At 48.7% G+C, this 143,175-nt stretch overlaps 1 protein-coding gene and 2 long non-coding RNA genes across 3 annotated transcripts; 2 read left to right on the top strand and 1 right to left on the bottom strand.

Moving 5' to 3' along the window:
• Nucleotides 1-40,875: 40,875 nt before the first annotated feature.
• On the top strand, nucleotides 40,876-45,072 carry LOC116147239 (uncharacterized). The gene is made up of 3 exons (XR_010377624.1): nucleotides 40,876-42,401; nucleotides 42,715-42,906; nucleotides 44,722-45,072. It is a non-coding gene; the product is annotated as an uncharacterized LOC116147239 (long non-coding RNA).
• Nucleotides 45,073-47,898: 2,826 nt separating this feature from the next.
• On the bottom strand, nucleotides 47,899-103,779 carry LOC135319174 (uncharacterized). The gene is made up of 3 exons (XR_010377625.1): nucleotides 103,574-103,779; nucleotides 84,335-84,454; nucleotides 47,899-47,957 (listed from the first exon to the last, which is right to left on the bottom strand). It is a non-coding gene; the product is annotated as an uncharacterized LOC135319174 (long non-coding RNA).
• Nucleotides 103,780-105,083: 1,304 nt separating this feature from the next.
• NPTX2 (neuronal pentraxin 2) lies at nucleotides 105,084-116,677 on the top strand. Its single transcript, XM_010992231.3, has 5 exons — nucleotides 105,084-105,680; nucleotides 107,264-107,480; nucleotides 112,152-112,396; nucleotides 114,124-114,303; nucleotides 115,256-116,677. The coding sequence occupies exons 1-5, from the start codon at nucleotides 105,255-105,257 to the stop codon at nucleotides 115,481-115,483; spliced, it is 1,296 nt and encodes a 431-aa protein (XP_010990533.2). The 5' UTR covers nucleotides 105,084-105,254; the 3' UTR covers nucleotides 115,484-116,677.
• Nucleotides 116,678-143,175: the final 26,498 nt, after the last annotated feature.

Raw genomic sequence — 143,175 nt, 5'->3', positions numbered from 1 at the left:
GCTCCCTCTGCCACCACAGAGAGGAGGGGACAGGAGTAGAGGTTATCTCTGCTGCCTTGGCCTGAGCGGGGACAGGAGTGACGGCCACCGACAACCTGGCGGGGCAGGTGCTGGCTCAGCAGAGGGTGGGGCTCACTCCACTGGGACCCGGGGCTTGTAGGGCTGACGTTCTGGGAGGGGTGGAATCTGCCTCGAGGGAGACTTCTTGAAAAAAAAGCAAGAAGTGGGAAGGCGCTCAGAGGTTCCCACAGCAGCCTATGTGGTCCCTGGCAAGGGAGTCTCTCCTGCTCCCAATTTGTAGGCAGAGAAACAGCTCAGCAAGGCCACTGACGAGTTCTGGAGATTGGATTTGAACTTGGCATCCTTCCTCCACACCATGGCTTCCCAGACTGGAGCTGTGCTGACCCTCCTCAAGGCAAGACAATGCTGCAAAAACTGTACTGGGGCATCTGTGAGGAGGACCCTGGGCGGGAGAGGGCGCCCGCCACTGCACCTGTCCTCAGGTGAGGCCTGTTGCCATGATCTGGCAATGTCTAGAAGCATCAACTCCCGACTGAAGACTGGTTCCTGATCAAGCCAGGCAGACAGCCTCTCCCCTTCACTCCAAGCAGTGGGTGCCAGAATTGCTTAGGAATTCAGGAGACAGAGTTGGCTAGTCACAGGAATTCAAATGAATTGCTCCTGGATCCAGAGGAACCAAGTGCTCAACAGCCTTTTGGTTCAAACTTTCAAATTTACATTGAAAAAATTCTCTAGAATGTCCATATGGGTAAATGGAATAGAAGAGAGACGGTTGTACCTTTGTTTGAGTAACTGAGGATCCCACAGTGGTCCTGGCTCAGAATGAAGTCTCAGCGTGGTGTTCTGGAAATGCCCCGGGTTATCAGCGTTAGAAGACGTGGGCTCTGTCACGTCCCGGCTGTGTGACTCAGGCCGGTCACAGCTGTGATGAGCTACAGTTCTTTCCTCTGTAATGATGGAAGAGAGCAGAGTTTACTTCATGGACCGTCCGAGGGTGTTGTCAAGCTCACGAGATGCGAGACGCTCAGGTCACCGTGCAAACACAGATTGTCGTCTTCAACCGGGGGTAGGATGTTGGGGAAAGGGGACCAAATGTCTTTTTCAACCCAAGTTAGGCTTGTCTATTAGTCAGGGTTCTCCAGAGAATCAGAACCAATAGGAAATTTAAAAACCTATAAAGATTTATTATGAGGAATTGGCTCACGTGGTACAGAAGCCCTCGGCACGCTGGAGGCCCAGAAAAGCTGGTGATGTCGAAGAAGGTGATATGAGATGAGATATTCCAGCACAACAGTGAGGCAGGAGAAAAGGGGGAACCCCTCCTTCCTCAGCCTTCTGCTCTACTCAGGCCTCAGTGGATTGGATGAGCCCCTCCCACCACCACTCTGGGGAGGACGGTCTTCTCTCCTGAGTCCACTGATTCACATGCTCATCTCCTCCAGAGACACCCAGAGATCATGTGTAACTTGGGCCCCCCAGAGCCAGTCAGGTCGACACACTACATTAACCCTCACAGCTTGGGAAGTGTTTTCTTTTCATTCATGAAATTGGAGGCCTGGGGGAGGGGAGGAAACACTGAGCGCGACTGGGGCCCAGGTTAGGGCCAAATTCTTGGCGGAATAGAGAGTAAGGAGCGTGGGGAGGAGTCTGTGCAGCCCAGGGAGATGAGGGATTCAAATGCCCAAGACTGGAAAAGGTATATTAAGAAGCATCCATATGTAATATTCTTTGAGAGTCATAAGCATAGATCAGAATACCTTCTGATAGTTTTTGTCTAATGGCTATGCTTCTTGGAATGCGCTGCCCCGTGGGGCCGTGGGGTTCATTCAGATCCATGTAGAGGGAATGACCATCAGAATTTGAGACCTCAGGTGCTGGGTTCAGCTGCACCTCCTGTGAAAATAATCACTCAAGATCTGCGCTCTTGTGTAATCAAGAATTTGTCTGGTCCCTGGGAGGGAGCTTCTAAATCTTCAGAATTTCCTGAGCGACAGGAGTCTCTGTTATTTACGGTGGACTCCTGGGACCACACCTAAGGTTCTGTTAATGAGATGAGTCAGGATCGGGGTGGCCATGCTACAAAGACCAACCATGGGACTAGCAGGCTGGGGCCTTGAGCCAGGTGATACCAGCTTGCTATGACCTGAATGCTTGTGTCTGCCCCAAAAACATGTGTTGAAATTCTAACCCCTAATCTGATGGTACTTGGAGGTGGGGCCTCTGGGAGGTGATTAGGTCACGAGGGTGGAACCCACATGAATGGGATTATGCCCTCATTGAAGAGACCCCAGGGAGCCTCCTGGCCCGTTTGGCCACGTGAGGACATAGTGAAAAGGTGGCCACACATAAACCAGGAAGCGGGCTCTCACCAGACACCGAATCTGCTGCTGACACGATCCCACACTTTCCAGCCTCCAGAACAATGAGAAATAAATGTTTGCTGTTTATAAGCCACCCTGTTTATAATATTTTGTTGTAGTAGCTTGAATGAATTAACATCCAGCCCAACCTTGGTGCTGAGGGGAGAGGAGGGTTGGAGATTGAGTTCAATCACGTGGCCAGTAATTCAACTAGTCACACCTACAATGAAACCCCAGTAAAAACTCAGGACCCCGAGTCTTGGTGGAGCTTCCCGATTGTGAGACACACAGGTGTGCCGGATGGTGACACACTCAGATTCCACGGGGAGAGGGCACAGATGCTCACCGTGCCCTGGGGCCTCGTCATTTGGCTGGTCCAGGTGTGAATCCTTAATTATAAAACTAACCGACGGACAGCACTAACCTGAGCCCAGGGAGTCATTCCAGCAAACTGCCGAACCTGATAGGGGTTGTGACAACGCCCCCAGATTCGCGGCCAGTTGGTCAGAATTGTGGGTGGCCTGGGGATAAAGCGTGGCTGGTATCGGAAGTGGGAGCAGCCTTGCTTGGGACCGTGTCCTCGAACCTGTGAAGCCTGTGCCAACTCCCGGTGGCTGGTGTCAGCATTGCCCTGCACTAACTGCAGTCAAGAGAATGAACCGCATACCTTATTTCACTTCTTTCAACCAAGAAATACCCTTTGAGAGCTGATCCTGTGTCAGGCATGGTGGTGGGTGCCACACGTCCCACCTAACTGCTGAAAGTCATGTCATAAAGGAATTCACGAAGCTCAGAATACCGCTCGTGTCAAAGGGGCGACACTGTGAAAAACACACTGAGATCGGAAGTACTATTTTTAGGAGGATGCACAGATTTGGAGGACCAGATTTTCACATAAATTCATTAAACCAAGGAAGTTGAAAAGCTTCATGAAGTTAAGGGCTGCAAAGGAATTTTCAGCCTTGCCTTTAGAGGTATTATGTTTGCAAAGAACTTGGAGTCATCTCCGCCTGGAGAAGGGATGCTAATGGCAGACAGCCTTGCTCTGTCCCTGTGTCTCCTGGGATGTGCCAGTTGCTGTGATTTTGCTGACTATAAGCACAGGGTAAACTGTCGGCAGGAACTTGGGGAGTGTAAGGGGCAAGGTCTACCAAGAGCAAGAGGAAGGGCTTGGAGACGTCCTGGTCCTCACAGGGATGGGTGGGCCCATGCAGAGAAGAACTTGTAGGTGAGGGTCGGCAGCATCCCACATCGAGGTGTTCCCAGACTGGAAGCCAGGGCCTCTGTTTCTAAGGTGTACAGTCTTTCTTGTAAGATTAGGACCCACCATGATTCAGTATGAACTCAACTCTAACCTTAATACTTACATCTGCAAAGACCTGTTTCCAAATAATGTCACCTTCTGAGGTTCTGGGTGGACCTGAATTTGGAGGGGACACAATTTGACCCACTGCACCTTCTAAATGTCAGTCAATTGGTAGACAGACCAAGAGGACCAGAGGAAGCCTGCCATTGTCAGAGTTATCATAGGAGAGCTGGAGTGGGAGCGAGATTGTCTCGATGGAAATACTTATATAGAATAAATATATATTTATAGAATATTTATGAACTCCAGACACTGCCCCTAAGCACAGGAGGCCCAAAGCCTCTTCCTCCTTTACTGTGAAGAATCTTTGTACTTCTGCACATCTACCTTCCCTGTCATTCTCAGCTCTTTGGGAAGAAGCTTAATTCTTTATTTAAGGTCAAAAGAGACTGTCTGAGCCAGGACTAATGGGTTAAGCCCAGGGACAAGGTGACAAATTGTTCTTTTCTGCCCTCTCTGCCCTGAGGAAGGTGCTAAGAAGAGACCAGGAAGCTCGGGCTGGAGCAGAGGGCTGGATGTGGCCCATCTGATGCTCATCCCTTTGTCCATCCCACCCTAACACCAAATGGGGGGCATGGGACTGGCACCATCACTGTCGCCCCAAGCAGAGAACAATGCTGCTGCTGCAAAGCAAGGTTAGGGCATTGCATTTCAAAGGGCGGATGGTTTTTGTCTCCAAGCAACTTGTAACTCTTTTGTTCAAAGAATAAAAGCACAGTTGGAGACCAGAGAGGGAAATTAGGCCCCTAAGAGTTCAGCAGTCAGAAGGGGGTTCCCTAGCCTCCACCTTACTTTCTCCACTTACCCCTGCCGGCTGGACTCCAGCTGGGCCTTGCGGGGAGCCTGGTCTGCACCACTACACGTGCTGGGCTCGGGCAGAAGGCCAGTCCTCCTGCCCAAGTCCACGGGCTGGCAGAGGAAGGAGGGTGCCTCCCCAAGTGACAGTCAGGAAGGACTGTCCCTTCTTCCCCATCCCCCAGGGTCCTGCCCAGGGGAGCAGGCAGAGGTGGTTTCTGATTCATGGTGGCACCAGCCCAGCCCTTGACAACTGATTACAGTGGTCACTTCCCCACCATAAACAGCGATGGAGGAGGGAGACCCAGGGGGACACTCCTCCTGCAGTGTCTTCCTGGGAGGAGGAAGTGGAAGCAGTTTCTATTTATGGGCCAAGGAGGGAGCAAGGAACAAAGCTCCGCCTCCTCCCCAGGGGTGGCCAGGGGTGGGCTTCTCTCGGAGACCAGCGAGGTTCGGACACCTGCCAAGTTTGGGTCCATCAATTCCAGACGAGCCCTGTGGTCTTTGGTGCCCAGAGGACTTGGCCCCACCAGGAGGTGGTGCTTGGGATGGCTGTGTCCTGGGTGTGCCCCTGCAAAACACTGCAGGGTCAAGGACCTGGGGGCCAAGGACCACCCCGTGCGGAGCTGCAGGATGGCTGACGGACAGGGCGGCGCTGTGATGCTGGGGCCATGGTGCCGGGCTGGGGAGGAGACACTGAGGATGGCCAGCCTCTTCCTGGGAAGCCCTGGTGCAGAGCGCCAGTGGTCATCTTCCCGGATTTCTGAGTCGCAAGTGGCAGGGGTGCAGAACGAATGGGGAGTGGGACTGGGTGCAGGGGGGTGGTGGAATCCCAGGTTGGGAGGACACCGGCCCTTGGCTTTTGCAGCTCAGCCTCTGAAGCCCCGCCCTGTTCATTCCTAAAGCCCTGCCTATGTATCCTGGTGGGAGGTGGGGCCCGCTCCCACGTTGGGAACCGGACTCCAGACCCTCCCTTTCCCAGCAGGCCTTGCAGCCCAAGCACGTGACTCAAAGCTCAGCCAATCAGAGACGTCTGCTCTGACCTAGAGAGGCGGGAAGCTGGGGAGCTCCTTCTGGTGGGGGGTGGGTGGTTGCGGGGCTGCAGCTTAGTGGGGCAGGTAGGGGGGCAGAGGGAAGCTGGGGATGGTGGAGGGTGATGGGTGGAGGGGCTGTGGGATGTATTAAGGGACAGAGGGCACTGGCCACATCCCACCCGCCCATGGTCGTAGCTGCTGCCCCAGTTGTCCTGTTTCTGCCTGTTCTGGGAGTCTGGTACTCCAGACTGCCTGCTAGTCTGTGAGCTTCCCGGTACCCATTCCATACATTTCCTTTTCTGATCAAATTCACTAAAGAAGTCCATTTCTGTTGCGTGCAACTCAGAAGCTGCCTGACAGAAGAGGGGATGGGGTATGGCCTGAGTCAGACTGGCTAGGATGTGGAAAGGGGACTGATGACCCAGGAGAGGGTAGCCAGGGTTGGGGTGAGGCCTACATGGTGGGTGCCCCAGGCGAGGGGAGACCCTGTTGGACTGGCTACACTGGGATGGCTGCTCTCCCTGGGTCTACCAGACAGGGCCCAGTGAAAGCAAACCTGACATCAGCCCCACCTCCTCATCCCCCGGGGGGCCGGGGGCTCCTGGCCCACCTGGCCTTGACCTTGGATATCACCTTCCCTCTTTGTGCTCCTTTCTCTCGTACACAGAGGGCTTGGTGTTGGGGTTCTTACCTTGGCTCTCTGCCTCTCCAAGTTGGTCTAGCACGCAGGTGACTGCTCTAGGCGGTCTGCCTGTGTCCGGGAGGGAGGCTGGCAGCTGTCAATAGGGAGCATCCGGACTCAGCCAGGCCTCGGCCCAGCGGGGACATGGAGCAGCTTTTTCCTCTCTCTCTGGGCTTTGCAAAAAGGCTGTTCCCTGGGGGACAGTTTGGGTGGCCCTGGAGACAGGAGGGAGGGAGATGAGCTCAGGACTGCAGATCTTGAACCAGGGGCCAATCTGAGAAGTAGGAGGATTTGAGGGGTCATGGGACAACTTCTCAGGGAGTCCCCAAGGCCAGCCCAGGGCACAACAGAGCCAGGCAGGGGCCCAGCCCAGGCTTGAGGAATGTTTGCTGCAAGCAGGTGTAAATAATGAAACACTGCGGCTCCTTCCAGAACCACCATCCGGATGGTGCTTGTGGATTCTCTTTGATTTCTCCTTTGCACCCGTGGAGTGTCTGCCTCGTGTGTTCCCACCTGCTGGGGAAGCTAGGACTCCAGGCTGGGTGTTTGGGGTTTGGTTCGTGGCTGAGCAGAGTGCCCCAGAGGCAGCAAACATCCAGACTCCTTGGGCCCCCAGTGGACCCCAGCCAGTCAGGTTACTGGGGTGCTGCTGGGGAGCCCCCACGCCATGCTGGCCACAGGAGAGCTGTTCATCAGGGTGTGTAACAAACAATCCCGTTAGGAAAGGAGAAGCCACCTGGGTATTTACAAAAATGGACAGTGAATTCAATGGTTACTCGGGTAATTAGAGAGTGGAGAAGCCAAAGAGTAAAATGAGGCAACTCAGAGAGGTTAGTACCTCGGGAAGCTGCAGCCTCCCCTGGGATTGGCAAGGTCACAAGAGGAAGTGATTTTACTGGAGTCTGGAATCCGGAGCCATTTGATGGAAGATAGAGTCGTGGCAAGGGCCATGGACCCTCAGGAGCTGGGACTGTGGTTGGAGTGGGTGCCAGAGCCATGGAGAAGCAGCCGTGCAGGGGACTCCACTCAGAGAGAGGTGGGGGGACAGACCTTGATGTCTTTCATCTTTCATCCTACCTTCCAGTTTTGAAAAATTTGATAAAATATACATCACATAAAATATGCCATCTTAACCATTTTTTTTAATGCAGGTGCTAGGAATTCAACCCAGAACCTCATACATGCTAAGCATGCGCTCTACCACTGAGCTATACCCTCCCCCTGCTTTTTTTTCAACAGTAGCCATCCTTGTAGGTGTGAGGTGTATCTCGCTGTGATTTTGCTAATGATTAGTGACTTTGAGTATCTTTTCATGTGCCACCCTCCTATCTTGCACGAGTGCCTCCCATTATCCAGATCTACCCAGAAGCCTGAAGGCAAGTGAGCCTGGGAAATGCAGTCTTCTGCATAAAGAGGGGAGCAGGGAAGGCATGGACTGGGTGGTGGGTGTGGTGGTGTCGGGGGTGGGTGGGTAGAGTGGGTGGCACTGAAAAGCTAGCAAATATCCCAGGTATTGGAAGCTTACAGGGAACATTAGTGACATAAGGGACTTCAGAGTCTCCAGTGCACCTCAGGGTCCTGAGGAGGAAACTAAAGCCCAGAGAGGCCAAGGGACCTGCCAGGATCTCACAGAGGGGGGGCGGCAGAGCCGGGGTTTGGACCTGAGTTGGCCTGACTCCCAAACCAGTGCTCTTCCTACTCTGTGACTCCCGCCTTCCTCAGGAGGATAAGGTGCCCTGGCTAGGAATGTGCATTTTCACAGCTCAGTGGCCTTGCTGTTCTTGCCGCTTGGAATGCCTTTCCCTCCTCGCCAACTTGGCCACCCCCTCTAACCTGACCTCTGGGAGAACAAACCCGAAACCAGGAACCACTGGCTCAATCTGTCTAAACAGCATGGAACAGTGACGGGGTCCCTGTCTTCACTCCGTGTTGGATGCCTGGTGATTTTCCCTTCCAACCATGCTGTCCCCAGACTTCTGATGACTTCGAGTTCCCTCCAGGGGCCTCTGCCCCCCGCCATGTCTTTGGGTTGGGCAGTGCTGACATCCCTCGTCTCCAAGCTCATTAAGCAGTCCACCTTCCTGGTCCCAGTAACTGGCCCTGAGACTTCAGCTGAGCCCTTGGACAAGAGGGACCATCTTCCACTGGCTGGCAAAGCCTTGAGGGAACCACATCCATGAGGCCTGCCTGAGACAAAGCCAACAGAGGGGAAAGCAAAGCCATGGGCCACAGCAGAGAATCTTGACAACTTTGCCTCTATGCCTGGGTACAGCTATGCCTGGGTACAGCTATGCCTGAAGCCACCTTTCACCTGTCGGGGCTAGTAAGTTCCCACTTTTTGCAAGACCAAGTGGTGTTGGGATTTCAGTCACTTACCACTGAAAGCAGTGATTAATGCCTATGCCTTGGGCCTGAGTCCTGACCTCACAAGCCTTCTTGATTCAAAGTTCCTTGGCTGGTAGTTCCGGTCCTCAGGACAAGCCTTTGAATATCCTGTAGTACGTGATTTGCACAGAGAAAAGCAGATCAGAAATCTGTGGTATTTTTCTTTCTCTTTCTGGCTTACTTCATTGTAAACTGACTATACTTCAATTTAAAAAAATATATATATATATAAAGAAATTGGTAGGATACCACCTGGGGGATTTCGAGTCAGGAGGGCACACTTTTCCTGATTCCAGGCGTAGTGATTGCCCAAGGCCTGTGGTGGTGGCTGGTGGAGCTGGCACTAGCCAGGTTGTCGGGCCCCTTGGTTGCCTTGCCCGAATCTGGGTCTCCGGTGAAGGCTGTGGCTGGTGGGGGAGGGGGTGGGGTGCCCGCCTTGTTAGGCCAGAATGACAGGTCCGTTCCTGTTTCTGAAACAGCCATGGGGCCCAAAGAGCATTGCTTGGTGAGAGAGTGGCGCGCTGAGCCTCAGGTGGCCCTGCCCTTGTGGACTCAGGCCTGTTTCCTCCCCAGGCGCCCAGGAGGGTCACTACAGGGCACGCGGCGCTCTGTGCTTCAAGCGCAGAGCCAGAAAGGAGCCCCAGCAGCCCCGCGCCTCGTCAGCTCTGCGCCACTCCCCGCCCTCCTGGGGCCCTTCACACATTCAGAACCTATTTTAGAAGTAGCAGCTCGTCTGATTCTCTTTAATGCACTTCCAGGCAGCACAGATGTGGATCAGGGAAAGAATGTTCCCTGAACCAAAGTGCTTCCGTGGGCCTCAGGATTCTCCCTCGGCGCCCACTCCCAGGCCAAGAGCCTCCTACGAATCATGCATTAGTTCTTGTGATCGCCGCGCACGCGGAGGGGAAGATCTTGCATGGCACCCTGTGGGAGGCAAAGGGCCGGGGATTCCAGCTGCGGGGAGGAGCAGACCCTGAGAGGGAGGAAGGATGTTGGCTGGCGGAGGTGAAGCTTGCTGTGTCCAGAGCCTTGCCACCAGGTCACGTGGGGGGATGGGGCCCTGGCTACTGCCCCTCCTGCGCTGCCGTCAGTATGTGACAGACTTTATCCTGAACGGAGGATTTGGCACCTGAACAGTCCCATATGGCCTGGTTTGCAGGGAGGTGGGGTGGGGAGGGAACCCACAGATAGAAAACAAAGCGCAGGGTGGGGGAAAGGACGAACCACCAGACTAATGAGAGCTGCAGGACCACGCGGCAACTCCCAGATCAAAAACCATCGCACCGAGCTCGTTAAACCCACAAAGCCATAAATTGAGCACTGCCATTGTCTGTCCCAAAAAACATGTCAGTCAGACAGACAGACGAGGGAGGGAAGACGTCTGATATTTCTGTCGTTCACAAAAATACATGTTTTTGATTTGGTGGGGGAGGCACCCAAAAAATCTGTGATTTAACTTTGAAAGCAATTTTCAAAGGTTTTTTTTTTTCCTCCAAAGCTGAAAAATGTCCCTGGAAAGGAGCACGAAGATGCATGTTATTGAGAGATGTCAGTTTCTCCCTTCAATGAAGTGAAGGAAGCAGGTGGCTACACCAGCCAAGTGGGTATTCCGGACCGAGGTGGTCTCCTGGGGGAGGGCCAAGGGCACCTGGTGTTCTTCACCGTGGGGCAGAGCTCAGATCCAATGGCCATTACACACTGAAGGCTCCTATGCTGAAACACCCAGGTTCTTTCTCTGCCTCTGCATGTCAACCTGCTTTCTGGGCAGTGTCCCCACAAGTCTGGAAGGTATGAAGCTGCCTGTCTCAGGGGGGTGCCCCCCACCCCTGCACCCTGTGGATGAGGACTCAAGAAACCAGCAGGAGTGAACCCAGGGTTTGTGAGGCCTGGAGCTCAGACCGTTTGAGGGATTCTCTTTGAGAAAAAGAACACATGAATACAATACATGCTTAGGTATGAAAGCAAAGGCTTATTTAGAATGAGAAAGGCAATCATCACAAAAGTACCAGAGCCCTGGGGACCCAGGTCTCTTTCTTCTGCGATATCTTTAGACAATTCACTACAAGCTTGCCAATTCTGTGCTGGCCTCTCTCCCCACCTAGAACACTCTATGCCTCCCAGCATTCTCCAGCTGTCACAGGGGCTCAAGCAAACGAGGGGTCCTGACGTGGAGGCTTCATTAGCTTACCTGAAAATCTGTCCCTGGAAACTAGGCTGCCTCGAAAAGTCACGTCTCTGCCCTGGCTGGGATTTGCCTGTCATGGGATCCAAGGTCTGTGAGGTAAACGAGAGGCGAGAGGATTTGGAAAGGCCCAGAACTCCTGAGCTCTGGGATTTGGGGGCAGTTGCCCAGGGGTGGCAATTTCAGTGGATGGAAATCTGGCTAATTGAGTCACACCCTGTTCAGAGAAAGATCATGTAGTGAGAAGGGGCTGGCGAGCCGGGGCCTGGAGACGGGGGTGGGCAGAGCCGTCCAGCTGGGGCCAGGCAGGAGGCATCTTGGCTCGCGCATCTGGGTTTCTTGCCAAGGCCGAGCCTCTCACCTTGGCTGAGAGGGCACCTCAGGCTGCTTGGGCCCAGAGCCTCCACGCGTTTGCCTCTTTCTCCTTGTTCTGATTCCGGGCTAACTGGGTGAATTTGTGGGCATCACGGTCACTGTCTTGGAGGCCTGCCTGACAGACAAGAGAGTGCAGACAGTGTGGAGGAAGGTCTGTCCAATGAAATAATGCCATTTGCAGCAACATGGATGGACCTAGAGATGATCATACCAAGTGAAGTAGGTCAGACAGAAAGACAAATACCATATGATATCTCTTATACGCGGGATCTAAACATGATACAAAGGAACTTATTTACAGAACAGAAACAGACCCACAGACATCGAAAACAGACTCAATGGTTACCAAAGGGGAAAGGTAGGGTCGGTTTAATTAGGAGTTTGGGATTAGCAGATACAAACTGCTATCTACAGAATAGATAAACAACAAGATCCTGCTGTACAGCACAGGGAACTACATTCAATATCTTGTAATAAATTATAATGAAAAAGAATATAGATATGTTATATATAACTGAATCACTATGCTCTACACCAGAAACTGGCACAACATTGTGAATCAATATACTTCAATTAAAAAAAAAAAAAGGTCTGTCTACCCAAAGTGTCTGGCCAGTGGTCGTCTGGCTCTCCTTGGAGCCTGCCTGAGGGAGAGAGGGGACTGGCCTGCTCACCTGCAATCCGATAGCTGTGCTTCTCAGAGCAAATCACAAGAGTGGCATTGTGGTTTTTATTCATCACCCTCTTTGAACTTGGTTCATGCCAGTTCCGCCCAAGAGAGAGGGAGGGAGCCACTTCCCTGTGCCCTCAGAACCACGTCTGGTGCGGAGCCAGCTCCATAAATATCACTCCAATGGATGGAAAGTAGATTTCAAGCCTGCTTAGAAGGCCAAACTCAGGCAGTAATGAATTCCCAAGGAAAATTGTCACCTTGTGAGGGTAGGCTGGGCGAGCAGCTGGCCTGGCTTGGATTCTCTCTGGTGCGCCACCGTGAGCCGTGGGTTTGGAGAGAAACCTGTAAAGGGGACAGGGTGTCCCTTTGTTACGGGCTGAACTGTGTGCCCCCACCCCCATGCATATATTGGCGTCCTAGCCCCCAGCACCTCAGAACGTAACTGTGTTGGAGAGAGCGTCTTTAAAGAGGTGATCACTTTAAAATGAGGCTGACAGCCAGCGGGGAATGCTGCCGTCAGGGGTCAGGGTCATGGAGCTGAGGGTTCTGTAAAAGGCCAGCGGAAGACTCGTCCAGCACGCTCAACCACCCTCCCCGTCTGCCTTCCAGAACCGTGTGCGCTTTCTGCTGGCACCACGCTCGCTCGGGAAGGCCCTGGTCTTCTCTGCCCTGTTGGTCCTGGCTGTGACCTTCCTCACACCACCCTTGGAGGTGGCCACTGAGGCGTGTTTGGGGAACACAGACAGGCTCTCAAATCCTCTCCCATGTGAAGTCCGCCACCCCAGCTTGGTGGAAGAAGCCACCAGGGCCACAGCTGATTACAATTCCATTTACACCTTGCGAGCTGAGATCATGCAGATGTCAGTGCTATTTATTCCAAAGAGCCCATGACGGGAGCGCCAGCCCAGCGGCGGCCCACCCCGACCCCAGGAGGCCGCGAGCCCATCTCGGGGCAGGCCTCCCAGGAAGCCCATTCTCCCTGGCTGTGACTTTTCACTCTGCCACGCACCACTTCTGAGAAGACACTGAGCTCCTACCCAGAAGGCTGCATGTCTGTGGAAAACTAGTGGGACAGGACGCCTGCAGGGAGGAGAAAGAGCAGGGAGTTGTTCACCGATGAGGAGACGGCCATTTCTTAACCATGTCCCATTTACTGTGGGCTCAACAAATGTGCACTTGGAATTGAAAAAAAAAAAATTAAGATGAGGTCATGTGGGTGGGTCCTAATCCAGCAGGACTGGTGTTCTTCTTAGGTGAGGAGACTAGGACCCAGACAGAGAGGGGTGGCCGTGTGAAGGCACAGGGAGAAGACGATTGTCTACAAGCCAAGGAGGGAGGCCTCAGAAGAAACCGACCCTGCCGGCACCTTGACCTCAGACTGCCAGCCCCAGGACTGGGAGAAAAGAATGCCTATTATTCAAGCTGCCCTGTCTGTGGGCTTTGCCGCATTGGCTTGAGCAAAGGGCTCCATCCCTGGACCCCGCTGCGGGCCCCTGACGTCCTGCAGAAGAGACCACCCAAGTTCTCCTGGAGCGGCTGTCTCCTGTTCGCCCCCTGCCCTTGAACTCCCTCTCTTGTCTGCTTGGCCATGGTGGCCTCCTCCACTCTGCAATCAGGATGGGTTTTCTAAAGCCCAAACCAGCCTCCTTCCCGCCCAGCTAGAAGGCCTCCATGCCTCCCCACTGACTACAGATAAACGCCAAACTCCTGAACTGGTTCCCTGAGCCCCACTCCTCCCGAGCTTTATCTGCCCCCATTCCTGCTTCCTGCTTTGCTACAGATTGTCTGCAGTCCCTCCACCCAGGCACTTTCAAGCCTCTGTGATAGCGTGTGTGCTCATTTGCTTGAGCTGCTGTAACAAAATACCACAGGTGGGGCGGCTTAGATGTCATACATTCATTGTCTCGCGATTCTGGAGGCCAGAAGTCCAAGATCAAGGTGTTGGGGGAGGGTGATAGCCCAGTGGGAGAGTGCATGCTTAGCAGGCACAAGGTCCTGGGTCCAATCTTCAGTACCTCCATTAAAATAATAATAATAATAATAATAATAATAATAATAATAATAATAATAATAATAATAATAATAATAATAATATCTGTTAAGAAAGAAAAGATGAGGGTGTGGGCAGGGTTGGTTCCTCCTGAGGGCTGTGAGAGCTGTTCTAGGCCTCTCTCCTTAGCTTGTAGATGGCCTTCTTCTCCCTGAGTCCCTTCACGTGGCATCTCCTGGTGTGACGAACCCCCAGTCCACATTTTCCCCATACGAGGACACAGGTCATACTGGATTAGGGCCCACACTAATGACCTCATCTTAAAGAGTTACATCTGCAAGGACTCGATTTCCACTTACAGTCACATACTGAGGTGCTGGCGGTTATGAAATTTGGGGGGACACAGTTCAACCCACAACCCTTGGAGGAATGTGCTGTTCCCTCCACCTGGCATGTTCTTCCCCTTGTTTCTTCTTCTGGACAACGCAGTGATCCCGGAAGTTGCAGTCACAGCTGGACCCTTCCAAGCCGGGGTGCCACCCCATCCTCCCCTTGCTCCTGACCTGTGTACACAGGCCCCGCCTTAACCACGCGCCCAGCCGCCCCTTTGGCACTCTCCTCCTGACCGTCCCAGGCTGCGCTGGAGTGTGGGGTCGCTGTGCCTCATTCCCACACCCTCAACTCTCCCCACCCCCAAGTACCTGGGGTCCCCCTCTGCCTTGTCCCTTCATTCCAGTGGTCATCTTTTTTCTCCCTCTGCCCTTGTTTGTTTCTACAATTAATGAGACTGACAGTACTTTTCAGAACTTTCGGGGGATTCCACGCATCCCTTCAGGAAGCAGGAGATGCCTGGGGGAGCCTGGCGTTCCCTGAGTTGGTAAACAATTTCCTCAGCCTTCTGGGGCTGAGCCGGTTCCTTGGAAGAGCGCTTCTGCGGGATACAGTCAGCAAACACGATGTGATGTGCACACCAGGCCTGGGGCGCGAGGGGAGAGCAGGGGGCTACCGCGAAGGGGGACTGCTAATGACAGCGGCGGCTCACCCCTGGGTAATTTACACACCATGTTCACGCCATGGTCTGATTTGATCCTTATTAAAAATTGAAAGGCAAAAAATTCACGCTGGCATTGTTTCTACCCCCATTTTAAAGACAGAGAAACTGAAGGCTGCCTCTTTGGAATAAGGAAAGCGGGGAGGCCACTTTGAGCTTGGACAGGGGGTTGGGGTCCTGGACTGAAGCCACAGGAAGTAGGGGACACAGGGGAACCCATGCTTAGCATCTAGCCTGGGCTCAGCAGCTTGGCTGAGGAACAGCTGGCGGCCTGCGTGGGGCCCACCAGACCCCCACGTGGTGCCAGGAGCTTCCTTCCACTCCAGACCCTGGGCTGAACTGACTGAAAAAGGGCCTTCCACATTCTCCATGTTTCCTTGATTTGAAAAGCCGTGTTCAATAACCCCATCAAAGCTGCCCGCTGACCAGCCCCAGAGAGCGGCCGTCTCAAGGAAACAATAAACCAGATGAAAGATGACTTCCTCATATTTGGTTGACATGCTTTATGGGTGATAACTCTTATGACAACAGAAGGTAGATAAAACGGCTCAGTTACTGTTTCTTGGAAATAATAAAATAACGTGGAGGGACTGGGTGCCAAGGAGCCTACAGATGAATGTCTGGCTATAAAAGAGGACTTACCTCATATTTCATCAAGTTGCAGCTCAGCTGCCTGGCAGGTAGGGAACGAAAAGTGGGATTATTTTTAGACCGTTTTATGATGCATCCGGAAGTGTCCAGTTCATTGTCTGAACAACATTCAGACTTGAATGAAAGGAGCAAGCGTTACAGTTTTCTCTCATTAAATATCCTTTAGGGAGATGGCAGTTTTAGGACTGAGTATAAAATCTAATAATTACCAGCTACACCTGCATAGGGAGGAAATCCATGTTCAGACTGCAGCATGTGGTGCCACCTGGAAGTGAGGGATCATTATCTTCGTGTTTCACACGGGGAAACTGAGGCTCCGACAGGCCCAGAATGAACAAGAAACAGAACTGGGAATCAGCCTAAGAATTGGCTAAATTCCAAGCCTGTGCCTTGTGGTAATGTTATAATATAATTGTTTAAAACTGCCTTTTTTTTTTTTTTTTGTACTTTAAAAATATGTAATAGGAAGGCTCCTTTAAGAAGACCTGGAAATGAAAGCTTCTGTTACAAAAATAAAATCAATTTTTTTAAAAAGCCACTCATTAGAACATGATGGGATATAGCAAAAATAAGCAAATGGGACCTAATTAAACTTATAAGCTTTTGCACAGCAAAGGAAACCTAAGCAAAATAAAACAACAGCCTACAGAATGGGAAAAAATATTTGCAAATGATGCGACTGACAAAGGTTTAATTTCCAGAATGTACAAACAGCTCATGCAACTTACTGACAAAAAAACCAAACCACCCAATCCAAAAATGGGCAGAAAACCTGAACAAATAATTCTCCAGTGAAGACATACAAATGGCCAATAGGCACATGAAAAAATGCTCAGTATCGCTAATTATCAGAGAAATGCAAATCAAAACTACAATGAGGTATCACCTAACACCAGTCAGAATGGCCATCATTCAAAAGTCCACAAACGATCAATGCTAGAGAGGGTGTGGAGAAAAGGGAACCCTTCTACACTGCAGGTGGGAATGTAGTTTGGTGCAGCCACTGTGGAAAACAGTATGGAGATACCTCAAAAAACTAAGAACAAATTTATCATATGATACTACAATCCAGCTCCTGGGCATATATCTGGAGGGACCTCTAATTCTAAAAGATACATGCACCCCAACGTTCATAGCAGCACTATTTACAATAGCCAAGACGTGGAAGCAACCTAAATGTCCATTGACAGATGACTGGATAAAGAAGTTATGATATATTTATACAACAGAATACTACTCAGCGATAAAAAAGAAAAACATAATACCATTTGCAGCAACATGGATGGACCTGGAGCTCATCATTCTAAGTGAAGTAAGCCAGAGAGAGAGAGAAAGATACCATATGATATCACTCATATGTGGAATCTAAATAAAAAGAAAAAAGAGGACGCTAATGAACTCATCTACAACACAGAAACAGACTCGCAGACATAGTAAACAATCTTATGGTTACCGTGGGAAGGGGGATGGGAAGGGATAAATTTGGGAGTTTGAGATTTGCAAATGTTAACCACTATAGATAACAATGGATAAAAACCAAATTTCTTCTGTGTAGCACAGGGAACTATATTCAATATGTAATAGTCTTTAATGAAAAATAATATGAAAATGAATATATATGTATATATTTGCATGCCTGGGACACGATGCTGTATACCAGAAATTGACACATTGTAACTGACTGTACTTCAATAAAAAAATTTTTTTTTAAGAAGAACATAATGAGATATAGTCATTAAGATTATTGGCTCAACATTCATTTTCTCTGTACTTCATAATTTTAAATATTTTTAAATATGTGACAAGACAGATCTGAAATTAGTCATTTAATTAATTATGGTAACATCTCAGTGTTTAATGTATTTTTGACGCCTTTGTAAAACAATGTCTCACTTTGGTGTCTTTTTCTCCCCCTCCTTTTTTTTTTCTATCTAAAATTATAAGCTGGGTTAAAAGACATGGAAGTGCAGGGCCAGTGTGGAGGTGGGGCTCTCCTTCTAGGAATGTTTCATTCCAGCTCCTTGAGTTGATTTTTTTTCAACTTCCTGCAGGTATAGTTGAAGTATGGGAAACCGTACATAGTCAAAGTGTACAATTTGATCTGTTTTGATATATATATATATATATATATATATATATATATATATATATCTCCATCACTACACTGAAGATAAACATTTCTACCATGCCCCCACCCCCAAAGTTTCCTCATGCTCCTTTGTCATTCATCCTTCCCCTTCCTATCTACTTTGCATTTTTTTAGAATTTTATATAAATGAAGTCATACAGTATGAATTCTTTTTTTTTCCCCACTCAGTTTAGTGATTTGAGACTCATTCACATGGTTATGTATCAACAGTTTGTTTCTTTTTATTGCTGAGTAGTATTCTGTTGTATGGACAGACCACAATTCCTTTATCTATCCACCCATGGATGGATAATTTGACTGCTTCCAGCTTTTGGCTATTTTGAATCAAGCTGCTATGAATATGTGTTTGAGTCTTTGTGTAGACACAAGATTTCATTTCTCTTGCGTGAACATCTAAGAGTGAAAAGACTGGAGTATATGGCAGGTGTACACTTAACTTCCTAAAGAAACTGTCAGACAGTTCTCCAAGGTGGGTGTACATTGTGCATTCCTCTGGGCCATTGATCCACACTCCTGTCAACTCTGGCATTGATTTTAATGCATCATTTTGGCCTGCGCCAGGCAATAAACTGTTGGCTTGCTTAATGATGGTCTGTCTATCTGTAAGTCCCAACAATGTTCCCTTCTAAATATCCCTCCTTGCTCACTGCTACTGCCTTATCTCCTAATTGGCCTTCCCAAATTGCTTTCTCCCCTTCAACCCAGGCTCCACGTGCCAGCCAGAGGGGTCTCTTCAAGACACAGAACTGATGGTGCCTTTGCCTTGTTTAAGACTGTGTCACAGTTTCCCAGTAGTGAGAATATGTTTCTCTCAGAATACAACCATAATCCTGTGAGATCTTCCCCTGTTAGCTTCGTCCACACCCCACTTCCCAGGATCCAGTTTTCCTTCTGGTCTTTTAGTGGTTGGATTCAGACAGAAAACATGCTTTGTTTGGTTCCTACCCGATGTATCCACATGGCTTTATTATTATTATTTTTTAAATTGGAATAGTTTGTCAACATTGAAAACATAAAACCATTAGTGGGCAGACATTTCCCCTGGGACAGAAGTGAGCTAGAGCTGGCAGCTGTCCCTTTAAGACAGGGCGGTACGTGCCCACAGCTCACCATGCGCCCCGCCCCCCACCTTTCTTGCACCTGCTCCTCTCCATGCACCTTTGCTAAATTCACACTTGTCCCTTGTTCAGATTTGATCTGTAAAGGGGAAGCCTCTGACTCCCGTCCTGTCACCTCCAGCACAGGGACCCCACCCGGGCAGGGCTGTTCTCCATACCTCCATACTGTGTGCGTGCCATGGGGCCACGCCCCTCTCCTTCCTGCCCTTGACTTTGTGAAATTGGTCCGATGACTGCTCCAGACTCCTGGGATGCAAACACAAAGCCATTACAGTCTCTTGGGAGGCAGGGTAGGGGATTGAGGCAGTTACAGCAGCCCTGCAAACAGGAGGAAAGTCAATACTAGCTTTTGATGCACGAAATAGGATTTTCAAGTGTGTAGCAAGATATACATTGGGTCAAGAGAGGTAAGAATTCTGGAAATTACTTCAGCTCCCCCTTTAGTAGACCAGGAAGCAGGCTTGGTAGACTGAATCAAGGAAGTCTGGCCCTTCATGCCCGGGGGCTTGTGCAGGAAGGGGGCCCTGGGCACAGGGGAGCTGAGCTGCGTTGTACGTGCCTCTCCCTGGGCTGGAGGCGCACGTGGGTGGGCATTACATAGGAGCTTCTTCACCCAACATGAGATCCTAACAAGAGGCAGGTCTGCATGCAAATTCCAGGGGTTAAGGCCAGCTTTGTGGACATGCGGCCTGGGCAGTCCACCAGGCCTGGGCTCAGAAGGGCACATGCTTAATTTAATGCTCTGCTGTCACCGTCTTGAAATTCTTAGTAATTTTTGAACCACATTTTCCTTTGGCTCTGAGCCCTGAGAATTATGCAGCCAGTTCTCAGAAGACACCAGCCACATCCATCCAAGGATGAGATTGAGGCCAGGGCCCCCTCCCCCTGGTGCCATGAGGTCGTAAATCACCCACCATCCACATAAGCCAGACACCATCTTGAAGGGTTAGTGGGACTTCAGGGAGCCCAGGGCAGAGAAACCCTAAAGAAACTGTTTAGATCGTGAAAGGATGCTGTGTTTACCAAACTGGACAAACTTTTGTTTTCTCCTCTCCCTCTCCTTCCTCCAGCTACAAACAGGGAGGGGGCTGGGAGGAGATCAGACCACTGTACGGACAATACTTACTGAGGAACAAAAAGGCTACACTCTGCCCATCTGCACACCGTGGGAATCTGTGTGACCCTGCTACAAATGATGGCTCTCTGTTTTTCGTCTAGTTAGCAAGGTCGAGGAGAAACCGATGATAGCTTGATCCTAGAGGAGTAAAAGCAGCAGAGGTTAAACAACAGAAGGGAAAAGGAATCGAGAGGAAAAAGACAGGTGCCTCTCAACTTCTGTGCTGGCAACCTGGCAGCTCCCTGGGCCCGGGAGACAGTGAACAGAACATCTGGTTGCCTAGGGACACCTTCCACCCCCCAGTAAGCTGGAAGACAGGATGAGGTGGTGGAAATCTTATTCTGTTTGGGGGATGGAGCATCTGATCGGGAAAGGAAGCCCCACGGAACCTCCTCCGGGAAGGGGCGTCCAGGACCCAGGAACAGAGGAAGTTCCAGCCAGTGCAGGAAGGAGACACCATTAGTCCAAACAGCTCCGCTTGCTGGAAAGGCTTCTCACTGTAAGCCTCAGAGAGGCTGGGCCCAGCCCGGGGAAGACAAAGGTAGTAATGGGAGGAAAGGACAGACATTTCCTGAGAAGAGGACGGAAACCAAGGTTTAGCAAAGAAGAGATGACCCCTCGGAGAACCAGTCTCCGAGAGAAGGCTCCCTGTCAGTCCCGGATTTGTTTCTTTAATTCTTGCTAAATGTTACATTGCCTTTCCTTAAGTGATGTGCACAGTGATTTAAATGAAGGATAACAATTTTCACAGAAAGAGCTGCAGGCTCCAAGGGACCGTGGGGGGCGTCTGTCCTTGCCTCTGGACAGACCCACATCCTAACGATCCCAGACAGAAGTCTGTGCTGCTTTCAAGGTTTTTCAGAGATGGAGCTTCTGTTATCTCCCTTGGAGGTCATTCCAGGGCTCTGGAAAGTAGCCTTCATGTCTAACCTAAGTCCCTTCTGCTGTAACATATCCTCTCGTTTGAGGCTCAGAGGAGAGAGTGAAGCAGGACCTTCAGCTGAGGCTGCCCGCCCTGTCCTGGAGGGAGCGTCAGGCTTCAGTTACCCAGAGGGAGGCAGCAATGTGCCTACCCACCTGGACGTGTGGAGCGAGGGCACTGGACGGCCAGGCGCCACCTTCCTCAGCAGGCCCAGCGAGATAAGTCAGCCTGGGAGCCCATCCTCTCACACAGACCGCTGTTTGGTGGAGAAAGCCTGTCCACTTTCCCTTAGACTTTCTCCTGGACTGCCAACCTCCGAATCCCTTCTTAGCCACTTGGCTTATCATCCACAAGCTTCGGTCTTATCATCTGTACAATGGGATATGATGGTACTTACCTCACCTGGTTGTCATGACAATGAAATGAGACAATGAACAGAGCCCACCCAGCATGACGCCCAGCACGTGGCAGGAACTTGCTGAGTGTTGATATGACTGTTCTCCAGGAAGAGACGTGCTGGATGAACAGAAAAGCCCCCCTTAGACCTGCCTCTGCAACTGGTCAGCACTGGCCACGTGTGACTATTTAATGTTAGCTTAGGTGCTACCTTAAAATTAAATAGGATTAAAAATGCAGTTCTTGACTGCACGAGCCACGTGGCAAGCACTCAAGAGCCACGTGTGGCCGGTGGCTCCCATGTCGGACAGCGCAGAGAGATAGGACAGCGCTGCCTGAGATCACGGAGCAGAGGCAGGGCCCTGAGAGGAACAGAAATAGGGCAGGCATGTTTTCATGTGATGAAGGTTGCAGTCCAGAGCATGGGTCCCTCTGGGCATCCAGTTGGAGGCATCATGTGGGTGGGAGCTGGGTGTGGGAGTGATTGGAGAGGGTCTGAGAACACACAGCCTTCCCAGCCTGCCTGTGCGGGTCCCAGATGTCGGCTTCACCCTCCCACCTCCCCGGGCAGTCCACAGATGCGGCAGTGAGTGGGGTCACTTATGAGCCAGGGGACATGTTTGATGCCTTCCCCCGCCCAGGGGAGACTGCGGAGGTGGTGCCTTGAATTTCCTTGGCAGTGTAAGGAGAACAGGCAGGGACATTTAGCCCTCATTTGTCCTCCCTAAGTGCTAAGTGATCGGTGATACATTGAGGCCCTAATTGTTTCTGAAAGGCTCTTTTACGAGATCTCCAATAAAGTTCTAAAATGATCGTGCCTGTTTGAGGAAAGATAACGCCAGAGCAGGGCCAGGAGTTTGTCAGAAGAAATTCCAGCCGGGTGAGCATTTAAGGAAGGAGATGAAGTCAGCCCTGGGAGACAATGAATTAGATGGCTGGATGTGTCACTGTAATAATGCTGAATAATAAATGACCGGGAAGCTGCTGTAACTCACAGAGCAGAAGAGGAGACTAGAGAGGAAAATTTACGGCCTTGTAGTGCCGGGAGAAAGAGAACGCTCCAAACGTGTCTGGTCTTTTGAAGAGAAACCTTCTCGAAGAGATAATCCGGAAAAAAAAAAAAAAAAAGAAAGAAAGCCTCTTGTCAAAAGTGTCTGAATTTCCTGGAGACAAAGGATCTCTGGTTGTTACAGACCATCTCTCCATCCAGCTTCATCCTTCTTCGGTCCCTCTTCCTGACCCCACAAGATCCTGGCAGCCAGAATTAGGGCAGCTGTGGGGACAGGCCGCCACCCTGCCCACTTGTAAGTATCCTTCCCGTCACCCGTCTTCTCTGCAAATGGGGAGCAGGCGCCGTGACTGTCGTCAGGCCATGGCCAGGCTGAGAAGAGCCACCAGCTGGAAAAGGACATGGGAAAGGGGTTTCAGGAGCTTCTCAAGTGCAGGGAGACTGCTATTTTTATTAGGGTCCAGGGGTTGTTTTCTCAGTATCCACTCAGATCAACCACCGGAAAAGACATGAGTCAGAAATAGAATGGGCCTCAGGTCTGTGGATCAATGTTGGTCTTTAATCATTTATTCATGGTCTTCAGAGGAGCCTCAGCACAGCGTGTGTGGGAAGGCGCCGCAGAGGGCACCTGCAGCCTCGCCCCCGCCCCCAGACCCGCCCTGCCAGCCTGCAAACAAACATACTGAAGCGCCTCCCAGTTTCCATAACCCTGCATTGACCTCCCCTCTCCTCTGAGCTCAGCCCTGTTTCTGGGCTCCCGGTGAGAGCAGATTCTCAATCAGCTCCCTGAACTCGGTGAATCCAGCCCTCTCCCTGCACACTGAAATCGCTCATGACAAAGTCACCTCTGAGCGCGGGGTGTCGGATGAGTGGGCGCTCCTGGTCAACGTGCTGTGCTCCTGGCAGCGCCCAGCACGCTTGCCCATTACCTTCTCTCTGAGCAGCTTTTTCTTCTCTTTCTTGGCTTCTGTGACCTCGCCTTCCCCTGGGTCTGGGACCTGTGACTGGGTCATAAATCATAAAGGTGACTGAGTGACAACAGGGAGAGGATAATGCCATTCAAAGAAAATTCACTGTTACTCACAGTTCCCCTGGAAACAGAGACGGATCTCCTCGCAGGGCCGGGTGGAGAAGCATCAGAGTCAGAAGGCAGAAGCAGGAGGGAGGGGGAGGCATGGCTCATGTGCTTTATTGTGATCCCCGGGGGGTGGGGGCGGCAGGCCAGGGAACAGCCTAGGGCTGGCTGGTTTGAGTAATGGTGGTGGGCTCTGAGCTACAGGGTGGTCTCCTGCTGCCTGGTGATTTAGGGCAGAGGAAACACTGGCTCGATAGGTGACAGACAGAGGAGATGGTTTTGGTTATCGCCTTGGGATTGTTAGAGGGTTTGTAATATCCAAGTCCTCAATGGCCACAGTTTTGAGCAACACAGATACAGAACATTTCTGTCACCATAGGAAGTTCTCTCGGCCAGTGCCGCCCTGGTCGGCCCTGTGGGTGAGCACCTGTGGTCTCAGTGCTCATGGAATGGAAGTGTCCCCTGGATGCTTGTGAAAATTGTATCTTCCTTGAGAGAGCAGCCCCTAGCCTGACCCCGAGTGCCCGTGGCCTCCTTCTGTCCATCCTCTCCCATCTTCTGCTCTGTTCCCGGCCCAGTGGCTGGTCCTTCCTAGGCTCTCAGGGTGAGGCTGGCCCAAGGATGGATCTACCTGCCCCTCTGAACCCCTACCAGGGTGGGAGCCAGGGGGTGGAGTGGGTGGTCCATGGGGCCAGGCCCCTGCACAGCCTGCGCGGTTCTGGAAGTGCTGCTGGCCTGGGACTGTGCCGGGGCAGGGACGGCCAGGGGTCTGGGGAGATCAGTATGTCTGACCGTTATGGGCTAAATGGTGCCCCCCACTCCCAGTTCATCTACTGAAGTCCTAACCCCTAGCACCTCAGAATGTGACTATTAAGAGACAGGGTCTAAAAAAGCACACAGCTACCTGGAGCCACCCTACCCCCAGCTCCTAATTTCACAGGTCTGCAGCCGACCCAAGCATATGTATTTTTAGAAGTTCCCAATATGGTTTTTTTTTCACTTTTCATTTTGAGTTCATTTGACACTTACAGGAAAGCTGCAAAAATAGTACAGAGAGTTCCCATCTACTCCTCACCCTGGGCCCCCTCCAGTTCAATCCCAACTAACCGTCATACCGGGATGGGACTCAGGTGCTGGTGGATGGAGGCGTGATCAGGTTGATGCAGGAGAGCTGGTGCTTCAGGGGATCAGGCCTCCACGATGCGTGTGCATGCATGCGTGTGTACAGACACGTGCGTGTGTCTGCGTGCATGTACACGCGTCTGCGTGGGCCTGGGTGTGCGTGTGTGTGTGCAGGTGGGTGTCTGCATGTGTGCGTGTCTGTAGGCATCTCTGTGTTTATGCGTGTGTTTCCACGTGTCTAGACACGTGAGTGTGTGTGTGTGCATACAGTCGGGGGGTGAAAGGTAACAAGACCAGTGGCTCTTGAGGCCTGCAGGGCAGCTGCCAATGCAAGGGAAGCCCCTCGAGAAAATCCAAGTCTCTTCACTAGCAAATAAATATTTAACGCAATAACAAAAGACTAATGCTAAAGATTTTTAAAAACAAGGTGAAACTAAAATACTTTCCATCGTGAAAAGTCAGGGAGGCACATGAGGAGGTGTAAGGTGTGTTAAACATCCTACAACCTGATAATTCAGGGCAAACTTTCATGATCCTGGAGATGCTAATTAACGTCAGCTTTATGAGGTTAAGTATCCACGTTAAAATGGAAGAGCAACTGCTAAAATACTAGAAAAAGAATGTATAACTTCCAAAACAGCAGAGGGGAGAAAAGAGCATGAGGAATACTGGCTAACACTTACCGGGAGCTCGCCGTGCGCTGGCGCTGCTCTGCCGGAGTGCTCCCCACAGTCTGCGCCGGCAGGTTTATTTTTTCATGTCCGTTCCACAGACGGGAAAGCGGAGGCAGCAAGAGGTCAGGGAGCCTGCCGTGGGTCACCAGTGCCAAGAGGCAGAGCCAGGATCGGAGTCTGGGCAGTTTGGCTCAGTGATCTTGAGCTCACCATCACTCTAGGAAAGAAGAAGAAAGAAGCAAAGGACAAGTATGGAAAACAGAAGCACGTACAAGGCAGATGGTCTTCTAGACCTGATCTAAGTGTGGAAGGAAGCTGGGCTCCGAGACTGCACGGCCAAGGTCATGTCAGGGGAGAGGGTGGACAGGGTGGGGACCCAGTGTAGCCTCCCAGCCCATCACCCACGTGGCCCTTCACCCTGCATAAGCAAGTGCCCCTGACAGCAGCAAAGAAGTGAAAATACAGGACTGCTGGTGTCCTTAATAATAGAAGAGGTGGCAAAAAAAAAAAAAAAAGTGACAATGAAGATATGTATATGCATGTATAACTGAAAAATTGTGCTCTACAATGGAATTTGACACAACATTGTAAAATGACTATAACTCAATAAAAAATGTTAAAAAAAATAATAGAAGAGGTGAATCACTGTAATAAAACTGGAGACCACCCAGGACTCACATCAGCTGACAAATTATAGAAAGAACAGTAGCTTTCAGACACGGGGCGCTGCTCCCAGGAACTGAGACCAGAGCTGCGCCTGGAAGGGTGTGGTGTGCCTCATCTCGGGGAGCAGGATTTTTAAGGCCCCTGCTTCATTGCAGGTCACCCAGACAGCCATTCTCGGCATGCAGTTTCTGAGATTCATTTAAGCAATATTTGCTTCTCCGCCATGTAAACAAATCTGAACCTTTTTTTTGAGGGTAAGTCATAGAGGGACATGAGTGCAGAAATGATATTTATTTGCCTCACAAACAAGCATGCTTCCTGTTTCACAATGAGACCATTTAGGTATCTGTGGGCATGTATTTCATCATTTTCTGACGGCAGAAATAATACATGTTCATTCTGTAAACTTGGAAAATGCAGAAAAGGATGCAAAGGAAATTAAAGTCACCCATAATTTGGAGACCCCAACTGTCAGCACTTCCGCATGCATAAACATGTTTTTAAAACATGTGAATAGGCAAGTTTATAATATACGTCATTATACATACACTATATGTGTTATACGTATTTAGGGATACATACATATGTGGACAACACTAAAGAAAAGCAAAGATTAACTCATGCAAATTAAGGGCAGTGATGGGGAGGGTACCAGGGGACTCACAAGAACAGGTCATCTGTTTATTTTAAGCTGAGTGTTGGTGTTGGGTACTTGGGTGTGTATTGTTTTTTAAACTGTATATAACGATTATACACACTTTTTGGTGTATGAGACAGTTTACAATGAAATCATTTTATTTTTATGTTTTTTTTCCCCCACTTGTTTATTTGATAAACATCTGCTGAGCACCTCCTATATTCTAGCATTGGGATCCACAGGCATCAACACAAAAAGATCCTCTCACTGGGAGCATATGCTTGAGTGGGAGAGAGAGACAACAGAGATCAGGAGGGCCAAGGGGACAGTTGGTAATTTTCCTAGAATGGTCAGGGGATGCTCACTGAGAAGGCGACACTGGAGTAGAGACTTGGAGGAGGTGAGGGGGCGCCATTTAGGTCTCTAGGGAAAGAGGTCTGGTAAGCGAGAACAGCCAGTGCAAAGGCCCTGAGGGGGGAGTGTGCTGGAGGGATTCGAGACCCAGAAGGAGCCCACGTGTTGCAGCAGGGTGGGAGCGGGGGGTGGAAGAGGGTGAGAAGGGAAAAAGTGAGAAAAGTAATCAGAGCCCAGATGGTCAGCGTGACAAGAGAAATGGGTACCACTGTGGGATTTTGAGCTGAGAGCTGGTATGAGCTGCCATAGCTCCACAGGGTCCCTCTGGCTGCTGTTGAGAATGGACTTCCCATTGGATTAGACCTGTGAGAAGAAGAGGAACTCCACTGCCATGATTTTGACCCGAACCATGAGGAGGCTGGAGTGGCGAGCCTCCCCACAGATGAGGAGGCCTGGGTGAGGGGCGGAGGGAGGCAGGAGAGTGGGGGGTCCTGGAGGCCAAGGGAAAAAGAGTCTTTGCAGATGGAGTTAAGGTAGAGATCTTGAGATGAGAACATCGATCCGCCCTAAATCCAATGATGCTATCTTACACGAGGCAGAAAACGAGAAGACACAGGGAAGACAGCCATGTGACCACGGAGGCAGGGATTGGAGAGATGCAGGTACTAGCCGGGGAGCACCGAGGCTTGTTGGAAGCCACCGGCAGAGAGAAGAGAGGCCTGGGCAGACCCTCCCTCGGAGTTTCGGGAAGGAACCAATCCTGCTGACACACTGACTTGGATTTCTGGTCTCCTGAACTGTGAGAGACTAAAGTTCCCTTGTTTTAAGCAACCCAGTTGGTGGTGCTTTGTTAAGGCAGCCTCTGGAAGTTAACACAGTGGAGGAACGGGGGTGTGAGCCCGGCTGGTTTAGAAGACAGGAGGAGAGGAATGGGGGTGCTGGCTGGGGAGGAAGTGGGGCCCAGATGAGGTTGTGGGGGCAGGTGGTGCTGGTGCGCGTGTGGCTGAGGTGGGGGTTTAGGGAGGCTCCCTCCTGCTGGCCTCAATTTTCCCGAGACAGTGATCATTTTCCATACCTTCATATCACTTTGGAATTTTTAATATAAACTGATGGATTATTGAAGACCATTCCATTATTCATCTGGTGAGACCTGCGTACCTCTTAACAGCAAGCGTAATTTCCCACTATTTCTTGAAAGTGCCTGGGGCTTCCTGGCACCACCCACACACCCTTCTCTCCAGGAGCTAGGGAGGAACTCTCGGCCTATGGGCTCCAAATGCAGTGTGGACAAGTGCCCAGTGCCCGGGGCCTGGAATCCAATCAGTTCCTGGGGCGAAGGAAGCTTACAGCTGTGGGGGTTTCAAACAGCCAGCTCTGCCTTGCAGTGGCCTCACATTCTCGTTTAAAATGTCAGAATTTAATCATCATGCTCAGCATAAAAATAAGAGGGCTGGGTATCGGACAGGAAAATACTGACGTGAACGCACAGGACCACAGGCCCCAGCTTGAGGTGGGGAGTGTGTTTATTCCCCTTGGCTGAGCAGAGTGGATTCTGGCATTGAAGCTGGTTGCTTTATGCAGCCAGGCACCCAAGCGCCAGCCAGCCCACCGCTTCACCCGCACAGGTGCAGCCAGGGACGTGGGCTTGTCCCATCCAGGGTGCAAAGCCAGCCCTTCTGAGAGATGATGCAGACCTCCCAACAGAGCCTATGAAGCTGGCCGTAAATCCCTAACAGGGTGACATCTGTCCTGGTTCTCTCTGGCCCATGCACAGGTTTCTCCAAGGCAGTTTTGACTACATACACACACATTTTGCTTGGAGCGCCAACCCATCCCCTCCCCGGGGAAAGCCGGGGCATCCTTGTGTCGTGTCATTGACTCAGCGCGTCATTCATCAGGGTATTACTGAACACCTGTCGTGCATGGGGCACCCTGCTTAGTGCCACATAAAGCAATCAATCCCCCAATACTGTTTCCACCCAAGGCCAGGTTATCCAGGTAATTGACTGGAGGGTTTAGAGTCTCTGTGGATTAGAGGTCCTTGTGCACAGTAACACATGTGGATGCGTTCAGCGCCGGCTGAAATAAGCTTGAAACGTGGCTTCCTGCGACTAACACGGCAAACCATTCATCAATTCTGCATGCCCCCAGAGCCACTGCTGGGGGTGCTGCCGGCTCTTCAAAATGTTTCCTCTCCTGAGGGAAAAAAAGACGGGTTGCTCCGGGACCCTCGTTTTGATCAGTGATGCAAGCGTCTTATTCCTCAAAGCCAGGCGGTGTCCGAGGCTTTAACCTTACATCGCTTTGTGTTTCTGTATTGCTGTCCTGCCGACAGATAAATCCATCAGGTCCCATGTCCTAACCTTCACTGCTCTCGTCTCCCACTCCTTTCCTGGCTTGTACCAGGAGGCATTCCTAATAAGAGGTCTGTCTGCCTGGCAGGCAAGGAAGCCAGCCGGCTCTGAATTACCGGTGCGGGGTTTTCGTTTTTATTTATAGGGCATGTTGTCTGGGACAAGTCAAGAGTTGGATCTTCCGGGGTATCACGGAGGAAATGTCTCCACACATTTCGAAAATCTCATATTTGTCTGAACAAGAGCTTGCCAAGGGGAAATTTACCCAACCAGCTGCTTTTTTGCCTTTAAAAAAAACCCAAAAAACAATGATGAGAGAACAAGTGTCCTGGTGATAGCTGAATGAGCGGCTGTCATGCAGCCACAAGAACAGAGTCTGCAAAGAGGCATCAATGTGCTCCCAGGGCTGGCCCCGTGGAGAAGCTCTGCCCTTTCCCACCGCCCCACCAATTTTTCCTATGATTTGCCTTGGTGCAAATGTTATGTGTTCCATGGCTATTTCTATATCTCATTCAAACTTATAGTTGGTTCCAGCGGAGGGGCTGATAATCCAGAAATGGCAGAATGTGTACTCTTCCAATACTTCTTTGTCTGTTACACTTGGGCTAATGTGGACAGATCTCTACTCCCCCCCCAGCTTATCCTCATTTCGGGCTGTGAGATAAAGGCAAGAGGGTTGAGGACTATGACAACCTGCCTCAGTTTCTGTCCGGAGGCGGGGGAGATGTCGGCCACAGAGAACACTGCAGTGGGAGGCACCGTCCTTCATGAACGTATAAAAGCCATGTGGCTGCCGTCCACTTCCAGCCAAACATCTGTTTTATTAATATTAAACGAAAATGTTTCTGGCTGTTAGGAAAACAGCGCTGTAAAACGTGTGAGTGTAGTGATCACGTCCTCAATACAGTGGACAAGGGCTCCTAGATGGGAAACCGGCCCTTGGTTCTGACACTTGCTCTTTGTCATTTGCGAACGTGAGAGGTAAAGAGAACATCAATCTACGTGGGTTAATAAAAATCAAATTTACCGCATCTGCCTGACATTAACATTGTCTTGGATTGCATGGTGCCTCCTTTCTCTGTGATTATCTGGGCTTTTGAAAACCTTTGCCATATTCATCTGAGATACCAGTTTAACAGGGCCTAGTTGCCAGGGCCTGATGGAGTAAATCTGTATCAGTCTGTCGACTGGCAAGGGCAGAAGGGTCTGGTAGGAGACTGCTGATTTTCAAGCGTCAGTCCGCATCCTGGAGCAAAGGCTGAAGATCTTGCTTGAATGGAGTGCACAGGCTTTTTGATAGAGCTGCAAACGTCTGCCCTACATGGAGAGTGCAAGCTCTGGAGGGAGGGAGGGCAAGTAAAGAGGGTGATGTACATCCTCATTAGGAACTGGAAAGCGGGCTCCATCTGTGTGTATAACTTCTCAAGGCTGGCGAAGAGGATAGATCGTAAGAGATGGTCGATACAGCATTTTCTCCACGAGGAATGTCTATTAACCAGCAGATCTGCACATTTACGGGACAAATAGTAACTGATACTCATAATTCTGACCCTCAGGCAACAGAGATTCCTGGCAAGACTTTGTGTTTATTGGAGCCAGATTGAATTATGGTCACTGAGGTTTTAGTGCCAAATGCCTTTGAGTGTTTTATAAGTCCCTGAGGAAGGGAGGTGTGTGTAAGGTACAGATGTGATGCTCCATTAACCAGGATACCTGATTGAGACAGAAAGGCTCATCCACCAGCCTTGCTGGAGAGCGGAGTAGACTGAAACGTGCTCATAAAATGTAGAAATGGTAGTTCCCCGAGTGCCGCTTCCCTTACGGCGGTGATGGAGGGAGACGGGGAGGCCAAGCTGGGGCTGCCATGAGCTGGTCATGGCGAGAGGGGCAGAACCCCAACCCAAGGGGAAGAGCTTCTGGGCAGAGGTCCCTGCAGATCATGACATGCAAAAATGTACCTGGGCATCAAAGGACCTGGTATGTCCCACCATCGTCAACCAACCAAAAGGTCTGCCCAGCGTGGGGCTCTGGGGAGTTCTGATGCCCAGTGACAGGGACATGTGGGCAGAGTCCAAACTCTCTGTTGGGCCACGTGATGCTTGGAGGGGAAGCGGCCTGTCCAATGGCAACGTGGCAGGACATGATCTTAGAACACAGCCTTCTGCCTTCTGGAGTTGGGCTTGTCCCAGCAGCAATGGTCCTTCTCTTCTCTTTAAACTTGGCAAGCTCATTCCTTCCTCAGGACCTTTGCACACATGGCTCTTGACACCTGGAGTGTTTGTCTCCTTGATGTTTGCCCAATTGGTTCCTTGGTCATTCCTCTTGCATCATTAGCACCATCTTAATGTTGGCCTCCCCTGACAACCTTATCTAAAGTAGGGTGACTTCCCATGATGTTATCTTGTTTTAATACCCTGCACACGTCTCACACTTCATATCTTCTCAGTTTCTTGCTTGGAGTTTATCATCTGTCTCTCCATGAGGGTAGCAGACTGCAGGGCTCTTCTCAGCTATGTCTCCAAGGGAGCAAGCCCACTGTGGGTGCTCATTGCAATTTGGTGAAAGGAATGAAGTTATGAACTGTTTTGTGTGATTGTCGGTTGACCATCCATCCAAACTCATCCATCCAAATCCATCCATGCATCTGTTTAAATCCATACATTCATGCACCCGCATATATCCAAATCTAGGAATGGGAGGCCCAGAGCCAGGCCCCTGGCTGACACCTGGCCCCCCAGCCCTCCACTGCCATATGGATGGAGAATACCTTTGGGGGACAGGGAAACGCCCACAGTGAGGGTGCTGCTTCAGGCCCGAGGGGGGCTGGGCACGCTGAGAGGAATGCCCTCCCTGCTGAAGATCACTGGCAATGAGGCAAGATTTATGTAGCCCCCTCCCCGGACTGCTAAACAAGGGTTTATCATAGATTTGAGTCACAAGTGACAAAAGGAAAAACAAATCAAAGACGAACCAAAAGACCTACCAAGATCTCCCTGGGAAATATCAGATCATGGGAACCAAGAATTAAGGAGCTGCGGCAAGACGTCCCCAGAGAGGGTCCCAGATTTTCCAGCATATGTGCACGTGTGTGATGGAGTAGAAGGCAGGGAAGCCCAAGATAAGAACTTGGATGGACAGAACCCAGACAGAGCTGGCCGGAGCCCAGGTCTGTACTGCGCAGAAAGTCCTCTCTGTGGCTGGCCTGCAGGGTGACTGACAGCTGCCTCTGCAGCCTCTTCTGGGGATGCGGTGAAGACCTCATGCTCCAGTGGGCCCGGAGAGGGGCTTCGGATGTGGACACAAGCCCCAACTCACAAGCTGGTATAATCAAGCCTCAGTTCTGCATAGCAACATGGGTCTAAATTATGACAAAAGTTTGCCATTCCAGGTTGGTCCTTAATATCAGAGGCTTCTGTATCTTAGCCCAGCAAGCAATCATGGTCCTGCTTGAGTAAGAAATAATAGTAATAACCATGAGCTTGAAGAATAGGAAGAAAGGTAATATCTATGATGGCGATGCTGACAGTTTGCATCTACGCAGAACACTCCATGGGCTGGATACTGTGCAAAGCACGTTGTGTGTTCTGCTGGTCCAGTCAACGCCAGCCCCTCAGAGGACACACTGTCACTGCCCATCTCACCAATGATGCAACAGAGACTCAAAGAAGTTAAATTTCTTGCCCACCCAAGCTCACCCCACTGGTAGGTGGCAGAGCATGGATCTGAACACTGGAGTCTGACACCCAAGCCTCCCTCTGAGCCACCAAGACTCTTGGTCTTCTCTAGGGATAAAGGAGACACAGGAGGGCTAGTCACATGGGGGAAGCAATGGGGGCATTTTGCTCACTGTCCGAAACTGAAGATGGTGACATGGTTCATGGAGACACTCACCCGTGGCTGACTAATGGTTGAAAAGTTGCCAGCAGGATCACCATCTAGTGCCAATGATTCTGAAAAAAGGGGAGCTCAAAAGAGATTAAATGCAAAACCCCCGAATTCAAGAAGGAGAACATTAAAAAAAAAAAAAAACAAATCTCAGATCTCTATGGAAGTAATGTTGTGGCAAGAGGCTTTCCCTCATGCTGACTGGACATGTTCCATTAACTGTTTCTGGGTTCTCCCTGGCTGAAGGTGAAGGTCATTGCCAGGAGCTTTTTATCTCAAGGTTGAACCAGTAGCCTTATGTGCAGTAAGCAATATAGGGTGGACCCAGCAAAACAGCCACACTAGCTCTCAGAGGCCCCAGGTGCACCGAGATTGGAGCAATGCAGCCACAAACCAGGGGTTGCTGGCAACCGCCAGAAGCTAGTGGAGAGAATTGGAACAGATTCTCCCTCAGAGCCCCCAGGAAGGAACCAGCCTTACGGACGCCTTGATGTTGGACTCCTGGCCTCTAGAACAGTGTGAAAATACATTTCTGTTGTTTTAAGTGACCCAGTTTGTGGTACTTTGTTACGGCAGCTGCAGGATACTAATGCAGTGATTTTCAGAGGGTGTGGAGAGAAAATCTGCAGAGATGGGCTCTCGGGCCCCTTGGGCAGAAGAAGAATGAGGTAATGGGCTCCGGCAAACAGGACCTATGTTTGATGCTACAACAGATAAAGCAGTTGGTGCTGAGGAAACACACAGGTTAATGGAACAAACAAGCTGAGAAATAGCCCTGCATATGTATGGAAATGTGTATGGTGTTGCAGGTCAGCAGGGGAAAGAGAGCCCAATGAATGGTATTCAGATAACTTAGAACAGTCTGGAAAAAATGAAGCTGGAACTGCCTACATCACTCCCTATGTGACAATGCATTCTTGATGGATCAGAGGTTTAAACGTTATTACAAAATAAAGCCACAGCTTCTGGAATGGAATAGACATACTTTTTCCTACTTGTCCTGCAAAGTACAGACAAAACACTTGAACATTATAAGAAAGCAAACATAAGAAGGCTCTGAAAAGTGGAGAGAAGGCAGATGGGCCAGGGAGCTCAGGACCCAAGAAATGGCACGGTGGTGAGTTCCCTGAGTTTTCTTTTTGCCTCAAACATCCCAGACTGGGTGCTGGAAAAGCTGGCAACCTAGAAATTCCAACAGGTGTACATTAGAAAAGCCCTAAGAAAAAATCTGATCTCTTTAGACAAAAGGACCGGGAAAGGAGCAGCCTGGCAAAGTAGGAAGTTTTAGATAATATTCACTATTCTTCTACCAAACACTGCAGAGACACTGCAGTCCCACCCCCACCTAGCCAGCAAAGGCTGAGTGAGGAGCCCAGACTTTGACCCCTGCCAGGTTGTGACAAGGCACACCAACCCGCCCTCCTTCGCTATGGTGGTGGCACAGAAGACCCTAGAAGGGACCTTCATCTCTGTTGGTGGTAATGAGATCCCTCTGCGGGTTTGGTGGAGACTGTGCATGGAGCCTGGGGGTGAAGGAACCTGAGTTTCCGCCCCTACCTTGAAGTAATGAAGTGGCACCCTCTCTTTCCAGCCAGAGGAAAGTCAGAGGAAGCCTGGCAAACAGAAGATTTAAATAATGCCAGAGTCAAAACGTAATGCCAAAGATATCCAGGTTTCCATAGAAGAATCACTCATCATACCAAAATCCAGGAATATCTCAACTTGAATGAGATAAGGCAATCAACAGACACCAACACTGAGATGGCATGGATATTAGAATTATACAAGGATTTTAAAGCAGCTGTCATAAAAATGCTTCAATAAGCCATAACAACCATGCTTGAAACAAATGAAAATGTAAAATATCTTAGCAAAGAAATAGAAAGTCCAAGCAAGGAGACAGAAAACATAAAGAAGAACCAACTGGAAATTTTACAACTGAAAAACACAATAATCAAAATAAGAAATCTATGCCAATACACATCAAAACCAAATTTCTAAAAACTAAAGGTAAAGAATATGTCTTGAATGCAGTAAGGGAAACCCAATACCTTACAGTGAGAAAATGATTAGAATCACAGCAGATTTCTTACCAAAAACTATGGAAGTCAGAAGAAAGTAGCAGGATATTTTTCAAAAGCTTACAGAAAATAACTATCAATTCAGAATTCCATATTAAATGAAAATGGCCTCCAGGAATGAAGGGGAAATTAAGAACTCAGGTGAAGGAAAATCAAGAGAATTTATCACTAGCTGAACTATCCTAAAAGAATGGCTAAAGAAAAATTTTGAAATCAAAATAAAATGATAAAAGAAGGAATCTTGAGACACCAGGAAAAAAAGATAGCATAAAGAGTAAAAATACAATAGATTTTCTTTTCTTGTGTTCTAAATTATGTTTGATGATTAAGCAAAAATTATAATGCTTTCTGATGAAGTTATTCAATATATGTAGAAGAAATATTTAAGACAATTATATTATAAATGGAAAATTTAAAGAGACATAAAGGAAAGTAAGATTTCCATACTTCATTTGAACTGAATGAATGTTGACATCAGTAGACTATGATCAGTTATGCACACATAATAAGATCCCTAAAGTGCCTCCTAAAAAAGTATAGAAAGAGACACATTCAGAAACACTATTTACAAATCAAAATGGAATTTTAAAAATATTCAAGTAATCACAGGAAGGCCAAAAAGAGAAAACAGAAATGAATAATAGAGAGAATGAACAGAAAACAAAAAAACCAAAATGGCAGGCTTTAGCCCTAGCATATCAGTAATTACATTAAATATAAACGGTCTAAATATACTAATTAAAAAACTGAGATTAACAGAGTGAATTAGAAAACAGCCATGCTGGAAAACAGTTTGGCAACTTTAAAAAAAAAATCAAACATACACTTACTGTATGACCAAGCAATTGCACTCCTGGGTATTTATCCCAGAGAAATGAAAACTTATGTCCATACAAAAGCCTGATTGTTCATAGAAGCTTTGTTTGTAACAGCTCAAAATTGGAAAAAGCCAAAACGCCTTACAATAGGTGGGTAAACAGTTAAAACTGCGGAACATCTATACCATGGAATACTACTCAGCAGTAAAAAGGAATGAACTCTTGATACAGGCATTATCAAGGACTTAAGGGCATTATGATGAGTGAAAAAAGCCAATCTCAAAAGGCCACATACTGCATAATTCCATTTATATAAAGTTCTCACAAGGACAAAACTATGGAGATGGAAAATAGATTAGTGGTTGTGCAAGATTAGAAGTGACAGGGGAAAAGAGGATGGGTCTGACAAAAGACGGATTATCTCAGTGGTAATGGAACAGTTCCGTATCTTGATTGTGGCGGTGGTTACACAAGTCTGCACAAGTGATAAAATGGCATAGAACACACATTGTATCAATGTCAATTTCCTGGTTTTCGTGTTGTTAGGGGGTGTAACCACTGAGGCAAACCAGATTTGGGTGGGGTGAGGTACAGGGGCCTCTCTGAACTATCTTTGCAACTTCTTATGAATCTATGATTCATTGTTTCAGACTAAAAAGTTAAACACAGTAAAGGCATAAAAGTTACAGAAGACAGCATGAGTGAAAAAAAAAAATCACCTAGAACTCAGAAAGGAAAAAGTCAATAAATTGAGCTATATAAAAATAAAACCTGTTTGATAGAGTAGACCATAACAGAGTCAAGAGACAGATAAAAATCTGGGAAAACATATTTGCAACATCTGTGGCAGACAAATGTGACAGGCCAATTTCCCAACCTTGTGGAGTTCACATAAATCAATAAGAAAAAATAACCCAATAAAAAAATGGGCAAAGGATGTGAACGGACAATTTACTGAAAAATAAATACAAATGGCCAATAAATGTGGGAAAGATGCCCAATCTCATTCTGAATGAAGGAAATCTAAAACAAACAACAGTGAAATGTGTTGTTCAGTTATCGGATTAACAAGAAATGGAAAACAGTGATGCCCTAGGGCTGGTGGTGATGGAGAGGTAGACAGTTTTCTACATGGTGGGTGGGAGCGTAAATCAGGGCACTCTTTCCAGAAGACAGTTAGGGAATAATTATGAAAATTAAAACTACTCCCAGCAACCCCACTTCTATGCAGTTATCCTAAAAGCATGCTCTCGAGTTTCTCCAGACACATGCCCCAGGATGTTTTTGTACCAATATATGAATTTTATTTGTAAAATGGTGCCTGGCGCATAGCAAGTGCTGTGTAAATGTTTATTAAATAAATCAATAGGGGAGTTCTGGTGCAAAGCTCTCTAGAAGGAACAAACAGCATGTGTACAAAAGGACTCCTTTCTGTGCTTAAAAATAAGAATATGCACATGCATGTGGATACTTGCACTATACGTGTGTATTTCTATGTAGGAGTGGGAGGGACACTTTCACTTAATTTCTTAACTGTTCCTGTGAGACTGAACTGTTGTTCAGTAAATACTCACTCTCCTCCCCCTTCCCTTTGGGGTGAAGTCGGCTTCTCTGTTTGGGTTTGGTCATGTGATTTGCTTTAGCCAATAGAGGGTGAGCAGATGTTGTACAGATAGGCTTTAGAAGTGCTTTTGTGTTTCGGCTTGACATCTTGTGCTTCTGCCTTTGGAGTGACAAGGACATGTTCTAAGCGATCATTGGTCCTAGTTAGAGAGAGTTCTGGAGATCCACAGACTGAAGCAGGACTGCTCCAGCCAATCTGCAGACCTACAGGTGAGAAAACCCTTTGTCACTGTAAGCCACTAAGATTGGGAGATCACTTGTTACACAGCATTATTTCTGGAGTAGGTGCCTAATAGAGTATCCTTCTAAACTTTTTGATCTTTTTCTAATCCTACACATATGTGTGTGTATATATTCTATCACGTATGTTTATTTTCATTATTAAAAATGTCAGTAAGATTAACCTAGGTGAGGAGATGATGGCCCATTTTGAATTTTCTTTAAAAACGAAACAATATTCCTAAGTGTTACACTTTTAGAAGGAAGATTTGGAAGGTGGTTGGAGAAGAGTCTTATTGACGACACTTCTAGGGAGTCTTGGGTGCCACGTCAGAGAGAAGTTGATAGTTCTTTGTTTTTCACTGAAGTCTCCACGTCACTTTATAGCTGGCACAGGGCCACCTGTACAAGAACAGTGCGGTCCGGCGGGCTGCCTCATCCCCTCTCAGGCCTGGTATGTGCCCAGGTGCCATCCCAAAGCAGAAGAGCCTCTCTGGGGCTATGCCTGGATGGCAGCGGGGGAGGTGAGGGGGCCCAGGGGGAGGGGCAAAGCTTGAGGGGAGCGCGCTCAGGACGTCCCTGGCTGTGGCGAGAGGATGTGCTGTGGCCTGCGGTCTGCAGGGGAAGACCATCGTAGGACCAGGGATCCAAGCTGGGGAAGCAGAACTCAGCCAGTGGGCAGCGGTGCCTGACGCCACTACGCACCTCTGGGGGCCAAATGTCAAATGAGGGAGGGAGCTGGCAGGCTGCGGGGTTCCCACCAGCCTGGAGCCTCTGAGCTAAAGTCCCAGAATCGCACTGGTCTTGCTTCCATGCACCTCACTTTCATCCTGGAGGCCAATGGTGGTAGCTGGATGGGCCTCTGCTGCTCGTCCTGCCCACATCCGTCTGCAGAATCAGGACATGCAGCTGGGCCGGGACAGCTGTCTCTGTGCTGGAGGGCGCTCAGCTGAACCCGCCGAGGGCCAGACCTGGCTGTCACAGGACAGATGGGCGGCGTGCCGGATCGTGCTCGGCTAAGGCTGGGAACCTCGTTCTCCAGACTCTCCTCCCCTGAGAGGCTTCGGGCTAAAGCTTGACGTAAGAGGAACCCGTGTGAGATTCGGAAGGTAGCAGTCCAGCAGCAGACGCTTGTGCGGCTTCCACCGCTGACACTGAGCGTGGGTACTGGCTCCCCCCACGCCCCTCTGCAAAGCGTCCAGCTCACCTTCCCAGCTGCTGGCCCTGCTCCAGGCCCCCCGGCAGTACAGACATCAGCCTTGGCCTTCAGGGACGCGCTGTGCTAGAGGCGGGCCCAGCTGGATGTGCGTCCTCTCCAGGGAGCTCCTACCCAACAACGCAGGCTAGGCAGGATAAGAAAAGACATGGTTGCACCTCTCCGGGCTCACATGCCTGAAGTCAAGGTCGTCTTATGACTGGTGTGAATGTAGCTAAAAGCCAAACAGGATGCAGGCCTGCGCAGGGAAGGCAATTAGCAAAGACATCTCTTGCACCTCTGTTCTCACTTATCTCATCCTTATCTAACTAAGTAAGACGCTTCGCCTACAGTAAAGGCAGCTGCTCCTACAGACCTGGACTTGCTCGGCTGGGGGACATTGTCGTCCTTGCCCACATGGCTATTTGTAGCTAAAGTTCCTACTTTTGGCTAAAACAAAAGTTTTCCTCTAGAATAGAAGCAGAACGCAGAGTTTTAACCTGTGAATTTGTAATTCTTCTTCCCTTTGGGTGCCCCTTAGTGGTACTAATCTATTCCTCCTCAGCCCATGAGGTGTAAAGAAAGTTCCAGGACACATCTCAGAAGCACCTCTGGATTCCGTCTGCTTTCACCGAGGTGCCATCTTTGGACACACCTGAAAGCCTTCAAGGCAGCACCTTTTTTTTGTTGTTTTTAAGTAAATACAAGGTGGATACTCTGATCTAGTGTTTTTTTCAGCTCCTCTTCTCAGTCTTTCTCCCTCTTTTCTATCCAGATTGGCACATGCACTTGTTTGCCTCGGATGAGGTGGGGTCAGGGGAAAGCTAACGGGTACCAGTGAATATCTCCATTGTGATCGGTACCCATGCCCCTCAGTCTTGTGAAAATGTTCTGGGTTTTATTATTTTTTTAATGAACAAAAATGATTTTATAATCATATAGGTGCTCAGTTATAAATCGAACTGAATGGAAGAGTTCAGAATGAAAAGCAGCAGTTTCCTGATTCTCCATCCCCCACCCCAATCCTACTTGCTCTGGGACAACTCCAAACAGTTCCTGCCCGTGGTTAGTCTTGTTGCCATGGCTGGAAGGCCAGACAATAGACCTCTTCCTCTGTTTCTTCACTTGTCAAGTTTAGGGAGTGGCCACTGACCCTGTTGTGGTCCATGAGGACTTAACTGATTTACACACCCTCTTCTCCTCTTCTTCCAATGAATTGCAGTCATGTTCTTTGTTTTCGTGTTAGTTCCCTGAACAGGGTCTTTCAACACAGGGGCCGGGGAGGGGGCATGCCCCAGATGTCCTGAGTCCCCGTCGGAAGAAGGCATTTCTGGGGCACAGATTGCCTCTGTCCTGACAGCCCAGTGGCCTGTGGGGCTTGAAAGACAGACAGGCTGCCTGAGCTGTGAGCACAAGCAGGGGGTGGGGGCAGAGGGAGGGAGCGGGGAGCATCCCACTCTCAGGCCCCCTCTTGCTCTTCCCCCCAGGCCTGGGGCCCCCCGACCCCTCCGAATTCTGTGTCATGGCTCCCCCGCCTCATTTCATGGCTCCACGTGGCCCCATCCACTTTCTTGTCTTCCAGGAACCTGCTGAAGTTTCTCAATCACCAATAACCCTCCCTCGTGGGTACATTCCTTCTTTATTTCTATCCTTTACTCAGTCTGTCTCTTCAACTGGGAAACCACATCAGCTTTTTAACAGGTCTCGAGACACAAAACAGAGGCCTGAGGTTGGCAGCCCAGGCAGTCTACAAAGGGAAGCTGGGCACGATCTTCCGATGATGGCCTGCCTGGGCCTCTCTGGGTTCCCTTTATAGATGTTCCAGACAATTCCACCCATTCCAAACTTCCTCACGGCTTTAAAACAATTGCTCAACCTGGGGCAGTTTGGGGAGTATCAAGACATCTTTAAAATGGTGGAGATGAACTGGCTGTTGGGTCAAGCCAACCTACGCGTCTCCTTCTCCCACAAAGGTCTCTGTACCCATGAGTGGACACATTTCTGCCAGCCTGGTCGGTCATTCAGGGCAACCCGTTCTTGTGAAGCTGAGAGTTTTGACTGCATCCAAAAGTCTCTGTGAACACATTCCATCTATGAGCCTTATGCAAATCCCACGAGGTTGTGCTATTCCATTTTCAAAAGCAGACCAGTGGCTGTAGAGGAGGGGTGGTGGACTCGGCCAGTTTCTGGACTGACCCCAGGTGTTGGAGTTGGGTTTCTAGCCAGATCTGGCTCCACTGTCATGAGTAACTCCCAAGCCACCCGCTGCTGCACCCTCTTCCCCCACAGACACCCACACACCCACACCGATTTACAGCTGTCCTAGTCATACACTCATTTTCCACCCGTCAATCTTTATGGACTAAATCTATTACCCCAAAATGTTCCTGGGACAGAGCTGCCACTGTGATTGATAACCTGTGAAAAGCCGGAGACGGCCCCACATAGGCTGTGGGAGGGAGGTCGGCGACTGTTCTCAGAGGAGTGGGTCCCTCTTCTCCGTGAGCTGGATTCTTGGATGATGCACAAACAAAACTCTTCAGAACAAAGCGCCACTGGCTCCAGTTTACTTTTGTCTTTTTTCAAAGAGCTTTACTTAAGACTTTAATAGAACTAAACAAGGCCAAAGTGTAGTTAGGGCCCCAATCGGAGGTAACAAAACCAAGCTGGATCCAGGCTGAAAATGGTGTCTGGAAAATCCGCAGCTGGGAGCAATCGAGATCGCCTGGGATTGAGATGTGTGGGGCTCTGAACAAGGATGGATGGGTAAGGTGGATGGTACCTGGATAGGGATGGGAAGAGCTTGGATGGGGATGGCTGGGGCCTGAATGGAGGATGGGAGGAGGCTGGATGGAGGATGGCTGGAGCTCTGGATCTTCACCCATGTTTAGAAGAGGAGGAACTGGGTGGAAAAGCTGGCAGGCGAGAGGAGGTGTGATTGAGGAGACCATGGCATCTGGACTTGAAATGTAGCTCTGGCACCTGCCAGCTGTATAAGATGAATGAGTTCTTTGCCTCCTGAGTAACAGTCACCTTTTGTGCAGATCAGACAGATGGTGCATGCAAATCACAGGACAGTGCCTGGCCCCCAGGTGACTATGGGATTAAGCCTTCTTCTTTCCTGCCTCTTTCCTTCAGAGAGCTGGGCAGTACCCAGGAATGCATGTGCATGAATGAGGCCTGAATGCACCTGGATGTGTCCTCCCCTTGGGGAAAGTTGAATGGACCAGAAGCTAGGAACCAAGAGACCCAGGTTCTGGCCTCAGCAGTACCACTGACCTGCTGCTGTGTGACCTTCAGCTTTCCAGATGCAGATGGAGGGTTTTGGACTAGAGAAGGGTGTCCAGCTTCCTTGAATGCAAATAACCATCCTCCCACAAGAATGCCCCTACAAAACCCACAGGTCCTGGGTTCTGGCTGCTGTAAGTCCCCGTAGGTGCTGTGGGAGGGAGTCCCCATGCCTTTCAGCTCCCACTAGGTCACCATGTGTCACTCTATGGCTCATGGGCCTCTAGAGGGGTGGTGTGCTGGCCATAGGCCCTGCCCACTGGGGGAATGTGATGCCCACAGGCCAAGGATGTGGCTAGATCATGGCTGCCTCATCTCTTGTGGCCAGCAGGGGGCAGCATCATGCACCAGGTGTGAGCTGGGCCCAAGGTGGGGGTGGGAACAGGGAGCCCTGTGTAACTGGGAGAGGTCAAGGAGAGACTAACCCCTCCCTTCTGCTTCCCACAGCTCTCTGGCCCCACAGCAACTAGAAACAGCTCAAGGGATTCTTCCTCCAAATCCCTTGGTCTTTCACGGAGCTGGCGGGTGCACAGCAGGGCCTGTGTGCGTCGTGGACCAGAACAGAGAGGCTGGAGTAAGGGTGTGCAAGGCCATCATCCGTCCGCCTCTGAGGACCATTTTGCGTCTCTGACGGGGCAGGTACTTCCGCCCAGGTAGCACCTGGCTTCGTCTGGTTTTACCCAGATGCTTAATCAGCGCTCCCTGGCTTGGCCCTGGAAGCCCTTCCTTCTGCCCCATGAGTGACAAGCATACCAAGATGAATCCGCCCTGTCGGGCGACACCCTTCCACAGTCACTGGCTTGGTTAGGATGCTTTTCTTTCTTTCTCATCTCTTCCTTTTCCTGGACTGTGGTCGCTGCTGCCAGCCATTCCCAAGCCTTATGCCAGGTGCTGCTGACCTGCGGGGTTAATTGGGTCGGAGCCTCACTGGGTTACAAGCTGCCCAGGCGTTGACTTGGGCAAGGGCAGGCTGCTCGGAGATTAAATTCCTCCACAGCAACCGTGGGCTGTTTTTCCTGGTAAGATATGAGCGCCTGACAATGTCGGCCCTCCAGTCCGATCTGATTGTTGGGGCTCACCACTCAGCTCGGGGGGACAAGGCCAAGGAAGTGACACCAGGCAGACCTGATGCACTGGACCGAGCGCTGCCCTCTGGGGCCCGCCTGCCTCTTGCGGGAAGATGGCAGGCATTGGGTAGGAGTCCTGGGCTGGAATTCTTGCTGTTCGTCCTACTGGCTTGTTTTTGGATGTGTCGCTTGGCCTGCCAGCCTCAGTGGCCCCTCCCGGGAGACGGGGCCATGGCGCAGGGCTGTGGTGCAGGTGCAATGCACTTAGTGCCGACTGCACCAGTTCCCTCTGCTCCCGCCAAGGCCACCCAGTGCTGAAGCAAGCACAGCGCACGGCTCCGTACGGCCACCTGAGCTTGACAGTTTAAGCAGCGTGTGAACGGCGGGTCTGTTGTAATGTGGCTGCTACACTCTTCACTCCTTTTCTTCACTCCATTAGGAAATGTCAGGCCAGCTGAGTGTGTGGGGCTGGGGCCCGAGCTCCCTCTCCCTCACCTGCCAATCACCCACAAGCCCTTCCTCCACCTGCCCGCGGCCTCTGTCCTGAGTTTCTTATGGTACCAAGGCTTTGGCTTGGTCTCTGGTTTCAGTGGCCCCCAGGGCAAACCCTGATAGGAAAGCAGGGTCTTTCCTTGCGTCACCGTGTGAAACAGGGAGGGAGCTGGGTGCCTGGTCTGATTCTAGGGACTCGGGAGACTCTGTGAACAAGACATCAGACATCTCTCACTCATGGGCTTACACTGCAGTGGGAGAGACTGTGAACAAAAAGCAGAATACATAGGGGGCTTCTGTAGCAGGCTAGAGGTGTCCTGCACTACGGGAAAAGGAAAAGTTGTGCAGGGCAAGGGTTGAGAGTACAGCCAGGCAGGGCAGGGGGCGCTGCTGGGGAGGGGCTGCAACATCATATAAGGCAAGGCCTGTTAGGGAAGGCCCCAGTGAGAAGGTGACATCTGAGTAAAGACTTGAAGGACACTAGAGAAGTAGCCAAGAGGAGATCTGGGGGAAGAACATCTGGGCAGAGAGAGAGTGCAAAGGTCCTGAGGCCAGAGAATGACCCTGTTGACATCTTGATCTTTGGCTACCAGCCTCCAGAGCTGTGCGAAATAAACTTCTGTTGTTTAAGTCACCTGATCTGCCGTACTTTGTTATTAGTCTGCAACCAGAGCAGACTAATTCAAGCACCTTCCTTCAGAGGAGTAGCAGGCCAACCCCAGTTGGACGGGCTTAATAGAGCATGGGGAGAGGGGAATGGGATGGGAGAATGTGGATAACTCTATGACAAAGAATAGCAAAGACAGGAGAGGTAGCTTTCAGAAGAAGTAGAAACTGGGAGGAGTTTCTCTTTCTCTTTTCTTTAAGTACATTTTTTCTTCTTTTTTTTTTTTAGACAGGAGACAGAACATTTATGCTGCTGGGAATGATCCAGTAGCTGTCACAAAAGTGATGACGATGCAGGAGAGAGAGGCTGTTGCTGGAGTGAGGACCATGGTTGGTGGAAGGGAGGGTCTGATGGCCCGGGTGGTCCACCTGCAGAAAAGGCAGAGTTTATGGGCGCAGCTTGTCAGGCAAGAAAGGATTGTGAGACCTGCCCTGGGCACCTTTCAGTTATCTCTGCCTTTCACTGTCGTTGAGCTTTTTACAACTTGACAAGTTGTAGAACACTGATAATGATGCAAATAATTCCTGTCCATCGAAATGCAAATGAACTATGGCTCCTGGAAAGCAATTTATGACCGCTCTGTGGACAAGCTGGTTTTGCATCTATTTGCATATTCATTTCAGCATTCTTCATTGTGATTCTTTCAATTCTCCTTTAAGCCACAGGTAACATCTTACTGGTTCCCTCATTAATTAGTGAGTGGAATGAGATCTTTGGCACATGTTCATTTTATGTTTGTATGAGAGTCATTATTTACCTTAAAAAAATCCTTTTGCAAGATGCCAACAGATGTGATGAAATAAAATTCCTAATTTATGGCAAGAAGAGAAAAATTTAAATACAAATTTTTTCTTTGCCCTTTTGGGCCTCCTCCCTCCCCTTTAGTGTGTATTGCGTGTCTGCACTCACCAGACCTCCTTAAGAGAGAACGTTGCTTCTTAACTTCATCATGGGTTATAACTCCTTAGGAGATAATCTTTCTTCTTAATCTTGTAAGGGGCCGTGATGAACCATGACCCACTACTCACTTTGTACATGCAGATCTGGGATGTGTAAACTGTCAATAATGAGTCCTTTGATGTGTCACCCTTTACCTCAAAAACTTACATAACTGTGCTTTGACCTCTAACAGTCAGAACAGTCCTCAGAGTTTTCTGAAAGACTGTTTCCTGGCTTATAATCCTCACTCAGGTAGGTGCGAATAAAATTTTCCATTTCTCTCTTAGATGGACTATTGATGAATTTTTTTTGCCGACAGATGGTGGATGTCTTTGCAAACTCTCTTCTGATGGATTAAATTTTCCCCTGATACTGGCGCTCTGAGCAAAAGCAGACCCCCTCTGAAACCCTTGCCTGGGAAGCGCCTGAGTGACAGGAGGGACACACGGGTCACCTGGAGGGATTCTGCAGGTGTGCCCACGAGCTGAGTCTTGACCAGGCGATGGCCCAGCCTTCCCCAGAGGGCCAGGCCCCTGGGCCTGTGTGTGTTGGAGGGAGCCTCGATTTCTACTCTAGCTGCAGGCTGAAACATGACACCATCATATTTTACCTCTAAAGGCCCGATTTGGTTTATTTATTCATATGACTACAACCCTGATGAAGGTGGGTTAATCCCAGTGGGCTAGTGTGACCCCAAGGGGACAACACCGCCCATTCACAGGCCTGGCTCTGAGAGGAGACCCTGCAGGGGCTGAGGCTGCCCCAGGACACAGGCACTGAGCTCAGCCCCCAGCCCACCTCTCCTCCAGGGCTCCCTTCTGGGCTCCATGTCTGACTCCAGTCTGGGAGGAGACTGATAGGGCAGAATCTGTCCCTACCTGCTTGTTAAGGGCAGGGTCTGACCCCACCACACTGGCTCGTCTCAATGGCTGGGGCCCCTCTGTGTCAGGCCCTGGCCATGTCCCTCCCCTCTCGATGGGCAACCAGCCCCCTGCCAGCTGTCCTACTGTGGAAAGTTCATAAATTTTGGTGTCAAGGTTCAAGATAGAAGCCCGAGTTCCTTCATTCCTAGCTGGATGGACTTGGCAAAGTGACATGTCTCTAAGCCTCCATTTTCTCTTCTGAAAAACAGGAATAGAAGAAGCTTGCCTCTCTGGGCTGCTATGCAGATGAACAATCTTGAGGGCAAAGCTCGGGGTGTGAGGTGGGGCACAAGGCAGAGCCCAAGCTCCCTCCCATGCTGACCCAGGGCCTGGCCCTCAGCCTGTGATGGACCCCTTCTCCAGGGAAGGATCCCGGAGGCTCTGGCCTCGCTGTGGGCCCTGCCCCACACCCCCAGGGTAGAGGCATCTTAAGCCCTCACTGTAACTGCAGTGTCAGCAAAGGAGTCCAAGCTGGACCTTCCCCTCAATGGCTGGTGCCAAATTCTGCCTCCTGCCCTAACTCCCTCTGGGGATCCTGGTGTGACTCTTCTGTCATATATAAAAAAGCCTTACTGCTCTAGAATCTGATTCCATTTGGCTTTGTACAGGCTCCTCAGAAGTATCAATATATATATATTGATTTGTGGCCTCCTCCAGTCCTTAAAGCTACTCAATCTTTCAAACTTGAACCAAGTGCCGCCACCTCCAGGCAGCTTTAGCGGATTGCTCACAGATCAAATCTCCTCCCCACCCTGACTGTATTTAGATATTTAGATTCTGTTTCTGCTATTAGACTCATCCACTCATTCATTCATTTACAAATCCAACCGGCTCTAGTTGACTGAGCACCTGCCGCGCAAAGGCCCTGTCCTAGGCCTGGTGCCTTCAGGTGGTTGTATCCCCAGGCAGGTTTACATTCCCAGTGCTGAGCCCAGCACCTGCCTGTGGGGTAACAGGTGTTTGGTAAACAAGTAGATGCTAGGAGCCCGTCTGCCCCATCCTCCTGCATTCAACACATCTTTGTTTAGATTTTACCTGTGCCTTTGCTGAATCACACTTCAATGATCCTTCTTCACCCAATGCACATTCTCCCTCCATCGATGGGAGAGCTATGGCCCCGGTGGGGGTTTGAAAACTGTTATCAGGCTGTTGGAGTCTCCCTGCTGCTCTGGCCTGGGCCCTGTGCCGGCTGGTTCCCACGCTGGCCGCACCTGGGGCAAGCCTGCCCAGCCCCGCCGTCCTCCTGCAACCTCTGAGGCGGTGAGGGCAGGGGGCTCGCATGAGCCTGTCCGGGTTCTGCGGCTGCCGGCATTACCTGTATCAGTCTCCTGGGGCTGCCGTAACAAAGTACCACAAACTGGGTGGCTCACAACAACAGAAGCGTACTCTCTCACAGTTCTGAAGACCAGAAGTCCAAAATCAGGACCCCCCCCAGGACCCCACTCCCACCACACTCTCTAGGGGAGATCCTTCCTCACCTCTAGCTTCTGGTGGCTCCTGGCATTCCTTAGTGTCTCCTGGCCTGTGGACACGTCACTCCAAGCTCTGTTTCTGTCTTTCCACGGCCTTCTTCAGTGTGTCTCCTTCCATGTCTTCTCTTCTCTGAAAGACACCAGTGGATTAGAGCCCACTCGGATTCAGTAGGACCTCATCTGAAGGACATCTGCAAAGATCCTGTTTCCAAAGAAGGTCACATTCTGAGGTTCTAAGTGGACATGAATCTGGGGACTATTCCATCACCACCTGGCCTTTCTGGGCAGAAATCTGGTATCTCCCACAATTCCAGCTTTCCCCTGGGCATGCATGGAAGGGAAGAGGACCAGGATGGTTTCGCCCCTCCCATCACAGCCGACTTCCTGATCCACAGTCACGACACTCCAGCACTGCCTGGGGACCCTGAGCTCTAGTGACATGGGACACAACCGAGGCCCTGGGGTCCGGCTGTGGTTGAGCCAGGAGTCCTGCCCTGGCCTTAGGTGCTAGACGGAGTCTCTTAGAGAGAAGTTTCTTCCACAGCACTTGCCCCGGTCATCCTTGGATGAGCAATGCCACCTGAGGGGACCCAGTATGGCATTTGGTAAGCAGACTGTGACATTCCTAGGTAGCCTCGGGGGCAGAAGCTCTGGTTTCTGACATATAAATAACTGTATTGTTGCAAACATAAATTGTAAACACAAGTAAGCCCCATGTCAGAAATCCATTTTTATTTAAAGAAAAATACAGTTTTCATGTTATGGGTCTATTTTTCACTAAATGAGGAAGATGGCCAAAGCCTCTGAGGGAGTAAAATGAAAGGCAACTCTTAGCCAATCCACGGGGGACTCTAAACACATGAGCGAAAATGAAAGAAGCCATTCAACGATTTTATGTTAATTAGACACCGGGTATGACTCAGCTCGCAGAGAAGTAGGTGAAACATTGGTTCCTTGTCAGGCCGTTGGGAGTGTCGTCCTTCGGGGAAGAAGTCGGGCGAGTTGGGCCTTGTCTGTTTATGCTCATCGCTGGGAGCATCTCTGCCTTGAAGCACCAGATGGGGCCCAGCCCTGCCGCACGGGGATCTTTTCGTAGGAACACAGTCAGTTCGTGTGAGCTTCTTACAAAGGTTACAGCATCTGGTCTTGGGGTGGCTGGGTAACCTGGGAGCCTGGGCTAAGAGCCAGGTCAGGGGGGCTGTGCCCCTCGCTTCCCGGCTCAGTCTCTCTGAGTTCCAGTCTCCTCCTTGGTACTCTGGGGATGATGCCAGCAGCCACCTCAAAGGCTGCTGTGAGGATTAAATGCCTCCTTCCAGGAGAAGGGCTTAGCACAGGGCCGGCACACTCAGCGGGCCCTCCATGAAGGCAGCCACTGTTACCCACATTTGTCTGATAAGTGCATAGACGAGTTTGAAATTATCAGCCATAGTGGGTGGGCCTTTACCCCTCTCAGAGTCATCCCCTGCCAGGGGAGCCTTGACCCCGTGCAAACTCTGGGGGAGTGGTTATCAAATGTGAACCCAGAAGCTTTGTCTGTTCCTGGCTTTCAACCCTCAGCACAGAACCACCATGATTTTGATTCTTACTTTTATCTGCTCTTTAAAGTAAACAACCAATTCACACCCCGAGAACTTACAGATTGGTAGGATATAAATACATCCATTTGTTTTAAGCTGTCGGAGAGAAAAATGACATTTTTAGCAGTGAGAAGGGCTGAATCATGGTCTGGAGGGATGCAATTGGATCGACCGCTTTGAGGGGTCAAGTGTAATTTTGGAGCAGAATTAGTATGATTCGTGATAGAGCTGTTACACCTACCCCACAACCCCTTCAAAACAAATTCAGTTCCAGGCAAGGATGATGTTTCTTTTTATTTAGGCATTTTCCAAAAAGTTTAAGATGTGCTTTTGGAAGGAGGTGTTTGTGAGTTGTGAAGAGTCTGGAATTGCCTCTTCCCGCTGGGCACGTCTTTGTTCCAAATGTCAAAGTCATGGTGATGTGTCCAGATGACATCTGAGTGATGGCCGGACAGACTCCGTATCCTCGAGGTTCCAACAAGTTCCCTCCATTATTCCACCATTTCTTACGGGAGTGGACTGGAAAAAAGCCGAGTCAGGACAAACGGACTTACAGGAAGTACTGAAAAGGGGCATTCTCGAAATACCTGAAGGACTTTAAAGCCATGTGCACTGTGTATACTATTATGAAGGAGGAACAGAATTCAAAAGCGCTTAACCTCAGTCTCTTCATCTGTCCACAGAGGCTCGTAGTGACCTGACTGCCTTCCTGATGGAAGTCTCTGGGGGTCAACTGAGGAGGAGGCGCCTTGGAAACGTGAGGATGCCAGGTCACACGGAGGGGGCGGCTGGACGCCTGCTGCCCTGGGGCCCCCCGGCCCCTCTTCCCGGCTCTCCCTTCTGCCTTCCCATAAGAGGGATTGATTTCGGAGTCTGAGGTCACGTCTACCAACCAGGGCAACTTTGAAAGAAAAGCCAGCTGAATTCGGGCCAGGTGCCTCTTCCTTGGCTTGTTTTTTGGGAAGAAAAGTTTAGAATTAATAATCAGAGGTTTGAATTAGTTCAACCTTATTTTTCAAAATAACCAGTTGCAGAATTGAAGCATTCCCCACCCCCTACCTTGTTCCCAAAGACAAGCCCTGACTCTTCCACATCCAGCTCTCCCAGCGCCTTTGTGGGGGTGAGCCCTCACCCTGAGGTCCCTTGCTGTGAAGGAGGAAGGTGCATACACCCAGACCCATCTCTGTCTAAGTAATAGGTCAGCCAGCAGCACAATATTTCTGGATGCTCTTCAAACTGTTCCGCTCAGATTTATTTCAAGTGCGGATTTAGTTTCTTTCCTGCCGTGTTACCAGTTGGTAAGGACGTGTTTTGCCAAGGTAATTTGCTCTCCTTTGGCCTAACTGAGATGCAGTAAGGAAAGACATGAAGTCTTCAATCTGAGAAAGGAAAGAGCATAAATTCTGAAATGTAGCACCCCCCCTCCCCTAGCGTGGGAAGGTCCCAGGGGAGGGCTGTGAAAGAATTCAATAAAGTGCTAATAGCTCAAGACCCAAGGTAGCTGAATTAAAGGCAAGCTGGGGGACCACCTCTTTTCTTGATCTATAAAATGTGGGGAAAACTCTGTATCAACTCTGGCAGCTACTTGGGTCTTTGTGCAGAATGCAGATGCTTCAGAATTTCAAGGCACACGTGAGTCCTTCTCAAGAGAGATGGAGACATTTGCTGGACTTACAGAGGAGCACGACTAGCCTGTGGCTGCAGGACCTGGGCAACGGTAAATACAATCACAGACTAGACAATTTCAGCTTCCCAGTGAGGAGCACAGATTGATCATGTTGGTGCCTCGTCCTTTGGCATTAAGATTTTCTCTTCCTTTCTGATGTGTTGTCAAGCAATGCTGTTCAATGTTGGCTTCATGCCCTTGGCAGTCACGCTGTCTGCCTACCTGCCTGCCTTAAAAAAAAAAACAAACAAAAAACCCAGTCTTTCTGTGCATGTGGTTTTATTTGGGGAACCCAAGCAACAGTGCATTTGTAACTGGATGGCTTCTCTTTCTAAAGCAAAAAGGAGCCCAGGGCCACGGGCCAGTTGGTGTCAGAGCTGGTAGGCACTGGATCCCCCCAGGCAAGGCCTGTCGCCCACCCACCCTGGTTGGACATGGCTGTGGGTGAGCACTGTGCTTTGGGTCCGGGTTTTCTTGATAAACAGATCTGAGCACATTGGCATCTGGATCAAACATCTGCCACATTTGAAGAGGGGGCTGCTCCTCTGGGGCCTCCAAGATGAAGTGCAGATGCCTCAACCCAATGGCCATGATCTGGAGGTTCCTGCCCTGTGGCCTTATCCCTATAGCACCACCTGCCAGGCCTTTACATCTGCTGCAATGGACAACTTCCCACCCTGGTTCATACGGTGCATCATCCTGCCTCATTGCCTTTGCATGTGCTGTTCCATCTGCTCTGATGCCCTTTCCCACCATCTCTGTCAAAATGGTATCTGTTCTTCAAGGATCATTTCATATGCCATCCCTGGGGTACCCCTGTCACTCCACTCCCTGTCTTCACCCAGCTCTGCATATCTCCTACTGTAGTCTGCTCTGAATCACGCCTATTTGTGAGTTTCTGCCTCCAGCACTTAGTTTAAGATTTCCAAGGGCAGGAACCTGTATGGCACATAGTAGGTGCCAATTAATCTTAAAGTATGGCCTTTGCAGTCACACCTACTTATATTCAAACCCTAGTTCTGCCTCTTCATAGCTGTGTGACCTTGGGGAAATTATTCAACCTCTCTGGGTTTCAGTTTCCTAAACTATTTTTTTCCCTAGTGCTTACAATGTGTGAGGCCCAGTGCCAAATGCTTTACATGCACTTTCTTGTTTATACAGTCTAATTTCTCCTTATACGAGGGAGACAATCACAGCACCTCTTTACCTGGGTTTTGGTGGAGTGATCACGATAATTCTCAGAAGCTGCTCGTGGCCTTGGGCGATGAGCAGTACAGCTGGGTGGACAAGGCCTCTCATGAGAACAGGTAACTCAGTGACTCACTGAGTACTGTGAGTCGTACTACAGAGGGGAAGTGTGAAAACCACCGAATTTGTAGCCAGTTGGTCAGAAAAGCAGGTGACTGGGGACCCCTGGAGGTGTGGCTGGTATCTGAAATTAGGGTGGCTTTGGGGAAGCTCCTAGCTTATGGCATCTGTGCAAATCCCAGGTGGCACCAAAGTCTAGGTCAGCCAGAACCGAACTGCAGTACACCCAGCTGGTTTCCCCTTCCCACCCACCAGGGAGAATATTCCCACACACAGTCCTGAAAGGAATCAGGACTCCCCATCCTCCTCTCTGCCCCGGAGGCTGGTGTGGCCAGAGAGTTTTCTTTTACACAACTAACCTCCATGATGGGGACAAGCAGGCTGAAAAGACCAATTACTCCTTCTTCTTATGTCCTCAACTAGAAGGGCCCCCAAACACCAAACAGCCGAGAAAGCAAAGGCACAAGTGAATGCAATCACCTTTCCCAAAGGGCAGAGAAGCCCTGAGGGAGTGTGTCTCCTGGGGTCTTGTCAGGACTGGGGATGACAGTGTGGGCGTAGGCTGAGGTCACAGGACTGAAGTCTTCACACAGCCCCACTGCTGGGTGGAGTTCTGGCAGCGGTGTCTTTAGAGTTGCTATTTAACTGGGTGACTTGCCGTGGCACCTGTTGAGATCTTGGATCTAACAGATTTCAGGCTTAATCACCAGCAGCACCAACGAAGCCCTGCTTTTCTGTGTGTGGCTAAAAAAAATGACATCCAGGCATGGCTCAGTCAGGCTCCATCTACACAGCTTTTCAAAAACCTCTGCCCACGTAGGGCATCCACACAGGCCAGGTTTCCTATTAGGAGCACGAGCTTCAAAGAAAAAGAAAAAGAAAAAAGCCCAGGGAAAGGCTCAGGCCTCACTGTGGTGGTCTTACTTCACAGGGAGACACAGTGCAATTCTCAGCTCCTTTCATCACACAGGCCCAGAGTGGTGGGCAGTGGGAGGGAGAGGCGGGAAGTGAAATTGTGCAAATGGACCTGAAGAGCCCAGTGTGTATTTCTGGAGTGTTCAATCCTCCAGGGCTCGCATGTCCTCTGAAAGGGAAAAGCATGGTTTAAGTAATGGATCTAAATCCTTTTGAAGGTCTTAATCTCACTGTGTTCACTGTTGGCTGGAGCAAAGCCAGCCTCCCACGTAGCCTGCTCCTGCCTCTTCTCTCTGTTTATTTTCTTTATGATGCATCACAACGTCTGTTTACCCAAGTATCATATCATCTGGGAATGGAAGCCCTGGGTAGGCAGGAAGCTGGTCTGTCTTTTCTCTGTTGCACCTCCAGACTGAGCATGCTGCCAGCACACAGTAGGAGCTTAATGAAAGTTTGACAAGGAAACCTCCTAACTGGCCTCCCTGTCTCTGGTCTCATCCCTTTTCACCTGCCCACCTAGTGCATCACCTGTGTCACTGTTCCAGTAACAGTGAAGAGAGGACGTTCGCTTCCAGCCCCCAGATTTAGCCTGGCCCACTAGAGCCCCTGCCCTGCTTGTAGGCAATGGCTCCCTCTTCCCTCGCATGTCTCCCTCGCTCGCCCTGGATCTCCAAGGTCTCCTCCACCAGGGGTGCCCAGACCCTCTTCATGCCTTGCAGTCTTCCTTCTTCGTGAGTGTCCTCTTTTGTTCAGCCCCTGTGGTGCCATGCACGGAGAGAGGCTTGGTGACTATTGAACAAAAACGCCAGCTACCACGTGTCCACCAAGCCGGGCCTCGCACCAGGCAAGGCCTTCTCTTTGAAAGGCTTCCCGGGTCTAGAATGGGCCACTGTAAGTTCTGGTAATAACTTGAATGGAGCAGCAGCCAGTTGGAAGAAAAATCTGTTTTTCATCTAGTGGAAGAAACAATCCAATAACAGGGAACTCAGCCATTTGCACATCCGGATCCTTTTACCACAAATGGCTTAAGCACCCAGGCACACCACTCTGCCCCTTCTAGATGGGCCTGGCGCCGGAGCCAAAGGAAATTCCAGGTGGCGCGGGACAGAGCTCGCTGTGGCTTCCTGGAACTGTGGTTGCCGAGGAGACTTGATATTAGCAGCAACTGCAAATGGCCAGGAATCTGGTAATTGCTCATCAGAGTTGGTGCCTGGAGGCCAGGCAGGCAGACGCTGGGAGGGACGCCCTGCACCCAGCAAAGATGCCATGGGTGCTGGGAGGGCAGGTGGGGCAGGCAGGCGATTAATGAGAGGAAGGACCTGACTTGTAAGTTTGATAGGTGATCACGGGAAGTGTTTGGAAACCCACTTGTCATTCTCTCCTTGGGTTTGCCCTTTTTAGAGGGAACGCTGGGGTAGGAGGGCAAATAAATTTTATGCCATTGAAAAGCCCTGTTGTAATTACCTCCAGAAGATGGGGGTCAAATCCCAAAAGACTTTTACCAAAGGAGTCTGTTTCCTTATTCACAACCTTGGGAGGGTGAAAGCAGAGAGCAGTTTCACTCCCTCTAGGGATCTGTGTCCAGTAACTGGTCACCAGTGGCCTGCTGACACGTGACTGGGTTTCCCTGGGCCTTGCTCACTGAAAGCATTGATTAACCCTTTACTGCAGCCATCTGCACTTATTTTGTACAAAATCCATGACTTTTAGTTATATTAACAAGAATAGCAATGATAAATGCTGGTTGCTAATATCAACACAGTAGATCAGAAGGGACTGGGGAAGAGTGGAAATGGGAGTGGGATCAGGTCCTCCTGAAATCAAACTCTGCTGGTTGCCACTGTAGCCTTACTTGAGTCCTCTCTCCACATCTTAGCGGAAATTGACCGTGAGTCTTTCCTTCATCCAAAGCCCATGGAAGCCCGACTCCCTGTGGCTGCAGGTTTCAGAGGAGTGGCGCCCCCGCACTGACTTTTGCTATCAGGAGGGAACCCCGTTTACTCTGCCCCAGATCCCATCATTGGAAGTCTGGGGTTTGACAGAAGATTAATTGGAGATTACATAGGGCTGCTTTAGTTCCTACAGCCTATAAACTTGAAATGTACAAACTCAATCTCTGACCCGGACTTGAGGGCACAGGCCACTTCTTACTTTTTTTTTTTTAAGAAACAAATTCACCTTTTCTTCAGAACGTCATGAATATTTCAGACAGAAGTGCCCCATGCTCTCTCCCCAGCATTCTTCTCCGGTGCCCAGGTTTTCCCAGTGCTTTCCGGCTGCTCAGAATCCCCACTGGGGAACCGAGACCTCTTATTCCAGGAAAACCTTTTTCTTTACACTGAGCGGCATCCTGAGTCTTGAATCTGTCAGGAGGAGAACTCAGGCTTTCGCACTGTGTAATCGGAGAGAATAGTTCCTACTAAGTTATTAAAGACTGACAATTGATGCAGTGCCTTGACATCCCTAGAAAAGCTACATCAGAACAGGATTTGGACTAAGGATGAAGAAGGGCACTGGGGGAGATGTTTGGGATAGCAACTTAGCAACAGTTCACAGTGGCTCTGCTGTCACAGGCCAGACAGCAGAAAGAGGGAGACAGCGTCATTTACTGAGCCCCTGCTGGGCCTTCAGACCTCTCTGTGTCTCAGTTTGTCTTTTCCTTCTTCAATTTGCTTTTTGCATCTCTCTGTGTGCCACCTGTGTCTCTGGAGGTAAGTGGCTCGTTTTTTGCAGGCAGGGAGGGGTCTGCTGCCTTTCTAAGCCTCAGGGGGCCCGGAGAAAGAAGTTGGGTATAAGAATAGGACCAAGTGAGTGCTGGGCTGGGAGATGGTCCTGCGAAAAGGGGGCGTCAGGAAGGACAGACGGTGTCACTCATTGATTCCTCTCATCAACTGAGGGCTGCAGTTTGAGGGGAGGGGCAGGGACACGAGAAGAGACTGGTGCCTGTCAGGCTACATGGGACCAGCCCTGCGTGACTGGATCACTCCCATGGGGCGATTCTACTGGAGCTGCCAATCACAGCAACTTAGCTCAGGGGTTGGCCCAAGGGTGAGGGCACATGACTCAAGCTAGGCCAATCAGAGTGCATCCCTGGGATTTTAAATATGGAGCCAGAGGAGGAGTATTCCTTCCTCTTGAGCTGCTAAGCTGTGAGAGTGTGAGTTCAGAGCTACCATGGCTGAGCACCTTCCTTTCAAAAGGAACAGCAGTGGGAGGGGAAGAAGCAGACGTGTGGAGGGAAATGGAAGCAAGAATCGGGTGGGGAGGCCTGGCGGTGTTCACACTCCCAGAGCCGGCTCCCCATCCCTAGCGCGTTTGGGGTGGGGGTGTGGAGAGGTAGGGGGAGACCCAGGAGAGGCATGCGGCGGCGACTGAGATGTGGTGGGGGAGGATGGAAAAGAAACACGGAGAAGGACAGCCGGAAACTAGCTGCTTGTGTGGCAATTAGAATCTCACCATGACCTTGACAGAGCAGCTGGGAGAACTGTCTGCTGGCCAGACCGCTGCCCACTGATCTTCAGCTGCCAAGAGGGTGCTTTTTCTAATTTGCCTAAGGCACCACACGTGGTGACCCTGGGAGTCTCTCTCTCTCTGAGAGCTGTTCACCGAGGCCAGCCTCTGCCCTGCATACTAGACAGATACCTGCGCAGGCAAAGGAGACAAGCACGGTCCTTGTCCACAGTGTCTCGTCAGGACACAGGTGCGTAATGTGCAGTCACTGCACCTGTGAGGAGGGGCACAGGAGAACGACAGGGGCTGTGGGAGCTCAGAGGAGGCGACGTCTGGACCGGCTTCACAGAGGAGGCGGCAGGGGTGGCAAAAAACTCAGTGGATCGCAGCCACTGAGTGCCTTTGAGTCCACAACGTTCATGCCTTAACCAGGAGGAGGCTTTTGTATTTCTCAGGGTTTTCACATCTCTTTCATTCGACCCAAAACGCAACCATGTCAGGAAAGGAAGGCAAATATCACAATCGCTATTTTATAATGAAATCTTGGAATAATTGACTCTTGAAGTGGCCTAAGGCAAAGGAAGAAAATATTATTTCTTGAGCATCTACTGTGTGCTAGGAACTTTTCAATGACCACAGCTACTCTCCCACTCCACTGCAAGGTTGATGCGCTACCCCTTTTATTGATAGGTGGACTGAGGCTCAAGATGGCATAGATTTTTGTCTCTTAGTGTAGAGCTCTGATCTCAGCAGGAAGCTGTTTTTCAGCCTTTTCCATTGGACTGAATCTGTTAGGACTGTCAGAAAAAGAAAATTCGTCTCACACTAGCTCCACCACCAAAGGCGATTGACTGGCTCATGTGCTTTGGGAAGATTCAGCACTAAGGTGGATTTCAGGCTTGGTTTGATTCAGCAGCTCAATGCTGTTATCAAGTGCCCTGTTTTCATTCAGCCTCTGCCTTCTAGATAGTAGAATCGTCCATAAGCAGCCTCCCTCATGATGGCAAAAAGGCCTCCAGGGTTCCAACCCTCACAACTGCTACCATGTCCCCTCTTGAGGCTCTTTCAGAAAAGCAAGGAAACTTTTCCCCCCAGTTCCTGGTAAATTTTCCTTCTGTGTCATTGCTCCAAATTGGAACACATGTCCATTCCCAAGGCAATGTCAGGAATGCTTTGGTCTGACCAGCTGAGCCCTGGGTCACCTGAAACAGTCACTGCGGCATGGGGGATGGAACCACCCTGACTGTCTAGATGGCCAGAGCTCACCCCACGCACAGGCGGACAGCTCAGGGTTCCATGGGGGTCTGGTCCTGTTACGTGCTTGGAAGGCGGGTGCTGGTAGACAGCCAACAGAGCCCCCAGGGATGCTTGTGGCTTATTTCTGTGTTCACAGGACTGAGCAAACAGCTCTGCGTATTCACTGAAGCAGAAGAGCCCCTGATTGGATGCATGGGTGCATTTCTGGTCTCTCAAGGAGGGAAACAACCATATGAAGAGGCTCCCAAAGGACTCGGCGTCTCGATGGTTTCTGGAGGACATTTTTCTCAATCCTGGCAGAGCTGTGCCATCAGAAACAGAGCCCATCAGGGCCGAAATTGCCTGATTAATTCAGGGTCAGGGGCTCTTCGGCAGGTGGGAGGAGAGGAAGGTGGCTGCCCCTGCCTGAGTGCTCTTGGAGCCGGCAGCACCAGGCTGTGGGCAGGCATGGCTGTGGGCCGCCTCACCCCCATGGGGAGACTCAGGTGCCCAGGGGGTTTGACAAGGCTCTCAGCTTGGCGTCCAGCCTCCTCCGCCCCACGGGGCACATCAATCCCGCTTTCACCAGATGCAGACAGAGAGAAGGCTGCTAGTTAGTTCGAAGCCCCAGGCTGCTCTGTGCATCTTCGCCTTTACTGCCTGGAACTGGTTCTGGTTCACCCAGGTCCTGGCTCGGGGAGCGCCCGTGGGCACCTCTTGATTGCTGCGTTCATTTACTTATCCGAGAGTCATTCTCTGAGTGGGGCGCTGGGGGAGCAGAGATGGGCCGCGGCCCCTACCTGCTAAGTGCAGGGTGGAGGAGGGGAGGGGAGCTGTTCAGGGTGGGGAGTCCAGGTGCTTCTGGGTAGAGAGAAGCTTGAGAAGCAACGTCTGTGCCGGGAGGGCGTGGACGCGGGGCTAGGAAAGGGCTCCATTGTTGAGGACCAGAGCTACTGTGGGAGGGGGTGGGGACAGGTGGTGTGTGCGCACAGGGAGGGGTGGTGGGAGCAAATGAGACTATAGGGTAAACTGAGGCTGGGTGATAAAGGCCTCTAGAGATATTCTTAATGGAGCAGGGAATGGAGAACCACGCCCAGCCTGTAGGCACATAGGCTTACAGGACCAAATGCATCTGTCTGGCAGGCTGTGGTGGTGAGACAGAGCAAGTCAAAGAGGAGGGCGGTACAGGTGGCATGAGGAATGCCAGGTCAAGGCAGAGGCGGTTTCCTACTGGATGTGGTGGGTGGCAAGAGGCAAAGTTACCTTCAATGTATTTGTATCTGGCTTAGAAAATTCAGTTAGAGGTCACAGGGGCAGGACATGGGCTTGGGTTGGGGAGAGGATAGTTCAGAGTTGAGGTGCACTTGGGACATTCGGGAGCGTCCGGGGGGCACAGCACAGTTGCAGGGCAGGGATGGAGATGTGGGAGTTGGCGCACTACCATTTTTATTTTGCACATTCCCTTCCAGCCTCTGTTCCCGTGACAGGCAGTTACAGACACAACCAGGGCTGAAGTCCCTCAAGTTACCAAACTGAGCCTTGTTTCCCGGTGCGACTTGGGGATAAGTCTCTACCCCACAGTGTTGTCTCGAGAATTAACTGAGATGATGGTTCAGCTCATGCCCGGCATACGCCACGTGAGCAAGGCAGCAGCAGCCGCCGTTGTCATGACAGGTCTACACGTTTCGGACGGCCGCAGCCTCGTGGACACTGCTTCTAAACCACACCACCTCCCCAGCCCCCCGGACAGGAATGGCCCTGGCAGGCTGCCTCCATGGAAACCCAGGGTGATGCTTCTGCTGTTCTCCGAGGGGGGGAATTGTTGTGGGGGATTCATTTCTCCAGGCAGTTCTCTCTGTGATAGCAGTGGCTGTGCTGCTTCACATTAGGCACGTGGAGAACACAATGTGGTCTCGTGACCGCCCCTCCCCTCCTTTTCGCTCTGAGGGCAGGACCACTGGACACAGGGTCATGCGGGTTTACATAATGTAATTAACACACAATAGGGGATCATTCTCCCGTGCAGCACCGGCATCTGCACCCAGATCCATCAGTGATTCAAGCGGAGGGAGTGCTGCCCAGCCCTCGTGAGTGACAGGCCCTGTCTGGATGCTCAGTTTTCCGTCTCCCACACGTGGTGCTCTGGCTGTAGACAGCGAGAAGCGCACGCGGGGCCCAGGGGAACAGCTGGCCAAATCTCCTGCTCTGATGACTCGAGAGTTCAGGGAATTGATGAGCAGAGACAAACAGCGGAGGCCTCGCCGTCACCATGGGATTGATGGCTCTCAGTCTGCGGGACCACCCGCGGGGCCGACTTCAGGACCACTACGTGTCCAGTGCGTCAGGATCTCCTTAGCTCCAGCCTCACCCAGACCTCAAAGGCAGTTCCCAAAAGACCATCCAAAATTCAAGGGATGGATTGGGGATCAGTGGTGAGAAGAAGCAGAATTTTTCCAGTGAAAACTCAGTTGCATCTGGTTTGCTCACATTAGTTGTATTCCATGTCGTTTCTCTGCTTTCTCATCTGAAGACTCTAAGTAGAGGGCTTGGCCTACACCTGTAAAGATGCCAGCGAAACAAGAGGCATGCATCTGAGGATCTGTGAGGCTCTGGCAAGCATTCTGTCCACAGGACATTTGGCAGGTTCTTCGTTTACCACCACAATTAACCCCCCACTGTGGACTTGGCATTATGCTAATTGCTGTGGGGGCTAGACAGGCACCCCGGATGGACAGTTGGACGGATAGATGGATGAATGAACGAATGAACGAATGAATGAGTGAGTGAAGAGCAGGATCTGTGCTCTGTCCTCAGATCGTGCCCCGATTCCTCATGTTCCCTGGGCACACTGTGACTGACTGGCAGCATTTCCCCTGACCTGTCCTGTTTGTTCAACGTTGCAAGTGCGTAGGTATGGTCAGGCACAGCGTGTCAACATCTGCCTGTCCTTCTGCCAGCACCAGGTGAGGCGTGAGAACTTTCTGGTTCCCTGTGAGCGGCTTCACTTTTCTGTGTTTTAGTTTCACTGGCATAGTGTCTGGGGGAGAATTTAGCCCCAAGGAGACTTTCTGCCTCAGATATTAATGCTTCCCTTTCACTTGGTTTATTAGCTCTTGCCTTAGGTGGAAGAGTGAGCTACTCCACACTCGTGATGGGCTTGTACCACACTAGCGAAAGTCTGAAGATGCACCGGGGAAGGAAGTGCTGGGTGGAGCAGGGCAGACTACGGGCATTCTTCGTTTGAGAAAGTCGTGCCACCTGGGAGAGCTATTGCCACGGACCCTTGCTGAGACACGCCGCCAACATCAGAATTGAAATCCAGGATGCCCAATTAATCTTGGTTCCCATGATAACCAACAGAGCGAGACCCACCTGCTCCCAAGGCAAGTAAGTATCTCTACAAGAGGCTTGGGGCAGAGAAGCACCAGGCGCTGGGGACAACAAGCAAGGATGCCACTCTGGTGGCCGTGGCCAGGACCTCAGAGGTCCTTGAAGGGGGTGCTGTCCAAACTACACTCCTTTCATCACAATCGGGAAGACCAGGAAATTCCCAGAATTCACTGGGGCATGCCTATTCTGTTCAGGGGAGGGAGAAGAAAGAGTTCAGGTCAGGAATAAGGAGCTGAGGCTGCGAACCAATCACATATAAATATCGTTAACTAACTTTGTGATGTTTGGAGATCACCCTGGCTTCGAGAATGTCACAGTTCTTAGGTCCTGAGTTTCAGACGAAACACTAATTGATGGGGGGGTGTCTTTGGTCCCATTGAAATATATATATATATATATATATATATATATATATATATATATATATATATATATATATATATTCAGGTTGGCTACTTTAAGAGAAGGCAAAACAAAAGAAAAATGTGTGTGTGTTGGAGGAACCTGTGATCCACGGCCACTGGCCTTTGCTTGGAGACATTTCTAGCCTATATTCAAGAGTCTGTGCTAATTGACATTTGCCACTTTTCCTCTGTGGAGGTTGCCATCCCTGTGTCTTTAGGACGTTGGCACCACAACTATTTCTGATGCTGAGCAGTAGTTTCTTTCTGCCAGGGCCAGACGCTGCCGCAATTATCATAAAAGAAGAAAACAGTTGGATAAGGAACTTGCTTTGTAGGCTTAACTAAATTAATAGACTAGCCTCGTGACCAGATGGACTTTCCTTTCACCGGCACGGGTAAGTTCTCAGGCATCTGTCTGCACAGTATAAAAGGAGCCCAGATCTCTTTATTTCTGTCCAGCTCCTTCTCCCTACCCCCAAACCCGGCTCTGTCTTAGACAAGACACACTTAACAGCAACAAGACAGCATCCCTGACAAAGAAGCCGAGAGCCTGGGAGACGTTTCTGAAAGGCTAGTGAGAGGAGCTCATTTTTCTGATTCCATTATGGGCACCATTGGTTGGAGAAGAAATTTTAAAAAGCATTCCATCTTCACACAGTGTAAGGTTTTGAAGAGTTTGCCCCCAGTTACTGCAGCAGTGGCGGGATGTGGGTTAATTTGGAAATAAGGGAAAACTTCAGGTGAGGTGGAGGGGACTACTCTGGCAGATGATGGGGGTACACTTCCCAGGGAGCCAAGTTAATGGGAGTTAATGAGCTGCCAGGGTGGAATAATCAGCTGTGCCCTTGGCAACCAGCCTGAACACAGGGAATTTGGCTTCAAGGAAGGCCCAGGGAGCCCTCCCTGCTCTGCAAAGCTGAGGCCTTGATTCTCAAGTGTCCCTTGTCATGGCTTGCTCCTCCCAGACGATAGTGCCCCTCAGCTCACAGCCAGGAGGAGCCTCCTCTGTATGGCTGTGGATGGATGGTCACAGCACCCTCCTGCATGAGGGACAATGGAAATGACCCACATGAGACAGGCCAAACCAAGACAAAACTAGGTCTTGACCCCACAGCTCATGGGCTCGTTTGCCATGAACAGATTCTTTACCCTCAGTGGGCCTCAGTTTTCTCATCTATAAAATGGGCACAGTGATGACATGAAAAATGGCAGTGAGGATCAAAGAAGATAAGAGGTGAACTCTGAAAGTGCTCTCCTACTTGCTATATTGGTGTTCTTGGCTGCTGCCCACCGTGCTGTGCTAAGGGCACTTTTGGAAAAAACAAAGGAGTGGGGAGAGTCTAAGAGAGGCAGAGATTTCTTCTGATTCCCCAGCACCGTGTTCTCCTGTCCCAGTCTCTCGAGGCCCAAGGGAGCTCTGACAGCCATTCTTGACTTGAATTAGGATTCCCCTGCCTTCCTGAAAAAGTGAGACTGAAAGGCCAAGGAATCCTCTGCTTTCTCTGGGGCATCACCAAGTGCTCCTACCTGGGGGCAGTTAATTGTTTGTGTCCCTGTCCCCTCTCGTAGCCGACCGTAAACAACTCAGTGGCAGGAACCAGGCCTCTCAGCAACGCATGATCACAGTGTGGTCCCCTGGGCTGTTTTGCTGAAGGGGCGGCTGAGTTCCCTAGGGCCCCCAAGGAGATGAAAGTTGTTTCTCATTTCTTTCTATTTCCCTATTATCAAAAAATGTGCCCTGACCGGTAAAATGCTGTTAAAAATGCTCCAGCAGACCTTGGCGGACACCAATTAACCTCAGAAACAGGAGCAGGAAAGGAAACACACTGTGGCAGGATGGTGCGCCCCTTGCCCCTCCCCGTCGGGGACCTGGAGATGAGGAGGGCACACTCCGATAGCTTAGTGAATGTGGAGCAAAAAAAAAAAAAATGAGTAAGAGCTGAACAGAACAGTCAGTGGAGATTCAAGTGCTCACTTCTGAACGGTGCTCGGGCAACAGGCACAGTGCCTGCTCCTGGAAACAGCGCTGTCTGCACAGACGAGCAGGACGCCACGGCCTCCTTGAGTGGCGCGCCTGCACAGGGCGGTGGGCTGGGGCTGGGAGCAGGGGCCCTGGATGCGCCCCGGGAAGGAAGGCAGGGGCTGGGGAGGGTGGCGGCTGGAGCTGGAATTCCCACCATCTAACAGCCAGAAGACTCTCTTTGTCGGCCTCCAAGCAAATCAAGGGAGCACCACCTTGTCAGTGGGGGTGATTCTTGTGACGTCCGCACAGCGGCCCCCGTGCACTCACGCTCAGGGCCAGCATGACTCACGGCCTTGAATCAGCCATTGTAGAGTCTGAGGGAGGCAAATGGGAACACCAATGCAAAAGGTGTTGGGAAGAGAACGTTCTGTTCTGTCCTCCCGTGAGAAGTGTCTGTTTGGCAGAGTCATGGCAGGGACAATGACATAGGAGACGCCCTTGAACATTCTCAGACTGTCAGGCTGAGAGGCAGAGAAGGGGGAGGAGAAGAGCAAGAATTCACTCATTCACAGTTATTTATCAAACCTCTGTCTGTGACAAGCACCGTTCTAGGCGCTGCAGATTCCCTGGTCGAGACGTCATCCTTCTCGTGGGGCTTAGTGGGGACCCAGACAATGAAGATGGCTGCTCCACATTCGTTTTCCTGGAAGCCAATACTTAATTCCACACAGGTGTGCTGAGACAGTTGGACAAATTCTGTCTTCGTCCATTCGGGCTGTTACAACAAGATACCGTAGCCTGGGTGGCTTATGTCTTTCTTACAGTTCTGGAAGCTGAGAAGTCCAGGATCATGGTGCCAAAAGATCTGGTGTTTACCGAGAGCTTCCTGGTTCACAGGCAGCATCTTCTCCCAGTGTCCTCACGTGGTCGAAGGGACTAGGGTGCTCTGTGGGGGTCTCTTTTATAAGGACACTAATCCCATGTATAAGGGCTCTGTCCTCACGACCCAGCCACCTCCCAAAAGCCCCCACCTTCTAAAGCCATCACCTCTGGGGCCTAGGTTTCAACATATGAATCTGGGAGGACACAACATTTAGACCATAGCAAATTCCAAGTTGACTGGCCTCACGGAGGAGCTGCTGGGGGTGATAGTGAAGCATCCCCAGAGAACAGGACAGTAAGGGAAGGAAGATCACCTTGGAGGGTTGAATTATGGACTTGAGACTTCGTGGCTCAGAGCTGAAGAGGCAAAGTCACCTTAAGAGAGAAAGAGTCCTCAGTCAGCAGGACTGTAATTGAATTTAATGCATAACTTCTATAAAGAAAGACTGTGTCAAGCAGAAAGAAAGTCATTGGAGTGGATCACCTTCCCCGGCTGTCCCAGCACTGCCTGGAGATTTGGTAGCTCCCTGGCCTGGTCCCCAAGGCAGGGGTGTTCTTGTGGCACAGCACTTCCTGGGCTACCTGTGGGTACAGGTTGCATTATCTGTCCACAATTCTTCCTTCTTTCTCTGCCAATGCAGTGGCTTTCCTGAGAGGGAACTACTCCCCACCTGGTTGTCTTTGACCTTGGCTTGCTTCAGCCAATGGAATGCCGGTGGACATGATGTGACCAGGGGCTTTCAGCACGCTTACATGGTTTGCCTGACTCTTATGTGCCTGCCATTTGCCAGGAGAAGAATTTGACCCAGTAACTCTTTCAGTCTGGGTCCCAGAATGAGACATATATGGAGCTGACCTGAAACCAACCTGCAGCCCAAAATAGAGCCTCCAGAGTCCCCCTACAAGCAGGTGAATGGAAAATGAATGCTGTTGTTTTAGGTCACTGAGCTGTTAGGTTTGTTACACAGCATCACCATTACAGAAACCTGACTGATGCACAGAACCTGATGTAGGTAAATGCTCTAATCTCAGAGGTGGTTTCATTGCTCCCTTCTGCTCTAGTTCCTGGCTGTCTAAGCCACCTTCTTCTTATAGGTTAGCTTCCTATACAATGTGCTAATCAGAGAGGAGCTGGTTGTGCCTGTGTTAATATTACTAGTTTGATTTTTCCTCATAAAGTATCACGTTGGTTTTCCACATCAGTCTTCTGAGTAGTTAAGAGAGTCAGGCCTGAGGCTGATCCCCTCTGAGACCCCAGCAAAGATCCTCATGTGGGGCTACGGTGTGTGGCTGAGCACTGCACCTTGGTGAAGGCCCTGAGGCCATGTCCAGCCTTTGTGGCCTGACAGCCAGTCAGCCTTCTTTAAGCCACAAAGCCCAGCAGCCAGAAGAGATTCCTCAAAGCCAAGATGACAAATCATCATAACCCTAGGCAGCACATCGCCAAGGAGGGATTATCATGCTTGGTTACAACAGTGGCTCTCAATTTGGGGAGGGGGATGGATCATATGATATCCAGTCTCATCATTCCTAGTGGCAGGAGCCTAGTGAGGGGAAGTGAAGGGTGGGGTGCAATCATGGTAACATTCCCTGGTTTCATCCCATTGCCAGTGGATGACCACTGGGTTGACAGGATCAGGAAAGCTTTGTGAGGGGGCAGCACCCCAGATGAGCTTTGGAGCCTGGGTAGAATTTTGTGAAGCAACGATGGGGGCGGTGGGCATAGCAGGTAGAAGGAAGGCTATAGGTAGGAGCATGGGCCAGCGGATGGTGGGGGCACAGAATGAGTCTGGGGAACAGCAAGGCAAGCCAACCTCTGCGGCTGGAGGTCAGGACACAGGCTGAGACTGTGGGAGACATGAGGCTGGGTAGTCAGGCCTGAGGGTCACGGAGGGTCCCAATGCCTGGGTGTGGTGTGAATGCTCTGAGGGGCAGACAATGATGCAGCACAAACCTGGGCTCCTGGCACCATAGTCCAGGCCCCTTCCAGGCAGGCCAGGCAAGCAAACCAAGATTCCAGGGGCCTGGTGTGACCCTGCTGCCCTGAGAACCCAGGCCCACTCCAGGGTTGAGCCCCCAGCCGGAGGAATGTCTTATCTGGAGCACTGGCCTTACTCCCTCCCACCAGCTCTGCTTGGCCTGGCTGATCTCTGCTGGTCCCTGTGCTTGTCTGGCTCTCGGCCTCACCTCCAGGTGCACTGGTGTGCAGTCTGCATCTCTGGCAACGGTGTGGACATGCTCCCAGTGACCATGGCCGCCGCCGAGATGTGACCCAGTGAGTGGTGCCCAGCAGCCCCTGGACTGACTCTCGCTTCCCTGGACAGGGCATCAGTCCTGCTCTTCCTTCTCCCTTCTTGGAACAGAGGAAAAGGGGCAGACCCGAGCTCAGGGGAAAACTGCCTCCACTGTGCTGGGTCACTTTCCGCAACTTCCCTGTCATGGTAAGGGCCCACGTGGCATGAGGGAGAGGCTCGGGCTCCATGAGCCCCGTTGCACTCAACACGTAGGACTTGCAAAGAGGGTCAGATCCTTCTCTGAGCCAAGGCCTCTGCCTGGCTACACATGGCCTGGGGATGTCCAGGCTGCTTCCAGAGATGATTCTGTCCAGAGAAACCAATCCATTCATTCACGCCCTCAACAAGAATTTCCTGAGCGTGGCCAGGCACTGTGCTGGGCCTTGGCCGGACAGTGATGAACAAGACAGATCAGGTCCTGGGAGCTGACCCTCTGGAGAGGCCTATTTGGGCCTGCAAGGCAGGGCTGTGCTACAATGAAGAAAGAAACCTGGTGCCCCTTTTGGGACGGGCTGTGGTTGGCAAGGCCTTAGCTGTAGCTGAGAGCCTGGAGCCCACCAAATGGTGCTGACTGGATTCCACTGCAAACGGGACCCTCTCAGCCTGACAAGGGCAGCAGGGGAAGGATGCATGTCACCACCCCCTCACCGTCACCCCCGCCTGTCCAGTCCTGGTCTGCACCCCACCCCGCTCCTAATGCCTCCTTCTTCCCAGTCTGCCCCTTCAAGGCCTCAAACCCCATTTTAACCAAATCCCACACACATAAACATACTGTCACGCTGCGCCCGGGGGATGGACGTGGATGTGATTTGCCCTGGTTTGTGAAGCCACTGAGAAGGCTCCATCTTGGACTCAGTGGCAGAGCTGCCACCCAGGCAACCCTGCGACAACACTGTGGGCCTCCCACTAGGACCAGAGATGGGTGGTTTTGGTAGAATAAGCTCTTTAACATTTTTGCATGGATGACCACCTGCAGTGAACTCAGATAAAAACAGAAAGGTGTTGAGTAAATATAAGCCAGTTTCCCCATACAAGGTCCTGACCTGGACTTAACAGCAGAGGCGCCTGATGCCTGCTGCTCTGCTGTTAGTCCCTTCCCGTTGGAAAGCTTCCATGTCCGTGCAGGGAGGACCTGCGCTATTAAACCACCCCAGCAGCTTCTCAACAGTATGAACCCGAGACAGAAGTTAACAGAGCCTGGCTGGTCTGTTTTCCTAATTAAGATGTACTTTACAGAGAGCCAAATGCAGCCTTTTTAGAGCATTGTTCCATGAGTTCCAGAGAAGGCCCAGAGTGGTATAACCACATTGTCACCACAAACAGTCCCCTCATGCCCCTCAAGCAGTCAACCCTGCTACTCATCTCCTGCCTCTGGCATCCCTCAGCTGTTGTCTATCCGTATAATTCTGCCAGAATAGCACGAGTGGAATCACACCTTATATAGCCTTGTGAGTCTGGCTTCTTTCAGTTAATAACGCATTTGAGATTAAACCCTGTTGCGTGTATCAGTAGTTCAGTCCTCTAAGTCATAGTCCATGGTGTGGATGCACCACAGTCTGCCTATCCCTTCCCCAGCTGAAGGACATTTGGATGGTTTCCAGTATTTTTTGGTGATTATGAATAAAACTGCCATAAGTGATCGTATTCAAGTTTTATATGAAGATAAGTTTTCATTTCTCTCAGGTAAATACCTGGGAGTGGGACTTGCTGTCTTATAATAAGTGTATGTTTAGCTTTGTAAGAAACTGCCGAACTGTCTTCCAGAGTGGCTGCATCACTTGGTATCCCTGCCAACAATGTATGAGAGTTTCAGTGATTCCTGTCCTCAGGGGCGTCTGGTGTTGTTAGGTTTTCGTTTCTTTGTTCAAAGCCATTCCAACAGGTATGGAATGGAATCTCGCGGTGGTTGAGATCTGCATTCCCCTGGTGACTAATGATGTTGAGCATCTTTCCACGTGCTTATTTACCACGCGCGTGGCATTTACGTTGGTAAGTGGTCTGTTCAGATCTTTTGCCCATTTAAACAAATTGGCTTGTTTGGGTTTTCTTGAATTTCTTAGAGTTCTTTGTATCCTCTACATACAAGTCCTTTATCACAATATATTAAAACTATTTTTGCTTTAGATAGTCAGTTATCTCTTAGAACAATTTAAAATAAGAAAAAGTGGGGGGGAGGGTATGGCTCAGTGGTAGGATGCATGTCTACCATGCATGAGGTCGTGGGTTCAATCCCCAGGACCTCCATTAAAAAAGTAAATAATAAACCTAATTTCTGTCCCCCCCCAACCCAAAACCAAAATAAAATAAGAAAAAAGTTTTAAAAACATTTACCTTCTCTTAAAGTATTTTTTTTTCTCTTAAAATATTTTGAGAAATCTTAATTCCTTTGTGTTGATCCAAACTTCTGTCTGGTATGTTCTGCCTGAGGGGTTTTCTTGAACGTGTCTTGTATTGTAGATCTGCAGATAATGAATTCTCTCTGCTTTTGTTCGTCTAGAAAATTTTTATGTTTATTTTTAAAAGACAGAATTCTGGGGTAATGGGTTTTTTCCTCTCAATACTTTAAAGGTTTCACTCCATCGCCTTCCGGCTCGCACGGTGTCTGTTGAGAAGTCTTCCGTAACTATTATATTTATGTCTCTGTGACGTGTTTGTTTTCCTCCAGGGCCTTCAAGATGTTGTCTTCATCACTGGTTTTCAGAAGTTTAAACAGGATGCGTCTGAGTTTTCTGTTTGTTAGCATTCTGGGGGTGGGCTATTTATTCTCGTGTGGTTCTCTGATCTTCTTGGGTTTGTCATTTGATGTTATTTTATTTTTGGAACATTATTGACCATTTTCTCCTCAAATATTTGTTCTGACTCATTCTCTCTCTTTACCTTCTGGGATTCCAGTTACACTTACATTAGACCATCCATTATTGTCCCACACCAATTGGATGCCCTGCCCTTTTTTAAAAATTTACTCTTTCCTTTGTGTTTCAGTTTGGGTAATTTCCATTGACTTCCCTTGGAAGTTCAGTTTTCTCTTCTCAGCAGGGTCAAGTATTCTGATGAGCCCTTTGAAGGTAGTCTTCTCTTTTTTACTGTTTTAAATTATTTTCTAACGTTTAGAGTTGACTTTTTCTTATAGTTTCCGTTTCTCTGCTAAAATTTCTCATCTGTTCATGAATATTATTCACCTTTTCTACCAGAGTTCATATTAATCATAGTTATTTTAAAATTTCTGTCTCAGAGTTCTAACATCTGGGTCATCTCTGAGTCTGGTTCTCTTGATTGCTGTATCTCTTGACTGTGGATTGTTTTCACTCACTTTTTTTGTGCATCTTGTAAAATTTTATTTTATTTCAACAATTGTCCCTCAGTATCCAAATGAATTAGTTCCAGGACCACTCCCTGCCCAACCAAAACCTGAGGATGTTCAAGTCCCTTAATATAAAATGGCATAGTACTTGTATATAACCTACGTACATCCTCCCACATACTTTAAATCTTCTCTAGTTTACTTATAATACCTAATCCAATGCATATGCTATGTAAATACTTGCCTGTACGTGGAAAATTCAAGTTTTGCTTTTAGGAACTTGCTGGAATTCTTGTTTGTTTGTTTTTTACTTTTTTTTAACTTAAAAAAATTAAAGTAGAGTCAGTTTACAATATGCGTCAGTTTCTGGTGTATAGCGTAATGCTTCAGTAATGCATGAACATGTTTTCATATTCTTTTTCATTATAGGTTACTACAAGATATTGAATATAATTCCCTGTGTGTGTCTTGTACTTTCTGATTTAATGACAGACACGGTATGTAGAACAGTAGAGACTGAAATAAATATTTATGCCTGCAAGCGGGCAAGCCTTTCTTCTGCTTGGCTGCTAGTGTGGGGGTTGAGCCAATCTAGTCAGGAGTGAAACTGGGTTTGGGTTTTGTTGTCACTGTAGTTACCTTCAGTGCACCACCAGCTTCACATTTTTCTAGACAGGCCTTGTGCTTATGGTGGTGGCTGGATGCTGAAAGAATTTCCTCAATGCTCCTATGACACCCTCAGCTTCCAGCCTTCCTTATGGGTCTGCACCTCAGAGAGGGTGTCCACGCTCTTGCCTCCTCCGATGCAGGAGACCACTGATGCTACCACTTGGTACTCGCTAGTCTGGGATGGTAGACAAAAATATTCTCTGTTTCGTGGTCCAGCTTCAATCTTAGGTAGGCCCTTTGTCCCTGGGTCTTGAGGCTGGGGCTTTCTCAGTGATGCAGCCCACCTTCCTATAGCAGGCAAACTTTGCCTCGTATCTTTAGTGGGTCTTGTGAAGGAGAGAGTTTCCTCTTCCTTCAACAGCAGCAGGAGACCTCTACTGGCATTAGTGTAAGATTCTGGGCCCAGGGTGATTTTCTGACCCTCTCCCAGGGGTAGATTTTTATTCTTTTACTACTCTTCTGCCACCTGCACTAGGTCTTCACCTATGGTCTGATGATAACAGATTTTTCTGCCCATCCTCCTTATTCTAAAGGAGGCAAGAGTCCTGAGCACCGATCAGGCAGTGCCTGGGAGGCGTGCTCTGGTTTCCCAGTCTGTGTCCAGTCTTTTGTGTGAGCTCCCAGTAGAGGTCTGTGGAGCAGAGCTTGCAAGTAGGAGTTTGCATCCACAGTGCTACATTCTCATGCAGGCCCGCTCTTGGTCTTTAGAGGTTTGTTAAAATTTTTCACCTGAATTCTTTTTGCTCATTCTCGCAGCACTCGGTCTTTCCTCCTGTGCTCTGCCGTAGTTGATTCAGTGCCTGTGCCCCGTTTTTCCTTGAAAGGGCCCATCTTTCCTTAGATTTCAGACTGCTTGGGTGCCTTGCAACCTCAGATTTCTGATGGGTTCAAGAAAAGTTATGATTCTCTTGTTGTTAGAGTAGGAGTGACTTTTTTCCCCTGGCCTTCTGAATCCAAGGCAGAAACAGAATTCTGGTTTGTATATTTTAAATGGGAAGGAACAAGAGAAGCAGAGGAGGAACCAGAGTGGAATCAGACAGAGAGGCTTTCCCTAGTGGAAAAGCAGGATGCCGGAGGGCCCCTTTCTTCAGCAGACCCAGGACAAGGTATTTCACGACAAGGATGGGGGATGTGGCCAAATTACAAGAAGCAGAAAGGCTTGATTCAATTAGGAGTTAATATGTGTGGCAATACATTTAGACAAAGGCAGAACCATTTACTTGGGTGAGTCTGTATCGCAAGGTGAGCCCATTGGAGGTGACATGGGAGGGGCCTGGCTCCCTGATTTGCCAGGGGGTGAGAAGGGAGGAGTGGGCTACTGCCGACACACACTTTGCAGAATGAAAGGCAGCTGGCATACGGTACTACACCCCCAATTGCCCAGCAAATGGCCCCCCAAATGTCTTCCCCGCAGCAACTCTGAGACTGCTTTGTGCATGGGGAAATTTCCATCTCCTGATTTCAGCCACTTCTGGGTTCCTGCCTATTCTTTCCCCCAAATATTTTTCTTGCCATCCTCATTCTGGACTCCTACTTATTTCCCTGCTTACAATGCTCTCTCTTCCTTTCAGTCCATCCTATGACTCAGCATCATACAACATAAAGCATCAATAGATCCCTCCACTCTTCATAAAATGTCAACAGCTCCCCCTCGCCTAGGCTACGGTCACACTCAGATGCCTAGTGGGACGAGGCAGGATGCATGATTAAGTGAGGCAGGTGGGGCTGACCAGGAGCATAGACATGCCTGGTCACAGTGAGCAACTGTTTCTCAACTCCAGGTTACCCTTGTCAAATGAGAATAAAGACCATGTGGACAGGTTTTCTGATTTTCCTGAATAAGCCAGAAATCTGGATTTTTTTTTAATGGAATTTCCCAGTTTGTAACTAGGTTAAAACTTTGTCAAAGTACTGTGTGGCTCAGAGAAAACAAACTGTGGTCTGGATCTGCCACGACACTTGCCAGTTTGCATCCCGTGGCTTGGAAGATCCGCTCCATGTTTCTCAGCCTCATATGTGAGGCTCTGCTCACCCCACCACCCAGAAGGACAGACAGTAAGAGGATGAGAAGTCGGAACACTCATATGTTGCTGGTGAGAATGTAAAATGCAAAATGTAAAAAGAGCAAAGCTGCTGTGGAAAACAGTTTGGCAGCGCCCCAGAATGTTAAACATGGAATGACCATAGGCCCTGGCAAATTCACTCCTAGAGAAATCTCCCCCAAGAGAAATAAAAACATATATCCGCATAAAATTGGTACATGAATGCTCTTAGCATTATTCATGAACTATAGAAACAACCCATAAGTCCAGCAGCTGACATATGGATAAACCACATATGGTCTATCCATACAATGAACCATTATTTGGTAGTAAAAAAGAATGAAATAATGATACATGCTACAACACAGATGAACCTTGAAAACAAGAAGTGAGAGAAGCCAGTGTCAAATGACCACGTATTGTATGAATCTATTCACATGAGATGTTCAGAAAAGGCTAATCTACAGAGACAGAAAGTAGATGTGCGGTTGCCTGGGGGTGGGGCTGGGGGTGGAGAGAACTGAGGAGTGACTGTTAACGGGTGCAGGGCTTCTTTCTGGGGTGATAACAATATTCTAATATTAGACAAAGTGCACAACTCTGTGAGTATATTAAAGCCAGTAGTTGCACACTCTAAATTGATGAACTGTATGGTCTGTGAATTATGTCTCAATAAAGTTGCTAAAAAAACAATATATAAACATTTTAAAAGTTGAATAAATAAAAGGGAAATTTTTCCCTTCCCCAGTTTACTTATTTATTCCTATCAATGTGGACTCATGGATTCAATAGATTACAGTCCTTCGCCGTCATCATTTATTTTTGATGCTCTAGCTGTCCCGTTTTGCCAGTGGGAACACTGCCAAGCTGGCTACTGTGTCCTTTCTACATACTCTTATAATTCTTCGGGCATTTCTTTACTGTTGTTTTCTTTCCTTTGTGGCACAAGATAGTCCAGGTGTATCCTGTATTTCCCCTTTCCCAGCCTGGAGTCAGCCATTCTCCAAAGAGCCTTGATTCCTTTTGGTGGAGAATAGCACTTAGAAGCCAAGATCTGGGTACTAGGTACGTTCTTTGCTAGTCAGGTGTCGGTACTCCTCTCAGCAGACAGAAATGGGAGACAGATACATGAATATTCCTATGCACATACGTACACGTGTATACTTACCCCACCATCTGTGTTCACTTCTACATCTAGCTAGACTGAAACCCACAAGCTCACCATGACACTTCCAATTTCAACCCACTACCACAGGGCTCGTCCTGTCCTTCCCTCTTTCCATATGTGTAACTCCTTTCCCTGATGGTGAGAAACGTGACTCCCAGTATCCACAATAAATGTTCTTACTGGCTGAATCCTAGAATTTTCAGAGAGTAGTTTCAGAATTGCTAGCTCGTGCTTCTGAGAAGAAGTCTACTAATTAGGGTTCAATATTTATTTTGAGCTTTTTTTTTTAGCCTGAGGGTATGTAGTCCAAACACTATGTTCAGAAGTTAATTGAGTTAGTTCTTTTCCCTCCGTTTCTGTGTGGTTATGTTATCCATTTGAATTATGGTTCAGTTTGGTTTCGTTTGTATTCAGTTCCTCCCCTCAGCCTTGTTGATTTTATTTCTTGCCTCCTGTCTTTCTTTGTTCTTTCTTTCTTTGTGAAATGTTAACATGGTTCCAAAGTCAGGACTATAGAAAAAGGTCTATGCAGGAAAGGGTCATTCTCCTCCTCAGCTCTCTATCCTATGCACTCCAACCCCAGTCGTACCCCAAGGGTAACCAGTCTCATTAGTCTCTACTTCATCTTTGGTTAAATGAGCAGGTAGATGCTATATGCTTACTTGGCCTTTCCTTTACACAAAAGATAGCATGCTAAAGATGCACTTTCGCACTTGACTTTTTTTTCACTTAACAACGTATCCTAGAATTCACTCCCAACCGGTTTATAGAGATCATCTTTCCTCCTTCTCTTTGTTCTCCGTCTTCTATATAACTGTAAAGTACTCCATTGTGTGAATGTACCAGTTTATTCCATCACTCTGCTGTGTGTATGCAGTCAGTCAATATTTTCAATTGTTGGAGGTGTGTCTGCAGGAAAATTCTCAGAAGTGCAATTGCTGGGTCAAAAGGTAAAAGCATATGCAGTTTTGTTAGCAAGACAAATTCCTTCTATAAGGACTGTAGTGATTCATAGGCTCATCAGTAACATGTAAAAGTGCTTATTTCTCTGCAGTCACTCCATCACAGTGTACTGTTAGGCTTCTAAATTTTTGCCAATCCAATAGATGAGAAGCAGTATCTCATTGTAGTTTTAATTTGCATATCTCTTATCACAAATGAGATTGAACAAATTTTTCTATATCTAAGGACCACTTTTATATCTTTTTCTGTGAATTGTCTGTTTGTGTCTTTTGCCCATTATTTCTTCTGTGTTTTTAAAAAAATTTTTTCTCCTTGCTTTTAAAGAGTTATTTATACACCAAGTATCTTAACTCATTATCTGTGATATCTGTTGAATAATTTTCCAAGACTGCTACCTGTCTTTGACTTTGTGTACATGGAGACATCCTTTTCCCCCATATAGTTCAATTCACTAATTTTTTCTTTTATTGCATCTGGGTTTTGAGTCATAGTTAAAAGCCTTTCCCTATATCCAGGCTCAAGAGGAATCCACCCATGTTTTATTTTAATACTTGTAGGGTTTTTTTTTCTACATTTAGAAAATTTAGCCAATTCAGTTGAAGTTTATCCTTGTATATGATATCATGAGGGATCTAATTTTATCTTTTTTATATTAAAGAAATCTACTTATCCATCTATTTATTTACAGGGGTGTGACCTGTATCCTTGAGGACACCTGTTACCTGCTTACTCAGGCAGGTCCTGCATCCAAGTCCAGTGTCACAGTGTCTGGCAGGGGTGCGCCCAGTCTGTGGGGTGGTAGCTGCTTCCTTGTTTCACTACGTACTATGTCCCTTCTCCCTCATTTGTTGGTTATTCCTGCTTTTGGTGGGCCTTAAGGAAAGTGGGTAGAGTGAAAATCGTCTTTACCCTGCCATCTTAAATTGGAAGTCTGTTATATACATTTTAAATGTGACATTTCAGCTCTATAACAACAATTAAAGGTATGGTTTGAATTTTTATGAAAACTAGAGGCCAACTTGTGGGGGAAAAAGGAATGATGCTTCCTGGAATTAATAGGGAGAGTTAAGCACAAATGAGACAGTAAGAGTGGAATAAAGCAGCAAAATCTGTAGTAAAAGGCAGGCTTCAGGGATTCGGAAGCCTATGGAGGTATGAAAAACTCCGGGTTTCCTCCTATAATATTCCAGCTGGCTGAGGTAGATTATGTCGTTCTTCCCAAATTCTCAATAAAACCAGGTGGTAGAGATAGTGAATAGTCACTGAAAAAAGTTTTTGTTATTTTCCTAAATTATGCTCTGAATTATATGCCATCCTTCCAAAGGCAAACTATGCTAATATTAGTAATTCTACTATTTGCTAATAGACTGATCATTTTAATAAATCCTGTTTTAATAGAAATAACTCAGCTGGGTGGGAAAGCACACTAATCTTTTGTCTGTGTGTGTGTGTGTGTGCTAACTTTTTATTCAGAAATCCTGGCCATTCGTCTCTAGCTTAAGTGCCATTATTTATCTGCTAGAAGTGACCCAAATTTCAGGCATGATACCTAGAAAGAAAGAAATAGCCTCTGTGCGTAAGTGTTGTCAAATCCAACCTGCAGAGAGGCCAGGATTAGTAAATCTTAATCTCTAAGACCTTGCCGAGGGGTATTTTGTCAGATCCATGTGCCAGGGGACAGCCAGGTAACCTGGAGCAGTTGGCACGTTTTGGGGGCAGGAAAGAGAAGACACACAGAAAACAAGCAGGTCCTTCCTTACAGTTTTGCCTGACACAGGCCTTCTCTTGATATCCAAAGAGATTATTTAAAACTCACGCGGCACCAAAGAACCAGATGAGCATCGTCCTGTAAGAGGGGGCTGCCATGAACACACAGGTCGACAAGTGCAGGTGACCCTGACCTGTCATTCTGCCCTTTATTCTTCAGCAAAAGGAGGGAGTAGGTAGGGAAAGGCGTGTGGCACTAAAGATCAAGTGTTGTTTTTTTTTTTTAACTTTCATGTTTAAGCTGTTTTAGGGTCATCACCCAATCTTTTCAGAGTCTTTCCATAAAGCAGAGACTGTCTAAATTAGATGAGCAACTGCAGTTTCCAGACAGGGAAGAGGAGGCATCAAGGTTCATCACTGGTAACCAGTCCTGTCTCCTAGCCACCGCATGGCCTCATGGATCAGGTGTCCCCTGAGTTCTCTCTTCACCACTCACTTGGCAATTGCCTGTTGTCTGCTCAGCGTGCTTGGCATTGTACTAAGGGCCATAATCCCATGAAAACAGCTAGAAGACTTTTGCAACGTTTCTGCATTAGTCTGCTGGGCTGCTGTAGAATACCACAGAAACTTGTCTTCTCCCATTTCTGGAAGCTAGAATTCCAAGATCAAGGTGCCAGCCGGGTTGTTCCTGGTGAGGCCGCTCATTCTGACTTGGAGATAGCTGCCTTCTCTGTGTCCTCACATGGCCTCTTCTCTGTGCCCTTGCAGAGACAGAGATCTCTGGTGTCCCTTCCTCTTCTTATAAGGACAACAGTCCTATCAGGTTAGAGTTCTGCCCTTAATGGCCTCATGGAACCTCACTGCCTCTGTAAAGGCCCTATCTGCAAATACAGTCATCCTGGGGATTAGGGCTTCAACATAAGAACTGGGGGGCACAATTCAGCCCACAGCAGTTTTATTCTGGAATTTTAAGATTTAAAAAAAAGAATTTGAATCACAAATGTTTTTAGTCCAAGTGAAATTTTTGCCTTGGCTTATAATCCACTCTCACCTAAAGTCTGTGGGGTGACTGGGCAAACTGAATTACAGACCCTTATGTTTCCAAACATTCAAGGCGTTTAAGTCTGTGAGGTGGGTCCACAAAGTGTTCACACCTATAGGGCCTCTCATGAACTTGCAGACTGGGGAGTCATTTCGACAGCCCTACTAGAGATCGTTCACACTCCTAGCAAGCACACAGTAGGTGCTTCACCCAAATGGCCACAAGGAATGAATGAATGGACAAATGAGTGAGTGAATGGCGATGCCTTCCGCTGAATACGGTCAATGCCAAATACAGGATTTTAGTAAAAAGAGACTTGCTGTCTCCCTTTTGTCCGTCATTCACACAATTCTGAGTCTGAATCTGAACGTCTCATTTTTGAGCTCTGGGTTTACTGCGCTTCGGGTGCTTTAGGCAGGGCAGAGCTCCTCCAAGCCTCTGTGCAGCGAGCCTCAGGGAAACTGCACGGGTGTGAAGAGCCCCGTCTCAGAAGATCTGCAAGACGCAGCCCGCAGGTCTCTAACCCGGTTCCTCCAGGGTGTGTGGTGTTGGCAGTTCGCAAAGGTTCAGTCAGATGCCGACAGGTGGGAATGGATTTCCTCTTTACACAGCTGGCTGGATGGTGAGTGCCTTTTCTTTTCCTTTTTTTCTTTCTTCTGCTTTGCAGGATTCATAAACTTACTTTGAGCTCTAAGATGGCGGGGACTCCAAGGGATCAGATTAATGTTGTTCGATAATCAAGGAGAAGGCTGTTTTAAAAATCCATTTAAGGGTTCTGCTAGCTTAACTTTAAACTATGTGTGAACTGTACCACGTAAGGAAAATGTTCAGCCTACGTCTAGTTCACAATGACCTGTATTAATAACAAAATATTTCACAGTTTTTCAAGCTCTTTGCAATAAATTAAGCAAATTATCTCTACCTGGCAAAACGTGAATTGGAATAAAACTATTAGGGTAGGATTCCCACTCTAGCAAAACTATATAGTTAAATGTAGAAGAGTTAATAAATATTTGATAAACTCAAGCCAACTCACAATCACTGAGTGCCTACTATGTATGTATAAGGCATAATACTCAGGGCTACAAGGTTTATAAGAAAAAGAATAAAACAAACAACAGTTTATACTGTAGAGCACAGGGAACTATATTCAATATCTTGTAGTAGCTTACAGTTAAAAAGAAAATGAAAACAAATATATGTATGTTCCTATATGACTGAAGCATTGTGCTGTACACCAGAAACTGACACATTGTAAACTGACTATACTTCAATAAAAATATATTTTAAAAAAAAGAGTAAAACAGCTTATCAAGGACCTTTGGCTTCTTAAGTATTTTATGTCACAGTAATGTAAACATACACAGTTCTTTTTTTAAAAAATTCAGCTTACGCATCACACCTTTTAGGACTCAGTTTCCTCAAATACAATTGTACCTCAGAGGAGACCATCTGTGGAAATGAACAATTAAAAAAAAGTTCTGACCTTAAGAACAGCTTGTAAAATGTTGGTAGAGCTTAAATAATGCTGTTAAAAACATGGTGTTCTAGGTAAGAGCCAAAACAATGGAATGAAATTCATATACAGGCTTCTTCGCCAGGGATATGCATACGCACTGTCATCTGCGGGTCTAATTCTCTCTTCAGCTTGAAATGTTTTTCCCAAAACTCACATGGAGAAATCCACCAAGAGAGGAGAGCCATCTCTCACCTCCGGAGCTCAGTCTGGATTGGAGAGCAAACGAATGGCACTAGTTCCTCTCACAAAGGCCCTTTTCCTGATAAGATCCTTTTTTCTTTTTCCCCTTCTCCCTTCCTGCACTCGCCCAAAGGCTCTATAGAAAGTCTCCGTAATTCACTCCTTTGTATTTCTCATTAGGGCCTGAGAGGAACCCTATTGAGCTTCCCTGACATTATCTCAGCTCACCTGATGCCCGGGTGCTTTGAAATGTCATATTGCTTGAGAGATAATACCAGCCCTGCTTGTGTCAGTCACAGAGCTGAGCATGGAATAAGTAAGTGAAAAGGGACCGCAAGAAAGTCAAGGTCGTTCACAAACGTTGAAGAAACTAGGCCCTTCCTGCATTCCGGGAATTTTGGGAGCCAAACTGGTGCTACCAACGCAATCTCAAGGTGACCTCAACATATGTGATCAGCAACGGGCTTCTGCGCCCCAGTAGGAAGTGGGTTTGAGCCCCTCCACCGTGAAGAGGGAGAATCAGGGGCAATGAAACCTCGTAACTATGACAACCACAGACAGCAAAAGAGAGCGGTGAGCTGGATCCATCAAGGCTGGCGCCACACTGGCGAGGCTGGTCCACACTGAGTGGAGTGGGTGCCTCGGCTTCACGTGGTTTGACGACCCAAGGCGGCTCCCCCTTGCCCCAGTGCAGGTAACCCTGTGACTGTGGGCACTGTCAGAAAGGATGGGCTCTCGTGTCTGCTCATTGCTGACGTGTCCTTCCCGCAGCAGGAGTGCCAACCACTGCTCCCATCCCGTGAATGAGAGCAGAACATCGCACCCACCTCCCCCTGCCCAGCCAGGACACACGGCTACCTTGTCCTCCTTGGCCCTGAGAAGTGGGCAGCACTGGGCAAGGCCGGCCAAGCGTCTAGGCTCCCAGGACACCAAGACCGTGGAGGGTCAGCAGACCATCCTGCTCCCTCATACACTCTGCGTCCCCCTCACCGGGGGTCTTGCATCTCTTTGGTTCAGGGATTCCAGGGGGGAAATAAACACGATCGACATGGGTCTCAGGGATAATCTGATCCCAAATTTGCAATTTCAGAAGCTTACAAGGACCAGGCAAGTATATAAACGTGTGAACCAGACTTGTCTAAGACAATAAGGAGTCATGGAGCAGTGACTGAACTGGCCATCTCTTAAATGAACTCACCCCCTCACCCTGAAAAGCCAAATCAGAACAAAACGAAACATGCAGCCTAAACAAAACACATCTGTGGTCATCCAGTGTCCCTCAGGCTACCAATATGCAATTCCTGATCTGGTCTATGCCTTCACTTTACAGATGGAGAGACTGAGTCCCAGGGGGAAAAGTTACTTGTTTCCGGGGCAGGACTCGAAGGCAGGTTACCTAAACTTCCATCTATGATTGGTGACCCCACAAAGCTGACCTCTTTCTTTGTTGGGGGCAGGCAATGGATACTGCACGATTTCTAAGTCCTGAGCCTTCAGATGTGTTGACACCGAGCCCCACCTTACTGGGCTGCCCGGGAAAGGCTGGGCATCGTGGGAAGAGCCCAAGCTCTGTTTGGATGGCTTCTATGGCTCGGTTTTTCCATCTGTAACCTGGAGATGAAGCTTCCCGATTTGTCTACATTATGTCTTAAGAGGGTTCTAAGGGGGATAAGGGTCTACAGATGAGGCCGTGGTGCGGATGAAACAAGCAGAGAGGCTGTGGAAAGCCCTGGGAACAGTGCCTGAGGCAGAGAAGCGCTCATTACAGTTATCACTGTGGTGGTGTTGAATCAATATTATTATTTGATGTGGTCTAAACCACCACTGGTGAAGTGAAAACGCTACCCAGAAGCCTGAGTAATAGCCAATGACTCAAAACTGCCTAGTATGTGATCTATGCCGCACATCAGGGAAAATTACAAGGAGAGAAATTACACAGGCCAGCCAGGAGAACGGAGTCATGAAAACCAAGCAGTCATGCTATCCAGGGTAAACTCACTCACCAGCCAGGAAGGTAAGAATTGAGCAAATTTGTTCTCAAGAAAGATATGGCAGAGAGCTTGCTCTGAGAAAGAAAAACTGAACATTCTACATTCTAAGACCTTTTAGGAAAGAAAATTTCCTTTAGTAAATACTTCGTATTCAAAACGATCATGAGCCATAAAAGGCATTTTTCCTCAAGTGAACTGATATAGAAAGCTCCAAATATATGTATATATATGTCTGACTGGGACATTATGCTGTACACAAGAAATTGAGACATTGTGACTGATTATACTTCAATAAAAAAAAATTAATGGGTTTAAGCCCCACTACCTCTGTTAAAAATAAGTAGGTAAATAAATAAACCTAGTTACCCCCCTCAAAAAAACAAAAAAATTATAATTAAATAAAAAACTTTCCCCCAAAGGTGGAGAAAATTCACTGTGAACTATTGAAATGAACATACTTTCTTAGCTATCGTTTCGTCTTTTTCATCTCGGGCCGGGCCTCTGCGTGCAGGCAGCTTACTGGGGAGCGCAAACGTCCGTGCCTCTTGGTCTCGTCTTCCACCTCTGCCACGGCAGCGCAGATGTCTCTGCCTCACTGAACGTCACCACCGCCTTCCTCCCAGCTCCCCAGATCTGTCCTACTAGCATGTTGGCACCTTCCCCAGGGGTCCTCGTCAGGGTGTCGAACGCAGTAATACGTCTACAGCAGAAGTGCTTTCACATCAACAAACGCTCCCGCATCCAGGCTCACGCCCCTCCCCGGCCCAGCTCCCCTGCACCCAGTCCCGTAGTACTTTCCTCCTGGCGATGGTCACTTTCATCCCTAACCAGGCCCTGCACTTCCCCAGCCGGGTTGTGTTATGACTTGACCCCTGATTCTGACCTGGTGCCAGAAGGGGAGGTGAGGGCACATCCTAAGGGGGGTGCACATTGCTTCAAAAGCCTGAGCCTTCCACATGGTCTCGTGGTGAGCCTGTAAGCAGAGGTGGGCCACAGCACAGGGTGAGGGGTTTCAGGGGACCCGGGGCCTCGAGGCTTTCAAGTGCATCCACCCAGATGACTCCATCTCGATCCTGAGGGTCCCACTCCTTCCCAACTCAGGTCTCGTATTGACACAGCAGACTTGCTGGGGCTGAGAATCCAGTCTGCTCTGGAGGACTGGGGCTACTCCCACAGTGAAGTCCTGGGCCTGACTTTTCCTGCTCTCTGGATGCGGGAGATAAGAGTCTCTTTATATGCTGTTTTCAAGGCTCTCTGAATTTCACATTTTGCTTTTTATAGTCTTTCTCCAAGGCATCCATGGCACTCATTAAAAAGCATCTCATTTCCTTGAGACCACTCATTTCATTATAATATTATCTTATGCCCTTGACCTCTCAAAAGCTGGAGATACCGGCCCCGCCTGGACACGCTCACCCCATCCCAGCCCCGCGTGCCTGCGGCAGACTTGCAGCCGCAGAACTGCTGCACACCAGCGCCAGCAGAGTTCCGCTGCCACCGACACAGCCTCGGCTGGCCAGCTGGGGGGCGACTGAGGGCCAAAGCCCTCCTTCAGAGTCTTCTTCCTGGACCACTCGTGCTGCCAGCTGTTCCCCAGGAAGCAGGCTCTGAGACTGAGATGTGCAGGCGGGAAGATTACTAGGGAGCCCCGGAGCCCAGCGCCTGTTGCGGAGGGAGGGGTGAAGCTCTGAACTGGGGTGCAGCTGCAACAAAGGCCTCCTCCAGAGCCGCGGGCACTGGGGCTGGGACGGCCCTTCAGACTCGTCTGGCCTTGAGGCCACAGGGACTGAGCCTTGACACTGTCCCATCAATCGGCCGTTTGACGTGACTGCCCCGGGGGGCAGTGTGACTTTGTGAGGCAACCGTCTTCAGCTTAGGACAGATCCCAGACAGGGTTTCAGCTGTCGGCTAAGGATAGCCACCTCCCCGAGCAGCTGAAGGATGAGTCGGCCCTTGCAGGCCCCCCCCAGAGGCGCACCCCATGGCACCACCTTTATTTGTTCATGCAGATGGCTCCCCATCACCCCTCCTCCACCTCGGGCCCCTCCGCTGCAGCAGTGACCTTTCCAAAATGCAAATCTGATCGCAGCCATCCTGCCTGAAACTGTTTTAGGGCTTCCCAGTGCCCTCAGAATAAAATCCAGGTGCCTTAACATGCTCATAAGGCTTTGCGTGATCTGACCTCCGCTCATCTTTGCAGCCCCATTTTTGGTTACTTCTCTTGAATGTTCTGCTTCTGACCTTAGGAAGGTCTTTTAATTTCATGACTGCAGCAGGCCTGTGCGTGCGTGCGTGCGTGCGTGGGTGCGTGCGTGCGTGTGTGTCTGTCTGTTTGAAATACTCTTTCTTCCCTTACCTCCTCCCTCCTCACAACCACTCCCTCAAGCACCTCTGACCTAACACTTCCTCGTCCTTCACTCTCTAGACGTCTCCCCTGACACCCCAGTGTAAGCTGGGTCCCCCTTCCCTTCTTCTCATCCCCATGCATTTCTACAACCGTGCTGTTCATGCTGTGTTTTAACTGTTAGCTGCTCAGTCTCCCCGGGAGGACAATGACCGTGAGGCAGTCTTATCCGTCGCTGTATTTCTAGCTCCTCGCGCGGTGCCCTGCTCATAGTCTCCTAAATGAATGAGTGAAAATATGGGGGGCGGGCAGTGGAGCACAGAATGGAACGAAAAGACAGATATAAACTGCTGAAGGCAATTACACTTTTGGTCCAACAGGCTCAGAGAGAAAGACTGGTTCTCAGGGCAGAGTCTCTGAGCACAAAGGACAGTGGCATCTACTGAGCATGAGAGGAAGGTGAACTCACCCCGTGGAAATGGGATTCAGCACTGACCTTTACAGAAGCATTCGGTGTAGCTCTGGGTGCGGGAACTCGGTGTGGGGTGCGGGGGCCATCCATCCAGAAGGAATCTCAAAGAAGGCCGACTAAGGTGTCAGGGAGTTAAAGGGATTCCTGCAGAAAGAGAGACTGAACCAGTGAGGAATCTGGCTTAGAAAGTTTAGGCCAAAGGGCACAGGGAGGAAGTCTGCGAAATAATGAAGGACGTGTGCACAGACCGACGCATGGAGGCCGAAACCCTGGAACCAGAGGGGTCCGGAGCCTGGGTGACGCGGACGTGAGGACGTAAGGAAACGTTTCACATGGCAGGAAGCAGATGTGTGGAGAGAGGCAAAAATGGGCACACCCATCACTTTGAGAAGGCCTGGACATTCACAGCACTGCCTCGCCTCTTCAGCAAGGATGGGGTCAGTAAAGGGATCACTGCTTTCTCGCTGGAGTTGCTCCTTGCAACAGCGCCTCACAGCCTGGGCGGCATCCAGAGGAGGTGTCTAACTGGGTTTGCTAGCAGGTCCTTCAGTTACTGAAAGGACATGAGTGATCTGGCTAAATACCTTGGCCTTTAGTGGAAAAAGAAAGAAACTCAAAGTGAGGTCTCTGAGAGCACTGAACCCCTCTTGAATGTGACATAACCTCTCTGGACAACCATCTATTATTCTGAAGAAGAAAAAAAATCTTATTCCTCTGTGCCCCAGCTTCCCTCTCCGTAAAGCTCGATTGTTACAAGGATTAAACAATTTAATATATGTGAGGTGCCTCGAACCATACTTGGTAAACAATAAGTGCTCAGTAAATATTTGCTTGTTGTTTTAGAAGAAGCAGCATGGCATAAGCAGAAGAAACAGGTCATTTCTAGTCAAGAAACATGGCTCCCAATGCTGGCTCCACAACTTACTAATTACGGGATCTTGTTCAGCCATTTACTTCTTTGGCTTCTTTACCTGTAAGAAAGGAAGCGCCTCATGCAGGGTTGTTACGGGTATCAAGTGGCAATGAATCTAAGAAAATTCTGCTTACATTTTAAAGTGCTGTCTGTGAGTTAGAAGAGCTGTGTGTGTGTGTGTGTTCCTTTCAAGTTTCTGTTGTGTGCCTGTGTCTTTTAAGAATGATTACTATGGAAAACAGTATGGAGATGCCTTAAAAAAACTAAAAGCAGAGTTCCCATATGATCCAGCAATTCCACTCCTGGGCATATATCCAGAGAAAACTCTAATTTGAAAAGACACCTGCACCCCAGTGTTCATAGAAGCTCTATTTACAATAGCCAAGATGTGGGAACAACCTAAGTGTCCATCAACAGACGAGTGGATAAAGAAGATGTGAGATAGATACACAATATATACTCAGCCATAAAAAAGAACGAAATGATGCCATTTGCAGCAACATTGATGGACCTAGAGATGACCATACTAAGTAAGTCAGACACAGAAAGGCAAATATCATCTCATTTATATACAGAATCTAAAAAAAGAATTTATACAAATTCTATTTACAAGCCAAAAACAGACTCGTGGACCTAGAAAATAAGCTACAGTTACCAAAAACTATGGGAGAGGGCGGGGAGGGATAAACTAGGGGTTGGAGATTAGCAGACACACATTCTTCTACATAAAACAGATGAACAAGGAACTACTGTACAGCACAGGGAACTGTATTCAATTTCCTATAATAACATACAATGGAAAGAAATCTGAAAAGAAAAAAATATATATGTGTATATATATATGTATAACTGAATCACTTTGCTGTACACCTGGAATTAACAATGAAAATCAACTACACTTCAATAAATTTTTTTTTAAAGAATGATTGATTGAGATTGGGAGTGATGCCTGGTGGGTGTTTTCTGGGAGGGGGATAAGCCGGTAGAGTAGATGCCACACTGCTGTGGACAAGCCCAGCACAGACCCCAGGAGGCAGCTTTTCAGCCTCCCTCTGCGGAGTAAGGGGGCAGAAATCCATTAAAAGAGCAGGGATACCACCTCTCTCGTCTGCTGCCATTCCCAGCCTCTCGGGCCCAACACCCGCAAGGACAACAGCCACGCCCTGCCACGGCCATCTCAGAACGTGCCTCCAGCCTGGCAGAGGCGGCATCCTTCTCTTCTTACACCAGGGTGCCAGATGCTAAACCAACAGAAAACCACATGCTTCCATGTGCTCACTCTTATTTGGGGTGTTTTTGTGACCTCTTGATAACAGACATTTGTATCTGAATTGCTTCCATGACATTAACCAAGTGTTTGGTTGGCAGTGTTTTCAGTGTTGCAATGTGGTAAAGGGCAAACTCCAAAGCCGTGAATTGCCATGAATGTATGGCACCTTCTTCTGAACCCACGCTCCCTCTCTGCTCCTCTCTTACTATATACATCTGGTATAGACAGGCCATGCCCGTACACTGTGAACATGAATCTTTTCTGGATACCATTAAGTATGATGTTAACAATGAGAAGTAGGTAAGGGAAGGCTTTCAAACCTTGAAGCCGTGTTTCAGAAATAGTTACAGACAGACATAAGCTATTAGGCCTTTTCCCAAAAGGACATGTGCAGAATGAAAAATCCATCTCACTGTGGATGAAAGAAAAATAAGAAATAGGATTCTTTTTTTGACAGAGTATTGGTGTAATAAAGGGCAAGCTGAACGCGGAACATGTACGAGTTTTTGGCATTTATTAGCCACCAAATTGGTCGATGATACCACTTTATTAGACTTCTTCATTGTGTTGCTACCATACCACTAGTCCTAGAAGCAGAATTACTACTAACACTACTACTACTGCTAACAGTGAGTGCTGCTCTTTACCAGGTACTACGTCTTCCTCTTAGCAGAGAGTATTTCAATCTAGTCCTTGCAACAGCCCGATGGGAAGATACAATTAGTTCCATCTTACAGGAAAGGAAATTAAATCTCAGTGGTCAGCTAATCGGCCTCACGTCCCAAGACTGGCAGTGATGCAGCCAGGATTTGAACACAGATTGTTTAATGAAGACTGGATCCTTCAACTCTATACAATGCTTCTGCTGGCTGTGGGCTTTCTTTTTTCAGGATCATGTTCACAATTTAACAGTTATTCTTCACTTTAAGAGAAACACTGGATACATGAAGACGGAAAACAACAGAACCCCTTGAAAAGTGGAGGTGAGGCCACCGGCCGGGTGCTCCGGCTAGCAGACTGCCAGCTTTTGCACACCAGCTTCCACATGAGCATAACCCAGGCTCTCATCTTCACAAAATGGGATGTATAGTGTTACGGACTTTCAGAATAAAGTTGCGTTTTCCTCATTCACTTGGTTATTAGCCGATGGATTTCGACCATTCTTTTGTCTACCCTTATGTTAAGTAGAACTCTAGGCTGGTAACAATTTTTTTCCTCAGAACTTTGAAGGCATTGCTGCACTGCCTTGTATAGCTAATGGTTACCACTGAGAAGTACAATGCCATTTTAATTCCTGAGCTTCATGTGTAAATTGTTTATTTTGGGGAGTTTTGCTTTTAGGGATTTCTCTTTGTCTCCAGATTCTGAAATGACATGATTGTGTGCCTCAGTGGGTGTGTGTTTTTGCGCTGCGCTCTTGGTATGCCTCCTCAGTCTGAAGCATTTAGATTTCTGGGGACATTTAGAAAAATAGCTTTATTGACAGAGCATCTATGTACCATAAAGTTCATCCATTTATAGTATACAACTCAATAATGTTTAGTATATTCACAGAGTTGTGCAACCGTCACCATAAGCTAATTTCAGAACACTTCCATCACCTCCAAACAAACCTAGTACCCGCTTGCAGTCATTTCCCATTCTCCCCCGCCAGCCCTCAGCAACCACCAGTCTGCTTTGGGGGCCATTCTTTCGAATCGTTATTGTAATAATCCTCCCTCCAGTTTCTTTGTTCTCTCTTTCTGGAACAGCTGTTATTCAGGTGTTGGGTTCCCAGACTGATGTTTTAGTTTTCTTATTTTTCCCTCTCCCATTTCCATCTCTCTCCCTTTCTCTGTTCTATTTAAGGAATATTGCCTCAACTTAGCTTTCAAACCTTTTACTGGAAATATTTCTATCACGGTATTTTCAATTTGCCAAGAGTTCTTGTTTTTGTTCTGTAACTGTTCTTTTTGTAAACTCCTGTTCTTTTTTCATGGATATAATGTTTCCTTTTATCTCTCTGAAGATACAATTTATTGTTTTTTGAATTTTTCTCCTGCTCCTTGCATTATTGTTTCCTTTGAGTTCTTTTCTTCTGTTTGTTTTGGTTTCTGACTTTCATATTAGAGCTTCCTCAAACATTTGGTGACCATTGACTCATACTTAGGAGTGAAGCACTTAAAAGCATTTCTCTGTGTGTGGCTATAGCTCCTTGACTGGTGATGTGCACTATAGGAGTGGTTCTCACCCCTGGTTGATGGTTTTTTTTGATCACCTACGATGCTTCAAAACCAATGCAAATGCCAGGGCCCCAGCCTTAGAGTATCTGATATAACTGACTGTAACTCTGTCATTATCATTTTTAAAAGCTCTCCAGATGATTTTATTGTACAGAGGGGAGAACTTCTGCTGGGGGGACTGACCTCTTCACTGAGGGGTCCTTAACGACCAATACACAGGATATGCTTTTTCTTTGGGCTTATCAGATACCTCAGAAAAGAATCTTTTGACCTCCCATATCAGGGTTAAAAGTAACTAGGGGTGGCATCTGGTCGCTAACATTCTGGGACCCTCCTGGGAGAAGGTGTAGGTATGTATGTAGGTGCTTATATAACCCTTGTTTTCTGTGGCGCAGTTACTCCCTTAACTGTGCCCTGAGCGCCCACATCTAGAATCAGGGTAATTCTCTGGTCCAGTGGTTCTCACCATGTAGTGTCCAGCATTTGCATCAGCACCACCCAGCAATCTGTCAGAAATGCAAATTCCCAGACCCCATCTTGGACGTGCTGCATCAGAAACTGGGGTGGGGCCCACGAATCTGTGTTTGAACCAGCCCTGCAGGGGGTTCTGACTCCCACTCACTCTGAGAATTACTCCTCTGGGCTTCTGATGGGGAGGAGGGAGAACAGTCACCTGGTTTTTCAGGGTCAGGAAGGGGTCTGGGGATCCAGGAGCTTCTTGTTCAGACTCCTGGCCAGTCTTCCAGTTTCCAGTGTCACCTGTGTACCTGCGTGTAGAAGTACTTGGGCCTGCAATCTGCAGCCTGAGATTTTGTACTGGACAGCAGTTAGGCTGGGGTTTTTCTCCAACGTCCAGTTTTCAGCTCCCTGGTTTCCTGAGACAGTTTCAGCTCCCCCATTTGCTTTCCATTTCCGAGGTTTTATTGTTCTCTTCTCCTTCGCTGTTCTCTATCCTTGCAGCTCATGTCCTTTTGAGTCCCTCTGCTGCCATTTTAAGTGAAGTTGCAGGAGGGTATTTAATCTACCAGGCTTTATTGAACTCTCATGATATAGATTAAGTGAATAAAGCACACAGCAGGAAAAAAGATACAAAGATGTCTATTTTCTGTATATAACAAGGAAGAAAGAAAAAAGGACAATAACATGATATATGAATTCATACATTTATATGTGCTTGTACATGTATTTTAATACAGGGTATGGAAGGACAGACTCCCCACCATCAACATTAGGTATTATTTATATCAGGGGAGTTGTGTTAGAGAGAAGGAGGAGGGGAACACTATTATTTTAAAATGTATTTACCCCTGAGTTATTAAATTATTATAAAGAGCAAGTATTACTTGTGAAATTTTAAAAATACTGAAAATATATTTGCTTTGCACAAACTGACTTTTTTTTTTTTTTTAATTCACACAGTGAGTGACCTGTGTGACCCACCCAAGGGATGGCAGACCTGAGTTTTAGAGAAGAAATAGCCCTAACTCCCAGATGTTGTCTCAGATTTAGGCTGGGCTTACACAAAGCAAGCAAGATCCAAATATTCAAGAACCTGATGTTTGACCTGTGGCCTGTTTTCACCCTGACATTTGGTAGAGGATAAATGAAGGGTTCTCCTCCCTGACTGCATATTAGACTTGCCTGGAGTACTTAAGAATCAGAGCAGCAGAAACGACGACAAAATACCTCATTGCCCGACCCTCGGACTAATCAAATCCCCGGGGAGCTCTAATGTACAGGCAGACTTGAGACTCACTTACGCAGATATGATTTTAATCCATTTAAAAAATCAGTTAAACCAGCTCTCTCATGTCACTCAGATCTGAAAAAAAGGTTTTGTTATTAGATTTTAAAAATTCTTCAACTTTGTGACATTGCACAGCAAAATACCATGGAAGTTTTTAGTCTGAGCCTTAAAATATAGTCTTTGCTGGAGCCCCAGTGATCAACTGAACAGTATATCTCATGGCATGTCTAAGCTGGATGCTCTCTCATGGGCCTCAGAGATAACGCAACTCTTCATTTTACAGATGAGTGAATGTTGCCCAGAGGTATTCTTTCACAGATTTACTCTATTGGGGGTGGGTAGGGAGGGAAGAGAGAGGCAGAAAGAGTGTGTGCGTGTGTGTGTGTATACGTGTGTGAATTGCAGGAAGGGAGAGACAGAAGGAAAAAGGGAAAGTGAATGGTATGAAAGACTTGTATTATTTTCACAATTTTATGTAACTTTTTTTTTCTATATTGTGCCAGGAAGGTTCTCTAAGGATCAGTTTTACTAACCTTGAAAAAAATCAGTCAAGGTCTAAATGAATTGTTGTGAATTGCTCATTGGTGCTTCCTTGTAGATTTGTACTAACTCAAGTCCTGGCCTTGGCCTCTTGCAGAAAGCAAAGAATAATTTTTTTTTTTTAATTTCTATACCTTTACCCAATGTGCTTCTCTAAGAGGTGGCGTTTTCTTCTTTGCAGCTTTATTGAAAGTATTTTGTTTCAGAGAGAAATCCTCTTGGCTTAACTTGCAATGTCCCAGAACAAATGCTGTGCTGTGTCAACAGGCTGCCAGCTTGTATCTGAAAGCCACGGAAGGCTTGACTATTGTGTTTTCCTTATTGAGGCCAAAGTGAGTAATAAGACAAGGTGGTTCACAGCAGGAGATAGGTTACTCATGTCATGAGCCGGGACTGTAAGTTCAGGCGGGAGGAAGGAAATTAACACTCACTAGATGAAAATGTATTCTTTGGTTTTCCTCTATTGAAACCACATTACATTTCCATGCTAGGCCATTACAAATGTCATATCATGTGATATGTTATCTCAAATGCTCTTTCATGGCTTCTCAGGTGTACCTGTGTGTACAGTTATACCATAATCCTGCATTATTTAGATTTACGTACTCCCATGTGCACAAAAGTGGGATCTTATGCACATGATCTCCTGTTTATTCACATCACATCAGGTGTACATGTAATCACTGGTTTCTTTTTTTTCCAACTTTAATTACGCTTTATAGATGTTAGCTGACATGCAATAAATTTCACATATTTAAAGCGTGCAGTTTGGTTATGTTTTTCAAATGTATACACCCATGAAACCATCACCACAATTGAGATAATGAATATATCCATCATTCACCAAAGTTTCCTTTGGCCATTTGTAATCCCTCCCAGCCCCTCTTCAGTCCCCAGTTTCCCCAGCTGATCTGCTTTATTTTGCACTTTGCAGAATTTTATATACATGGAATCACGAGGATTACTCTTCTTTCTCTGGCTCCTTTCTGTCAGCATAATTATCTGGAGATTCACCCACAGTTTTGCATATACTGATAGCTCATTCCATCTTATTGTGAGCATCTACCCCCATTTATTTATCCATTCACTTATTGATGAATGTTTGGATTGTTTCCACTTTCTGGCTATTACAAACTAAGCTGATATAAACATTCATGTACAAGTTCTTGTATGACCATAGCTGTAATTTCTCTTTGGTAAATAGCTTGAAGTAGAATGGCTGGACCATATGTTCAGAGCATGTTTAACTTTTTTAGGAAACTCTTCAGTTTTCCCACAGTGGTTATGCCATTTAACACTCCTGTAGCAGCGTGTGAGAGTTCAGTTGCTCCATATCCTTGGCAACACTTGGTGGGGTGACTCTTTTTTACTTTAGACTCTAATGGGTGTGTAGTGGTATCCTGAGGTTTAAATGTGCACTTCCTCCATGACTAACAATGTTGTACATCTTTTCACATGCTTAGTAGCTATCTGTATATCTTTGGTAACTGTTTAAATCTTTTGCCATTCATTAATTGGGTTGTTCATTTCTTATGATTATGTTTTAACAGTTCTTTGTATATTCTGGATACAAGCACTTGGTCAGATCTATAATGTGAAAATATTTTCTTCAAGTCTATGGCTTTAGAAAAGTCATTTAACAGCACTTTTCAAAGAGGAAAAGTTCTTAATTTTTGTGAAATCTAACATATTATTCTTAAAAAATAGATTGCACTGTTGGTATTCTATCGAAGCCATCTTTGCCTAATTTAAGGTCACAAAGATTTTCTCCTATGTTTCTTCTAGAAGTTTTTATAGCTTTAGGTTTTATATTTAGACCTATAATCCAATTTTTTTTTATGTCTGTGGGGTATGTATCAAAGTCCTTTTTTTTTTTTTGAATGGAAATAAAAAAAAAAACTTTCCTTTCTCCACTGGACTTTGTGCCTTTGTCAAAAATCAACTGACTATATATGTGGAGTCTATTTCTGGACTCTCTATTCTGTTCCAATGATCTATTTACCTAGCATTACTCCCAAACTACATTATCTTGATTACTGTAGCTTTATAAAAAAAAAAGCTGAAATCAGATAGTGTAAGTCCTCTAAATTTGTTTTTTTTTCCCAGTGTTTTGGCTGCTATAGGTCCTTTGAATTTCATATGAATTTTAGAAGTAAATTATTGATTTCTACAAAATAGCTTGCTAGAATTTTGATTAAAATTGCATTGAGTCTATGTGTCAAACTGGCAAGAACTGACATCTTAACAATGATGAGTCTTCTAGTCCACAAATATGGCATATTTCTCCATTTATTTAGGTCTTTTAAAATTTTTCTCAGCAATGTTTATAGTTTTTAGTGTACTAGTCCTGTACATCTTTGACAGACATTTCTAAACATTTCATACTTTGATGCTCTTATAAATTAAAAATTTTTAATTTCTACTTACTGCTTATAGAAATTTCACAGATTTGTGTATATTGATCTTGAATCCTGAAATCTTCTTAAACTTATTTACTTATTAGTTCAATTAGCTTTTTTGTAGATTTCATAGGATTTTCTCCATAGACAATCATATAGTCTAGGTAGCTACCATTTCTGGTGTTCATTATTCCTTCATTGATATCCATATATCCACCTGGTATAAATTTTCTTATGCCTAAAGATTTCCTGTAATATTTCTTATACTGTAGATCTGCTGGTGATAATCTTTTGTGGCTCTGAATGCCTGAAAGTGTCTATATTTTTAATTTTTGAAAGATATTTTCATTGGGCTATAGAATTATAGACTGACAGATTTTCTTTCAGTAATTTAAAGATGTTCTGGATGCTTCTAAAATTTTTCTCTTTATCACTGGTTTTAAGAAGTTTGACTATGATGTGCCTTGGTGTAATTTTATTCATGTTTATTGTGCCTTGGATTCATTGAGCTTCTCAGATCTATGAATTTATAGCTTTTATCAATTTTGAAACTTTTAGGCTATCATTACTTTTTTTTTCTTTTTAGATTTGATACACTTTTTTTTTTTATTTCTTTCACTGAAGTATAGTCAGTTTATAATGTGTCAATTTCTGGTATACAGCATAATGTTTCAGTCATATATATACATACATATATTTGTTTTCATATTCTTTTTCATTATAGGTTACTACAAGATATTGAATATAGTTCCCTGTGCTATGCAGAGGAAACTTGTTGTATGTCTATTTTATATGTAGTAGTTAGTATCTGCAAATCTCAAACTCCCAATTTATCCTTTCCCACCCCCCTTTTCCCCAGTAACCATAAGTTTGGTTATAATGTGTGTGAGTCTGTTTCTGTTTTCTTTTCTTTTTTTATTGAGTTATAGTCAGTTTACAATGTTGTGTCAACTTCCAGTGTAGAGCACAATTTTTCAGTTATACAAGATCATACATATATTCATTATTTCTATTTTGTAGGTAAGTTCATTTTTGTCCTTTTTTTTTTTTTTTTTTTAAGATTCCAGGTAAGTGATACCATATGGTATTTTTCTCTCTCTTTCTGGCTTACTTCACCTAGAATGACCATCTCCAGGTCCATCCACGTAGCTGCAAATGGCATTAACTTACTCTTTTTTATGGCTGAGTAGTATTTCACTGTATAAGTATATACCACAACTTCTTTATCCAGTCATCTGTCAATGGACATTTAGGTGATTTCCATGTCTTGGCTACTGTAAATAGTGCTGCTATGAACATTGGAATGCATGAAACTTTTTGAATTGGAATTCCCTCCAGATATATGCCCAGGAGTGGGATTGCTGGATCGTATAGTAAGTTTATTTTTAGTTTTTTGGGGAATCTCCACAGTGTTTTCCATAATGGCTGCACCAAACTACATTCCTACCAACAGTGTAGGAGAGTTCCCTTTTCTCCACAACCACTCCAGCATTTATTGTTTGTGGACTTTTGAATGATGGCCATTCTGACTAGTGTGAGTCACTGATCTACATGTGACTGTCCAACTTTCCCAACACTACTTCCTGAAGAGATTGTCTTTTCTCCATTGTATATTCTTGCCTCCTTTGTCAAAGATTAATTGACTGTAAGTTGTGGACTTATTTCTGGGTTCTCTATTCTGTTTCATTGATCCTATGACTGTTTTTGTTAAGCTACTATTTCTTCAAACATTTTTTTGTCCTCTTTCTCTCTCCTCTCCTTCAGGGACTCCAATGACTTCACTGGCTTATTTTAGATTACTCAAAAGATAAACAACTGTAGACCACAGATGAGACACAGAGAAGGCAATATAATTGGACTTTGACTTATCCTTGCAGAAGAGACAAAGAAAGAAAGAGTCAAGGTAAGAAGGTGAACATGCTGGGTGAAAAGTCAGAAGTTCCTTGTTCAAACTGCACCAAAATTAACTATGTGGCTTTAGTTAGCCCCTTTATCTTTCTGGATCTCAACATTCTCAACCCTGAAATCTGGAAGTTATTCTAAACAATACCCAAGGTTCCCTCCAACTTACATCGTTTCTAAAATTCTGGGTAAATTTTGGTGAGAGGAAAGGGGAAGAAAGGACTGCAGGCTCACATCCTCCCATGCACTTAGCAATCATTCATTTTCTCCCTTCTTTGTGTAACTAAGTGTTCAAACAATTTGAGCTCAGCAGACTTAAGGAGCTAGGTTATTTAGACCAATTCTCTCACTGAAAACAACGAACAGCTAGGTTTAAAAATTCCTTTAAAACATCAAAGAGTCTGAGAATATAGTAAGAAATTACTAGGGAAATCAGGAACTTAGAGAAATAAGTAGAATGCTGAACCCATACTTGCCCATCCAGGGAACTGATTTATTATTGCCCTAAATCCCTAACGATAGGGATGCTCCAGTAACTGGGAATTTGATGACATAGTTTACCTTCACCCAATGGATAGCACAGTGATCTAAAGAGCAGGATCCATTTCCACAGTGAATCCCTTATTTAATATTAGTTGTGTTCAAAGATTAGGATGCTCAGTCTGGAATAAAAACTGGCATAACATAAGAGGGCTCAAGCTGAGCTTTTAGATCATTAGACTACTTGACATGACCTCCAAGTTCTTATCTCACAGCCAGAAATTCTAAACTCTATTCCCTAGTCCTTCCACAGGCACTAGAAAAGATGTGAGATTTCTCTGGGCAGGCCCTCCCCCTCATTCTGTCACTTACTTTCCTGGTTGCTTTTTATCTCTTCCAGCAGGAAGGCATGTTATGAAATTGAGTTTCAATATCCTTCTTTTCCAATCTGTCAGCTCAGATACTGATCACGAAACAGGTCAATGTGCTAGCTCTTAACAAAGCCATTTCTGTTTTAGATTTGTCAAAATAGCCTTCTAAAGGCATGTGCTTATAATGATGACTGATGATTCAACAAAACTTTACGGGGGGGGGGTCCACTTTTAATTTGGGCTAAGAGGACAAACAAGTCCTTTGTATCGTCCAGCTGTCAATACTGGCCCACAAGGGCAGGAGGGCCATAGAAGTGACTCCTGTTCAACCCAAGTCAGCCTAAGATTCCCCAGGTGCTGTGCTTATAGTGAACAGCATAGCTCTACAATTGTGACAGTCGGGGTAGAAGCAATACTGGAGGGAAGCAGATGCTCTCACGCTTTTGCCTTATACTCCCAAAATTCCATTTGCCACGTCTGTGTGCCCATGTGGCTTGGGTGGTGGCTTAGGTTCCATAAGGAGTCTTAACTGCAATGATGTAGAGAGAATAGCTAAGGCTTACCTCAGTGGGAAAGCTTTTTCAGGCCTATTCTGTTTTTGGATCCTTCTCTCCAAAGGATGTCCTTTTAAGGTTTTAGGTTTTCATTCTCTGGGGCATGGCTATTTCTCCATTCCCTAATTCTTCCAAAAAGCAGTCAAAATTAGGGGGACTTCTGTTTCTCTTGTTTTTCCTGGACTTACAAATTTCCAATGCATAAATAATTGCAATATGGTAGTCTTGCTTGTAGTTTGCAAGAGCAATTAGGCTATCAAGTAGCTTTCTGTCTCAAGAAGTTAGGAGAATTTTGCTGTAAATCAGTATGCCACCTATTCGAGACAATGATACTTTGTGAAGCATATAGCCCCTCAACACAACCCTTTTACAACAAATATTCATTGAGTACTTATGATGGGTCAGGCACTATTCTAGTGCTGGAGACACAGAGGTTAACAAAAACAAAGTCTTTAGCTCTTTTCATTACCAGTTGAGATAATATTTCCTGGCCAGCTTACTCTTCAAAAACTGCAATCTGCAAAAACTTCAGCAGATTTGAAGCACCATGAATTGCATTTATGTAATAATTTGAGTATTAATGTTGATTTCAATTGCAAAGGAAATCACAACCTCACCACTCACCCCTGTCATAGCCCTCAGCACACATGCATTCTTTATACTTCCTGACCTAGGCTCTTTTCAAGCCAGGACTCATGATACTGCTTATTTGTTTAAAAACAAAGATTAAACATCAAAACATTAGCTGCAGCTTCAAGTAGCATACTAAATGAGTATTTATTTTGTTATGAAGTTTAGAAATTGAGAGAATTATTTTCAATGCCAAAATGGCAAAGAAAAATATGAAATACAGTAAAAAGAATAAAGTCTAAGCTTTGACCTAAAATACCATATATTGACTCAGATTCTTTTGCTTTCATATGCCATGAGAGGTTTTTCGGTTTTGGAATTTTTTTTTTTTTTTTTTTTTGGCATTAAATTGACCTTATCTGTCAAACCTAAAGACTCAAGGCCGCAATACAGCATTATGCCTTTGTTCTCCTAACCCTTTCACTACCTTATGTAGTTTTCAGTAAGCTAGACTTAAAAATCAATCATAACACAGTATCTCTTTCCACAAAAGATTCTTCCTTCATCCTAAGGGTTTTTCAGTATTTTCTAACAAATCCCAATTGGGATTCACTTGAGTTGGGGAGTGAAATAAAGGTTGTTTAACTGGTTCCTGCTGAAGAAAAAAAAAATTAGTTGGAGGATTTACTTACTTAGGCTGCTTAAATTTAAGGGAAAGGCCCTCCACCCCTTCCCACCCAGAGGTGCTGTTCATTAGCTGGACTGAATCACAGAGCAAAAGAAGAAAGAGTCTGGATAGAATAAGCTGCCAGCTCTGCAACAAAAGCAGTGATGCACATGAAGGGCCTGATTCACTTCACGTGGTCCAGGGCTGAGCAGGGATGGCAACGGGACATCTGGAACACGCATGAACATATTTTCCTGATGGAAGCTTGTAACAGTGCAGTTTCTCTCTGATTAGTGATCTAAAATATGCAGTCTCTTTGCACCTTTCATTCAGCTAAGGAGAGGCCATCCCAAGTATGAACATCAGGATTCTAGGGGGAGTAAACAATTCAGCTGAGATGAAAGAGCCAACAAGAATTTTAGCTCAGAGCTCAAGGAAGCACTGGACCTAATGTGCTGAGAATAAATGTCATATGAGAACTTATTTTTGTCTCTGGCCCTCTAACTTCAATTGCTCTTGGGGCTCAGAACCTCTGACAGGGCTGAATTTCAATCTTTTGTAATTTCACCTTAACCCCCACCAAGTGGTGTTACAGAATCAGCAGAAAAAAACATTTGCTAACCCTCTCCTCACTATTTCTGTGACACTCCCATCTGGGCATCCAGATGGGAGAGTTTCGGGAAGTCTGGAATGTGCAGACATTTCAGACACAAATTCCCACTTTCCTTTGCTCAATTAAAAACTGAACATTGTTACTACTCACACTTTGTTCATTCATGTAAGTAGCTATTCTGGTCACCTGGCTAAAATAATGACCTTGTGTTTCCTCATGGATACTAGGTGAGTGATATCTACTGGAAATAAGATAAATTTATCTTAAGGTATCCTTGGAAACAGAGAACAGATTTGGAACAGAGGACTAAAAGTCAGAGATTACTAACTACGTATATATTTTTTTAAACATATCTGTTTTCTCTCCAGCGGTTTCAACCTTCCCTTCTCTCTCATGCTCCTTCAGACGCCCAACGCTTCCTATCTGTTATGGTTTTCATTATCCTTTTCAAGAGCTACTTCCCAAATTCTCCATGAAAATGTCCCCTGCCATTCTAACACAGTGACTTTCTTCCTGCAAAAACACAGAACAGATTCTGCATTGAGCAAAATTGTCTTTGTTTCTCTTCCAGAGACCTACCACCACTGTGCACAAAGATAAGATATTTATTGAAGATATATATTGAAAAGAGAAAGTATATCAGACCTAGATGCTGCCCATAAGGAGCTGATAGCCCAGTAGAGAAGATAATTCTACCAGAGGCTGAAGTAGTAAGAGAAATAAAGTGTGTAAAGGCAAGCTACCATCCTTCATAATGTCACTTCAGACTCAATAAAATCATGTAAACTTTGTGGAGGAGGTAACATGTATGGCAGAGCTGTGACGGATGATTCAGTTTTGTAGTTCTAGAATTCGTGGAAAGGTCATTCCAGATGTAAGAAACAACCTGAGCTCCAAAACTGAAGGATGGAAAGTGTGGGTCATTTGTAAAAAGCATTAACAGTTTACTTTGATTGAAGTGAAGGGTAGATTAAGAGATATACTAAAAAAAAAAATTAGGGTTAAATAGGATGATGGGAGGCAGATGTTGGTGACTAAATAGTTTATAAATTTGCATAGGGAAATACTAAAGTTTTCTGAGCAGGAGAGTTAAATACTTTAGAGTTGTACTTCAGGAAAACTGACCTGGCAATAGAATGAAAGCTAAAATGGAGGTGGCAGAGTTGCAGAATTCAGTTAGGAGGTAATCATACAGTTTCGAATAAAAGTCATGAGGTTGTAGCAGTGAATACAGAGTTGACATATTGTATAAGTAGAATTAGAACTTAGAAACTGACTAGAATTGCAATGGATTTGGACAGTGGGAGAGGAGACCTCAAAGTTTTCCATTTGGATGACTTGGAAAGCATTAATACATCAGAAATAGGGGACATAGGAGGAAGAAAAGAGGGATGGGGAAGAGAACAACTAATTTAGTTGAGGACATATTGAGTTAGAAGTGCTGGTAGCGTATCCTTGAGATGTCCAGTATGCAACTGATTTATTATGTTCTGGAGTTCTGTACAGATCATAGAGACCACAGCAAAAAGCACAAAACTGTGAAGGTAGAGAGTATAGTGAAAGGAGAGAACTATGACAACTCAACTTTGGATACGTGTAATGAAAGAAGATCCATAGAAGAAAGAAAGAAAAATGCCCAGAAAGCAAGGAGGAAAATCAGAAGAAAACAGTATCAGAGAAACCAACAATGAAAAGTTTTAATTAAAAAGGACTTAGTCAGCAATGCTGAATGCTGTGATGAGTTCCAGGAGAACTAAATGAAAATGGGCATGACAAATTATTAATTTTTGAGAAAGCTGTTTTTGAAGAAGCCAAGCATTTTAAAGGGTTAATGAGTAAGTTAGGGAGTGGTACAGAGAAAAGAGCCCTTGACTGGGAACCAGAGAACCTGAGTTCCAGCTTGGCCCTGCTGTTAAGTAGCCACATGACATTCTGACTTCTCTTAAACTATTTCCTAGTCTTCAAAATTTCATAAAATGTCTTCTAATACTCACTTCCAGAGATTGAAGCATGCTACCTGTGTGCCTAAACCACACAGAGACATTAAGCTACAAATACTTATTAGATATAGGCCAATTTCACTACTTTTAATTTATGTAAAAGTGAGGTGCTAAGTGTTTCCTAATATAGAGAAAGTGAGACTACATTCTTAGAGTATTTCCTCCAAGAAAACAACATTGATGAGGTCCCTCCCATTCCCAGTATACTATCCTCTACTTCTAAAAACTGAGTAAAGACATTACCCCTAGTTTACCCAGTGTCTTGTTCTACTGACTGAAATCAGAGAATGCCACCCAAAGCCTTTTTGTTTGTTTGCTGAAATCAGTTGGGTGATATTAGCAATCAATCCCCCCAAATCATGGCTTTCCATCCACATTTGATCACATACTAGTACAGGAACACTTCCTGAAACTCAATGTCTCATATCACATGCTCCCAAAATTAAACCAGAAATATGTTATTCAAGAAGAACCCAGATGCACTGAAGAAAGAACATTTGCTTTATTTAGTAGCCTTATATATACTGGGATCCCTTAGCAATACAAACTCAGAATCACTGAAATGTTAAGGACTACAAATCTTTTAGTTGGGTCCAGTCACAAAGTCTAGTGATATATTTTAAGTTAGTATAGATGTAAAATAGTTCATTTTGACTGAATTCTCTGATTAAAGTTAATAAATACAAGGCTTTACCTTGAAAAAACAAACCCACAAAGTAAGTTTACATTCTCTTGCTGAGACACCAGTAAGTTTTCCTGACATTCTCATCCCTTGCCTTTCCTCAAAAGAAGTTGGCCTGTTCTATCTCAAGAATCCTTTCTTGCCTTATTTATTTTCAACCTGATATCATAGAAAATAAAAGAAATTTTTAAATTTTTTAATGTATGTAATTTATCTCTAAATTCAGTGAAGAGGGAGGGAAAGGACAATTAGGATCTATTGTGCACGTGCTACATGCCAAACATGTTCACATACATTATCTCACTCAAGCCTGGCAATACTTTGTAATAAATTTAGCTTTGATGTTAGAGATGAGAAAACTGAGGCTCAGAGAGGTTAAGCTATCCTCTCAAGGTCAAATAGCAAGTTATAAAACTAGATTTGAAACAAAAGCTGTCTGACTCCAAAGCTCAAACACTTTCTACTCTACCATTTAGTTCACTCTAGTGAAAAATCCACTCTTGAGAGAGTCTTAGCATTTTAGGCACAAAAGAGTATTATTTAGGATTCTCTGGAGCCTCCAAATTCTGTTGTGTCTGCACTGAATCCTACATTTTAAAAAAGGAAAGAAAAAAAAGAAAGAAAGAAAGAAAAGAAAAACCACCAAGTAAACACTGTTAGTATCCCTCCCAATTGAAATTCAGCGCTGAGGACAGCTCCTGAGTCATGTTTGCAGGAAGTTGTCCTTGGATTCTGTTATTGAGCTCACACTCCCATTCTCAACTTCCCAAGTGGCACTGAGAAAGAGAGGAGGAAATGCAAAAAAGTAGAAGATGGGATCCTCTGACACCATGGTGGAAATTAGCATATTTCCCATAAGACCAAGATAAAAATGCATGTGAGAACAACAAGGGAACTAAACAGATGGGGCAATAAAATGGAGGCGGAATGAGCTCATCAGGATTCCCAGCACACCGTTTAAGTCCATAGTGGGCTCTCGGCTGACCTGGGAGCCAGGAGACATAGTGAATGAGTGGGTGGTTACTATGCTGCCGCATCAGTTACACTAGGAGATTAGGTGGAGCTGATTCACTGCTACAGAGCTACACAACTTCAAGTGAAGGAAACTCGGTGGGCCCTTTTCTCTGCCACACACATAACCTTCCTCATAGGTAGCATGAGTCGGAAATGCAGGATCTTTCAGGTAGACAAGGTTGCTGTGCTGTGAGTAAATCAAGGATGAACCTCCATGTTGTCAAGAACAGATTTCAGCCTGAGCTATGGCATCTCCTTGTGTGCAGGTTTACCTGCTACATCACAAGCACCCTGCCTTCCCATACTCACCCTTGGCTACAGGTGTTCACACCACAAATGGAAAGCACAGGCTCTGGAACATTCATCACACTGAACAGTGATTCTTCCTCAAACTACTAGCTCTTGGGCAAAGTCAGAAGGGCCTTTGGAGAGTCTAGTCTAAACCCTTTATCTTATACACAAGGAAACTGATGTCCAGAGAGGAGAAATGACTTGCCCCAAACCACTGAACTAGTGACAGAGTTGGTATGAGGACTTGTTCCTAAGTCAGCAGACTTTTCACTGCATCAGGAAGACAAAATAAAGTCCTGAATAGCATATACCCTATGAACTAAGCCCTCTAATTATACTGCCACCAAAGAAAATAACTTCTCAAATGCCTGGGTCATTCCATCTGGGTTTTGGCAGTTTCACTGATCACTTCTCATATGGGAAATCTTTTGAGAAATTTAAGAGTAAATATTTTGGGATTTATGTTTTGTTAGTTTTATGTCTTCTTGTACACTGTTCTCTTTATTCTGGAGGAAATTAAAATTCTGGAAATACACTTGATTTTATCTAATTATTAAAGGAACAAACCTTTATTTCAAGTAGTTGCAAATATGAATGTATCAGTCTATGCCAAGAAAGGATATATGGGAAAATATAGGCATACTACCCTAATTGTCACATTCAATTAAGATCCACCAAAGGCTATGCGTTTAAAAAAATCAAACCTATGAGTGAAAACTGAAAAGTCAAACCTTATCTGAACATGTCTGGATTTGGTGCATTGTGGAATAATCTAAAATGTAACATTTTGTGAAATGCTTTGCAACCTTGTTTACCTTCATTATTGTAATTTGCATATGTTAGAGCTCATTTAAACTTCTGGAGTTTTCAAGGAACTGAAGTAAGAAGGATGTAGGGGGAATAAGTCTATTCAAGTTTATACTTACGACATAAAATGAGTATCTCTGGGTGATCCAGAACAACAGAGACATTGGCCCACTAACCATCCACCCCAACCCCATATGGTTTTTACTAATGAATATTCTTACCTGAACCATCATTACTTCCATTGTCTTCTGCTTTGGGTGTTGTGTAGATCAGATTTCCTGCCTCTAATGTTTATCCACGAAGAGCTTTCTCATGTATAGAACTTTCCTTGTAATTTAGCAACATTATCCTTGAAAACCCCACAACTATTTACATAACAGAAGCTATTGTTTGAAGTGCAAAGCAGGTCAAAATTTGGTTTCTGGAGATTAATCACCGCAGTCTATTTTATATTATCATAATAATTTCATTTATTTTGATACAATTTGTTTTCAGGAATCAACCTCAGCTTCTGTGCAGAAGTGACAAATTCATTTGTTTCTGGTATAATGGATAATATGATTAATGACCTTGCCACAGGATTTCTTAAAAACATAGAAGAAAAAAAATAAAGACTTCTATTTATAATGTGCAGTAAACCAGCGCCGTCTGTAGCTTTGCATCAACATCTCTCTGAACTTGTTTGTAAACCACAGGCCAGATTCAGAAACAAATTCGCTCCTGCCTTTGGGGGTTTCTGTACATATCCGTTCCCTCCAAGAATCTGAGGACAGCGGTCTCTAGTTGGGAAACTGGACGTGGTGGCCACCCCATCTAACAAGGGTGGGGCACTGCTTCACTACGCGGCACCATCGCGATGACTGCGGTCGGATGAACCCCATCGAGCCCAGGCCTTGGTGAATAAGGCCACTGCCAGGTGGGCTGTCGCTGGGCCCCCACGGGAGAGCTCCGTGCAGGGCCTCGTGGCTCCGGCCCACTCCACGCCCCTGGCTGGAGGCAACCTGGCGCGAGAGTGTGTGGGTGTCCCCTCCTCGCCGTTGGCATCTGGAGCCTGTTTTTCTGGTCCCCGAGGACCTGAGAATTCTTTCCAAGAGGTGGACCTGCACCGGCTACGGAGGGCGTCCGGGGAGTGGGGGGTGCCGGCGTCCCGGAGGAGGCCGTCGTGGGTCTCCTTCCCGCCTTCAGGGTGAGGTGACTGCGGCCCTGACGAGGCGGCCCACGCCGTCCGCGGGTGGGTGGCGACGGCAGCCCTGGGTTCGAGTCCCCCTGAGGCGCCTCCTCACTTTCCTCACTTGTCCAGTGGGGGCCGCCCCTGCCCTGGGGCCGCCGCGACCGCTGGGCCAGGCCTGGCGCCCCTGGGGACGCCGGGGCACTGGGGGCTTTTGGCTTCTCCACAGCCCGCGACGCTCGCGTCCCCAGGCGGGTCCGAGGGGCGCCTGGGCACGTTGGTTGGGGCTCCCGAAGGCATCCGAAGGCCTTTTTTACCTCAGCCCTCCCTTCCTGAGGGCCCCGGGGCCCCGCGCTCGCGCTCGCGCTCCCCGCTCCGGCCCACGCTCCCGCCCGTGGGTCAGCGGAGCTGAGAGGAGGCGCCCTGCCCCGCCCACTGCGTGACGCGCTCCAAGCCGGGCCAATCAGAGCTCGCGGCGCTGCGCCCCACGCGCCGGTGCCCCCGCCCCTCCAGCTTAAGAAAGGGCGCGCCGGTCGGGCTCTGCCAGAGCGCAGAGTCAGGCGGAAAGTGAGGGCTGCGCGACGGCTGTTGGCTCCACAGGCTACCGCGCTTACGCTGCCCTCGAGCGGCGCGCCTGGCCGCAGCCTTCCGCGCAGGCGCCCCCGCCGCGCGCCCCGACGGTACCTGCTTACCGGATTGCCGGCGATTGCTGGAGTGAGCGCGGCGGCAGCGGGATGCTGGCTCTGCTGGCCGCCGGCCTGGCGCTCGCCGTGGCCGCTGGGGCCCAGGACGGCCCGGCTCCCGGCAACCGCTTCGTGTGTACGGCGTTGCCCCCAGAGGCGGCGCACGCCGGTTGTCCGCTGCCCGCGATGCCCATGCAGGGCGGCGCGCTGAGCCCCGAGGAGGAGCTACGGGCCGCGGTGCTGCAGCTGCGTGAGACCGTCGTGCAGCAGAAGGAGACGCTGGGCGCGCAGCGCGAGGCCATCCGCGAGCTCACTGCCAAACTGGCGCGCTGCGAGGGGCTGGCGGGGGGCAAGGCGCCGGGCAAGGTGGGCACGGGCAAGGACACCATGGGCGACCTGCCGCGGGACCCCGGCCACGTCGTGGAACAGCTCAGCCGCTCTCTGCAGACCCTCAAGGACCGCCTGGAGAGCCTCGAGGTAGCGGGGCGTGAGGGCCCAGGGGGGACGCCCCCGAGGCGTGTGACAGAGGAGGGGCACGTCGTCCTGCCCGCCAGGCTGTGCGGGACGCAGCTGCTGGGACCCTCTCGGACGCAGAGCAGCTGGGTTTGGGGTCAGGGGCGTTCTCTGTCCAGATCCGGAACTTACTTGCATAGCTCGCATCCCTCCTCTCCACTCCTTGCTGGAAGGAAAGGGTTAAATCCCCCAGCGCGCCAGGACTGCCCGCCCTGGAGCCATTCACTTCCCGAGGTCCTATCTGGAGAACCGGGACAGCCTCTTCTCTTTCCTCTCGTGTAGAGCTTGTGTCGGATGACCTGAGGCTGCCACTTGAAGTCGGCAGTCCTGGGCATCCGGTGTTTCCTTTTATAAATCGGGTTGAACTGGACCAGAGCAGGAGGAGGCCCTGGGGTCTCGACGGGAGGCTAAGGCGGGAGGGTCACCAGCCACACCGGGCGCGCCTTGAGGGAAACCTGGTTAACTTCAAAAATATTCTGTCGCAAAATTGCACAGATCTAAGGTGCCCTTCTCGATTGCTTTGGGGGAAGGGACCTTATTCCCTTCTGTCTTGGAAGGCTATGCAGTTTAGAACTTTGAGAGAGAGAGAAATCTTCATTTAATTTCTGTCTTTACTTTCCTCCCTGTTTAAGAAGTGTGGATGTTTCTGTTACACACGTTTACCAAAATACTTCGTAGCGAAAGTAGGTTTCAATTACAGGTGATAATTAACTGCAAAATTATTTGAGAATTTCCTGTGGCATGATGGCTAAATACAGTATTTCCAGCATCTGTATATCCCTCCATTCATTATGGTTAATAACAGCTAACATTTCTGGAACACTAAATGTGCGACAGGCATATTGTCTAATTTTAACCCGTGCAACAATCCTGCCGAGGCAGATCGTATAATCTGCATTTTACAATTTGGAACCCTTAGAGGGGTAAATAGCTTGCCAAAGACTCATGGCTAGGCAGTGTTAGGCTGCCTCCAGAACCAACAAAATGGTAGAGGAGTAAAAGAAACAGAAAGCGAGGGTTTAGAAACAGCATTAAAAGCAAACATTCCTGGAATTCAGAGTAGTCCCCATGGTTTAGAGTTCTCATTTTCCAGTAACATCTCTGCAAGTGTAGTCAGGTACCTTTGTGCCATAGTGGAACTTGGGGGCTGCTTTCGTTGCTAGATGTAAGCTCATCAGTTTTGAGGACCGTTTGATTAACTTTTTTTTTTTTTTAATCCTAGCTGTGTCTTGGTCTTGAGAACTATAGATATTGGTTAAATTTTTGACTTTTTAGTAAGAGGAGAAAAACAGCTTTCTGAGAGGAGAAATGAGATTCCCAAGTTTCAAATTTCAAAGTAATTCTTATCTGACTTTGAAATCCTCTCCATACCAAAAAAAAAAAAAAAGCATCAGCACAATGCTCTCCTTCCTGCCATTGGCATGATTTAATACTCCCATATTGGAAGCGTCTCCCTGTGTGATAGGGCCATTAGAGCTACATTGCACAATTTCTCTTTAATGGGCCTTAATATTTCTCCCTCTTGTGTCCGCCCCCTCCCCCAAAAGCACCAGCTCCGAGTGAATGTGTCTACCGCGGCGCTGCCCGGGGACTTTCGGGAGGTGCTCCAGCGGCGGCTGGGGGAGCTGGAGAGGCAGCTGCTGCGCAAGGTGGCCGAGCTGGAGGATGAGAAGTCCCTGCTCCACAACGAGACCTCGGCTCACCGGCAGAAGACCGAGAGTGCCCTGAATGCGCTGCTGCAGAGGGTGACCGAGCTGGAGCGAGGTGAGTGCTGCGCTGGTGTGTCTGTTGCCCTCTGGCTGATGTCCATCTGGCCCCCCAACCCACTGTCTGTAAGGGGAGCCGGTCAGAGCAGCGGAGAGCAGGCAGGAAGGGACCAGCAGCACAACTGTCTTGCCCATTGACAGAGGCCACTTGGGCCCCCAAGGAGTGGTCACCCCCAGACCCCTTCCTGCTGACCCTGGGCAGCGGTTCTTCTCTCGAGTTTGCTGGGCTCCAAGGCTGCTCTTCTGTCACCTTGGAACCCACAGCCCCAGCTGCAGAAAACCACCTGCTCCATACCACCCGAGCAGCAGTCCCCCTCTGCCTTCTGCCTCTCGCTTCTCTGACGACGTGTTGCTTTTTCAACCTGAGTCATCTCATGGTGCACAGAGTTAGGGTTTCTCCCCCACAGATGAGCTGACTTGGCCTTGTTGGCGCTTGTCAGGGACTTGGGAGAGATGGAGGGGGCTGATGCTGCTGGGAGTGGCCTGGTTTTCGTCACCTGTAGTCAGACCTCGATGTTAGCAGTGATTGTAGCACTAGGTAGAGATGGTTCGTGGCTGTTTGAGCAAACAGTAAGGTGACTGACAACAACCATCTCGGGGATTAATCCCGCCCCCAGCCCCACTCGCATTGTCCGTGGAAAAGCAGCCCACTCAGGACCAGCTTGGACAAACAACCTAATCCCTGACCTCCAGCCACGTGGGCATTTCAGTCCCTTCCTAATGAGACCTTGCAGCAGATCCTGGGTATCTTTCTCCTCTCTGCTCACGCTCTGGTGGGTGAGTTTCTCGCACAGGAGACAGAAAGGGGAGGGATCAAGGGCCCTAGATCATTCAGGGTGCTCTGGGTGTGAAGTTTTAGGTCTGCTGGTAGAAGGTGTCGGATTCTAAGCTTTGTAGATGCACTAACCTGACAAAGGCATTTTCTCATTATTCGGGTTTATGGACAGGCAGGTGAGTGTCCAGTAGCAGAATGTCCAGGTACTCTTTCAGCGACATGGGCTCAGCAGGGCCAGATGGGCTCGCCCAGGGGCATGGTGTTTCCCTTTCATTTTCTTTAGTCGCTTTCACTGCAGCGTCCCAGGAGGCACAGGTCTCCGGCATCCCTTTCCTGTTCTCTTCCTCCGAAAAGTCTCTTCTTCCTTCCTTCCTTCCCCTTATTATTACATTTGGATTCTTGAGTTAAAAAAAAAAAAGTCCTCTGCCTCAGCACTGCTGCTGGGCGACCTCAGGACGTTCAGCAGGTCTCAAGAGCCTCCCGCAAAGGCAGAGCGCGGCAGCGCAGGCCTGTGGCACAGGGCCGGACCGGAGGGAGGCGGCGTCAGGGCTGGGAGGGTGGCTTGCCTTCCCCAGCCCAGCCTCACCCCCATGGGGCCTGGGACCCGCAGGCCGAGGGAGCAGGGACACCACAGTCATTCTGTGACTTGAAGGGGGTGGCTGTCGAATGAGGGGAGGGCTTTACCAGAGACCTTGGTGGCTGTGTACCTCGCTTGGTGCAGTGGCCGAGTACCTGCAAGGAGGTGGGTTAGTAGAAGTGGGTTAACAGAAGCTCAGAGTTACAGTGTGGAGACAGGACCCGTTTCCTAGACGAGAAGAGTGTTCCGAGGTTCTCAGCCAGATGTGTCGTTGGGGAAGAGGGACCCGAGGTGGGCCACCGGCTGGTGAGCAGCAGTAGTCACGTAATCCCACCCTCCCCATCTTGGTATGTGACTCTAGGCTGACTGTGAGTTTCACTTGGCTTCCTCTGAGGTCCTTCATCATGGCTTTGGCCACACATGAGCCGCCACTTTGTGACTCTCCTCCCCATCCTTAGCCTGTCTGTTCACAGCCAGGAAGCAACAGTCAGGCCTCGCCCAGCCGGCCTGATTCCTGCACACATGCTCGTACGTGCTATGGGAAGACCTCAGGGCTCATCTGGCACAGACGGGAGGTCTGCGTCCCATCTAGAGCTGGACTCCGCAAGGGCATGGCCCCGGCTGGCTGTTCTCACAGAGCCCCCAGGGCCTGGCACTGAGCAGCAGCTCAGCTTTTGCTGACCCCTGCCTTTTGACCCCACCACAAGAACTCTAGCATCTGTGTGCTCCACCCAGTCCTGGGATGAGCCTTCGCGGAAAGCGATCATTTGCTGACGGTTTTGTCTTCTGGGCAGTTATGAGTTTATATCTGTCCCATGTGACAAGTGTGAAGGGCTGTGTCAGCTCCAGCCCCAAATATACCAGGAGTGGAAAACACACCCTGTTCCTTAGAAGCATCTTGCTAAGCCCAGAGAAGACGGACCTCGACCACATGCAAAGTGGGGGGCTTTGGGAGACTCTGGCCTTCAGTCCATCATCCCCTGCCCACTAAGGGCCTGTTCTGGGCCAGACATGGGGCTGTGAGCTCCACACTCAGTATCTTCTGTAACCCCTGCAATAACCCAGTGAGATAGGATTTTGTCATAGCTGGGGACTGAGTCAGAGAGCTGAGTGATACCCGCATTCCTGTGGCCAACAGATTGCAGAGCTGGGGTTGAGGTTAGAGGTGACTCCCAAGGACCAGAGTCCTGGAGGCTGCACCCTGGAGCGGCAAGTGAGCTCCAGCTGCGCTGGAAGAGAGGCTCCTCCCAGCTCAGTGGTGAGCGTCCAGTCCTGCACGTGAATGCTCTGGTGGCCAGGTCCCCAGGGTGCTCTTTTTCTTTATTTTGAGACTTGCTCATCTGTGGGGGCCCCAGACTCTGGGCTGGCAAAGCAGGCAGAGCCCAGCTCAGGGCTGAAGTAAACATTAGAACCTGTCTCTCTTTGGCCCCAGGCTGCCCCCCTCCTTAGCTTGTCTGCCACCTGCAGTCTCTGATTTATTGGCCAGGCCTTTTAATTCCTTAATTGGTTTTAACTAAGTTTCCTCTGAACCTCCAAGCTGTTTTATATAAATAGAGGGCACCTGCTTTCAGGGTAGAGGCTTCGCCTTTGCCCCTTGGCTCCCCCAGCTCTGATGAAACCTATCTGTTGTCATCAAGGTAATGACATTCCCAGCACCGAGCCTTATTAAATCAGTAAGCCTGCCCACCTGCAGGGAGAGAGGCCATCTCTCACTATTAGATAATCATGTCTTGTGAAAACATGGGCATTTGCAGATTAAATACTAGCAGCTGCATGTCGTGGAAAGAGGGACTTCAGTTCCCAGCTCTGTCATTTGCTGGCTGTGTGACCTGGGCTAAGTCACCTCACTTCTCTGAGCCTCAGTGCCTCCACTGTGCAACATGCAAAACTGGGGGCTTGGGGCTTCCTGGTTCTCTCTCAGCTCTGCTTCAGCCTCCTGTGGGGCCCATCTCAGCCTCCGCTCTGGCCTGGCGCTGCCCTCAGCCGGTGCTCCACAGCCTTAGTGGGTCAGGATGGACTGGGCAAGACTGCGCAGTCAGCAGATAGGAGCAGATACTACACGTGAAGCCCGGTGTCTAGTATTTTGCTGCTGCATGTTCCAGGGACGTTGGAAAGGTGATGCAGAGCCCTGCTGCCTTCTTTGCAGAAGGTCCTTAGGTAGGTGTGAACCATGGCTCCGAAGAGCTGCTCTCACATATTACGTACTGTGGCAGAAAGTGAGTTTGGGGGATGGTGATGGAGAAAGGTCTATGCATTCTGGCTTCTGTTCTCCGGAAAGGGCAAGGAAGGGACCAATTTAGTCTACTAGTGACAAAGGCAATTTGGCTTCGGGCCGGGAGAGCCTGCCTGTGTTTGACGGCGAGGGGGACCATCTGGCCTCTCCTGTGTGCTTAGTAAATTCTTGTTGAATGAGGGAAGTGTGCTGAGGCTCCTTCTCTGACAGCATCTGGTCCCTAAATAAGAGGGACACTTTTGCTGGGACAGCTCATGGAGTCAGCGGTCCCCTGCAAACTTTGGGATCAGCGATAAGCAGACAGAGGCTTGCCTTCTGTGTGTTTATTTTTGTTGTTGTTAATTTCAAGCTTAAATCAAAATTGTATTCAAAGTGACTGAGACCCATTTAAGAGCACCAGTTGTTTTCAAAAGGCTTTAGAAGCACCATTTACACGGGGACAGCCCAGGGCTTCTCACCAGCCCCCGCAGGCCCCGAAGGGTCAAGGCTCCAGCCAGGTGAGTTCACCTCAGCGGGGAGGGTTGCTTCTGCCCCACACTGTTCCAAACCGCAGGAGACGGTTGAAGGCAAATCGTGAACAAAGCTGTTCATGTCCAGGATTTAGTCCAAAAGCGCTTCTGAGTTAAGTTGTAGTGTCAGGTCACGGACACCTGACCCCTTCACCTCGGCAGTGGTGATTCTTCAGGGCTGGAAGTACATGGACTCAGTCTATAGAGGGCCTAGGTCCCTGTGAGACTTCCTGCCTCCGAGCCCAAGTCTGGTGGGCCCCTGGCCAAGCTGAGCTGAAGAGGCCGAGATTTCAAGGAAACAGCTGAGTCAACAGGACTTGGCCGAAGAAGGGTTTTCTGGCTTGATTTAACCAGAAAATTAAATCCAGCTTGCCCCTACCCGCTTCCTCAAGCTTCCAAGAGCAAGGATGTGCCTGTTTCCCACTGGAGTTTCAGCACCTTGAACAGTGTCCGGGCGGTATCCTGTGCCCCGCTGCTTGGGTGAGGGTCCAGGAGGGCTGCCGCTCTGGGCTGTGCTGGTTGCTGGGGGGAAGAGGTGGGCTCACATGCTGTCGGCCCCTCTTTCCCTCCGGCAGGCAACAGTGCGTTCAAGTCGCCTGATGCGTTCAAAGTGTCCCTCCCCCTCCGCACGAACTACCTGTACGGCAAGATCAAGAAGACGCTGCCCGAGCTGTATGCCTTCACCATCTGCCTGTGGCTGCGGTCCAGCGCCTCGCCGGGCATCGGCACCCCCTTCTCTTACGCGGTGCCCGGGCAGGCCAACGAGATTGTGCTGATAGAATGGGGCAACAACCCCATCGAGCTGCTCATCAATGACAAGGTGAGGCTGCCTCCCACCTCCCACCTCCCGCCTCCCACATCCCGGTGGCGGCCAAGGTTGGGATGTTGCAGGGGGTCCCATGTCTGGCCGCGGGGCTGTCCTCCTCGTAATGGGGATGGTTTTGCCCTGATTCAGTTCCACTGGGGGCAGGTGATTGGTAAGGAACAGGGAACAGGCAGCTTGTGGAGATCCAAGCTGTGAGTCCAGCCAAGAAGCAGCAGAGGGTCCAGGCACAGAGGCCACGGAAGAAACAGAATGAGCTGGGGTCTCTGTGTGCCAGTCTGAACTGTCACGGGCCCTTAGGCTGGTCAGGGAGGGGTGTTCCCCAGGGCTGCACCAGTGAGGGGAGAGTATGTGTGTGCGTGTGTCTCTGTGAGTGTGTGATATTTCTCATGAGCATCTCTTTTTTTGGAGGAGGGATTATTGAAATATATTTACATACAGTAAAATTTACACTTTTTAGTGTACAGTTCAGCCAGATTTGACAAACATACAGTTATGTAACCATCACAACTAAAATACAAAACAGTTCTATCGTCCCCCCAAATTTCTTATTCCCCTTTGTGGTCACCTCCTGCCCCTGTCCCATCCCACAGCAACCATTAATCTGTTCCCTGTTCCCCCAGTCCTGCCTTTCCCAGACCAAATGTCCCTTTTCAACAGACTGGCTTGTTTAGATGTTCTGGGACGTGGTCTCCTCAAGAGATTGGCTCTGGCATCTGTGGGACCCTCCAGCAGCCTCACTTAAACTTAAGTCAGGCTCCATGTTACCCAGAATGCATCCTCACATCCTCGTTGCTGGAGCTGAGTGTTGAGTGGCTGCACCAACCCCCTGGCTGCCGGAACCCCAGGCGTGTGCACCAGGCACTGGCCCCCCACTCAGTCTGTCTTTACTGAACCGCCCTTGGTAGAGTTTATTTAAGTGGGAAGCGCTGTGGAGTCCACCTGCTGGGCTTCTTCCAGGAGTGACCACGTCCCTGAGCTAGGGATTAATTGTTCTAACTAACGCCCTTGAACGGCAGGGCCGAGAGCCTTGTTTTCCTCTCGGTTTAGATGTCATGTAAACAGCCAATTCCTGGGAGGAAGCTCCGGGTTGCTAGGACACCAGCGGTAGCAACACGATGCTCGGAGTCAAGCTGCTCTGTAGAGATGGTGCGGGTCGGAAAGGCCCTCCCTCTCATTCTGTGTGCATCCCACCCAACATTCGCACATGGTCATAGATGCTCTGCTTGGGAGGACACGCACATGTGCAGATCCCCGGGTGCCACGATGGCAGTTGGGACCTTGCCTGCAGAGTGCAGATGCCTCTCCTGACTGTTTCCCAAAGAAGTTGGCCCAGTAGAGCCCTGACTTCCCTTTGGGTTCTCCAGCGAGGGGTGTTCAGGGGTGTTGGGGGCAAGGGCTGTTCTGCCTGGTCTGCACAGTATCCTGGACCCTCAGCCAAGTCAGGGTCCGAGGGTGTCCAGTTGAAAGCAGGGCCACCCTGGGGCCAGAGGCTTGTACCCAGGCTGCCCCTTTTCCTCTTCAGAGTCTGTGACACACATGATGTCTCCAGCCCAAGGGTCTCTCTGAGCTGGGCAGGGTGGGCATGTAACCCACAGAGCAGAGAAGGGGATCAGGAGGGAACCCCCTTGATGGGAGCAGCAGTGGGCCCAGGGCCTCCGGTCCCCGCAGGTCAGACTCCTGGGAACCCCAAGGGGACCCTCATCTGCCCGTTGCTCCCACAGGTCGCACAGCTGCCCCTGTTCATCAGTGACGGCAAGTGGCACCACATCTGTGTCACCTGGACGACACGGGACGGCATGTGGGAGGCCTTCCAGGATGGGGAGAAGCTCGGCACCGGGGAGAACCTGGCTCCATGGCACCCCATCAAGCCAGGGGGTGTGCTGATCCTCGGGCAGGAGCAGGTGGGTGCAGACGGGGCACGAGATGGGCACCTTCCCAGGGATGCTGGGGGGAATGGCTGCCCGGCGGTAGCACAGGGCCGGAGCCTGCCCAGCTGTCTGCCTGCCGGACCCTGCTGCTCCGCCCGTGCTGCCCTGTGGCCTGAGGGGCTGAGGGCAGGGTGTGGGCATGTCCTGCTCTTCCTGGCAGGGACCAGGCCGGTGTGGTGGGTTCAGACAGATCCCAGAACAGAGTCCATCCAACACAAGTGAGCAGGAGTGTCCCTGGAGTCACAACCCTGGGCCATCTCTCCGGCTGTTTGGCCTCTGCCAGTATTGACTCAGGATGCCGGCCGCTGGCTGGCATTGGCATCTTCCAGCAGCTGTCGGCTCTGGGTCAAGACCCTGATTCCCCAGCGAGGGCTCTTGGAGAGCAACGCCTGTCAGGGAGATGGGAAACAAGACCTCAGAGGCTGCCCTCAGAGAACTGGCCTTCAAGGGGGAGGAAGTCTAAGTCGGCTGTCTGCCTTCAGGCAGATAAGAGTCCTCATTTCAATCTGTGTTTGAGATTTACTGCTGGAAGGCGAGGGAGTAGACGCCAGGTCCTCTGGGGTCCTGGAGTCTGGGCCCTCAGCCCCCTCCCCCGTCACTTCCCTGGTACTTCTCCCCGGGAGGGGCTGGGAGCTGAGAGACCTGGTCTCATCCTAGCTCTGGGGCTTTGGGCAAGTATCTCCCTGCTCAGTTTCCCGTGCGTAAAGTGGGGTGTTTTGAGTCAAGCCATCTCCTAGGACTGGCGTGCTTTGGAACTGCCAGGAATCCGTGGTCAGCACATGTGGTCCGAGTCAGGAAAATGCCCCAGGGCCCATCTCCTGCCCAAGCTGGCATCCTTCCCCTGGAAGCCCGTCACGCGCTGGGAGAGGTAGCAGCCACGTTTGCTTTCGAGCCTGTCCCGATGCAGTCTGTTCCCCTTTCCCAGGACACGGTTGGGGGCAGGTTTGATGCCACACAGGCCTTTGTCGGGGAGCTCAGCCAGTTCAACATCTGGGACCGCGTCCTCCGCGTACAAGAAATCATCAACATCGCCAACTGCTCCACAAACATGCCGGGCAACGTCATCCCCTGGGTGGACAACAACGTCGATGTGTTTGGAGGGGCTTCGAAGTGGCCAGTGGAGACCTGCGAGGAGCGTCTCCTTGACTTGTAGCTGCCTTCTCCTCTCTCTGGGGTCGGGGGGTGGGGATCGGGCCATTCCCCTTGCTCCCCCAGTGGAACTGTGTATAAAGCTCCTGCCACAGTGGGCTGGGGCCCCCAAAGCCCATTCCCAGGACATCTCTAAGACTGAGGTTCTGTGGCAGCTTCGGTCACCAGCTTATTTGTTCCTAACCAAGATTTTTTGGTTTGGGGGGAGAAGAAGCGCTGAACTGCAGGTGGGCAGATTTCTGACCAGCTATGGGGGACTGTTGTCCTTGAGGCCCAGTTCAGATACCCTGTAAATGCTAGTGCACCCCAGCCCTGCCTGCCGTCTCTGATCCTTGGTGTCTCGTGTGCGCTGTCTGTCCCCTTCAAAGACTGTGCATTCATCCTGCTGGAGTGGCCGTGTCCCTTGTTTATTGAGTGCACCCTGCTGTGAACTGAGCACACAGCAACCCGCCCCCTACCCAGGACGGCCTTTCTCTTGGTGTTCTCTACGCTGTGAGTCTTTCTGTCCACGGACCTCTTGAGTTTAAGGAGGAAGACAGGCTGCCAGACAATACCCTGCCTTCTCCAAGGTGAAGGGGTGTCTGTGGCTCCAGAGAGGGGGCTGGGAACAGGAACTGGGAACGGAGAAGGGCCACGGTGGCTGCCCCTCCCTCTCTGTCACCTCTCCCTCTGACCGATGCTTCGGTGGAATCGTGGCTGGGTATGGCTTTGAAAGGTGTCTTTTCTCCACTGGTGCCAAACGTTCAGTGGCAGCTTTTACAAGCATTCGGTGTCGTTTGGGAAATTGATTTTTCTCCCGCAACAGAAGAGCAGCCAATAGCAGCCTCCCAGCTTTGATGTCTTGTCCCCCTGTCCCCCGTGAGGAACGTGCTAGTTTTAATTCATGTTGATTCCTGTAAGCATTTGACCGTCCCAAGTATTTCCCCCAGAACTTTTACGGGAAACGGGTGTCATTCTGCTTAGTGACTCCAGGCTGCTTCATTTATTGGACAGAGGAAGTAATTTATTTTGAAGATAAAGTGATTAAGTGGGGAAATTTATAAAGCTAAATATTATATATTTTATTTTTCTTACGTGTTTGAAGTGCAAACCTGTGGAAATTCCATTTGTGGGACCAAGATGACATGCCCATCCTAACACTGTGTGCTACCAGAACTCTTCTGATGGTGGAATTTTGATTAAAGTGCACTGGAAGATGCCTTGGTGTCTGCTTTCTCCTTGTCGGGGGCTGAGGGCAGGAAAGGCTGGGGCTTTGCAGCCTCCAGCAGGAGGACGGCCTCTCTGGTTAGTCTGGGCCTGGCCTCGGTGGGCAGCCCCAGGGGAGCTGAGGATGCCTGGAGGAGGGTGTGTGCTGGACTGGGCTCTCCCCTTCTCAGCTCCAGGCTGAGTCTGAGGATGCCCCCCCCCCCACGCCTTTCTGTCCCCAGCCTGTCCCTGTCATCTCAACTGGGAATCCAGCTAGCTAGGTGGCCCTCAGCTTGCTGCCCCAGACATGACACCTGTTTGGCATCTACTCTGTGTATGCGCCACTGTACATCTCATCTAACCCTCTTCACAACCCCCTGAAAGAGTTCGTCCCAATTTACACGTGAACACGTGGAACAATTAATAAGTGGCTTTTGGATCATAGAGCTGACAAAGGGCAGAGCTGGGATCCAAGCCAGCCTCTGTCTCTAAAGACCCTTCCACCCACCCCTGCCTTCTGGCCTCTGGCTCTGGGGGTGCCTAGTGCCAATGTGTCTTCCCAGGCCACCTCCGTGTGTCCACCTGGCCCTGGTAGGTGTGCTAACATTCTCCCCACCTTCACAAATGTTAGATGTGCCCCCCTCACCACCACTTTCTATTTTTGTATCTTTGCTCCATTTCAGCAGCTGCAGTTTGTCCCCTTCCCAAGTGGCAATGTCTAACTTTCTATTCTAAGGGAGCAGAGTCCAATCTTGGGACCAAATGATACTGTGTGCTGGGTGTACTTGATACTGAAGCCACAATGGAAGCTGGGACCTAAAACCTAGATCAACAGTGGGTCACTGAGGTTCATAAAGTCCATTTTCAAAGTTATGCATTATGACTTGGAAGGAACTCAGCCATTAGTGTTGGGTAGAACATGAAATTAGGCCAGATTCCCTGCTTGGGGGCCTTTGGAATCCAAAGTGCTGAGGTTAGGTGAGAGCAGTGTATTCTGAATCTCCTTCATGAAGAAAATGCCAGATACTCAGATCTCCCTCGGAGGACGCTGAGGAGTTTCCTGACTTCCTCCTCACTCCAGGCACCGAGCTTCTTTAGCACTACCTCTTCCAAGAGCAAACCTTTGCATCAGAGCTTTGAACCTCTGCTTAGCCAGGTAACTTCCTTCCTGCAATTGGAGAAACTGAAACCAGAACATGGAACCAAAGTGCTCCTTCCTGACCTGATGTGAGAAGATGAAAAAACACGCATCTCATCACTGCTGCATGTTGGTTCTCCTATTGGAGGCTTGCCCTTCCTGACATCAAAGCAGAAACAAGAATCAGCCATGAAATCCAGTGAGTTTTTTATGCCTCGAGCCTCCTGTCTGAAGGAGACCTGTGGCCTCAGTTTCCCCACTCAAGTTTCTTCCTAGGGTGACAAAAATGTTCTCAAGTTGACTGTGGTGATGATTGTAAAAGTCTGAACCCTTCTAAAAATCAGTGAATTGTACACTTTAAAATTAAGGGTGAATTTTATGGCATTTAAAATACATCTCAGTTCTAAAGAGGAAAAAAATATGAGGTTTTAGAGAAGGTGATGGATACCATTTACCAAGATGGGGAGATGGGGGAAGGCAAAAAGCAAGATTATGGGTGGGTGGAATCCCCTAAACGTATAAATCTGAGATGTCTAGAACATATTTTAGTGGAGCTGTCTGGTGGGCAGTTGGATTCTGTGAGAAGTCAGGGCTGGAGATAAAATTTGGGTTAAAAACCTGGTCCCTGCCTTCTAGGCGCTCCCAGTGCGTTTGCTCAGCCCCCGCATCCTGGGAGAGGAAAGGTGAAGACGTGTAGATGAGCTCAGCCTTCACGGACTCGGGCTCCTCACCAGTCAGAGCCCTATTCGTGCACAAGCCGGCTGAACTCAGCATGCGTTTATGAACCCTACTGCGAGTTGCATTTAGAAGGCTGAAAATGCACCTCCTTCTCACAGTCTATTACGAGAGACAGACAATTCATCCAAATAAGCCAACAATTGTCTCAGAAGGCCTGTAGGTGGCCAGAGTCGGAGGGTAGGCATTTTCCAAGGGGACTTCTCCTTTAATGACCCGAACTCCACATTCAGCTGCCGACTGGGCCAACCCAGCCATTGGCCTGAACCTTGATGGCTCAAAGAGTTGCCGGTTGACTCTGCCTGGGGTTGGTGTTGGGCAGTCATATAGAAATGATTTGATTGTTATTGGGAATCTCAATATGATAAGGCAGCTTGTCAAGGCCAGGATTGCGCCTGTTTGGTTATGTGACTTTGGCCTTGACAGGCTACTGGCTTCCCATTGTTTTCTCAAGGAATCAAAAGGCAAATTTACCAGGTGGTTTTACTTCTCCCCACAAAGCAGTCCTGCTCTCTGTAGTTGTCAGTGCAAATATTCATGAGCACATTTTAAAACCCTGTTCAGGCAGAAATAAAACACTGAAGCCTGGAGCTCGTGGGTAGATTGACATTTCCTTGTCACTCAGCATCATACACCAGAGAGCGTGTCCTGGAGGAATAATGCCTCAAAACCCTGGCTCTCTGGGCTTAAGGGAGTGGCACAGGTCATGAAGGGTCTGTATCTTGGCTCAAGACTCAGGTCTTGCAAGAAATACCACACCTATTTTCTTCAAAGTTTACTTACTGTAAGACACCACGTATACAACAGACTATGTGTAATGCGTACACATAATATAAAAATAATCATGAATGAAATTATTTTCATTCCTTTATTTCCATCTAGGATCATTTTCCTTCTTTCCAAAAGGATTTCCTTGAACATTTCTTGTAACATAAATCTGACGGTAATAAATTCTTTTTTCAGCTTTTGTGTGTCTGGAGAAAGTATTCATTTCACCTTCGTGTTTGAAAACTACTTGTTACTGTTTAGAGAATTCTAGACTGACAGTTTTCTTCATCTTCCAGTATTTTAAGGGTGTTATTGCACCACCTTCTCCCTTGTGTTGTCTCCAGCAACAGGTCTGCCGTCATCCATAGCTTTGCTCCTCTGTACACACTGCGTTTTTCCCTTTGGTGCTCTAATATTTTCTCTTCATCACTGGTTTTGGGCAATTTGATAAAGATGGATCCTGGAGTCACTTCTTAATTTCTTGTCTCCGGAAGTGTTTCAGCCATTATTTCTTCACATTTTTTTTTCTGTTCTCCTCCTCTCTCTAAAATTACATGTTTATTAAACCACATGAAATTGTTGCACAGCTCACTGATTCTCTGTTTATTTCACATTTTATCCTTTTTTTTTTCCTGTCATTTAAGATACTTCCTATTGCTGAATCTTCAAGTTCGCCAGTATTTTCTTTTACAGTTTCTAATCTGCCACTAATTTCATCTCACGTATTTTTCAGCTCTAAGATTTCAATTTAGGAGTTTTGACGTCTACTTCTCTGTCTAGGAAACAGTCGCTGATCTCCTTTATTCTCATACTGAATACTTTTGACACCAGATGTGTCCTACAGTTCAATCCAGTTCTCACACCATCTGCTTGGAGTAGGCATCAGTTAAAGGCTAAGTCCCACAAGACTTCCCCCTTTTCATACATCAGTCACAAGTCCCAGGTTATCACCTGTACTTCTGACTGACTGGTCGTAAACTGAGGTTCTGATGACTCCCTCCTTGGGATCGATAATTTGCTAGAATGGCTCATAGAACTCATGGAAACACTTACTTACTGGTTTATTACAAAGAATATAATAAGGGATACAGGAAGAGCTACAGAAGCCAAGATCTGGAAAAATCCCAAGCTTGAGACTTTCTGTCTCCACGGAGTTGGGTTGCACAACCTGCGTAGCACATGGATGTGTTCACCAACCTAGAAGCTCTCCAAACCTCATACTTTGGGGATTTTGATGGACGCTTCATCATGTAGGCATTACTAACTCCATTTCTAGCCTCTCTCCCCTCTTCAGAGAGTGAGGTCTGGGGCTGAAAGTTTTAAGCTTCTAATCATGGCTTGGTCTTTCCAGTGACCAGCCCCAATTAGCCTCATCTTAAAAATGCTCCTGTCACCCTGGAAATTTTAAGGGATTCAGCAGTTCTGTGTCAGATGCTCCTATTACTCAGGAAATTACAAGGGTTTTAGGAGATCTGTGTCAGGAACTGGTGTCAGAGACCAATGTGTATGTACGTGTTTTAATTTCACAATGCCTCACTTAACCTCTTGTACATATGGAGAAGAAAAACTTTTTAAACATATTGAACAGTTACAATAATTGTTTTAATGTCCTTGTCTCTTTAACTTCCATATACATTCTGAGCCTGGCTTCCAGGAGCCTTGTCCCACAAGTCCTCAGTAGCTTCCAGTCTGGGGAGGAGTGTGATCTGTCTACCATTGCTGACTCACTCTGCCTGTCTGTAGGGACAGTGGGCCAGCTGAGAGGTACCTTTGTCCCAAGGAGGGCAACAGGCTTGACTGGGAGGAGCTCTCCGATGTCCTTTTAGGCACATGCTCCATGAGGCCCTGGAGTCCCTCCTTGCTTTGAATTGGTGGATATGCCAGGGGAACGATGGTGGGGGTGGGCTGGAGATGGCCACGCCCCTGGAGACGCGGCCACGCCCCTGGAGTGTGGTCACGCCCTTGGAAACGAGTCACCCCCAGCACTTTTCCAGCAGGTGCTGTCTCCCAGGACCAGGGCCACTGGCTTGTTGCAGACACAACCTTCATTTTCCCCAGGGAAGCAGCATTTCAGCTGGTTCCCAAGCCACCCATTAGAAGCCAGGCCTCTGGTAGAGCAGAGAAACCCAGGTGTGGCGTGGCCGGAGGGTTTAGCCAGAAGAGTCGCCGTGTCCTGGACCCAGGGCAGATATGTGCCGCGTGGGCGTGGAGGGTGGGCTTCCGTATCCCCACCACGTTGGCGGCAGAGCCCCAGCTGCCTGCAGGCCCGCAGAGAGGAGCTTCCGCCTGGGAACCTCTCCTCACAGCCCCACCTCCTGTTCTATTTTAAGAGTTTCCAGTGCAAGAAATAGGAAATGGAATAAATAAATATATTTGTGCTTCCAGCAAAGATAGGAGACAGAATGGGGAGAGCTGTGAGGAAACTTTCAGAACAATGTCTCCTAGAATATTCAGACTCTGAGAACATTCCCTGTGGGGAAAAGGAGGCCCCAGACTCCTAAAAAAGCCAAGACTCAATCCCCGACCTTTAGTATATTCTGTGTGCTTGGTCTTCACACCTTATTCTCTTAATAATAGGATGTAAGCTTAACTCCCTAGGATGTAACTAAAAAATAAATGCAGCTTTTGGCCTATTTACAAATCAAGGTGTGCACATGGACCAGTTAACCAGGAAACCTGAGGCGATGGGGATGGCCAGTGGGAAGAGCCCTGGTACCTTCCTCAGGCTTCTGCAGGAAAGGCCGAACCCCTTCCCAGCAGCGCAGAGTCTGCTTTCCTGGCTTCTCGCTGCTGAGATACTGTCTACATACCTAGCATGTCCCAGGCCCTGACCCAGATTGTGGCTAAGCCCCAAGCATGTCCACAGGGAAACACACAGCGGCAGTCATCCAAAACCATTCCGCTGGTGACAGCTGGTCAGGGAAAGCCTCCTGGCCTGAGATGACAGCAGGGCTGTGTGGCTGGTTTCTGGGACCCTCTGCTCTTGCTGTGTGGCCTTGAGCAAGCCACTGCCCTTCTCTGGGCCATGTGAAGGGTGGCCTGGAGCTCTTGATAGCCCTTCATCCTGGAACCCAACCGGAGGGGTTCTTTACGACAATTCCTCATGAGGGCAGCTGGACTTCATGACATCCCTGAAAAGGCAGGCAGGTTTTTTATTCCCATTTCACAGATAAAGAAACTGAGGCTTAAGAAAAAGAAGGTACTTATTATTGCAGGAAAGGCCCACCCAGGATCTGGCTCTGGATATGCTGTCCTGAGGGCACATTTCATGCAGAAACCCAGGAGGTGAAGGGTGGGCCCCTGATAGATGAGTTAGGACTGGAGGCATCTGAGTGCCCCCTGGGGATAGCCCCCAGGCCATCTGCAGGCACCCAGGAAAAAGCCTCATTCCCTGTTTCCCTCCCTACCTGCTCTCTCTACTTAAGCAAATATTTGCTATTGCTCAGTGAGTTGCTGCCATGGTTACAGGCATCCCAGGATCTGAGGGTCCAACTTGGACTTTAAACCTCTTTAAAATTCAAGACCCAGAGTAAATAGCTGCTTCCTGAAACCTCAGTCCTGCATTCCCATCACTCCAGGCTGCGAGCCCTTTGCTAGCTGAGGGGTTGGGGAAGGTGGAGGAGGGGCCCCACAGCCCTGGATGGGGGAAGAAGAGCCTGAGGCCACACGGGCCCCCACTGGGGAGAACACTCTGGGGTTCATCCCTGCTCTGAAGAGGTGCCTCCCCAGGGCAACCTCTAATGACCTCAGGGGGCTGAGTTATGATGGCGCACCCTCCACCCCAGCTAGGGACCCTGAGCAAGACATGGTTGTTTGAGCCTTCGTTTGCTCATCCGTCAAATAAGGGTGATTAGCACCCACTCCAGGCTTATTTTGGGGAGTAAAGCCCTCGGCTGAGGACATGCTTTCTGAGTAGGAACCTGTGGTTGTCAGTAAATGGAAATCCAGAGGTCTCGTTATAATGGATTCAAATGCTCAGGTTCACATTCCTCTACACAACTTCTCTGGGTGACTTGGGGCCAGTGATTTCACGTGTCTGGGCAGCGGTTTCCTGCCTATATAATGAGGCAATGATCACTACACAGCACAGAGTGGTTCTGAGGACTGAAAGAACTGAGATGAGCATGTTAATCATCTGTTGCCGTGTAACAAATTACTCTCAAGCTGAGCGGCTGAAGACAACAAGCCTTTATTAGCTCATGGTTTCTGTGGGTCAGGAATCTAGGAGAAGCTGGGTGGTTCTTACTCAGGACCATTTGTGAAGTTGTGATGGAGGTGCTGGCTGGGCTGGTCTCTAAAGGGCTGGAGGACGCCCTTCCAAGATGGCACCCCATATGGCTGTGGGCAGGAGGCCTCTGTTCCTCACCAGGTGGGCCTGTCCAAACGGCTGCTCCCAGCATGGCAGCCGGCTTCCCACAAGGAGTATTCTGAGAGTGCGCCGTATCTTTTGTACCCTAATCTTAGGAATGGCATACCACCACATCTGCTGCCTTCTGCAGGTACACGGACCAACCCTGGTGCAATATGTGGGAAGTGTCTGCTCAAGACCGTGCATACAAGAGGTGGAGGTCATTGGGGCCATCTTCGAGGTTGGTCACCACCAGAGAAAAGGGCTCACCCAGTACCCACACATAGTGAATACTCCGTGCATGGGGGTGGTGCAGTCATTACGCAGGATACAAAGCCAGAACCTCGAATGACTTAGGTTGGAGAAAGGAATGCAGGAAAAAGGCCAGGGCCATGACTGGGACTCCAAGCCCCAACTGAAGCACCTCCCCTGGGCCAGGCAGAGGGATGTGGCCACCAGACCAGGTGCCAGGGGGAGAAGGGGCAGGAGCTGTGACTCAGCAAGAAAAGACTCGCAGGAGTCAAGTACCAGATAGAGCCAGGCAGCCTGGGTCCGTAATGGCTGGGAAGCCAGGTGGACCCTCCACCCAGTCTTCTGTGAGGGCAGCCAAAGTGCAGAGGGCACCCTGTGGAGCAGGAAGTTGGGCTGGGTGGAGTGGACACGCTGGACCCTCCTGACCTTGGAGATTCTCACTGAATTTTCCCCTCACTCTGCGGACAGCCCTGGTCCCTGCGCATGCTCTGTGCACACTCACGTGACGTCTGTGGGGACAACTCTGCCTGGTTGGTTTCTTCCTGCTTGTTTCTGGTTTGAGTATGTGCCTCAGGCAGCAGTCGCTGTCCCTGTCGTTTCCTGAGTGTCTCATTACTTGCCTGTGTTCCTGCGCTTCATTCACCCTCCTTGGAGCCCAGGGATGAATTCAATAATCATCCAAGAACTTGGAAGATGCAGAGATCCTGGATGAGATTCTCTCTACACACCAATGCCCTCCCATCACCCAGGAATCTGCTCAGATGACATGACTCCGGAGAGGCCTTCCCGGATCCTGTCTCAAATGCTCCATTCTTCCTCTCTAACCTCTACTTTGTTTTACCTTCTCCAGAGCACATATCGCTTTCCACCTTGACCTCATACAATGATTTATTGATTGCTTGTTTTGGATGTATTGATTGATTGCTTGTTCATTATCTGTCTCCCTCAAAGGCTGAAGGCTCCCGGAGAAGCAGGGGGCGGGTCTGTCTCATTCATTTTGCACCTCCTGAGCCCAGGCCTGTGCCAGCATGCAGTGGGTTCTTACATGAGTATCTGCAGAAAAGGGGAATGAAGAAGGGAAACGCTGGCACTTCCTAGGTGGGAGGAGCACCTGCCAGGCCCGACGGTGTGGCTGTTACATTTTGAGATGGGGGCAAGGCAGTGCGGAGCAGTGTGGCCCCTGAGGTGACACAGGACCAGCTCAGCTTTTTCAACCAAAATTTCAGACCCAGGCTGTGTTGCCTTTTAATCGCAAGAGAAGTTGCCCCATTTCCATCTCCACTGGTCTGGATCACTCTAGACTCATCCTCATCCCCAGACAAATGGCGGGGGTACCAAATACTAAATTCCAATTAGCTAGGAAGCAAAGGAAAAAAGGAGACAGACACCAGACCAACTGGAATGTAAATCATGTTTCCTGCATCAACATGGAAATGTTAACATCTTTTCTTTGAGCCTGGCTGAGTTTCTAAGCTATTCCACTGGGTGGATGTAGGGGAAGCAACATGACTCTGCAGGAAGAATGAAGGGGCTTCTGGTCTACCCTCCTGCTACTGTGAGGGTAGGGAGATTTGAGACACATAGGGCAAAGGTCTTGAGAAGATGGCGGCAGAGGTTGGTGTTACCCAGCTACAAACCAGGAAACACCAAGGATCACCTGCAGCCACCAGGAGCTAGGAAGGAGGTGAGGGGCAGAGAGGACCACCCCTCCCCACACCTTGATTTAAGACTCCTATCTTCCAGAATCGGGAGAGAATAAATCTCTCTTGTTTTAAGGCACCCATTTGGTAGTAATTTGTCACGGCTGCCCTAAGAAAATAACACAGGTAGGAAAATTCTTTGACTAAGGAAGTTTCAGCAAAGCAGAAGGGTTGGTGCCCTCAAATCACACAGCAGGCAGGTGGTAGAGTCAAGACTGAATCCAAGTCTAACTCCCAAAGGATTCCCGTTGTTGTCAGAGAAGCATTCCATTATAATGATGAGTGCTGTGGACTGAACTGTCCTCCCACATCTGTGTGTTGAAGCCGTACTCCGCAATGTGACTGTATTTGGAGTTGGGGGTCTTGAGAAGATTAAATGAGTTTGTAAGTGTGGGACCCTAATCTGATCTGATGGGTGTCTTATAAGAAGAGGAACAGATAACCACAGTATATATAAATAGATAAAAAAACAAATTTCTTCTGTATAGCACAGGGAACTATATTCAATATGTTGTAATAAACTTTAATGAAAAAGAACATGAAAATGAATATATGTATGCATATTCATGACTGGGACACTGTGCTGTACACCAGAAATTGACACATTGTAACTGACTATACTTCAATTTAAAAAAAAAAAAGAAGAGAAACAGACACCAGAGTCTTCTCTCTTTTTACCATGTGGGGACCCAGAGAGAAGCCAAAGTCTCGGGATGAAACCAACCTTGCCAGCACTCTGAGCTTGGACTTCAGCCTCCAGAACAGCGAGAGATAAATTTCTGTTGTTTAAGCTGCCCAGCCTGAGGCATTCTGTTATGACAACTTGAGCTGAAGAAGACAATGATGATGACTTTAACTAACATTTTGTGGCAGCTACTATGTGCCAGGCACTATTTGCGATGGTGAGGATGAGACAGGAAACGAAATTAAAAGAAATTCCTGCTATCATGAAGTTCATATTCTAATAAATATATATAGTAATATGTATACAGCATCTATCTATCTATCTAACGGATGTAGTAAAATATATAGAATGTAGTAATTGTACTAGTCAGCGTTCTCTAGAGAAATAGAACAGGATATTTATAAGCAGAAGGAACAACAGGTGCTGAGCCCAGAGGCGAGGGTGACACAGAGTAGGGAGGACCCGTGTGGCAGGAGAGGGGAGAGGGGAGGTGGGAGGTGGGAGAGGTCTCCCGGGCCGAAGCTTCTGGTGAGGACTTTGCATTTCATTCGGGAGTGTGGAGGCCCCTGGAGGGTGCAGACGTGTGACAGATTTGAACGGGAGCACCCTGGCTGCTGTGGGGATGGGCTGTAGGGATCCAGGGAGAAGGCAAGGAGGATGAGGAGCCTCTTCTCACAACCTGGGAGGGAAACGACAGTGGCTGAGTCCAGGGAGGTGGCAGTGGAGGTGGTGAGAAGGCGCTGGGCTCTGGATTGATTCTGAAAGTAGAACCGACAGGGTTTCCTGGCAGATTGGCTGTGGGTGCGAGAAGGGGAGGGCGTGAGGATGACTCAGGTTTGGGCCAGAGCTCGGGCTATGGCGATGCCACGGCTGAGACGGAGGAGCCCCAGGGAGAGTGGGTTGTGGGACGTGTTGCGGTCGGGTGTCTCGGAGATGGAGGCACCGGGTGGAGGTGTGTGCAGCTGCGTGCAGGTGTGCGTCCAAGTCCAGAGTTTGGGAGAGAGTCAGGTTGGGGATAGGAATGTGGGAGGCCCTGGTATAGAGGTTAAATTGAAGGAGTAGAGGTGGGTGTTGGCTCCTGGACACTCTTGGGTCAGAGGTCAGGAGAGCAGAGGAACTGAGTAGGAGCTACAGAAAGAACATGTGTGGTGTGCAGTCCTGGGACATAGCATTTAGCATGTTTGGGGAAGGAGGGAGATACCAGTCCTTGATGGGGCAGTGTGCTGGGTTGGAGAGTGTCACCCCCACCCCCAGACTCATGCCCCTCTGGAGTCTCAGTCGGCGAACTTAGATGTAGGGTCTGTCTGGTGTCATTAGCCAGCATGAGATCATACAGGATTAGGGTGACCGGCATCCTTGCAAGAGAAGGAGAGGACACACGGAGAGACCCAGAGGAGAAGTGGAAGTGGTGACAGAGGCAGAGATTGGAGTGGTGGGTCTACAGGCTGCTGACTATGCCCCCTGACAACACACACCCCCAAATTCCCTGGCCACCCGAACCCCACCCCCGCCCCCACCCCCGTTTAGAGGGAAGCCAACCTTGGGCAAAGCCGACACTGGCAAGGCAGTTGGGAGAGACGGAAGAGTCAGGTCCTTGATGTGGTCCAACAGCTGAATTGGGCCCAACATTGAAGTCCACCCCCTCAGCACTTTTCAGCTTTACATAAAGATCCTTTTTGTTTAAGGAAGAATAAGTGAGATTTTAGTTGCTCTCAGCATGAAGAGCTCGGACTCACACACTCCTTCAGTTCAACTATTCCCACTGACAAGAGACCCAGCGTTTCTGTAACTCCCAGGCCATGGGCCCAGCAGCCCACACGGATGGCTGCAGAGACAGAAACGTGAGCCCCCCCAAGGCCTGCACCAGTGAGGGCATCCCCAGAGCCTCTCACACCCCAGGGACAAGTGCACTCCGGTTCCTCTCACTGCTCAACATGTGGGCTGTGGGCTGGCTCTCAGGCTCCTTGGGGTGGAGTTCACCACTTGGTGACAAGTGTCACCTGCTGCTCCACCAGCCTGTGCCCTGGCTACAGCCTGAGCTCTCTGGGTGGCTGGGTACCATGGTCTGGGAGGATGTGTGGGGGTGGCGGGGGTGGTGCTTGGTTTGTACACAGGCCCGTAGGAGAAAAGCCCTGCTTGTCTCACATTGTCCCTTTCAGCTCTGTCCTGACACCTGTCCTCAGCTGGGAGATGGAGACTGGAGATGAGGTCTCCCCACAGGTCACTCATGGCCCCCACAGGAAGCAGAAACATCCTCACTTGGGATCTTTTTTTCCAAATTTTAATTTATTGTGGTAAAATACACACAACATGAAATTCATCATCTTAACCATTTGTAAGTGTACAGCTCAGTGGTATTAAATACATTCATAACATTGTGCAACCATCACTACCATCCATCTCTCCATCTCCAGAACTCCCTGCATCTTGTAAAACTGAAACTCCACACCCACTACCACTAACTCCCCATTCTTCCCCATCCCAGCCCCTGGCAAACTCCGTTCTACTTTCTGTCTCTCTGAATTTGACTACTCTAGGGACCTCATTTAAGTAGAATCGTACACTATTTGAGTTTTTTGTGTGTGACTAGTTTATTTCATTTAGCAGAATGTCTTTGAGATTCATCCATGATGAAGCATGTGGCAGAATTTCCTTCCTTCTTAAGGTTGCACAATATTCCATGGTATAGATGGACCACATTTTGTTTAGCCAGTCATCCATCAATGAACACGTGGGTTGCTTCCACATTTTAGCTATTGTGAATAATGCTGCAATGAACCTGGGTGTAATTTCCTGGGGTTTTTGAATAAAGAGGCAGGACTGAGGAATCCACCAGAAATATTGATATGTCCAGAGGCTTCCAGGAGTGGAAAGTCACCAGCACCTCTAGGCCTGATGGACAAAGGCAGAGCCCAGGGAGTGTTTGGGGCCACCCAGCAGGAGCAGTAGCCTCTAGAACCACAACAAAGAAGAGGGGGAACAAGACCATGGCTGATGGGGCAATGATATCCTGCCATCTCTTCCAACTCTCTGATCTGCTGCTGCCTTCCTATAAAGCCTGAGTGTATTGGTCAGATATTGCCATGTTGATGCTGGTAACAAACAACCCCACTCTCCAGTGCCTTAAACAACAATCATGTATTCTCACCCTCAAGAGTGTGCGAATCAGCTGCGCGGCTCTGCTCCCACATCTCCTGTCTCCTGTGGCCCAGGCTTCCCACACAATGCAGAAGCCCACGAAGGCAGGCCCAGAGGTACAAGCATATTTGGAACTTCTGTGCATCTCCTGTGTTCGCTTCCCCCGGCCATACCCGAAGTCAGTGGGTGGAAGTCCACTCCACCTGCCCCCAGGCCCTGGCAAGGGTGTGGAGGTGCATTTCTGCTACACAGGAGTGAAGAGTCATGACCAATAAGTCGTCCACTCTGGAGGGTGGGGTAGTCTGCAGGGTCAGGCTCCAGAAGCCCAGGGAGGGGTGGAGATTGGAGGGGCGATCAACGATGGAAGCCAGCGGGCTGATGCCCTCTCCAGCCTCCTCTTCCCTCCTCCCCGGTGAGTCAGCATCATCCCCCCTCCCCATCCCCAGTGCACGCTGCTCTGTACAGGTGGGCCTGATGTGAATGCTCTCAGCCGCCATCAGAGGCCGGGGTAAGGGTTAACTGGAGGAGTGTGCCAAATCACAGTCAGAGAGAGACTTTTTCAGACTTGATAAATAAATCACCACTCATGTTTAATTCAAAGCCCCCGCTGCCTACAGAGAACACAGGGAAGAAGCCATCTTTCAATTAAAACAGCTCTGAGGGGTTCCTTCCGCTCTCCTGGGGCCTTCTGGCCTCCCCCGCCCCCACCTGGCTGGAGGCCCCAGCAAGGAAGGCCGGTGCCCTCCCGCAGCGCTCCTGGGACCAGCTGAGAATAGAAATCAGACTTGAATCCAGGTTATCTGGGGTCGCAGCCTCCTCCCTCATCCCACCATCTCAGATCGTCAGGTCTCTTTCTCTTAGAAGCTGTTTTTCTTTTCTCCAAAGTTCTTTCCATGTGATGGGATGTTTTCATGATGTGATGTTTTTGTGGGTTTCACTTGTTTCTTTATTGACTGCCTCCCCCAGTTGAATGTTCTCTCCATATGATCAGAAACTGGGATCATCTGCAGAAGCCCCAACACCCAGAACAGCACTTAGCACATAGTAGGTGCTCAATAAACATTTGCTTGTTTGCTTTGGAGACTTTCCTCTGCTAAGCTAAGTACCCCCGGGGTCCTGGTTTTGCGCATGGGGCAAGAGGCTGAGCATCTGAGCTCAGAGTTTCTGAGGAACAGCGAGATGACCAGAAGAGGTGGTGACTCACATTCACAAGAGCCTGTGACAGGCACTTTGTATGGATGGATCATCTCAGCCTTGCCAGAGCCCATTCTACAGATATGCAAACTGAGGTACACTAAGATAAGGTCATTTTCCCCAGATGGCACCTTCAGTGTGTTGGAGGCAGGACTTGAAGCCAGGTCCGGTGCTGCTAGAGCAGACACCCCGAGTCACTCTTCTGGAAGGTGAGAGCTTTTTCTAACCATGAGGCACTGAGAAGTATGAGTTCTCACATTCCCCAGGAGGCTGGCTTTCTGCAATTCCAAGTGGCAAAAATCAGGGATGAAAGAAAGATCTGCTCTTCCCCTTGTGGACTGAGATCAAAATAAGCCCTCAGTCAATATTTGGGACTTGAAATCTGTTCTTTTGTATTTGCCAACAACGTAGTCTGTTTCCAGCATAGCCCTCGCTTTTATGAGAGGGTACAGGTGCCAGGATTCAGCAGACTTTAGGCGATCCTACCCTGTCAGCAGTACTGTGCAGTTGATGGTTTTAATCTCCATTCTCCCTATAAGAAAACCGAAGGCCCAAAAGTTAAGTACCCACTAGGGAATCCTGGAGTCAGGAGTTGAACCCCTGAGCTCAGAATCTTGCTGTTTCTACAGTAATCCCACAGCAATCATACTGTGATCATCATCATCATTACTAACATTTAATGAGCACTTACTGTGTGCTGGACTGTGTGTTTAGCATTTATAGGCACTAACTCCTTTGATCCTAATTACAACTCTAGGAGGCAAATACTATTTTTATTCCCATTTTAAAGATGAAGAAATTATATGATCCAGTAATCCCACTCCTGGGCATGTATCCAGGGGGAATTTTAATTCTTGAAAAATACATGCACCCTAATGTTCATAACAGTACTATTTACAATAGCCAAGACACAGAAACAACCTAAATGTCCGTCGACAGACGACTGGATAAAGAAGATGTGGTAAATTTCTACAATGGAATACTACTCAGCCGTAAAAAGAATAAAATAATACCATTTGCAGCAACATGGATGGAACTGGAGATCATCATTCTAAATGAAGTAAGCCAGAAAGAGAAAGAGAAAAATACCATGTGATATCATTCATATGTGGAATTAAAAAAAAAAGGACACAAGAACTTATTTACAAAACAGAAACAGACTCATAGACATAGAAAACAAACTCATGATTACCAGCGGGGAAAGAAGGTGGGAAGGGATAAATTGGGAGTTCAAGACTTGCAGATACTAACTACTATATATAAAATAGATATACAAGTTTCCTCTGTATAGCACAGGGAACCATATTCAATATCTTGTAGTAACCAGTAATTAAAAAGAATATGAAAAAGAATATGTGTGTGTGTGTGTGTGTGCATGACTGAAACATTATGCTGTCCACCAGAAATCGACACATTGTAAATTGACTATACTTCTATTAAAAAATAAAAGATGAGGAAATCAAGGTCCAGATGGTTAAGGAACTGTTTTAAAATGTAGGTTTTATTATTATTCAGATATGGTGAGGCCAGCAGCTCGGGAGATGACTGCCATTGAAAAGATAGTTTGTCACACACAGTTCCCAAGAGGAGAGAGCCTGTCATGCTAGGCAGGGCCACCCCGAGAAGCACCAGGGTCAGCCTGGCGGCAGAGGGAATGAGGGGGAAACATGGGCAGGAGCCTTTATCAGCTAGTTTGGATAATTTCAGTGGACTCCGGGGCACAAGGGCTGTCCCTAGTGGTCTGGTCACTGGTCTTGGGGTAACAAGGGCAGGTGGAGAGCAGCCCAGAGTGTGGGGGCCCCATGGAGGAGGGGGTGGGGTACGAGCTCGGGACCGGGCGGTTTGCACGTGGAAGATGCCCTTGCAGGTGAGTCTTCTCCTGTCTCTAGGAACTGGTTAGCCCTGGGCAGGCCGTCTCTCCAAGGTCAGCAAGGCCCCAGACTCAGAGAAGGACCTGAAACCTGAGATCAGTTCATTTCAGAGCCTTCGCTTGTAGCCACTTTACATGAGACCTCCTCTTTGTAGCAAAATACTTGCTAATACAACCCCAGAGGAACTCAGGGAAGTTACTGCAAACACCGACGTCTGATCAGAGATGAGGCCAGCATAAAGGCTGCTGGTGGGACCAGAGTGGAGCCAGGAAGGCTGTCAGGGGCTTTCTTCAGCCAGCCCAAGAGTCCCCCAGGTGCCTGTTCTGAGTTGGAATCCCTGTTGATTATATCGTCATTTCAATTTGGGAGAACACCACCAACACTTGGCAGAAACTCAATTCCCCCGCTCCCCTTAAGCAAAGAGCCTGAGTTGGATCCAACAGTCCCCGGCACATGGCTGAGCCGCATCCTGCTTGTGTTCTGATGTGGGAGCGTTGCATCCACATTGTTTGGGCTAGGCAGCTGGAAGGGGAAACACAGCCGGACTGAAATAGCAACATCTGTTAGAATCTCCCAGGAGAAAAATTCTCCTTTTGTTGCATATTAAGTCATTAAAACAGCAAAAAGAAAAAGGGATGTTCATTTCCCCACCAGATGCAGACAATACTTTAATACAAAGGTACCAAGGGAGATGGGTCCTGCGTTTGGATGACAGGCTGTGGAAGGAGTGATGGGCACGGGGGTTAGTGGAACACATGAGCCAATCTGTCCCCTGCAGGGAGGGTCTCAGAAGCCCGAGCTGGATCTGCTCTATCCCATATTCTGGGTTTGCTTCCCGGGGCTGAGGTGGGCTTGGAGGCCTGGGGACCACACTGGGGTTTCAGACTTATGCCTACATCATTGTCCCATACCCTTGCCCAGATCCCTTTGGAGGCCACAGTCATTTCCCCTAAACAGCTGTCAGCCCCCTGAATCACTGAGGTAGTGGCTCCTCTGCCAGCTGTTCAGCCTGGCACCGACCACCATCTGCTGGACCTCCACGAGCCACCTGCTGCAAGAACAGACCTTGCGTCTGACAGTCCTGGGTTTGAAAACTGCTCTGACCACCTAAATGACCATGTGACTTGGTTGGGAGTCCACCCCTGAGCCTCAGTGTCCCCATCTGTAAAATGGAGGAAGTGACATGTGATATCTGGTGTTGTGAGGTCAAAGCCAGTGCTGGCACCTGTCTGTGCTGAGCACTTTCTGGGGAGATGGGTGGAGGTGGCACCTGGTCCCTCATCTTCTAATAAATGATGAGTGACGCTTCTTCTCTCCATCCCGTTGTGCCCATCAGGGATCTCGCAGAAGAGCAGGCGGCAGCATCATACGAGCTGACTCATATTGGAGAGTGTTACCCTGTCACGTGGTCCCTGATGGCAGGCCTCTTTGCCACATGACTTCTAATACCTTCCGATGATGTCATGAAGCCACTACAAACCCCAGAGGCCAGCTGCCACGTCTGTTTCTCTACTGAGGGAGCAAACTGCCTGTGCGCTCTTGCCCCTATCTTCTGCCTTTCTGACCTTGCTGGCCTAGAGCACCCCTCCTCCCCATCTCCCAGGCCCGAGGGCTCCACCTCTGCTCTCTGCCCACGGGTTTGGATGCCCAAGGGAAGGGCTTCCGCTGGAGGTGCCTCTGTAGGCCAGACAGCATCTTGTGCGTCAGCGCAGCCATAGCCACTGGCCTGCATGTCTGGGAGGGCCCTCCTGAGTAGATCAGAACCAACATCTTCCTTCCAGGATGCCTGCAGCTCTCCCCCTGAGGAATAGCAGGTCATTTTTTTCTACCTTAGGGACAAAAGGTTCAGAACAAAGTTCCATTTGCAATGGTAGCCACCACCCCCACCAGGAAGGTGGCTCTTACTTAGCAGTTTATTGACGCATTTACCTGGAAGATTGTATCAGGTTAGGCTGGGCTCTGGGGAGTAATGAACAATTCCCAGATCTCCTGGGCTTAACCCAGTTGCTGTTCATTTCTTGGTCACATAAATTCCACCATTGGTCCAGCTGATTTTCCAGGCAGCCGTCCCCTATGTGTTGTCCCAACAGTGCAAGCTGCCTTGGTCCTGTCAGCATGATGTTCCCGGGGAAGAGAGACCTGGAAACATCTCATGCTCGCTTTGAAGTGCTGCCACATGGAAGGTCACATGACTTGCTCACTGACCAACGCAAATGACACATCTGTGCCTCACTTTAAGGGGGCAAGAGGTGGCAACCTCCTCAGGTCCAGAAGGAGAAGAGTTGGAGAGTGTGGAACAGCAGTAAAACCTCCCACAACTAACAACAACGACGACAACAATAATAATAAAAACCATCACCCTCACAGTGATTGCTGTGATCCAGCTGCCTCATTTTACCCACATAGCAATCTTGTAATATAGGTGTTATTTTCATCCCCATTTTACAGATGAGGAAACTGAGGCTCAGAGCAATGAGGTGACTTGCCTGAGGCCTGCACAGCCATCCAGCTGGTGCCTCCTCCAGGCGAATGGCACTGAAAGGGACAGAGGGAGCCAACCTCAGTTTCTTGGATCCCCCCAGAGCTGGCTGGGACTGGACCACAGCAATCTCTTTGCTGAGTGTTATGAACTGAATTGTGTCCCCGCTCCCCCCAACCCGCCACTAGATTTATGTTTTGAAGCCCTAACCCCTCAACGTGACTGTCTTAGGAGACAGAGCCTATAAGGAGGTAATTAAGGTCAAATGAGGTTCTAGGGTGGAGTCTTAATCCAGTAGGATGGGTCTCCTTATAAGGAGCAAAAGACTCTCTCTCTCTCCCAGGACACACACCTGGGAGTGTGGCTCATGCAAGGGCAGAGAGAGAAGGCAGCCGTCTACAAGCTTTGGTCACCCAGTCCTCACCGTCTGCCAGAGACAGGCAGACCTGGTGACATCATTTAGAATATGACCTTGTACAAAGTATTAATTTGAACTTCTGTTTATTCATTTGGAAAAGGAGGACAATAAAACACCTCCCTTCAGGGTTGCAGTGCCTGCAGTACACTGGAACACATGGAAAATATTATAATTATTACAATGGGAAAACAATATTTACATGAAGGGCAGGCAGCAGGCCTAGTTAATGTATTTCTGGAAAATTACTGAACTATCCCAAATTACCCAGAAATATATTCTGAAAATCCCTGCAGAGGCGGCTTGGAGTTTCACTTGAAGAGTTCTGAGGCTGAAGAGGGTGAGAACTGCTAACCTGTTTTCCTTTGGAGCCTGCTGGGGCTGACAGCAGAGAGGAAACAGGAGGGTGTGACCAGCGAGCTCCCAGGGCCACGGTGAGAGGCCTGCCTGGCCAGTGTGGGACTAAATCTGGACCAACAGGAACGGGAGGGTCATGGATCTGGAATAACCCAGATGCCTGCCTGCCCACCACCCACCATCCCCACCCAGTGAAGCCGGGAGCTGGAACCCTCCTCACCCCCACCTCGACTCCCACTGACTGTGTCTGGGTTTCTTCTGATTTTGAACAAACAGAAGAAAGGTGAAAAGAAAGCTGGGTGAGACTGACCATAGGGCCACCCAAGGCCATCCTGTTTGGGGCTTGTCTTCTAGGACCCCTGTTAGCCCCTGGTCCTGGGGAAGTAAGGTGGATATGTCCCGGGGTCGTGTGGAAGCAGCTGCCACAACCCCTGTGTCCCTAGTGGGACATGCCAGGAGCTCCAAAAATTCGGGTTGGGGTGAGAGATGCCAGGCGCCACCCCAGGAGAGGCAAGCAGCCACCAGTGGGGAGGCCCAGTGCTGGTCCTGACTCAATCTGGTGCGTGTGCTTCGTCCTGCAAGCTCCGGGGCCTGGCCTCCCTCCCCTCAATGCTCCTTTGTAGCAGGAAGGCCTGTGAGGGACTGGACAGAGCATCCTGTTCGTTGAGGTCATTCATGCATACTCAGCATACATTGAGCACCAACTGTGTGCACTGCCCAGGGCCCAACAGTGTCGCCACCCAGCATTGGAGGCTGCCAAGTATCTGGGCAGCTCTCAGTTTTCATTTAGAATCCGCTGATTGTCACCTCCGGCACGTTTTTCTTAGAAATGATCCGAGTTAGTCGCTTGGAGAGAGACACAAAGAAAAAATTAAATTAGAAATATTAGCGTCCTAATGGCAAATCCAAACAGACACCAAGCAGCTACCTGGCTCTCTTGGGAAATCAGCCTCCCCACGCAGGGGTGGATCTGGGGAGGAAAACGGAGGCTCTTGCCTGACGCACATGTCCACCCTCTGAGGTCTTTGGGCAAAGCTGCTCCCAGGAACAACTGTCCTTCAGACCGTTCCTCCTACCAGACCTGTACCCAGATTTGACTCTCTTACTTGGTCTTCTCATTAACTCCCGTGGTTATTCCTGCCTCAGGGATTTTGCAATTGCTTTTCCTTCACCCAGGGGAAAGCTGCTGGAATTTGTACATAAGCCACTTACTTCCCCATGCCTCAGTTTCCCCTTCTGTAAACTGGGGATGGGAGTAATATTGCTTATCTTAGAGTGTATACATACATTGAATGACTCATGGAGCCTCAGAACCGAGGCCAACACAGAGTAGCCACACACAAATGTCACTGTCACTGTCAGCACAGCCTGTCCTCTCAGCCGCCTCTGGCCATGAGGCTCCGTGGCATCTCCCACTCCCCTCCCCACCCCCTCCAGCTCGCCTCGGCCATAGCACCTGGCACGGTCCCTGAAGTTAACCAATGGATGAATTGCATCCCCCTGATGGGAGCTCCTTCTTCCCTTGGGAAACCACTATCGATGGCCACCTCCTCTGAGCAGCCTGCCTGGATTCCCAGGCAGAGACTCCCACTTCCTTTGAGTCCCAGCGTCCTGCTGAGATAACACTGGAGCCATACCACAGAGGGGCCAGGCAGCAGGGAAGCATCTTGGAAGCAAATTCTCCTGCCCCAGCAGAGCCTTCCAGCCAAGATCTTAACCACAACCACCTAGGATGCCCTCAGCTAGAACCACCAGCTATGTGGCTCCGGAATTCCCTAAGTACAGAAAGCGTGATTGTAACGAGCATTGTTTTAAGCTGTTAAGGGTTGGGGCTATTTTTTTTCTGCAATAGTAGATAACAAAAATAGTGTATGAATACCCCACCAGACGGCACTGGGCTGTGATAGAGTAACTGTGAGGTGGGTGTTCCACAGGGGTCCCCCATGAGATTAACCACCCAGCTCACCTCCCACCCCATCACTTTCCCTCCCAATAAACCACTTGTCCTCAAATCCTTGTTTCAGAGTCGGCTTCCAGAGGCCCCCACCCAAGACACGGGCGGGGGCCCGAGGCTCCACCTTGTGGCCTTGCCTCCTCGAGGGAGGCCTGGCTGTGGCCTCTGCCCAGGGCATGTCTGGACACAGCTTGTCCAGCCCCCTGAAGCCTGAGTCCTGGGCCCAGTTTCTCCTCCAGGCCTCACACCTTCCAGGAAACTTACCGCCTCTTGGGGCCTCTTAGGGGAAAAAATACCTCCTGAGGCCTGGGGACCCCAAGGGCCTCCTGGACTCCTTCCCTCCTGCTCATGGTTCTCTCCCCTTATCTGGCTGCTCCCAGCCTGAGGCCAGGAGGTCCCACCAGGCTTCCCTACTCCACCCTCCCACCCCTCTCTGCAGCTAGTACAAACAGCCTCCCCCGATGGATTCATTTTCAGATATATGTAGATGCTGTGATAAAGAACTTTCAAATTATTTTTGTAAATGCACCTGAATTAATTCACAGTCCGTCTTTGCCCTCTCCTGGTGTCTCAATCCGCAGACACTTTGAGCACGGCCGCCATCCTTGGCTACGTGGATTTTTCTGATGTTACAAATGGGGTCTCCCACAACAAAGAGTGGGACCCCCTGGTGCAGCTTGGGCCATTAACCCATGATCATGGTGACAACTGTGGGCAGGGCCAGGTCAGGAGGGGAACTGGGAGGCGGGGGATGGTGTTCTCCAGCCAGGCCTTCTCACATGTGATGTCCACGTTCTCCAGCAGAGCTGAGACTACAAACGGAGGTCTTGCTGGTGGACTTGGGGCCTGATTTTTGTTCTAAAGATGAGGGACTGGGGCCTCAGTGTCAGAACTTCCCCTGGGCCTTGACTGTTGACTTTTCTGCTTTTGATTTGGGGAGCAGCCTCCAGGGCCCCCAGCAAGTCCACCATAGACAGTTGCACAGGATGGAGACACAGGGTCTCTGAGGGATCCATGCATGTGGAGGGTTCTTCAGAACGTTCTTGCCTTCCTGCAATTTTCACACTTATTTATGTACTTCTTGTCTGTCTTCCCCACGCCCTGAGCCCATGACCGCTGAGACCCCGCACTCAGTGCCTAGTAAGGCTAGGCCTACAACACTGCTGTCTGAGCCACTGCATGAACCTCACAGGTGGTCTAATTTTACATGAAAACAGCAAAATGAGACAGGAGAGATGAATTTTAATAATACATTTTCTTTAACCCAATAGATCCCAAACATTTATCATCCCAACATATAATCAATCTAGGAATTATTAATGAAAATTTTACACTCATGGCACACCTCAATTCAGACCCTAAGTTTTCATCAGAATCACTTGATCTGTATTTAAACTTCATAAAATTTGAAGTGGAGAGAGCAGATCCAAATGTCGAAGTTGTTCCAAGCATCCTTAAGAGTTTCCAATAACTGCATTCAAGTAATCTAAAATTTAAATGAATTAAAAACAAACTAAATTTTAAAATGAAAAATCAGCTCCTTGGTCACATGCTCCACATTTCAAGTGCCCAGTGGCCACAGGTGGCCAGTGGCCATTGTGCTAGTCTGTGCAGAGAGAGAACATTCCAGGGGCCAGAAGTTCGGTCAGACAGAACAAATCCAGGCTTTGGCGTTCTTTGGGCGGGGTTCCCGATTAACAACCAAATCAGAGCATTCTGCATGTTGATTCAGACCCTCGGCCCACCACTCAGGGGTTTGGGATCGTGGCACACACTCCACGTGGCACCCAAGTGGCCCCACTGAGACTTGTATTGCTTTCACAAAACCCAAACCAAATTCTGCAAACAATGTGGGCAAGAAAATTCAGCCCCTTTCCCAGCCCAGAATGAGAAGGCAGATGGGTTCGATAATCTGTCTCGAACTTTGTTTCCCAGACAAGGATTCAAAACCAAAAAATTTCAGTCAGCTTTTCAGAGACAGATGCTTCCAAGAACATGTGGAAAAGCCAAGCCTGAGACACGTGCATCTTAAAGCGTTTCCCGGGTGGGGCCATCTGGTCCACTTTCCCTGACCCCTGAGGGCGGCCACGTGGGTGGTCAGCGCATCAAGCTGGCGACAGACCAGACTCTGTGCCGGCCCCGGCTTCCATTTTAATTTATTGGCCACAATTTCAGGGCTTTGGTCTGTGTATGCGGATCTCCCCTCAGCCCCAGACGAATAAATAATTCATCCTCAAAGTGGCACATTTGCTGGTGTTGCTTAGATTAAAATCCCTAAAATATGTATTCAGTTTGGGATTTGGTGAAGCTGTTATCAGTCTCAGATAGCACCGGAATTGAAATAAAATTTGGAATTCTTAAGAGACAATGGAAAACTCAGCTCTGGATGTCCTGTGACCCAGGACCCTTCTCACTCTGGTCTTTCCTAATGACCACTCTGGAGGTGACGACTGGCAGTATTTTTATGGCCAAGGCTGGTCTCTGGCCAAGTCCACCTAATGACTGTGTTGGAGACCGTGGAGCACCTGTTTCCAGGGCTGGCAGAACTGAGAAAATGTGCTATGTGATATGCATGGTTCCTGTAAAATTCACAGCATCATTGGTGGTGCTTGGCATTTGGCGTTCTTTTCAACAGAGGCTCCCAGCCTTGGCAGAAGCACCAACCCCCGCCCCCAGGGTCAGGTCCGGCCTTGGAGGGGTGGGCAGGGTTCCCTCACTGGTGCCCTGCCTGGGGGATTAGGGTCAGTGGTGGGATGACATCCCACTCAGAGATGGTCAGAAACATAGAAGGCCTCCGTGCCTTCACTCAGAATCCTCACAACTGCCCTGTGTGGACCTTTATCCTGTATCTGTGGAAATGGTTAGAAACCAGGGGGAGGGAGGAAGGTGGTAAAGGTTTGTGGGAGAAGAGGGGGACCCCAGCTGACCCAAGTTTCTGCTTATCTTCCCCGTTCTGTTTCCTTCCTTCTTCCCTCCCTTTCTTCCTTCCTTCAACATTTAACAAGCACCTACTAAGTACCAGGTACAAATAAAGATGCCAGATAACACCAACAAAGCCACATCCCTGCCCTCGGGATGCTCACGGTCTAGAGGAGGCCCCCCTCACCCCCCAAACTACATGGACGTGTAAATTTGCAATAGTGCTACGTGCTGCAGAAGAGCTCTCGATTTCTCTGTTACCCGACCATCTCAGAGTCCAGGGAAGCACAAGTTCTGATCTTTACTAGCCTCATGCCCATGTTGGTGCAGAGTAAGGACCTTGGATTTCTGGCATCAGGTCATGTCCATATCAGGCATGTAAAAATCCACATCAGTCATTCATTCCATCAATTGATGAGCATTGGGGGCGGCAGCCCCTTTGCCAAGTGCTGAGGAAACAGACAAAATGGATAAAATGGGTGACTCTAATCCGCCAAGAAGACGGTGAGGACAGAGGTGAGCTGGGGAGGGGGTGAGACCTCCGGCTTAGGGAGCAGGCTGCTGGTGGTGGGGGCTGATCTGCCTGGAAAGAAATGCGAACAAGCAAAGCTGTTTATCCAGAGCCTCCTATAGCAAATCAGCCCCTGTCCTTGTGCTTGGCAGAGACTCAGGTCAGGGGGTGGGCGATGCTCTACAGCCGAAGACCTGCCTTGGTGGGAGGACACCAGAAGAGGGCATCCTATGTAATTAGCTTGGGGAGTGCATTTGGCTTTCTCTGGCCCTCAAGAGGAAACAGGGACAAAATTAGGGAAGCCTCCAATGGATTAAGTCCCAGCCATCTGAGGCTGGTGGAAGCAGGTTGTGGTTTGGATGGCTTTTCTGTCTTCACAGACAGTCTGGCCATTGCTGCCTGCGTTTCATTCTCTCGGCGCTGAATGCTCTGTTCCGCCTTAGAGTAGGGTCTTCTTTCCACCAGGAAGGCGTCACAGACGTGGACAGACGCGCTGAGTCTGGAAGGCAGAGGAGAGATGAGTTGTTCCCGGGAAAGGACATTCCATGCAGAGGAAGCCGTCTCCAGTCTGATACCGTGCAAATGACTGAGTGATGAGGGAGCGACATAGCAAAGCCCTTTCATCCAACCAGCGTTTCCTTGAAAAACAAGAAGTCAGCTTCCTCGGTGACTAGGAGGTGATTTTGTTCCTAACAAGCCCCTGAGGGTGCTTCCTGATTAGGGGGGCTCCGGCAGGCAGACCTGCAACCAGCTGCTGCTAAGAGAACCCGCCGCTCCTTTGGTGACTTGACTTCGGTTGGTGATTTACCAAAGTGAAAGCTAATGAGACTCACACTGGCCGGGTTTTACGTGCAGCAGCAGATTACCCGTGTAATGGTGTGTGCACATCCAGAAACTGGATACGGAGCTGAAAAGGATGTTCTGGGCAGAACAGCCCTAAAAGATGCTCAGTGCCCCGTGCGTGTGTGCGAAAGCCCTCATCCCAAGGTGTCCGTTTCCACCAGCTCCGTGAACCGGGGTCTCCTTTGTTACTTCCCCATCTGGCCCTTCCTTCTAAAAGTCGGGCAGTGCCCTGAGTCTCAACTGCTGGTGTCCGTAAAACTCCATGCTGGCTGGGAGCATTTCTTGTATTTCTTTGTGGCTTCAAGCCATGATCTTGGTTAATCACCAAGCTTAAAAATGTGATCAGACAAGATCTCACTTTAGCCTTTCTAAGCTGGCAATTTTGCAGAAGGCCCACGGAATGACATTCATTACATTAATTGTAAAACCCTTCATCTATCTGTTCTATCTGCAAATAGACAGAGCCTGGCAGGCAGGGGCTGGCAGGAAGCCTGCTTGCTTCTTTGAGCCTCTTCATCTGCAAATGAGGGGTTTGGTCCAGGCTCTCTCCTTGTAAGACCCCCCCCCAACTCTAAAACCTTAATTTACTCCTTAGGACATGACTTCTGTAGTTTGTCGGAGGCCCACACTGTGTGAACGAATCAGGAATTTGATGGAAAAGGTTGAGAAACAGATATCCAGGACCATTTTGGCCACTCCATGCTCAAGTGTCTCTGGGGAAAACACTGTATTCATCTGCCAAGTCACGTTGACTCCGTCCGGCACTTGAATAGGGTCTTTGAAACACTGGAGAGTCTGTTTGGGGGGTGAGCTGGGGTGTTTCAGGAAGTCCGCGAGGCAGATTTCCCAGGGCCCTTGTAGCTGATCTTGCAGAAGCCAGATTCTACTGTGTCAGCTGCCCCCTGGGGAGGCTATGGGGAGGGGACCAGGCTGAGGAGAACCTCTAAGGTTTTCCAGGAGGAGGCGGGCTGGGGGCAACCTCACCTGGGGGGTAACCAAGCTGGCTAGGGTTGGTGGGACAGATAGAAACAAGGCATTTTGGAGAAGGAACACAGCTTGAGCAAAGGCTTACAAGTGGGAAAGATCCCAGGACCTCTTGACCAGTGCGTGCAGCTGGAGCAGAGGGTTCCCTTACAGAAACAAGTCACAGCCAGACACTCCTGGCATGCCCCTCTGGGCCAGGACCTGCCTCAAGGCAAGTGAA

Source organism: Camelus dromedarius, chromosome 24 (genome assembly GCF_036321535.1).
Source record: "Camelus dromedarius isolate mCamDro1 chromosome 24, mCamDro1.pat, whole genome shotgun sequence".
NCBI lineage: Eukaryota > Metazoa > Chordata > Mammalia > Artiodactyla > Camelidae > Camelus > Camelus dromedarius.
The sequence above is the reverse complement of the archived record's forward strand: the minus strand, read 5'-3'. Positions and strand labels throughout refer to the sequence as shown.

Bases quoted from the DNA above. Each gene is read 5' to 3' on its own strand.
- NPTX2 (XM_010992231.3), top strand. From the start codon at position 105,255: ATGCTGGCTCTGCTGGCCGCCGGCCTGGCGCTCGCCGTGGCCGCTGGG. The intron at 107,481-112,151 runs GTGAGTGCTGCG...TCCCTCCGGCAG, and splicing joins GGTGACCGAGCTGGAGCGAG to GCAACAGTGCGTTCAAGTCG. The intron at 114,304-115,255 runs GTGGGTGCAGAC...CCCCTTTCCCAG, and splicing joins TGATCCTCGGGCAGGAGCAG to GACACGGTTGGGGGCAGGTT.